The 127,875-nt window shown below is 39.4% G+C and overlaps 1 long non-coding RNA gene across 1 annotated transcript; it reads left to right on the top strand.

Annotated features, from left to right (window-relative positions):
* The first annotated feature begins 52,876 nt into the window (after positions 1-52,876).
* On the top strand, positions 52,877-121,376 carry LOC138895154 (uncharacterized). The gene is made up of 2 exons (XR_011409371.1): positions 52,877-52,994; positions 121,112-121,376. It is a non-coding gene; the product is annotated as an uncharacterized lncRNA (long non-coding RNA).
* The last annotated feature ends 6,499 nt before the right edge of the window (positions 121,377-127,875 follow it).

Consider the following 127,875-nt stretch of genomic DNA (forward strand, 5'->3'; position numbering starts at 1 on the left):
CACCAATCTTCAAGAATCAAGGAAGCTAATCACAAGATCTTCATCTAAGAGGTAAGGTTCCATAGCCTAGTTTTCAATTTCGAGTTTGGGTAAAAGATGATTGATTTGGAGTATGATTCTTGGGTATAAGAGCATTATTTATACATGTATGTACTAATAAGGTTTGTGGGAAGGTTGTTGAGCTCAAATAAGTAAAGATTGGGTTGTGGAGTGAAGAAAATCTTGTAGAAGAACCTTGTAATTAGATTTGCACACCTAGTGTTTGATAAAATACTTAAATGAGTTGAGATCATGAATATCTTCCTAATAATGGTTCAATTTTTGTTATGTCTCAAAATAGATTGGGATTGCTAGAATTTCCAAAACGTTGTAGTAATTTAAGGAAATCTCAAAGCAAGGTATGTTGGCTAAACTTTCTCTCTTAGAATAGATATCCATAATGTTTCTGTAAGATCAAGTATGATTGGCTCAAGATTCCTAACTTCTATATTCCGGGTTATTCCCTATAAACTTGTTTATTCCAAATGAGCCTTATGTCGAAAGATAGATGTTCAAAGTATGGTTTGCATATTAAAATGTTGTGGCTTTGAATCGTGTTTTAGATGAGAACTAGTATACTAATTGTGTGAGAAAATCTCAATATTCTTACGACTCGAAATTGCTCATATGTTTACCTAAAGTCTGGATTGGAAATGTATTATTGTTGATAACCTATAAAGGTGGTTGGAAATGAAATAAGTAAATTGGGATATAAAGTGTGGCCAATGTGGAAGAGCGAAAGTTATACTTGTGGCCAATGGTGCCAATATAATGAAATGATGTAAGAAAGGTTATGAAATGAGCCTCGAATCAAATGTTTTAAAATGACTTCGAAAATAGAATTGCCTAAAAGCTTTCGTACTCAAGTCATGCCATAAGTGGTTGTTTTAACAAATACTATGCTTTGTGAGTATTTCCAATGTGTTTTACGTTCTTACATATTCGTGAGTGCAAATTGTGTATTATCCTTTTTGGGGAAAAGTATTTCAAGAATAAATGGTGTGTTACTTGTTGATGATTTTCACTTGCGCATCAATTGCCAATTATATTACTCCATTTCTCGGAAAGAAATCTTTTGAGCTTAAATTGTTCATTTCTAATGAACATAAAGTTGCGATTTCCGGAATATTATATGTATGTTGATATTTATGATGAGGATACATGAGAGAGAAGAAATAAAAGTGTGGAATATCAAATATGGCCATCGTGCCTTGAATAAAGAATCTTGTGAATGGCCAAAAGAGCAAAGGAAATATTGTCGTTGTGAATGAATAAAAATTCTAGTGGAGATTTATATAATGTGAAAGATTATGAGGTAAATATATTTGCACCTATGTAATTTTTGTGAATTTTTCTCCTTATTTAGGATGAGATTGATGTGATAAAATTATTCCTCTTAATTGAAATTGATATTTTGGTTGATGTCTTCAAATAAGACAGCCTAGCCGATCGGGTTGTGATTGGACTCCGTGCTAAACTTACAGTGGTATTGGTAATGATAGTAATTGTGGTTGATGTCCCCTAATGAGATGGCCTAGCCGGTCGAGTCGTGATCGGACTCCGTACTAAATTTACGGTAGTATTGATATTGACAGTAATTGTGGTTGATTCTCTAATTAGATAGCCTAGTCGATCGGGTCGTGATCGAACTTCGTACTATATTTACGGTGGTATTGATATTGACAATAATTGTGGTTCATTCTCTAATGAGATAGCCTAGCCAATCGGGTCGTGATCGGACTCCGTACTAAATTTACAGTGGTATTGGTATTGATAGTAATTGTGGTTGATTCTCTAATGAGATAGCCTAGCCGATCGGGTCGTGATCGAACTCCATGTTAAAAGTACGGTGGCATTGGTATTGTGAACACTGGTATTATGAACATTGGTATTGTGAACACTGGTATTGTAAACATTAGTATTGTGAACATTGGTATTGTGAACAACGGTATATCGGTGCTAATGATCTCCCAACCAAAAATTGTATATGAAGTTCGTATTTTGAAAATTATTGGTATTGTGAACACTGGTATTGTGAACATTAGTATTGTGAACATTGGTATTGTGAACAATGGTATATCGGTGCTAATGATCTCCCAACTAAAAATTATATATGAAGTTCTTATTTTGAAAATTATTATGTTTTAACCGGACATTTGGATATTGTGGATTTTGACTTGCTGTTTCTATGTGTTGTCTTTTCTTATATGGGCATTCTATTTTGAAAGAGGATTTTTAGCTATACATACTAGTGCTATTCAACAGTACTAACGTCTTTTTTGTCGGGGGCGCTGCATCTTTAATGGATGCAGGTGGTTCTACAGCAGGTGTCATTGACCAGTGATAGCAGTATACTCTTTTCAGCTAATTTGGTGAGCCCCACTTCATTTCGGGATCATGTATTTGTTTCTCATGTACTGTGTTTTGAGGTATAGCCGGGGCGTTGTTGCCGACATTTCCATATTACTCTTCTATTGTACTTAGAGGCTCTGTAGACAGGTTGTGGTTTGTGGTTGATATTGGGAACTGAACTAGATATGTTGGTATTTGGAAATCATGTTTTTCATTAGTTCTATAAACTCGTAATATTTTAAAAATTATGAAGGAAGCTGCTAATGGGAATGAAAAAGGAAGTTGTTAATGAAATCTTTTCAGTGTTTGATTAATGGAGTACATCTCCTATTATTTCATGAATGCGTTTGGGTAGAATGAAATCTAACAGGCTTGCTCAGCCGGGTTTACTCGGTTGAGCACCGGTCGCGCTCCCCGAGTTTGGGACGTGACAAACTTTGTATCAGAGCCTAAGGTTTTAAAGTGTCCTACGATATCTCGGAGCCGTGTCTAGTAGAGTCCTTATTATCGGTGTGTTGTCGACCACATCTATAATGAGGAGGCTACTTGGACATTTAGGAAATTCACACTTCTTTGATACTCCAGATCGTGTGATAGAACTCAAGATAGGAAGCGAGAAGGAAATGAAAGAACCAGTTTCTAGGGAAAATGTCCTTGTTCCTATTAATGTTACCACGCCACTAGATCATGTGGTGAGAGAACGTAAGAAACGAAAGAGGGTTGTTTGTACCAATAAGCCGAAATGTTTGATATGAAATAATAGCCACTCGAGTTTATGTTAGATGATTCTTGAAACATGTTATGGTTGTGTAAAGAGGGGGCACAAGAAGAATAAATTCCCTTAGGTTGGATACACCTATCCAGGCCTTCCCGATATGCGGGCGAAAATATTTTGCGTCATGTTGTGAGTATGCTCAGAAGCGTGTTAGGGGTGGTAGATTTGGGCAATTCCAAAATTCCATACAACGAGTTGTTGCAGAGATTGTTACTCCCGCCATGAAGGCTTGGAGGAAGAATAAGGGGAATGCTTATGATGTATGCAAAAAGGGTAAATATCGGGTAAGTGGGGCGAATCAGTTTAGCGGACCCCATCTTTATTGTGTGAAGTGTATGAGATATCATTCGGGGGTATGTCACTATGGTACTAATGTATGTTTTGGATGTGGAGTTGAGGGGCTTCAATTAAGCTACTGCCCTGTCAATCTAAAGTTATCAAGTAAGTCACTCCTTAGTACATCATTATGAACACCACATTATTTTTCTTGTTGTATATGTACATCCATATTGAAGAGGCCTATATAAATATGGTCTTAATCAAAACGTTGAATCATAAAACATTGCATGTACCTACTCTTTGAAATGAGATGCGTTATTCGTGAATCCACTATATCACAAATTCTCTTATTTACAATCTCTTGTGGAATTGAGCTCTATAATTATGTCTTTAAATTGAGTTATAACTCTAGGATTAATACTTCCCACTTGTTTTCCAAACTTCTCAACAAGGGAATATATCTGATGAATTTCTTACAAAACCTTTTGATTCAAATGGATAACATCTGCTCACTTGTGCTTATGCATGCACAGTCATAAAGTTCACCTATGTGGTATCAAATCCAATGCATAGTGGCCTAGTGTTGAGGTCCTTCTTGAGCCACTCTTTTTCTCACCGGTGTATGCCATCCTATGGTTGGAACATTTGCTTTACTCCTTTATGAATAATATCATGAATCCTTTTCATTGTCAAGTAACACGAGGGCATATCTCAGCACCTATCAATGCCTACTAGGCAACTCTAAGTCTCATTTGTCAAATCAATGATGTTACCACAATGATTAACCATGTCAGCGCCCTATTGGTAGTAACCTTCATGTCTCTGAGGATATAACCTCCTGAAATGCCGTGCTCGGCACATTGATGGATTCTTGAATAATTCCAGCCCAATCTCAAACCTCGTAGTTCCTATTATAGTAAACTAATGGGAGGTTAAAGGTTCAAGAATGTCAAAGAAGAAAAATCATCCCATGATCAAATATATTGGATAGAAAATTTTATGGTCATATTCATGCTAGCACATCTTAGAGTAATTGTTGGGGGTCGCAAAAGTTTTAGTTTGGGTGTTTGGTGTAGAGATTTAGAATTGAAGAAAGTGAACGGGTTATTCTAAAGCTTTTCTCTATGAATATGTTATGTGAATTGCTAATAAAGGTAAATTATGTGTAATCACAATAGGCCTTATGAAATCTTAAAGGAAATAGGCTAAACTATGAGTATGATATTTCCCTATTATTGTTCTCAGTGTACCCGGTGTTTCATGTGTCTATGTCTAAGAAGGTGATGTTAATGGATAATTGGATTATGAGGAGTAATTATTTGCTATCCGTGTTAGATAAGTCCGGAAGTTAAGATTGTCTCCGTCAAGTGCTATGGCTAAGTCTGTGAGTCCAGGAGATCACCTCGTAAGTCTAAAGTGTTAAAGGAAGGAAATATTCTCACTTGTTTGTAGAGCCAAATGGTTGTGGTTCAAAAACGTATCTTCTATGAATTATGGTTTAAATGTGTACATTTCCTGTAAAGATACCACTTTGGTTAATGTAATGCCCTAATGTTGAGATAGGTGTTGTTGATATATACTGTGATGCGTTGTTGAGTAATGGATATATTGTTAGGATTGATTTCAGGGATTCTCTGACTGTTGGATAGGCCCAGTTACAGGGAAAACTCTGTCGAAAGTTTTAAGAATTTGTAAAGATAGCCAAATCTTAAGGTCCATAAGTAAGTTGAAATTTTGGAAAGGATGTATAAGACCGATGTGGTCATAAGTGCTTATGTATAATGGTTGGAGGAAAAATGATGGTAACTATATTCTTAGAAGGGACTTGTAAAACATTCGAGGATGAATGTTCTTAAGTGGGGGAGAATGTAACACCCCGAAAAAATTTCGAAGTACTTAAGCGCTATTAAGAAAGTAGATGTGCGCTAACTATATTATTTTGTATGCAGAAGAGGGACTATTATATGAATGATATCAATTGATCTTGATAATATATGTATGAAGTGCACTAAGAATGGTTTATGGTCTAAGAAGAGCCCCAAGTCTAAGGCAAGTTGAAAATTTCATGATAAAATAAAGTTTCAAGTGAGTTCGCATAAGACCTAATTTCAAACGCGTATACCTCTCTTTATATGAAGATTTATATGGTATATTACGTATCAAATTAAAGCCCCTTGAGTCTAGTTTCCAACATTTCAAACCGTTCATTATTTGGACATTCCTACAAGAAGTTATGACCGAATTACCAAAGGCTGACAGAATGCAATTCTGCGACCATTATGCAATCGCAAAATGGTTATGCGATCGCAAACTGGTCGCATAATGGACCAGAACAGCCCAGTTCTGGGTACCGAATTGTGCGACCCACACACCAATTATGCGGTCCATTGTGCGACCGCATAGCTGAGTTCGGAGGGTTAATTTTCATAACCCGATCCCATTTTGATAAATAAGTTTTGGGGCTTATTTTGGGGTGTTTTTTGAGGGTTTTAGATAGAGGTAAGAGCATTTTAGAGAGATAAGGAGGGAACCAAACATTATAATCATCCAATCTTGCACCAATCTTCAAGAATCAAGGAAGCTAATTACAAGATCTTCATCTAAGAGGTAAGGTGTAACGACCCGACCGGTTGTTTTGAGTATTACAACCCCGCTTCCCCATTTACTTCTCAAATTGTACTTTATAGTTGTTGTGTGAATTGCCGGGGTAATTGGTTTGGGTCCAGTGAGATTTTGGAAGGAATTGGAACACTTAGTTCCAAGGTTCAAAGCTTAAGTTAAAATAGTGACCGGATGCGGACTTATGTGTAAACTACCTCGGATTCGAATTTTGATGATTCCAATAGCTCCGTATGGTGATTTTAGGAGCATGTACGGAAAATTATTTGGAGGTTCGTATTGGAATTTGGCTTGAATTGCTGAAAGTTGAATTTTTAGAAAGTTTGATCGGGGTTGACTTTTTGATATCGGGGGCGAAATCCAATTCTGGAAATTGGAATAGGTCCATAATGTGAAATGTGACTTGTGTGCAAAATTTGAGGTTAATCGGACGTGATTTGATGTGTTTCGGTGCAAGTTATAGAATTTGAAGTTTCAAAGTTCAATGATTTCGAATTGAGATGTAATTCATCATTTCGATGTTGTTAGATGTGATTTGAGGCCTCGAGTAGGTCCGTGTTATGTTATGAGACTTGGTGGTATATTCGAACGGGGTCCCGAGGGGCTCGGGTGAGTTTGGAAAAGTTAACAGATCAAATTTGGACTTAAGGAAATGTTGCCTATTGGTGTGATCGCACCTGCGAAGATTTTGATCGTAGGTGCGAAGCCGCATGTGCGTGAAATAAGCCGCAGAAGCGGCCAAAAGTGGGATTGGGCAGTGCTCGTAGGTGCGAGGAATTTGTCGCATCTACGAGGCCGCAGGTACGAAGGTGTTGGCGCAGATGCGGACTGGGGCTGGCGTGAGGCGACCGCAGGTGCGAAGGGGAATGCGCATCTGCGAGCCCGCAGATGCGAGAAAAGGGCCACAGATGCGAGGTTTTGGAAGGCTGGCTGTTTCCACAAGTGCGCATTTTTGTCCGCAAATGCGGATTCGCAGGTGCGAGGCCAGGCACCGCAAGTGCGGAAATGCCTGGGCAGTGTTAAAAACGAGGGTTCCGAGAATTTTTCTCATTTTTCGGATTTTGGAGCATGGTTTGGGCGATTTTGGAGAGGAAACTTTCCACACAACTTGGGGTAAGTGTTCTTAACTCCCTTGTGATTATATTCCATGAATTTATCTTTATTTTTGGTGTAAGATTATTGAATCTTCAAGAGAAATAGAAGGAAATTTCTATAATGTCACAAAATGAATTTTTCAAGTTCGAATACTGATTTGGAGTCGGATTTGAGTGAAATTAGTATGGTTGAACTTGTAATTGGATGGGTTGTCGTATTTTACGAGTTTCGTCAGATTTCGAGACGTGGGCCCCACTGGTGATTTTTGGGGCGCAATTTCAGATTTTATGGAAAATATTAGCGTTTTAATATGGAATTAATTCTTATAAATTGTGTGGACTGAGTCAAATTATTGTGACTAGATTCTAGCCATTTGGAAGTTGATACGCGCAGAATGGAATTTCTGGAGCATTGCTTAGCTTGCTCGACATTGGATTTGGCTTGTTCGAGGTAAGTAACTCTTCTAATCTTCGAGTTGAGGGTATGAACCCTGAATATATGTATTTCGTGAATTGTTGGGAGGTGACGCACATGCTAGGTGACAGGCGTGTGGGAGTGCACTATAAAAATTGTGACATAATTGTTTCTGTGAAATTTTGTAGTAAATGATCTTGGCATTTTTCATGCGTTTTATGAGTTAGAGAAATTAAGCTGAAAAGCATATTAAAAATCATGATTGAGGCTATGTGCCAGTATTATTGGGACCCACAGAGGTCATATTGCTGTGAATTATTTGTTTTAAATTGAAAATTCATACTCAGTCATATTCATTTCATTACATATCATAACTCAGTTTTATGACTCTATTTTGATGCATATAAATGTTTTGGGCTAAATGCCCTGTTTTACTGAAATGCGGCTTGAGAGGTTTATGACTGAGTGAGGCCGAGGGCCTGATTTGTGATGATATTTATGGGATCGGGCTGCACGCCACAGCATGTTGCATGTTAATGGGATTGGGCTGCACGCTGTAGCATGTTTGATATCGGTCGAGGGCCTGATTGTGAGAATGAGTGGATCGGGGCTGCCCGCCTGCAGCATACTTTATTAGTATAGCACGTGAGTTTTCTGTGCAACACGTGTGTTGTCCGTGCACATTACAGCGCTTGGGCTGAAGGATCCCCTCTGGAGTCTGTACACACCCCCAGTGAGCGCAGGTACCTACTGAGTGCGAGTGCCGAGTGCTGAGTGACTGGGAGGCATGAGTGACTATGAGGTATGCCCGAGTGGCAAGAGTGATTGTGAGGTATGCCCGAGTGGCACGAGTGACTGTGAGGTTTGCCCGAGGGGCTGTATATGAGTGATATTCTGCCCGAGGGACTGTTTATGATTTTATCACTGAATTGCTCATCGCATTGGCATGCACACATGACATACAGGCATAGAGATGTATTTTTCCTCATGTTGTACAACATCACATCACTCATGATTTCTCACACATTTTTGACCGATGGGCATAGTGATGCATTTGTTTTACACGGGTTATCCGGAAGGAAAATAAAATATATTATTTATTATTGAAAAGATTTTTGGAGAAATTTATTGTTTTCAAACTATTCATATTATTGGCAACTTCGGCAAACGATTTGGGTTTTCACTGATGTATTTGAAAGAAAGAACTACTATTTTTGAAATCATTATTTGGCTGAGTATTTTATCCCTGAGTTACTTCTGGTATTATTTGCTTTATGTTGTTATGGATTGTTGTGGACTATGGGTTTTGGACCCAACCTTGGTGGAAGCTCGTCACTACTTTCAACCTACGGCTAGGTTTGTTACTTACTCAGTACATGGGTTCGGTTGTACTGATACTACACTTCTGCACATTGCGTGCAGATGTTGGCTGCTGTCGTTGCTGTGCTCGATGGTTGCGGGATTTGAAGATGTACCTGCGTTCCTGTTGTAGCTGCCTCTTGTTCAGGGTAGCCTTAGATTTATAAAAGCTTTGTTTATGTATTATTCAAACAGACTATGTATTTATTTCATTTCCGCTTTGTATACTCTATTCTTAGAAGCTCATGATTTGTACTACCAGTTCTTGGGGATTTTATAAGATCAGGATCTTTATTCACTTAAATTGCTTTAATAATTATTATTGAAATTGGTTAGTTGGTAATTGGCTTACCTAACGGGTTGGGTTAGATGCCATCACAACTAGTTGGATTTTGGGTCGTGATATAAGGTTCCATACCCTAGTTTCCAATTTCGAATTTGGGTAAAAGATGGTTGATTTGGAGTATGATTCTTTGGTATAAGAGCATTATTTATACATGCTTGTACTAATAAGGTTTGTGGGAAGATTGTTCAGCTCAAATAAGTAAAGATTGGTTGTGGAGTGAAGGAAATCTTGTAGAAGAACCTTGTAGTTAGATTTGCACACCTAGTGTTTGATAAAATGCTCAAATGAGTTGAGATCATGAATATCTTCCTAAGAATGGTTCAATTTTTGTTATGTCTCAAAATAGATTGGGATTGCTAGAATTTCCGGAACGTTGTAGTAATTTAAGGAAAGCTCAAAGCGAGGTATGTTGGCTAAACTTTCTCTCTTAGAATAGATATCCATAATGTTTCCGTAAGATCAAGTATGATTGGCTCAAGATTCCTAACTTCTATATTCCGGATTATTCCCTATAAACTTGTTTTTTCTGAATGAGACTTATGTCGAAAGATAGATGTTCAAAGTATGGGTTGCATATTAAAATGTTATGGCTTTGAGTTGTGTTTTAAATGAGAACTAGTATACCAATTGGGTGAGAAAAACTCGATATGCTTAAGACTCATAATTGTCCATATGTGTACCTAAAGACTTGATGGGAAGTGTCTTATTGTTGATAACCTATAAAGGTGGTTGGAAATGAAATAAGTAAATTGGGATATAAAGTGGGGCCAATGTGCAAGAGTGAAAGTTATACTTGTGGCCAATGGTGCCAATGAAATGAAATGATGTGAGAAAGGTTATGAAATGAGCCTAAAAGCTTTCGTAATCAAGTCATGCCATAAGTGGTTGTTTTAACAAATACTATGCTTTGTGAGTATTTCCAATGTGTTTTGCATTCTTACATATTCGTGAGTGGAAATTGTGTATTATCCTTTTTGGGGAAAAATATTTCAAGAATAAATCGTGTGTTACTTGTTGATGATTTTAACTTGTGCATCAATTGCCAATTATATTACTCCATTTCTCGGAAAGAAATCTATTGAGCTTAAATTGTTCATTTCTAATGAACTTAAAGTTGCGATTTCCGGAATATTATATGTATGTTGATATTTATGATGATGATACATGAGAGAGAAAAAATGAAAGTGTGGAATATCAAATATGGCCATCGTGCCTTGAATAAAGAATCTTGTGAATGGCCAAAAGAGCCAAGGAAATATTGTCGTTGTAAATGACTAAAAATACTAGTGGTGATTTATATAATGTGAAAGATTATTAGGTAAATATATTTGCACCTATGTTATTTTTGTGAATTTTTCTCCTTAATTAGGATGAGATTGATGTGATAAAATTATTCCTCTTAATTGAAATTGAGATTTTGGTTGATGTCTTCAAATAAGACAGCCTAGCCGATCGGGTCGTGATCGGACTCTGTGCTAAACTTACGGTGGTATTGGTAATGATAGTAATTGTGGTTGATGTCTCTAATGAGATGGCCTAGCCGGTCGGGTCGTGATCGGACTCCGTATTAAATTTACGGTGGTATTGATATTGATAGTAATTGTGGTTGATTCTCTAATGAGATAGCCTAGCCGATCGGGTCGTGATCGGACTCCGTACTAAATTTACGGTGGTATTGATATTGACAGTAATTGTGGTAGATTCTCTAATGAGATAGCCTAGCCGATCGGGTCGTGATCGGACTCCGTACTAAATTTACGGTGGTACTGGTATTGATAGTAATTGTGGTTGATTCTCTAATGAGATAGCCTAGCCGATCGGGTCAGGATCGGACTCCGTGCTAAAAGTACGGTGCCATTGGTATTGTGAACACTGGTATTATGAACATTGGTATTGTGAATACTGGTATTGTGTACATTGGTATTGTGAACACTGGTATTGTAAACATTGGTATTGTGAATATTAGTATTGTGGACATTGGTATTGTGAACAATGGTATATCAGTGTTAATGATCTCCCAACCAAAAATTGTATATGAAGTTCGTATTTTGAAAATTATTATATTTTAACTGGGCATTTGGATATTGTGGTATTTGACTTGCTGTTTCTATGTGTTGCCTTTTCTTATATGGGCATTCTATTTTGAAAGAGGATTTTTAGCTATACATACTAGTGCTATTCAACAGTACTAACGTCCCTTTTGCCGGGGGCGCTGTATCTTTAATGGATGCAGGTGGTTCTACAGCAGGTGTCATTGATCAGTGATAGCAGTACACTCTTTTCAGCTGATTTGGTGAGCCCCACTTCATTTCGGGGTCATGTATTTGTTTCTCATGTACTGTGTTTTGAGGTATAGCCGGAGCCTTATTGCCGGCATTTCCATATTACTCTTCTATCGAGGAGAGTAAGAATCATCGATAATGTGAAAAGATGCCTAAGATGAAAAGGTAAAACATCTATACATAGATCATCATAGCTCCAATTCTTAGTACTCCCCTAAAGGGGCGAATATGGAGTGGTGTGACACTAAGTCAGAATTAAGTAGTTTTAGTAACTACGGAATGGTAAAGGGAGAATGCGATAAAAATGAGAAAGGGATGAGATTGCAGTCATTCAAATCCTAGCTATGCAACGATTCCAGAACATTATGCAAGCACGACGTCAAGGAGAGAAAGTAAGGGTTCCTACCCGAGATGTTATTAATAGATAAGGAGCCAGAGCGGGACGTAAGTTAAGACAAAGGAAATAATCCAAGAAAGATTGCGCAAAATATTGAGATGAGAATGGGCCAACGATTAGTTAGTAGTTGATTCAGGAAGAGCCTAGTTATGGATAGAAAAGAGGATGCAGATAAATCAATAGATCGTGTAAGATAAACAGAGTGAACCCCAACATGGGGAATTCAGTCTCGCAGATATGGCATCTTGACCTTGAGAAATATTCAGATAGGAGTTGGGATAGTTAAAGATACCGTATGAGTGTTATGGGAAGACGGTCAAAACTTCAGTTCAGGAGCAACCGTACAAGCACATAAGTGTGGAGGTAAGTAAATAAGGAATTTTATAGGTGAATACGAACATCAAGAATTCCATTGGGCATATGATGTAATAAGCTTGCAGCTTTACTAGGGCCAGAAGGTATCCCTAAGTACTACAACAAAAGATTTGCTAAGAAAATAAGGAAGAAGGCTCTAACCTAAGCTCAGTGACCTAAAGAAGGAATGGTCTTATAACAACAGTCTCACAACGACATTGTATGTACTCCATAAGAAAGTGGCACCTACCGTGGCTAATAAATGGGAAGTAAAATCAGAAGTGATATTCAAGATCATTGAGTGGTATGGAATTCCGGCATGCATGGGAAGTAAGATAAGATAAGTATGTACGTAACAAGGGGGAAGAAAGATCAGGAAAAGTAATAGCTTATATTTAAAGGAAGCTGAGAAGGAACGGAAGGAATCATTCAATCAATGATCTAGAGTTAGTTACGTTATGAACGCAATTAAGGTATCGGAATATTATCCATGCAGTATATGTGTTGACAATCATACAGCCGTAAAAAACTCCGGTATAAGTTAAAAGAAAGAATTGAGCCCGCGGCATAGACAAAGGATTGAATTGTTAGAAGATGGTGTCATGGATATTCCATAGCGCCCATCAAAGGCTAAAGTAATAACTAATACCAGGAGCCGCATATCGAAAGATAGCTTAAGCCTACATGAAGGATGATCAGAAGGAAGAGGAAACTAAAGAGTTATATCAACTAAGTAAATCAGAAGTCTAATTATTGGACCCATAAAATTATAGATCTCGCGATTGAGAACATTACAGGATCACTCTTAAATATCAGAGGTGCAAGAGAGATAGTACAATAGCCATATTCCATAATGGCTCTACGATAAAGCCAGTCATAAGAGTACCAGCCTATAAGAAGTTAGTATGAAGCTCTCACCGGATTGGGTACACACCAAGGGTGCAAGTATTATAATAGATCTTCAAGTTGTGGATGTGAATTATACCTATGTGGAAGGAAGATGAAAGAGATAAAAGATATGATGCAAGATTTTAAGGCAAGTAAGGTAAAGGAAGGTTGTGAATAGTCCATACTTCAGATAGAAGGCTAGAAGCGTTGGGATTTAGTATCCAGCAATGATAGCAGCGTCGTCAGTGGCATACCTTCCAGCCTATGGTTTCTAGGTATCGAGAAGTCTAGTTAAGAGAGTGAAGAAGAGTTAGAGACGATGCTATGTCTTGCTTGATGTTCCAGAATAACGCAAAGAAATTTGTGGTGCAAGCAAGTTGAAGGAAGGTTGCGAGTAGTATAAGCGAATATGTGTAGGTCGCAAGCTACAGTATGGTAAAGCAACAAGGTTTTAGGAAGACAGGAATAAGGATAAGAAAGGGCGAGTGAGAAGGTGACGAGAATGGATAAGTCCTCGGGATTACGCCCATGAAAACAAGAGAGATTATGGTTTCTCTAAGTCATATAAAGCTCAGTATAGCCTGAATGAACTCAAAGGAGTCTAAGACTAGTAGAATTTAGAAGAAATGGAATGCTGCCATGGTAGTACAATGAGGGTGTAATTGTGGTAGATGAAGGATGACATTTAGACCTTCGATTGAGGAAGCATTAAAGGACTTAGATTTATACATATAGGATAAGCAACGAAAGTAACCTGGAGTTCTGTAGTAGACCTCAGTAACGATAAATCAAAGTAAGAGTTATGGTATATTATGACCTACCTAGATGCAGTAAAGTCATATGAATGGATAACTGGGTCTATGAAATAAGATATAGCAATATTCGTAAGTTCAACAAAGTATCGAGCAAAGGATTTCAGTATACCATATAGATGCCCAGAGAGACATCTTATCAAGCTATATATATGTTTACAAAGTGAAGCCTAGATATTGACTAAAAAAACTGGAGGAAAAAGGAGAGAAGAGTTGCATAGGCGCACATACAAGAAAAATGTCGTACAAGCTGCATGACAAAAGTGGTATCAAGAGTTACGAGCTTGGAAGAATTCCGACCACAGACCGTGGTGTGAGAAAGAGGCCTAAAGGGGGGAATGCCCTGGCCTTTGGATTTATTCAAAGAACAGTTGCCTAAATGACAAGAAGAGTATTAAATTATTTGCAAGAGCTATGGGTTACGACAATGATAAGTGCATCAGTCAACATTCGAGGACGAATGTTCCAAAAGGGGGAATGATGTTATACCCCATATTTTCGTACGTGAAAGTACGCTATAAGTAAATTGATTAAAGCTCGGAAATGAGATGTTACATCCCGCATTTTCGTACGTTAAAGTTTCATCGTAAGTTAATCGAAGTAAGTTCGGGAATGGGATTATTTTATGATTATAAGCATTATGCTATTTCAAACAAGTGACGAGTAAATTCGTGAAGGTGAGAGTGTAAGCAAATCGAAGAAAATGAATTTCGTCGAAGTTTGACATTTTGGAACAAAATACGGCCCAGGCTAAAATACCCGGTATTTATGGACTAGTACCATACAAGGTACCACATGACCATGATAGCAAGATGTATAAGGTGTGTTAAAAGTGAGTAGTATTATAAGTAATTTGAGATAATTCTTAACTATGTGGATAATTGAGTAATTATTGATCGGTGGATGATTAACAAGTTAATTAAGAAATTAGTGGTTAATTAAGGGTAATCTTGGATTTGTTAAAGATCCCCCAACGTGGCAGCCCATGAAAGCCAAAGAAATGACTCTTGAATCACATAGCAACATGGCACATTTTGAAGACTAAGTGGCTAAGTCATCAAATTAGTGGGGCCCGCACCCACTAATATAAAATGGCTTCTTTAATACACAAAATAAGAGATGCTTACATTCCATCTCCAAGTAATGAATCCCTTCAGCAAGCAACGTGAATTAAGAGTGATTTGCTTACAAATTTTTATTACAATATTCATTATTCATTAAGAGTGATTTGCTTGAATTAAGAGTGAGATCTTATGTTGCTAAGCTAAAGGATGAAAGCCACAAAGAGAATGATTATGAAATCATATAATTCCTTTCTTGAAATAGTGTTAACGTGATGTCCATGGATGTAGTAGCAACCTAATTTTGAACTATGTAATAGCAACGTGACTTGCAATTCTAAGAGAGTACAGTACAATCTTTCTCAAGAATATTATACGAATTTTCCCTTACTTCGATCTGTCGTTACGTGTTTTTCGCAAAGGACGTGTGTTAGAGGGATTGTCAAGAGAATCGGTTCAGGTATGTTAAGGCTATTCCTTCTTTCTTTTTGGCATAATCGAAACGAGTAAACGCACAATTTTCATAAATGATTCTATTCATAGAATTATTAGGGGTGTTGTCACGCCCCAAAATCAAGGAGCGCGATCGGTGCTCAACCGAGTAAACCCGACCGTGCAAGCCTGTTAGATTTCATTCTACCCAAACTCATTCACGAATAAAGATAATACATATTTTCATTAATTAGACAAAATGGTGTTCACGTCTAAAATACCAATTCATTTCCAATAGCTTCATCATTTTTAAAGTCTCAAATGGACAAGTAATACAACCACAACATAACATATTTTGTCTTCGCCAGCACCAATACACAACCCACACTATGTCTACGGAGCCTCTATAGATAAAGAAGAGTACAATGATAATGCCGGCAACAAGGCTCCGGCTATACCTCAACCATAATACATAAAGAACAAAAGATACATGGCCCCGGAATTAAGTGGGGCTCACCAAGTCAGCTGGGAAGAAGGTGTACTGCTATCACTGATCAATATCTCCTGCTGTGGAACCACCTGCATCCATTTAAAGATGCAGCGCCCCCGGCAAAAGGGACGTTAGTACTGTCGAATAGCACTAGTATGTATAACTAAACATCCTCTCAATAGAATGACAAATAATACAAACAAGATTATTATAATATCAATGAAAGCCTTAATCAACATCAAACCTCTATTTAGGATCAAGACAGTATTCAAATTAATTTTCATATCTCACATTGGGAAATTTTTAGTATCGATATACCATTGTCCACAATACCATTATTCACAATACCATTACCAACGTATTCTCAGTACGGAGTCCGATCACGACCCGATCGGCTAGGCTATCTTATTAGAGACTTCAACCACAATTACTCTCAATATCAATACCACTGTCTTTAACACAGATTCCGATCACGACCTGATCGGCTAGGCTATCCATTAGCGACATCGACCACAATCATAATTTCAGTTATAATTTCCGGCACAATCACCACCATGTGTGCGGCATGGTATCCGATCACGATCCGACCGGCTAGGCTGTCTTATTTGAGACATCAACCCTTTTATATCAATCATCGCATTTCATATTACTTTCACATCTTTTCATTTCATTGGCACTAGTGGCCATAATTATAAGATCATTCTTGGCATGTTGGCTATATTCAGTATTTCATGCTCACCTTAACAATTTCAAATATCATCCTTATCATCAACAACAAATACAATTCAAATCAAGGTGTGTAGTACACATGTGAGCAATTTAGAGTCTAATGCACATAGAGATATTTCACAAAATTTGGCATAATAGCCTTCATTTGAACTTGACTTAAAGTCGAAACATTATTAATGCACAACCCATATTTTAACACATCCTCAATTGGTAACATAACATGAATAGAGCATTTGGGATGCTTGTTGAATATATATCTTTCAACCTAATCTTACTCGGAATAGCCAATTTCATAATGAATCACTCGGGCCTTACATAATTTACATGAATATCGTGGGATTCAATTCTAAAGAGAAGAGTTTAGCCAACGTACCTCACTCGAGCTTCCTTACACTCTAAATGTTCCGAAATTCTTAGCAACTCCAATCTATTGTAGAAATATAACAAATTGAATCAAAATTAGGAAGATGATCATGGTTCTAGCTCATTTGAGCATTTTATCAAACACTTAGTGTGCATTAAGGTTCCAAGGTCCTTTTATGGAGAATTCCATCATCCCACAACCCAATCTTTACCATTTTTAGCTCAACAATCTTCTTACACCCCTTTATAACATATGCATGTAAATAAACAACCCTCCTGCCCAGAAATTATCTTGCTAATTGTCCATTTCTACATAAAATTCAAAAGTGAGGGTTATGGTGTAGAATCTTACCTCTAGGATGGACCTAGTGAATTTCCCTTCTTAATCTTCCAAGACTTGGGCAAGAATTGAAGAACAATTATTGAAGAACAATTATTGAAGAACACATTCTCACTCTAGGGAACTCTCTCTCACTCTAAAATATCAGATTATAGCTCAAAAATGGCCCAAAGAGTATATTTAATGAAATAGGGTCGGGTTTTAAAAACCCAAAAACGGAGCTCCGGAACGGTTCTGCGGTCGCATAAGCGACCGCATAATGGATATGCGGACCGCATATCGGTCGCATAATTTCTGAAAAAATGATCAAAAATCTGTCTGTGTATGTAGCCACTATGCGGTCCGCATAACGGTTATGCGGTAGCATAATGCACTACATAACAGTTATGCGGTCGCATAGCTGCTTCTAGAATGGCCCTCTCCTGCTTACTTCTACGGCCATTATGCGGCCCGCAGAGTTATTATGCGGTCGCATAATGGACCGCATAAATGCGCCTTTCCGCCAAAAATTTTCCTCTACAATCCTCAAACACGTAAGCCTAGTCCGGCACCATGAAATATTATTTTCTTTGCAAAATTTACCGGGCATTACACTTAAGTACTTCAAAATTTTTCGGGGTGTTACATTCTCTCCCGCTTAGGATCATTCATCCTCGAATGAGGGTAAAAATCCGTCATTAGCATCTTATGCAACTTAGTTTGTTTTATACCACAAACTAGCAGCCCCAAATTTGACTAACTCCCTAAATTTCCAAAAATTTTGCCAGATTTTCCTTTGTAATTAGGCATATCCACCTGTTAGAGAGCCCCAGAAATACATCCTAACAACATATACATATTCCAACGACGTAACATAATACAAAACAATACCAACTGTGGCCTCATAAGCAATATATTTCCAGAAAGGAATACCCTTAACGCCAATTGTTCAAATGATACAAAATTCATAAAAAGTAAGTCTTATAATTTTCCTAGATCACAACTTTATAAATACATGGTCATTCAAACAAATAAGGATACTTTTTCTTCATTTCTTCCTCAGCCTCCCAAGTAGCCTCTTCAACCTATTGGTTTCGCCATAGCACTTTTACGGATGCAATTTCTTTATTTCTCAACTTTCGGACTTGCCGATCGATAATAGAAACTAGAATCTCTTCATAAGTCAATTCTTCATTAACCTCAATAGTCTCAACCGGAACAATGACTGTCGGGTCTCCAACGAGATCGAAGTAGGAAAATATTCGTATGATATTCTTGAGAAAAGTTATACCGGGCTCCCTTAGAATTGCAAATAACGTTGCTATTACATTATGTAGTCTCGTATGAATTTTGTTGTAGCTTCATCCGTTACTAGTAGATATAAACATCTCTTTTTAATGAATTAGAAAGGTTCCTTATCATAGTGGTTGTGAGGGCCCCACTTGATAAGGATTACTTTTACCAACATCCCCTAAATGTGCCACCTAGCCACCTAAGCCAAGGAGTTATTGTTTGGTCTTAACGACTAAAGTAATAATTAACCCATTACCAACATAATTAGGTAATATCTTAATTTACTTATAATACTAATCACTTTCAATATACTTTATACACCTTACTATCATAGTCATGTGGTACCTTGTATGGCACTAGTCTATAAATATAGGGTATTATAGCTTGGACTGTATTTTATCCCAAATTGACAAACTTCAACGAATACTCATTCTTTGATTTGTTTACCCTCTAATCTTCACGGCACTCACTTATCACTTGTTACAAATAACATAAAATACTTATAACCTCAAAAATAATCTCATTCCCGAGCTTACGTCGATTAACTTACGGCAAAACTTTAACGTAAGAAATGCGGGATGTAACATCCTTCCCCCTAGAAACATTCGTCCTCGAATGTTTAACTCCTCGGGATCTATATAAATTTTGGTAGAGTCACCTTTGTAGCAGTACTACTACCAACCTTTCCTGTAGCAAACTTCATAATTCAATGCCACATATTGCCACAATCATCAATAACGACAATAGCCTTACACGACCAATGACAATAACTAACACAAGGATCTATACACGTACCTTAAGGCTGTGATGTCTCAATCGGATCCTCCTCTGGAAGAGGAAACAAGTGGGGATACCTAGACTTCATGTCTTCTTCAGCTTCCCAAGTCATTTCTTCCACATTATTGTTTCTCCAAAGTACTTTCACCAAAGCTACGTCTTTAGTCCTCAATCTCCAAACCTGTCTATCTAGTATAGCAATGGGAGCTTCCTCGTATGATAACTGCTCTGTGACCTGAACATCATCAACTGGCACAATTCTAGAAGGATCTCCATACATTTACGGAGCATAGACACATGAAAGATTGGATGTACAGACTCCAAGTCAAAAGGCAAGTCTAACTCATATGCTACCTGGCCTAACTTGCGTATGATCTTATATAGTCCAATGTACCGAGGGCTAAGTTTTCCTTTCTTACCGAACCTCATAACGCCTTTCATCGGTGATACCTTTAGGAATACCCAGTTGTCAACCTGAAACTCCAAGTCTTGTCATCGATTATCCGCATAAGACTTCTGACGGCTTTGAGCTGCTAATAGCCTTTCCTATATAAGCTTAATCTTCTCGATTTCCTGTTATACCAGCTCTGGTCCTACTAACTTAGTTTTCCCAACATTGAACCATCCGATAGGCGACCTACATTTCCGTCCATAAAGAGCTTCGTATGGAGCCATCTGAATGCTGGAATGATAGCTATTATTATATGCGAACTCAATAAGCGGAAGATGATCATCCCAGCTACCCTTTAAGTCTATCACACATGCCCGTAACATATCCTCAAGTGTCTGAATAGTACGCTCAGCCTGTCCGTCTGTTTGGGAATGAAATGTTGTACTAAGACTTACCTGAGTTCCCAATTCTTTTTGGAAGGACCTCCATAAATTGGCTATAAACTGAGCTCTTCTATCCGAGATAATAGAAATAGGGACACCATGAAGTCATACTATCTCCCTAATGTAAAGCCTTGCATAATCCTTTGCGGAATATGTAGTCCTAATGTCACGACCGAAACCGATGGGCCATGACGAGTGCCCGAGTCCTACCTGTTGAACACCCCTAAGCATGCGTCTAAGATATAAACATGAATTAAGGGTAGGTCATGAATAACATCTGTCAATAAACTGCTGAATCATGTGAATAACATACGTGAGGAAAACATGTCCAAAAGACATATATACATATACATGCGGAATACGGTAGGGCGAGCCGACAAGGCTGCTATAGACAACTATATATCCAAAACTAGAAGCCGACAAGGCCACATACTATCCAACTATACATGACTATCTACAGACCTCTAATAGAGTGTACAACTATATAAAGGACGTGACTGGGCTCCGTCGTACCCATATCTACATACAAAAATAGCATACCAAAATCAATAACAGCTCCGGATCAAGTGGAGCACACCAACTCTCACTAATCAAGGATCCTAAGAAGGGGGACCGTCAGCCTATCTACCTGTACCTGCAAGCATGAAACACAGGCCCTAGGAAATAGAAGCGTCAGTATGAATAATGTACCAAGTATGTAAGGCATGAAAATTAGTACCTAGAAGACATAAAAGAAGTATGGAGTAAAGGGATCCACGTGTAATTCTAAATAACTTTGTGAATCCTAAAATATTTATAATGTCATGCATGTGCATATAAATGTCGTATCATGCATATGTATATGCGTACATAACGTCATCAAGCTTCTGAGGGCATCTCATCATATCATCTCGGCCTCAGTGGGCGAAATCATCAATGTATACCAACTGATCAGGTGGTGGTGCGTATATAACGCCGTAACCTTTTTCCATATCCCATATATATATAATATACGCGTATACAACTCCATCTAGTCATGGGTCAATGTACATGTATAAATGAATTAAATGCATGAATAAGTTAATAAGATTTCTCGAAATATCATAAGATCAATATGCCTTTGAGTAAACTTTATCACCCACATATTTTTCTGAGACCCATGAACAAAAGATATAATAGTAAGACACATTGAAATTCAAGAACATAGGCAACCCTAGTGCTTCTATGAAAAGAGATATTTATGAAAGTTGTGTGTTTGCTCATTTCATTTGTAACATATAGATCATGCTAAAAGGAAAAAAGGGATATCCTTAACATACCTGGTCTTAACCCACCGGCTCAAGATCTCAACTCGAATCCGCTTCACGATCTATATGATAACAAGAATAATACTATTATCAACCATATGAACAATTCTCTTAATCGCATAACAGAAGATAACCTATCCTACAACAAAATGGATAGTATTTCCCTTGTTCTTATCATTCCCTCAAGCCTTCCATAGGCAAGGTAATACAACAACACAACTAGCAATTCCTATAACAAGTTTTACAACCCAAACAATGATACAACGAGTAGAAAGATCGGCTACGATTATCAACCACACTTCTCTAATCTTTTCTTTCCTTAAAACACATATCAATGACTACACCAACTGTATACTCAAGTTACTCCAACAATTTCCACCCACAATAAAACTTAGAAAATTACTGAATAGCCAATACAACAACAACATCAAAATACGATCTTTCGCTATTAATTCCATAATTCTCGTCCCACAATTTAGCCATGAACTAGACGAATTTAAATATACCAAGGAGGAAAATTCTTACCTTATTTGCCATGAAATACTCTTATTCCACCTTACTTCACATCGAAGAAAGCCCGGATTAACCAAAAACGGAACAACAAGATCGAGGTGGTGCGCAATACCCGTATATTGTCTTTGAGAAAGATTACACTTTGCTTTCATGAAATTTTGATCTCATGTTGCTGAAAATCATCTTAAATTAACGTTCCTTGCTGCTACACCATGTTGAACCTATCTATTCTTCAATTTCATTCTCAAATCAAGTGAAACAAGAGACATAATTGTAACCTTTTTCTATTTACACATGTCCTCCTTAGCTTCTCTCTTGAGACATTGAGTTTAATAGGGCCACCACCACTTATGGGTGTAAATTAGTTACTAATGTTGCTGCCACCATGTGACATGTGGAATGTTATCCTACTCCAATTATTCAATAATTCAATTTAATTTGTCTTCCACTATAATTTCCCATTTAGCTAATTATACACTTAATTAAATCCTTGATATCAATTCACTTAATACTAATATATTTCATATACCTTACTATAATGGTTATGTGGTATAACACTAGTCCATAAATATGAGGTATTATGGCTTGGACCGTATTTTATCCCAAAATGTCAAACTTCGACCAACCTCATTTTCTTCAACTCGTTTACCCTCTCACCTTCACGACTTTACTTATCACTTGTTACAAATAGCATATTTATAAGCTCAAAAGTAATCTTGTTCTTGAAATTATGTCAATTATCTTACGACAAATCCAACGTACAAAAGTACGGGATGTAACATCTTTCCCCCCCTAGATCGAATGTTGACTGATGTGCTTATCAGTCTTATAACATATAGCTCCTGTGAATACTTTAATATTGTAGCATGCACGACTCTTTCCTTGTATTTGTGCCTATGCTATCTTCTCTCCTTTTATTCCAGCTTTTAGCCAATCGCTAGGCCTCACTTTGTGAACATAGGCAGTATTTATGACAAGTTGTCCCTCTGGGCAACTATAGGCGTACTGAAGTTCTTCGCTCGGTACTTTGTCGAACTTACGACTATTAATATATCTTGTTTCATAGCCTCGATTATCTATACTTATGGCTTTACTACAATTAGGTAGGTCATGTTATACCATAACACTTACTTCAGTTTATTATTATCGAGGTCTGCTACCTAACTCCAGGTTACACTCTCGTGCTGGCTCCTTATGTATCAAGTTTTCATTCCCACTTATTTATCAATATCATTTGGTGCGGAACCCTTACTGCCTCTCCCCGACATCATGCTTGCATAATGTTCTGGAGTCGTATCATTACTGTAGGATCTAAATGAATGCAATCTCATTCCTTTCGCCATTCTACCTGTAACACCCCGGAAAATTTCGAAGTACTAAAGCGCTATTAAGAAAGTCGATGTGCGCTAATTATATTATTTTGTATGTAGACAAAGATTATTATATGAATGATATAAATTGATCAGGATAATATATGTATGAGGTGCATTAGGAATAGTTTATGGTCTAAGAAGCCATGGCTAAGTCCAGTTGAAATATTTATGATGGAACAAATTTTCAAGTGAGTTCGCTCAAGATCTAATTTCAAACGATCATATATCTTTTGAAAAGAAGATTTATATGGCGTGTTACCTATCAAAGTAAAGCCCTTTGAGTCTAGTTTCCAATGCTTTAAACCGTTCATCATTTGGACACTCCTACAAGAAGTTATGATTAAATTACCAAAGACTGCCAGAATATGATTCTGCGACCAATTCTGCGACCATTATGCGATCGCAAAATGGTTATGCGACCGCAAACTGGTCGCAGAATGGACCAGAACAGCCCAGTTCTGGGCACCGAATTGTGCGACCATTGTACGACCCGCACATCAATTGTACGGTCCATTGTGCGACCGCATAGTTGAATTCGGAGGGTTAATTTTCCTCTTTTCATAACCCAACCCAATTTAGATAAATAGGCTTTGGGGGATATTTTGGGGTGTTTTCCTGAGGATTTTAGAGAGAGGTAAGAGCATTTTAGAGAGAGAAGGAGAGAACCTAATATTATAATTATCCAATCTTGCACCAATCTTCAAGAATCAAGGAAGCTAATCACAAGATCTTCATCTAAGAGGTAAGGTTCTATACCCTAGTTTCCAATTTCGAATTTGGGTAAAAGATGGTTGATTTAAAGTATGATTCTTAGATATAAGAGTATTATTTATACATGCTTGTACTAATAAGATTTGTGGGAAAATTGTTGAGCTCAAATAAGTAAAGATTGGATTGTGGAGTGTAGAAAATCTTGTAGAAGAACCTTGTAGTTAAATTTGCACACCTAGTGTTTGATAAAATGCTCAAATGAGCCGAGTCCATGAATATCTTCCTAACTATGGTTCAATTTTGTTATGTCTCAAAATAGATTGGGATTGCTAGAATTTTTAGAACATTGTAGTAATTTAAGGAAAGCTCAAAGCGAGGTATGGTAGCTAAACTTTCTCTCTTAGAATAGATATCCAAAATATTTCCGTAAGATCAAGTATGATTGGCTCAAGATTCCTAACTTCTATTTTCCGAGTTATTCCTTATAAACTTGTTTATTCTGAATGAGCCTTATGTCGAAAGATAGATATTCAAATTATGGGTTGCATATTAAAATGTTGTGGCTTTAAATCGTGTTTTAAATGAGAACTAGTATACCAATTGGGTGAGAAAAACTCGATATGCTTAAGACTCATAATTGTTCATATGTGTACCTAAAGACTTGATGGGAAGTGTCTTATTGTTGATAACCTATAAAGGTGGTTTGAAATGAAATAATTGAATTGGGGATATAGAGTGTGGCCAACGTGCCAAGAATTTAAGTTACGATTGTGGCTAGTAGTGTAAATGATTTGAGAAAATGCGATAAAGAATATAAAATGAGCCTCGACTCTATTGTTTAAAGATTACTTCGAAGATAGAATTGTCTAAAAGCTTTTGTACTCAATTCATGCCCACTAGTGGCTGCTTTAACTAATGCTTTGCTTTATAAATATATCCAGTGTGATTCGAGTTCTATATACTCATGTGTTGAAATTGTACATTGTCATTTCTGGGGAAGAGTATTGCAAGAGTAAATAGTATATTGACTGTTTATGATTTTTCATGTGTGTTTCTATTGTTGGTTGGTATGCCTCGTTCTTTGGGAAGAAACCATTTGTGTTTGAAGTTCCCATTTCAAATGGATTGGAAGTATATGATTTCAGAAATTTTCTATATGTTGATATTTGATGGTGATGGTTGAAATTGAAAGAGGTGAAAGTGTGCAATATAAAATACGGCCATCGTGCCAGGAATATAGAATCTTGTGAATGGCCTAATGAGCCAAGGAAATATTATCGTTGTGAATTACTGGAAATACTAATGAGAAATTTATACAATGTTAAAGATGTTGAGGTGAGTACAATTGTATTTATGATATTTCTATTTGCAAATCAAATCACAAAAAAATATTTTTGGGAGCATCATTAGCAAAACCGAGGAAGGGTGGGTCATAAGGCCCACACCTGAAACTACACGTGCCGATGTAGGGGTGGATTGGGATTATTCTCCTTAATTCGGATGAAACTGGAACCTTTATGGATTGGAAAAGTCAACCCACACGGCATATGTGGGAAGGCAGCCTAGCTGATCGGGTGGAGATCAGACGCCATGTTGCGCACATGGTGGTACTACTCTTGGTAACAACTTTCTTTCGCATCACCTGTCAAACAACATTGTCCATGGGGAGATGGCCTTGCCGATCGGGCATGATCGAACTCCGTGCTAACAAAGATGGTAGTATATCGGTGTTAATGATCTCCCAACCAAAATTATATATGAAGTTCGTATTTTGAAAATTATTATGTTTTAACTGGACATTTGGATATTGTTGATTGTGACTTGCTGTTTCTATGTGTTGCCTTTTCTTATATGGGCATTCTATTTTGAAACAGGATTTTTAGCTATACATACTAGTGCTATTCGACAATACTAACGTCCCTTTTGTCGGGGGGGCTGCATCTTTAATAAATGCAGGTGGTTCTACAGCAGGCGACATTGATCAGTGATAGCAGTACACTCTTTTCAGCTGATGTGGTGAGCCCCACTTCATTTCGGGGTCATATATCTTTTGTTTCTCATGTATTGTGATTTGAGGTATAGCCGGGGCCTTGTCGCCGGCATTTTCATATTACTCTTCTATTGTATTAGAGGCTTCGTAGATAGGTTGTGGGTTGTGGTTAATGTTGGGAACTGAACTAGATATGTTGGTATTTGGAAATCATGTTTTTCATTAATTCTATAAACTCGTAATATTTTGGAAATTATGAAGGAAGCTGCTAATGGGAATGAAAAAGGAAGTTGTTAATGAAATCTTTTCAGTGTTTGATTAATGGAGTACATCTCCTATTATTTCATGAATGAGTTTGGGTAGAATGAAATCTAACAGGCTTGCTCAGCCGGATTTACTCGGTTGAGTGCTGGTCGCGCTCCCCGAGTTTGGGGCGTGACAAACTTGTTATCAGAGCCTAAGGTTTTAAAGTGTCATAGGATGTCTCGGAGCCGTGTCTAGTAGAGTCCTTCTTATGGGTGTGTTGTCGACCACGTCTATAATGTGGAGGCTACTTGGACATTTAGGAATTTCACACTTTTTTGATACTCCATATCGTGCGATAGAACTCAAGATAGGAAGCTAATTTCCTCGTCATGTCTCTTTTGTCATATGAGTAACCTACGAGTTCGAGACAGCAAGAAGGAAATGAAAGAACCAGTTGCTAGGGAAAAATGTCCACGTTCCTGTTAATGTCACCACGCCACTAGATCATGTGGTGAGAGAGCGTAAGAAATGAAAGAGGGTTGTTTGTACCAATAAGCCGGAATGTTTGATTGTTAAGAAACGCCATTTGGGGATGTGTTGAAAGACTCTTGAAATATGTTATGATTGTGGAAAGAGGGGTCACAAGAAGAACAAATGCCCTAGGTTGGGTACACCTAGCTATGTCTGCCCTTTATGCAGGCGGGAACATTTTTTCGTCATGTTGTGAGTATGCTCGGGAGAGTGTTAGGGGTGGTAGGATTGAGGAATTCTAAAGACCCATAGGGAAAACTATTACTGTCACGCCCCAAACTTGGGGAGCGCGACCGACGCTCAACCGAGAGAACCCGGCCGAGCAAGCCTATTAGATTTTCTTCTACCCAAACTCATCCATGAATAAAGAGGAGATATGCTCCATTAATCATTCACTGAAAAGATTTTATTAACAACTTCCTTTACATTCTAATTAGCAGCTTCATTCATAATTTCCAAAATATTACGAGTTTATAGAATTAATGAAAAACATGATTTCCAAATGCCAACATTTCTAGTTCAATTCCCAACTTCTACCACAACCCACAACCTGTCTACGAAGCCTCTAAATACAATAGAAGAGTAATATGGAAATGCCAGTAACAAGGCCCCGGCTATACCTCAAAACATAGTACATGAGAAACAAAAGATACATGACCCCGAAATGAAGTGGGGCTCACCAAATCAGCTGAAAAGAGTGCACTGCTATCACTGATCAATACCGCCTGCTGTTGAACCACCTGCATCCATTAATGATGCAGCGCCCCCGGCAAAAGGGACGTTAGTACTGTCGAATAGCACTAGTATGCATAGCTAAAAGTCCTCTTTCAAAATAGAATGCCCACATAAGAAAAGGCAACACATAGAAACAACAAATCATAATCAACAATATCCAAATGTTGAGTTAAAACATAATAATTTTCAAAATACGAAATTCATATACAATTTTGGTTGGGAGATCATTAGCACCGATATACCACCGTCTTTGTTAGCACGGAGTCCGATCACGCCCGATCGGCTAGGCCATCTCCCCACGAACAATGTGGTTTGACGTGTGATGCGAAAGAAAGTTGTTACCAAGAGTAGTACCACCATATACGCAATATGGCGTCTGATCTCCACCCGATCAGCTAGGCCGCCTTCCCACATATACCGTGCGGGTTGACTTTTCCAATCCACAAAGGTTTCAGTTTCATCCCAATTAAGGGGAATAATATTACAATTTCCCAAAGGTTCCAATTTCATCCCAAATAAGGGGAATAATTACAATCCACCCCTACACCGGCACGTGTAGTTTCAGGTGTGGGCCTTATGACCCACCTTTCCTCGGTTTTGCTAATGATGCTCCCAAAAACATTTATGATTTGATTTGCAAACAGAAATATCATAAATACAATTGTACTCACCTCAACATCTATCACATTGTATAAATTCTCATTAGTATTCCCAGTCATTCACAACGACAATATTTCCTTGGCTCATTAGGCCATTCACAAGATTCATTATTCCTAGCACGATGGCCGTATTTCATATTCCACACTTCCACCTCTTTCAATTTCAAAGATCACTATCAAGTATCAACATATAGGATATTTCAGAAATCATATACTTCAAATTCATTTGAAATGGAAACTTCAAACACAAATGGTTTCTTCCCAAAGAATGAGGCATACCATCCAACAATAGAAACACACATGAAAATCATAAACAATCAATACACCATTTATTCTTACAATGCTCTTCCCTAGCGATGACAATGTACCAGTTCAACACATGAGTATATAGAACTCGAATCACATTAGATATATTTATAAAGCAAAGCATTAGTTAAAGCAACCACTAATGGGCATGAATTGAGTACAAAAGCTTTTAGGTAATTCTATCTTCGAAGTCATTTTTAAACAATTGAGTCGAGGCTCATTTCATATTCTTTATTGCATCTTCTCAAATCATTTGCACTACTAGACATAATCATAACTTAAATTCTTGGCACGTTGGCTACACTCTATATCCCCAATTAACTTATTTCACTCCTAACCATCTTTATAAATTTTCAACAATAAGACATTTCCAAATCAAGACTTTAGGTACACGTATAAGCAATTAAGAGTCTTAAGAATATTGAGATTTTCTCACACAATTTGGCATACTACCTTTCACTGAAACACGACACAAAGCAATAACCTTTTAATACGCAACCCATACTTTAAAGCTTACGGAAACATTATGGAATTCAATTCCAAGAGAGAAAGTTTAGCCAACATACCTCAATTGAGCTTCCTTAACTCTAGAATGATCTGGAATTCTTAGCAATCCAGATCTATTTTAAGACATAACAAAATTGAACCATAATTAAGAAGATATTCATGGTCTCAGCTCATTTGAGCATTTTATCAGACTAGGTGTGCAAATTTAACCACAAGGTTCTTCTACAAGATTTCCTTCACTCCACAACCCAATCCTTACTTATTTCAGCTCAACAATCTTCCCACAATTCTTATTGGTACATGCATGTATAAATAATAATATCATACCCATGAATCATACTCCTAATCAACCATCTTCTACCCAAATTCGAAATTGAAAACTAGGGTATGGAACCTTACCTCTTAGATGAAGAACTTGTGGGTTTTCCTTGTTAATCTTCCAAGATTTGAGCAAGACTTGATGAATAATTAGCCTAGGGTTTCCTCTCTCTCTAAAACACTCTCCCTTCTCTCTAAAACATCAGAATTTTTGCTAAAAAATGACCCTTTGCGTGTATTTAACGAAGTAGGGTGGGGTTGTAAGAACCCAAAAATGGAGGTCCGAAACAGGTTCTGTGGTCGCATATACGACCGCATAATGGATATGCGACCGCATATCGATCGCATAATTACAGACCAAAACGATCAAAATTTTGTCCGTGTATGCGGTCCGCATAACTGTTATGTGATCGGCCCCCAGATTGGCCCTTCTCCTGCTCACTTCTGAAGCCATTATGCGGCCCGCAGAGTGGTTCTGCGGTCGCATAATGGACCGCAGAAATGGATTGTTTCGCCAACAATTTTCCTTTAATTTTCGGTACATTGTTCAACCCAAAAAGTCCGAACCGCGATACCATATTCAAACACGTAAGCCTACTCCGGCACCACGAAACCTTGAATTCACTTGCGAAATTTTTGGGGCTTTATACTGAAATACTTTAAAATTTTCTAGGGTGTTACAATTATAGAGATTGTTACTCCCCCCGTGAATGCCTGGAGGAAAGATAAGAGGGATTCTTATGACTTATGCAAAAAGGGTAAATATTAGTTCGGTGGGGTGAGTCTATTTAACGGGCCTAATCCTCGTTGTGTGAAGTATAGGCGATGTCATTCGGGGGTATGTCACTATGGTACTAATGTATGTTTTGGATGTGGAGTAGAGGGGAATCAATTAAGGTACTGCCCTGTCAATCTAAAGTCATCATGTAAGTCACTCCTTAGTACATCATTATGAACACCGCATTATTTTTCTTGTTGTATATGTACATCCATATTGAAGAGGCCTACATAAATATGGTCTTAACCAAAACGTTGAATCACAAAACATTGCATGTATCTACTCTTTGAACGAAACACATTATTCGTGAAACCACTCTATCACAAATTCTCTTATTTACAATCTCTTTTGGAACTGAGCTCTATAATTATGTCCTTGAATTGAGTTATAACTCTAGGATTAATACTTCCCACTTGCTTCCCTAAATTCTCAACAAGGGACTATATCTGATGAATTTCTTACAGAACCTTTTGAATCGAATGAATAACATCTGCTCACTTGTGCCTATGCACGCACCACCTAATATTTACTATGCGGTATCAAATCTAATGTAAAGCAGCCTAGTGTTGAGATCCTTCTTGAGCCAATATTTTTCTCTCCGGTGTATGTGACTCCTATGGTTGGAACAATCACTTTACTCCTTTATGAATAGTATCATGAATCCTTTTCACTGTCTAGTAACATGAGAGCATGTCTTAGCACCTATCATATGTGTACCTGTCAATTGAAAGGGGTCACTTATCTATATAAAGTTTCTCGGGAATTTGAGGTTTTCGTGAATTCGTATTCAGTTTATCTTGTTCTCCAGCCCATACTGATTTCTATTACTCCGGGGTCTAACTTTTCTTTCTGGTAATCACGTTGGAATCACTAAATTATTTTTTGAAATGAGGATATGACTTGGCCGCCACGGGCACCCGGTGCCTTACTCAACCGAGTACCAACGTAACGTATCTTTCATATCATACTATCATAGGTAAATGAGTCGGAAAGCCTGTCATGAGATAACTAGAATAAAACATGAGGGAATACTCGACATAGGACGACCCAACATGATATAGAAACTTATACATGTGACATACGGGCTTATATGGCCGACATGATCATTTGTAAACTCAAAACATAGGCCGACAAGGCCATACAAGTATTCATATACATGACATATATCTACAAGCCTCTAAGAGTATATAAACGTCATAAAGATCGGGACAGGGCCGATCAATACATGTTAAAATCATACTGACTAAATAGGCAACTCCAGAGCTAGTGGACTGCACCAACACCTTCCGTTGAGCTGATAGTATACTAGGAGGGGGACCGTCAGCCTGTCTACCTATACCTGCGGGCATGAAACGCAGGCCCCAAGAAATAGGAGCGTCAGTACGAATAATGTACCGAGTATGTAAGGCATGAAAATCAGTACCTAGAAGACACAAAATAAGTATGGAGTAAAGGGATCCACCTATAAGTCTAAATAACTTTGTGAATCCTGAAATATTTATAATGTCATGCATGTGCGTATAAATGTTGTATCATGCATAGGTATATGCATACATAATGTCATCACGCCTCTGAGGGCATCTCATCATATTATCTCGGCTTCAGTAGGCGAAATCATTAACGTATACCAACTGATAAGGTGGTGGTGCGTATATAACGTCGTAACCTTTTCCCATATCCCATATACATATAATATACGTGTATATAACGCTATTAGGTCATGAGTCAATGTACATGTATAAATGAATGAAATGCATAAGAAGTAAGTTAATAAGATTTCTCGAAATTTCATAAGATCAATATGCCTTCGGGTAAACTTTATCACCCACATATTTTTCTGAGACCCATGAACAAAAGATATAATAATAAGACACATGGGAATTCAAGAACATATGCACCCCTAGTGCTTCTATGAATAGAGACATTTATGAAAGTTGTGTGTTTGCTCGTTTTGTTTGTATCATATGGATCATGCCAAAAGAAAAGAAGGGATATCCTTAACATACCTGGTCTTAACCCACCGGCTCAAGAGCTCAACTCAAATCTGCTTCACTATCTATATGATAACAAGAATAATACTATTATCAACCATATGGACAATTCTCTTAATCGCATAACGGACGATAACCTATCCTACAACGAAATGGATAGTATTTCCCCTATTCTTATCATTCTCTCAAGCTTTCCATAGGCAAGATAATACAACACAACTAGAAATTCCTATAACAAGTTTTACAACCCAAACAATGATACAACGAGCGGAAAGATCGGCTACGATTATCAACCACACTTCTCTAATCTTTTCTTTCCTTAAAACACATATCAATGACTACACCAACTGTATACTCAAGTTACTCCAAGAATTTCCAGCCACAATAAACTTAGAAAATTACCGAATAGCCAATACAACAACAACGTCAAAATACGATCTTCCGCTATTAATTCCATAATTCTCGTCCCACGATTTAGCCATGACCTAGACGAATTTAAATATACTAAGGAGAGGAAAATCCTTACCTTATTTGCCATGAAATACTCTTATTCCACCTTACTTCACATCGAAGAAAGCCCGGATTAACCAACGCACCAAAATGGAACAACGAGATCGAGGTGGTGCGCAGAACCCATATATTGTCTTTGAGAAAGATTACACTTTACTTTCATGAAATTTTGAGCTCATGTTGCTGAAAATCATCTCAAATTAACGTTCCTTGCTGCTACACCATGTTGAACCTATCTATTCTTCAATTTCATTCTCAAATCAAGTAAAACAAGAGACATAATTGTAACCTTTTTCTATTTACACATGTCCTCCTTAGCTTCTCTCTTGAGACATTGAGTTTAATAGGGCTACCACCACTTATGGGTGTAGATTAGTCACTAATGTTGCTGCCACCATGTGACATGTGGAATGTTATCCACTACACCAATTATTCAATAATTCAATTTAATTTGTCTTCCACTATAATTTTCTATTTAGCCAATTATACACATAATTAATTCCTTTATCTCAATTCACTTAATACTAATATACTTCATATACCTTACTATCATGGTTATGTGGTATAACACTAGTCCATAAATATGAGGTATTATGGCTTGGACCGTATTTTATCCCAAAATATCAAACTTCGACCAACCTCATTTTCTTCAACTCATTTACCCTCTCACCTTCACGGCTTTACTTATCACTTGTTACAAATAGCATATTTATAAGCTCAAAAATAATCTTGTTCTTGAACTTATGTCAATTATCTTACGACAAATCCAACGTACAAAAGTATGGGATGTAACACCTAACATGCAGAAAATGGGATGATTTTGTAAGTCTATCAACAATCACCCATATAGAATCGAACTTGCGCTGGGTATGAGGTAAGCCTATGATGTAATCCATATTAATTACTTCCCATTTCCAAGTTGGAATCTCTATAGCCTGCAATCCACTGGATTTTTGATGCTCAATCTTAACCTGCTGGCAGTTAGGGCACTGAGCAACAAACAATGCTATATCATTCTTCTTTCCGTCCCACCAGTATATTCCCATGATATCATGATACATCTTCGTCGCTCCTGGGTGAATAGAATTACGAGAATAGTGCGCTTCTCCCATAACCAGCTGGCACAACCCTGCCACATTAGGAACACATAATCGACCTCAATATCTGAGGACTCCATCTCCTGTAATCTCAAATGGTGTCTTCTCCTTTTGAGGGGTTGTATCCCTGTAATAAGCTAACACAGGATCCTCGTACAAGCATTCCTTCACTTCAGTTACTAAAGAGGATGTTGCCGTGTCCTGAATAGTAACTCTGGTATCACCTGAGTCCAGTAATCAAACTCCAAGACTAGCTAGCTGATAAATCTCATGGGCTATCCCCCTCTTCTCTGGCTGTAAATATGATAGGCTACCCATAGATATACGACTGAGGGCATCGGCTACTACATTCGCCTTCCCTGGATGGTATAAAATATCAACGTCATAGTCTTTCAGTAGCTCCAACCATCTCCTTTGACGTAAATTTAATTCCTTTTGCTTGAAGATATACTAAAGGCTTTTATGATCCCTATAGATATCAACATGAATGCCATACAAATAGTGCCTCCACATCTTTAATGCATGAATTACAGCGGCTAACTCTAGATCGTGGGTTGGGTAATTCTTCTCGTGCTTTCTTAGTTGTCTAGAAGCATAAGCTACAACCTTACCATGCTGTATCAGTACATAACCCAATCCAACGTCCAAAGCATCACAATAGATAGCATAAGCATCGGTTCCCTCTGGGAGTGTTAGAACCGGTGCTAAAGTTATCCTATCCTTTAATGCCTAGAAACTCCGTTCACAAGCATCGATCCACTGCAACTTAGCTCCCTTCTGAGTCAACTTTGTCAATGGTGCTGAAAGAGAAGAAAATCCCTTTACAAATCTCTTGTAATAACCTGCCAAACCGAGAAAGCTACGAACCTCCGTCGGTGTCGTAGGTCTAGGCCAAGTCTTTACTGCCTCAATATTTTGTGTATCAACCCGGATACCTTCACCTGAAATAAGATGCCCAAGGAAAGCTACAAAATTTAAGCAGAATTCACATTTAGAGAATTTTGCATACAACTTCCCTTTTTGTAGAACTTTGAGCACAATACCAAATGATCTGCATGCTCAATCTCTGAACGAGAATACACCAATATATTATCAATAAATACAATCACAAACAAATCTAGAAAGGGTCTGAACACGCGGTTCATCAAATCCATGAATACTGCTGGGGCATTGGTCAAACCGAATGACATAACACGAAACTCAAAGTGTCCGTATCTGGTCCTAAATGTTGTCTTCGGAATATCCTTCTCCTTAACCCTTACCTGATGGTACCCGGACCTCAAGTCTATCTTCGAGAAACACTTGGCACCTTGCAACTGATCAAATAAATCATCAATCATCGGGGGCGGGTACTTATTCTTGATCGTCACCTTATTCAACTATCTATAATCAATACACATCCACAAGGAACCATCTTTCTTCCTCATAAATAACACAGGTGCTCCCCACGGTGATGTACTAGGTCTGATAAAGCCTTTTTCAAGCAAGTCCCTTAGTTGTTCCTTCAACTCTCTCAGCTCTGCAGGTGCCATTCTATAGGGAGGAATGGATATTGGTTGAGTATCTGGTAATATGTCAATAGAAAACTCAATTTCTCGCTCTGGCGGAAGACCCAAAAACTCATTGAGAAAAACATCGGGAAACTCATTAACCACAAGGATAGATTGAATGGTTGATGACTCTACTTTCACATCTTGTACCCGAACTAAGTGGTAAATATAACCCTTTCTAATCATCTTCCTGCCTTGAGATAGGAAATAAACCTACCTCTCGGCGATGCCGTATTACCTTTCCATTCCAAAATAGGCTCCCCTGGAAACTGGAATCAAACCATCTTTGATCTATAATCAACGTTGGCATAACAAGAAGCCAACCAATCCATACCCAGTATAACATCAAATTCTACCATATCTAACTCAATTAGATCTGCTACAGTAGATTGACTATGAACTACTGTTGTACAATCTCTATATACTCGCCTAGCTATCACTGGATCCCCAACAGGTGTGGACACCTCAAAAGGTTTAACCAACTTAGGTTCTATTCCAAAATTACTAGCAACCAACGGAGTAACATATGATAAGGTGGAACCTAGGTCAATCAATGCATATACATCATATGAGGAGACTGATAATATACATGTAACAACATCAGGTGACGACTGCTGATCATGTCGACCTGCTAATGGATAAATGTGGTTCTAAGGGGGGGCGTACTGATGATGACGAACCAACTACTGATCCCACTGGCTGAACTATGCTTGAACCACCTCTCGTCGGACAATCTCTCATAACGTGGCCTAGATAACCACAAGTATAACAAACACCCAACCCCATACAGCACTGCCCGGCATGCTGCATACCACACTGAGCACATCGTGGCAAGGGCGGCCTCATCTGACTTGACTCACCCCTATACTGAGAACTTGAGGCCCTAGAATTTTGACTAGGCCCTGAATATGTGGAACGATTAAACCTCCTACAGGCAAACTGAGGGGGTACACTAGCCGATGGCTGGGCTGGATACCTCAGGTATTGTTGTCTCTGACCACCTCAAAACTCACCAGAAGGACCCGAAGATCTCTCTTACTCTAGCCCCTATCATGCTCACGATCGCCCCTTTGCTTCTGCTTAAGCTCCTCTACAGCCTGAGCGTATGCCTGAATACGAGAAATATCCATGCCTGGCTGAAGTGAGACCGACATACAGTCGTTAAGCAGGTGCATCTCCAACCCCATCACGAACTGGTGAACCCGATCCTCCATCTTAGCTACAATAGTGGGAGCATTCCTAGCCAAACAATCAAACTAAAGGATGTACTCCCGAACACTCATATTACCCTGCCGAAGGGTCAAGAACCTATCAACTCTAGCCCATCTAAGCTCTGGTGGTAGATAATGACGAAAAAAGCCTTTGTAAACTCATGCCATACCGCTAGAGGGGCATCCTCACCTCTGGACTCGTACCAACTCCCAAGACTCGTACCAATTAACTGCAACATCCTGCAGTCTATAGGAAGCTAGCTCAACTGACTCAGTAGTAGTGGCCTTCATTACCCTCAAAGTCCTCTGCATCCTATCGATAAATACCCGAGGGTCCAAATTAATGAAATCATGAACCCTCGTACTGATAGCCCTATCTGCATGACCAATACCTACTTCCCAACGCCGAGATTGTGCAGCTACTATTCGAGTCAATAGCTGAATATCATCTCTCATCTCCTGCCCCGGTGCATCTAGCTGAGGAGCTGGGTGTACAGGGGCAGGCGTTGGAGCTAGTGCCCCTCGGAGCTCCTCTGGAGAGGGCGGGGTATGTGAAGTCTGAGATGGAATCTCACTATGAAACTCTCCTTGAGCCCTGGTAACTCGTGGCGCTTGACTAGTAGTCTCATCAGCCACAGACTTGCCCTTCTGGGCAACTGTAGCCTTCTTAGGCATCGCTAAAAACATAACATATCATTAGGGAAACGAATCCTTATATCGCACGATCTAAGATAAGAAAGGAGGATCCTATATGTCCTGTAGCCTCCTGTTTATAAATGTGGTGCACAACACACTCATAAACAAGACTCTACTAGACACGGTCTGTAGACAACCCTAGGACAGAACTGCTCTGATACCACTTTTGTCACGACCCAAACCGAACACCCCCAAGCATGCGTCTAAGATATAAACATAAGTTAAGGGTAGGTCATGAATAACGTCTGTCAATAAATTGTTGAATCACATGAATAACATAATTGAGGAAAACATGTCCAAAATACATATATACATATACATGCGAAATACGGTAGGGCGAGCCGACAAGGCTGCTATGGAAAACTATATATTCAAAACTAGAAGTCGACAAGGCCACATACTATCCAACTATACATGACTATCTATAGACCTCTAATAGAGGGTATAACTGTATAAAGGACGGGACTGGGCCCCGTCGTACCCATATCTACATACCAAAAATAGCATATCAAAACTAGAAACAACTCCGGATCAAGTAGAGCACACCAACTCTCGCTGGTCAAGGATCCTAAAAAGGGCGACCGTCAGCCTGTCTACCTACATCTGCGGCGTGAAACGCAGGCCCCGGGAAATAGGAGCATCAGTACGAATAATGTACCGAGTATGTAATGCATGAAAATCAGTACATAAAAGACATAAAAGAAACAGGAATCCGCCTGTAAGTCTAAAAGAATTTGTGAATCCTGAAATATTTATAAAGTCATGCATGTGCATATAAATGTCGTATCATGGGTCTGAGGGCATCTCATTATATCATCTCGGCCTCTGTGGGCGAAATCATCAACGTATACCAACTAATCAGGTGGTGGTGCGTATATAACGCCGTAACCTTTTCCCATATCCCATATACATATAATATACGCATATATAATGCCATCTGGTCATGGGTCAATGTACATGTATAAATGAATGAAATGCATAAGAAGTAAGTTAATAAGATTTCCCGGAATGTCATAAGATCAATATGCCTTCGGATAAACTTTATCAACTGCGTATTTTTCTGAGACCCATGAACAGAAGATATAATAATAAGACACATGAGAATTCAAGAACATAGGCACCCATAGTGCTTCTACGAATAGAGACATATATGAAAGTTGTGCATTTTCTTGTTTCGTTTGTATCATATGGATCATAGTGCTTCTACGAATAGAGACATATATGAAAGTTGTGCATTTTCTCGTTTCGTTTGTATCATATGGATCATGCCAAAAGGAAAGAAGGGATAGCCTTAACATACTTGAGCCGATTCTCTTGACAATCCCTCTAACACACGTCAATCGCGACAAAACACTTAACGGCGAGATCGAAGTAGGGAAACATTCGTATGATATTCTTGAGAAAGGTTATACCGGGGTCCCTTAGAATTGCAAATCATGTTGCTATTACATTATGTAGTCTCGTATGAATTTTGTTGTAGCTTCATCCATTACTAGTAGATATAAACATCTCTCTTTAATGAATTAGAAAGGTTCCTTATCATAGTGGTTGTGAGGGCCCCATTTGATAAGGATTACTTTTAGCAACATCCCCTAAATGTGCCACCTAGCCACCTAAGCCAAGGAGTCATTGTTTGGTCTTATCAACTAAACTCCTTGTTGCCACGTTGGGGGTGATGTTCCCACCAAATAATTATCCATCAATTTCCAATTGATTTGTTAATTTCCCACTCAAAGTAATAATTAACCCATTACCAACATAATTAGGTAATATCTTAATTTACTTAAAATACTAATCACTTTTATCAAACTTTATACACCTTACTATCATGGTCATGTGGTCCCTTGTATGGCACTAGTCCATAAATATCGGGTATTATAGCTTGGACCATATTTTATCCCAAATTGACAAACTTCAACGAATACTCATTCTTTTATTTGTTTATCCTCTAATCTTCATGGCACTCACTTATCACTTGTTACAAATAACATAAATACTTATAACCTCAAAAATAATCTCATTCCCGAGCTTAGGTCGATTAACTTACGGCAAAACTTTAACGTACAAAATGTGGGATGTAACATAGTGTTTCATGTTTCCATGCTCCGGAGGTATTATGGTGATCCGTCTCATGTTTTGGACTTTAGCACGGTGCAGTTAGATGGAGATTTGACTTATGATGTGGAGCCGGTGGTCATTTTGGATCGGCAGGTTCGAAAGTTGAGATCAAATAATATTGCTTCAGTGAAAGTTTAGTGAAGAGGCCAGACAGTCGAGGAGGCTACTTAGGAGACCGAGCGGGAGATGTAGAGCAGCTATCCACACCTATTTAAGACTCCAGATATGATTCTAGACTCATTCGAGTACGAATATTTGTTTAAGAGGGGGAAAATATAACGACCTGGCCATCGCTTTGGGTATCGAAGTCCCATTCCCGCATTTATTGCTTATTATATATTCATTTGTGGTTATGTGACTTGTCGGGGTGGTTGGTTTGGTTCCGGGGATATTTCAGAACGAATTGGGACATTTAGTCCCAAGGTTGGAAGCTAAAGTTAAAGGAGTTGACCGGATATTGACATATCTATAAACGACTCCAGAATGGAGTTTTGATGGTTCTGATAGCTTTGTATGGTGATTTTGTACTTAGGAGTATGTCCGGATATTGATTTGGAGGTCCGTAGGTCGTTTTGGCTTGAATTGGCGAAAGTTGAAAAGTTAAAGGTTCGCAAGGTTGAGAAGTTTGTCCGAGAGTTGACTTTGTTGATATCAGGCTTGGATTTTAGTTTTGGGAGTTGGTGTTGGTCCGTTGTGTCATTTATTACATGTGTGAAAAATTTGAGGTCAATCGGAATTGGTTTGGTATGGTTCGGCATTGGGTTAAGAAATTTGAAATCCATTAGTTTTGTTAGGCTTAAATTTGGGTGCGATTTATGTTTTTGATGTTGTTTGATGTGATTTGAGGCTTCGACTCATGTTTTAGGATGTGTTGGTGTATTTGAAAGGGGTCCCGGGGGCCTCGGGTGTGATTCGGATTGAGGTTGGACTTGGAGAAAATATGTTGGCTTCAAGTCTGGTATAACCACACATGTGAGGTTTTGGCCGCAGGTGCGGAGCCGCAGAAGCGGCCATGGGGTTGGTAGAAGCAGTTTTGGGTTGATCTGGGAAGTTGCGCAGGTGCATGCATCTGGTCGTAGAAGCAAAAATGGGTCAGGTGAGGTCTTAGTCGCAGATGCGGACTGGGAGCCGCATTTGAGGAAGCGCAGGTGCGATGTTTGTCCGCAGATGCAGAGCAGTGTCCACAGGTGCGCGAGGTCGGGGTCCATTGTTGTATCGCAGATGCGGGATTTGGCCACTGCAAATGCAGATAAGTGAGCCGCATGTGCGGATTGTCTGGCAGTGTTATATTTTGAAGGGTTTCAAGTTTTCTCTCATTTTTGGACTTGTGGAGCTCGGCTAGGGGCGATGTTTTAGAGGGGTTTCACTATAATTCAAGAGGTAAGTGGCTTTTGATCACTCTTGTCCATAAATATTGAATGCCCTTTAATTTTTACACCTAGATTATGTGTGTTTGAGGTGAAATTTGGGGGATTTTGGACTAGGTATTGGAGAGTAAGATTTGGAGATTTGTGGGTCGATATGTGGTTAGAATTGGATAATTTTTGTATAGTTGGACTCGTAGTTGAATGGGTGTTGGGATTTTGTGAATTTTGTTGTGTTCCGAGGCCTAGGCCCGGGGTTGACTTTTTGAATTTGGTTAAAGATTTTAACTTTATCGTATGAAATCAATTCCTATTTCCTATATTTATTATATTAAGTTGTTTGTGACAAGATTCGAGTCGTTTAGAGGGCGATTCGCGAGGCAAGGGTTTGTTGGAGCTTTGAGTTGTGCACTTTGAGGTAAGTAACACTTCTAAACTTGGAACTGAGAGTATAAATCCCTGGAAAACGTGTTATATGATTTGTGTTGGGGTGACACACATGCTAAGTGACGTGCGTGTAGGTGTGCACCGTGGTAATCATGATTCGGTTGATTCTTTTGGACTATGTTGTTATCAAGTCCTGTTCTATCCGTGAAATCCTTACTTGTTAGAGTAGTTGAACTGTAATTCATGTTAGAAGAACATATTTAGGCTATGTGCTTACTCTGTTGAGTCTTAGTGAGGTCATTTCTGTTGTTTTGAGTTATCTACTTTAACTGCAATTATGTGCTCAATCATGATCCTCTATTTGCATATCATATCTCAGTCTCTGTTATCATTCACTGTTACACCACATATTGTTATTATTTGGGTTGAGTAGTACTAGGTTGTGAGCCTTGAGACTTGAGAGATTGATGACTGAGTTGGGCCTGAGAGCCGATTTATGAGAGTTATTGTTGATCGGGTTGCACACCGAAGTAGGCCTTATAGGCTTATTTATTATTGTGGATTGGGCTGCACGCCACAGCAGGCCTTATAAGCTTTATATTAGCGCTTGGGCAGGATCTGCCCCTCTGGAGTCTGGCATACCACCAGTGAGCGCAGACATGGTGATATCTACACGTGCTTTGGTTAGAGGCATTGATGTCAGGCACCCGTACAGTGCTGTGTGATCAGTGGGTAATTGAGATAGACAGATTGAGTACTCTGAGAGTGTGAGTACCTAGGAATACCACTGTGATACATTACATTTGACATGTAGGCATAGAGATGTAACATTCTTCATGCTAGATGTACTTGACATATTTTATTAGTGTGGGGCTTTAATTGTTAAACTTGAAAGCATGTCTTAATTTTGCACCCTGAACGGGCTGATTATGGAATTTCACTAAGTTATTTATTGTCATTGTCATTATCTTATATGTGTTGTCGTTATATTGGTTCTGATTGTATCCTTTTGAGTTTGCCACTGATTTCAACCAAAGGTTAGTCCTGTTACTTATTGAGTACCTTTGGGTTGGTTGTACCCATACTACACTCTATACTTCGTGTGCAGATCCAGGTACATCTGGATGCGGAGATTACTAGATCATTGTCAGCACTTGCTTGGAGACCTCAAGGTAGTTGTTATGGCGTCCGCAGACCTTGACTCTCCTTTTTTTTATTTTCTTCAGTGCTGTTCTATTATTCAGACAGTTGTACTAGAGTTTGTTTTATGTTGAGATGTTGTAGTGCTCATGTACTCGATGACACCAATTTTTGGGATGGTTGTAGTAGAGTTTCAGTTACTTTTATCATATATTTACGAGATTTTTCTGCTGTTGAGTTTATTAAAACATGTTCCATTCAATTGTTTAGATGTTATGTGATTGTCGGCTTGCCTAGCAAGTGTGTTAGGTGCCATCATAATAGGTTAGGATTTTGGATCACGACACACCTAGAAACTCCAAGACTTAAAGATATACTAGTTGTTTGCGAATTTCCTGATGTTTTCCCTTAAAATCTTCCTGGGTTGCCCCTGAAAAAGGAAGTTGAATTTCCTATCGAGGTTATTCCTGGAATGTTACATCTCGTGTTTTCGTACGTTAAAGTTTCGTCTTCAGTTAATCGATGTAGACTCGGGGATGAGATTATCTTGAGGTTAACGTATTTATGCTATTTATCACAAGCGATAAGTAAGTGCCATGAAGGGTAAAGGGTACACGAATCAAAGAAAATGAGGTTCGTTGAAGGTTGCCGATTTGGGATAAAATACGGTCCGGGCTATAATACCTGATATTTATGGACTAGTACTATACAAGGTACCATATGACCGTAATAGTATGATGTATAAAGTATATTAAAAATGAGTAGTATTTTAAGTAATTTAAGATAATTTTTAATTATGTAGGTAATTGGTTAATTATCGGGTAACGGGACATTACCTAATTAACTAATAAATTGGATAAAGATTAAAATTCCCCGCCCCCACCCCCACGTGGCAACAAACCACTTCTTAAACAAATGACTCTTAGTCATTTTTTATTAGGTGGCAACCTAATTGATAATTAAAAGACACTTCATTTCTTATATTTTGTATACAAAAGCACTACAATCAGAACGTTAGCAATTCTTACAAGTTTGGTTTCTTCCTAATTCAAATTCAAAACATTTTCAAACCAGACGCTAAAACTCAATCCAACAAAATTTCTTGCGACCAAATCAATTCCAGCGAGAATTATTAGCACCTTAGCAACGCAAAATTTTGCGGTTCTAAAGGAGTACGGTGCAACCTTTTTCAAGAATATCATTCGGATTTTCCCCTACTCCAGGTATGTTAAGGCTATCCCTTCTTTCTTTTTGGCATGATCCAACTTATACAGAAGAAACGGGCAAACGCACAGTTTTTATAAACGACTCTATTCATAGAAATACTAGGGGTCTCTATGTTCTTGATTCCCCATGTGACATATTATTATATCTTCTGTTCATGGGTCTCAGAATGATACGCAGTTGATAAAGTTTATCCGAAAGGAATATTGAGATTATTAACATATTTCCATGCATTCATTCATTTATACTTGTACCTTGACCCATGACTAGATGGCGTTATTGTAACACCCCAGAAAATTTTGAAGTACTTAAGTGCAAAGCCCGGTAAAGTTTGCAAAGGAAATAATGTTTCATGGTGCCGGAATAGGCTTACGTGTTTGAGGATTGTAGAAACGGCTCGGACTTTTTGGGTTGAACAATGCACCGGAAAGTAAAGGAAAATTTTCGGCGGAAAAGTGCATTTCTGCGGTCTATTATGCGACCGCATAACCACTCTGCGGACCGCATAATGGCCACAAAGTGAGGCAGTTGATTGAGTCAGTTGGAAGCAACTATGCGGTCGACTATGCGACCGCATAACTGTTATGCGGTGCATTATGCGATCGCATAACAGTTATGCGGACCGCATAGTGACCGCATACACAGACAGTTCTTTTGGCTATTTTGTAACCAAATATGCGACCGATATGCGGTCCGCATATCGGTTATGCGATCGCATACCTTGTTCTGGAGCTCCATTTTTGGGTTTTTAAAATCCGACTCTATTTCGTTAAATACACTCTTTGGGCCACTTTTGAGACATAATCTGATATTTTAGAGTGAGAGAGAGTGCCCTAGAGTGAGAAGGTGTTCTTCCATAATTTTTCTTCAATTCTTGCTCAAGTCTTGGAAGATTAAGAAGGGAAGCTTACTCTTCATCCTAGAGGTAAGATTCTACATCCTATACCCTAATTTCGAAATTTCTGAAAATGGGTAACTAGCAAGATAAATTTCTGGGCATGAGAGTTGTTTATTTTACATGTATGTGTTATCAAAGGGTTTAGGAAGATTGTTGAGCTAAAATTGAAAAAGATTGGGTTGTGGGATGATGAAGTCCTTCATAAAAAGGACATTGAAACCTTATGCACACCTGGTATATGATAAAATGCTCAAGTGAGCTAAAACCATGATCATCTTCCTAATTTTGATTCAATTTGTTATATTTCTAAAATAGATTGAAGTTGCTAAGAATTCCGGAACATTTTAGAGTGTAAGGAAGTTCAAGTGAGGTATGTTGGCTAAACTCTTCTCTTAGAATTGAATCCCACGATATTCATGTAAATTATGTAAGTCCCGAGTGATTCATTATGAAACTGGCTAATCCGAGTAAGATTGGGTTGAAAGAAATATGTTCAACAAGCATCCCAAATGCTTTATTCATGTTATGTTACTAATTGAGGATGTGTTACAATATGGGTTGTGCATTAATAATGTTTCGACTTTAAGTCAAGTTTAAATAAAGGCTATTATGCCACGTTTTGTGAAATATCTTTATGTGCCTTAGACTCTAAATTGTCACATATGTACTACACACCTTGATTTGAATTGTAATTGTTGTTGGTGATGATAATGATATTTGAGATTGATAAAGTGAGCATGAAATACTGAATATGGCCAACGTGCCAAGAATGATCTTATAATTATGGCCATTAGTGCCAATGAAATGAAAAGATGTGAAAGTAATACGAAATGCGATGATCGATATAAAAAGGTTGATGTCTCAAATAAGACAGCTTAGCCGGTCGGGTCATGATCGGACACCATGCCGTACCCATGGTGGTGATTGTGCTGGAAATTGTAATTGAAATGGTAATTGTGGTTGATGTCACTAATGGATAGCCTAGCCGATCGGGTCGTGATCAAACTCCGTGTTAAAGATGGTGGTATTGATATTGAGAGAAATTGTGGTTGATGTCTCTAATGAGATGGCCTAGCCGATCGGGTCGTGATCGGACTCCGTGCTAAGAGTACGGTGGTACCGGTATGGTGAATAATGGTATTGTGGATAATGGTATATCAATACTAAAAATCTCCCAATGTGAGATATGGAAATTAATTTGAACACTGTCTTGATCCTAAATTGAGGTTTGATGTTAATTAAGGCTTTCATTGATATTATGATAATCTTAATTGTATTATTTTGTCATTCTATTGAGAGGGTGTTTAGTTATACATACTAGTGCTATTCGACAGTACTAACGTCCCTTTTGCCGGGGGCGCTGCATCTTTCAATGGATGCAGGTGGTTCCACAGCAGGAGATATTGGTCAGTGATAGCAGTGCACCTTCTTCCCAGCTGACTGGGTGATCCCCACTTCATTCCGGGGTCATGAATCTTTTGTACTTTGTGTATTCTGTTTGAGGTATAGCCGGGGCCTTGTTGCTGGCATTATCATTGTACTCTTCTTTATCAATAGAGGCTCCGTAGACATAGTGTGGGTTGTGTATTGGTGCTAGAAAAGACAAACTATGTTATGTTGTGGTTGTATTACTTGTCCATTTAAGACTTTAAAAATGGTGAAACTTATGGTAATAAATTGGTAATTGCAGACATGACCACTTTATTGTTTAATTAAAGAAAACATATTTTCTCTTTATTCATGAATGAGTTTGGGTAGAAGGAATCTAACAGGCTTGCTCGGTCGGGTTCACTCGGTTGAGCGCCGGTCGCGCTCCTCGGTTTTGGGGCGTGACAGTTATATACGCGTATTTATATGTATATATATGTATATGGGATATGGGAAAAGGTTACGATGTTATATATGCACCACCACCTGATCAATTGGTATATATTGATGATTTTACCCATAGTGGCCAAGATGATATGATGGGATGCCCTCAGAGGCTTGATGATATTATGTACACCTATACCTATGCATGACACGACATTTATACGCACGTGCATGGCATTATAAATGTTTCAGGATTTACAAAGTGATTTAGACTTACAATCGGAATTCTTTATTCCATGTTTCATCTATGTCTGTTATGTACTTATTTTTATGCCTTACATTCTCAGTACATTATTCGTACGGACGCCCTATTCCCGGGGCCTGCATTTCATGCCTGCAGGTGCAGGTAGGCAAGTCAACGGACCCCTTCTTTGGATCCCCGATTAGCGAGAGTTGATGTGCTCCACTTGATCCGGAGCTGTTTTTTATTTTCGTACGATATGCTTGTATACATATATGGGTATGACGTGGCCCAGTCCTGTCCTTGTACAGTTATATTTCTATTAGAGGTCTGTAGACAGTTATGTATAGTTGGATAGTATGTGGCCTTGTCGGCTTCCAGTTTTGGGTATATATAGTTGTCTATAGCAGCCTTGCCAGCTCGCCCCACTGTATTTCATATGTCTATCTATATATGTCTTTTGGGCAGGTTTCCCTCACATACACTATTCATGTTTATACCTTAGACGTATGCTTAAGGGTGTTTGACAGGTAGGACTCGGGCATCCGCCGTGGCCCATCGGTTTGGGTCGTGACAAAAGTGGTATCAGAGCAGTTCTGTCCTAGGGTTGTCTACAGACCATGTCTAGTAGAGTCTTGTTTATGGGTGTGTTGTGCACCACACTTATAAACATGAGGCTACATGACATATAGGATGTTATCCTCTTTTCTTATCTTAGATCGTGCGATATAAGAATTCATGTTCCTAACGATATGTTATATTTTTAGCAATGCCTCCAAAGACTACAAATGCCCGGAAGGGAAAGTCTGTAGCTGGTGAGATTAATAGTCGAGAGCCACGAGTGACCAGGGCTCGGGGAGAGTCTCATAGTGAGATTCTATCTCAGACTTCACATACCCCACCCTCTCCAGGAGAGCTCCGAGGGGTACCAGCTCCAGCGCCCGCCCCTGTACGTTCAGCCCCTCAGCCGGATGCACCGGGTCAGGACATGAGAGATGCTATTCAGCTATTAACTCGATTAGTAGCCGCACAGGCTCGGCGTTAGGAATTAGGTATTGGTCATGCAGATAGGTCCGTCAGTGCGAGGGTTCGTGGTTTCATTACTTTAGACCCTCCGGTATTCACGGGGGCAGATCCAAATGAGGACCGTCAAGTATTTATTGATAGAATGTAGAGGGCGTTGAGGGTAATGAAGGCCACTGCGACTGAGTCAGTTGAGCTAGCTTCCTATAGACTCCAAGATGTTGCAGTTAATTGGAACAAGTCTTGGGAATTGTCCAGAGGTGAGGATGCCCCTCCAGCAGTATGGCAGGAGTTTACAGAAGCTTTTCTTCGTCATTATCTGCCACCAGAGCTTAGACGGGCCAGAGTTGATAGGTTCTTGACCCTTCGGCAGGGTAACATGAGTGTTCGAGAATACAATCTTTAGTTTGATTCATTGGCTAGGTATGCTCCCACTATTGTATCTAAGATGGAGGATCGGGTTCACTGGTACGTGATGGGATTAAAGACGCCCTTTCTTAACGATTGTATGTCGGTCTCACTTCAGCCAGACATGGATATTTCTCGTATTCAGGTATACGCTCAGGGTGTAGAGGAGCGTGAGCAGAAGTAGAGGGCCGATCGTGAGCATGATAGGGCCCAGAATAAGAGAGCGAGGTCTTCGGGTCCTTCTGGTTAGTTTAGAGGTGGTCAAAGACCATAATACCCGAGGTATCCAGCCCATCCATCTGCTAGCACGCCCCCTCAGTTTGGAGGTAAGAGATTTTATCGTTCCACATATTCAGGGCCTGGTCAGAATTTTAGGGCCTCAGGTTCTCAGTATAGGGGTGAGTCAAGTCAGATGAGGCCGACCTTGCCACGATGTGCTCAGTGTGGTAAGCAGAATGTCGGGCAGTGCCGTATGGGGTTGGGTGTTTGTTATACTTGTGGTTATCCGGGACATGTTATGAAGGATTATCCGACGAGAGGTGATGCAAGCATAGCTCAGCCAGCGGGATCTATAGCTGGTTCGTCATTATCAGTACTCCCCCCGGGCAAGGTTCATAAGCACCAATGAGTCATGGTAGAGGCAGAGGCAGAGCATCTAGCTCGAGCAGTCCTCAGAATCGTATTTATGCATTGGCAGGATGACAGGATCAGGAGTTATGTTGTTACAGGTATATTATCAGTCTTCTCATATCATGTATATGCACTGATTGACCCGGGTTCCACCTTATCATATGTTACTCCATTGGTTGCTAGTAAGTTTGAAATAAAACCTGAATTGGTTAAACCTTTTGAGGTGTCTAAACCCGTTGGGGACTCAGTGGTAGCTAAGCGAGTATATAGGGGTTTTATAATAGTGGTTCATAGTCGATCTACCGTAGCGGACCTAATAGAGTTAGATATGGTAGAATTTAATGGTATAATGGGTATGGATTGGTTGGCTTCTTGTCATGCAAACATTGATTGTAGATCAAAGATAGTCCGATTTTAATTTCCAGGGGAGCCCGTTTTGGAGTGGAAAGGTAATACGGCGTCGGCGAGAGGTAGATTTAATTCCTATCTCAAGGCAAGGAAGATGATCAGAAAGGATTGTATTTATCACTTAGTTCGGGTTCAGGATGTGGTAGTAGAGTCACCAACCATTCAGTCCATCCCTGTGGTTAATGCGTTTCCCGATGTTTTTCCTCATGAGCTTCCGGGTCTTCCGCCAGAGCGAGAAATTGAGTTTGCTATTGACCTACTACCAGATACTCATCCAATATCTATTCCTCCCTATAGAATGGCCGGGCAGAGCTAAAATAGTTAAAGGAACAACTAAAGGACTTGCTTGAAAAAGGCTTTATCAGACCTAGTTCATCACCATGGGGAGCACCTATGTTATTTGTGAGGAAGAAAGATGGTTCCTTACGGATGTGTATTGATTATAGAAAGTTGAATAAGGTGAAAATCAAGAATAAGTACCCGCTCCTGAGGATTGATGATTTATTTGATCAGTTGCAAGGTGCCAAGTATTTTTCAAAGATAGACTTGAGGTCCGGGTACCATCAGGTAAGGGTTAAGGAGGAAAATATTCCGAAGACAGCATTCAGGACCAGATACGGGCACTTTGAGTTTCGTGTTATGTCATTCGGTTTGACCAATGTCCCAGCAGTATTCATGGATTTGATGAACCGTGTGTTCAAGACCTTTTTAGATCTGTTTGTAATTGTATTTATCGACGATATATTGGTGTATTCTCGTTCAGAGTCTGAGCATGCAGATCATTTGCGTACTGTGCTCATAGTTCTACAAAAGGGAAGTTGTATGCAAAATTCTCTAAATATGAATTTTAGTTGAACTCTGTAGCTTTTCTTGGGCATATCATTTCGAGTGAAGGTATCCGGGTTGATAACAAAAGATTGAGGCAGTAAAGAATTGGCCTAGACCCACGACACCGACGGAGGTTCGTAGCTTTCTCGGTTTGGCAGGTTATTACAGGAGATTTGTAGAGGGATTTTCTTCCTTTTCAGCACCTTTGACAAAGTTGACTTAGAAGGGAGCAAAGTTCCAATGGACTGATGATTGCGAAGGGAGTTTCTAGGCATTGAATGACAGATTGACTTCCGCACCGGTTCTAACGCTCCCAGAAGGGACCGATGGTTATGTTATCTATTGTGATGCTTCAGGCATTGGATTGGGTTATGTGCTGATGCAACATGGTAAGGTTGTAGCTTATGTTTCTAGACAACTAAGAAAGCACGAGAAGAATTATCCGACCCACGATTTAGAGTTAGCCGCAGTAATTCATGCACTAAAGATGTGGAGGTACTACTTGTATGGCATTCATGTTGATATCTATACGGATCATAAGAGCCTCGAGTATATCTTCAAGCAAAAGGAATTGAATTTACGTCAAAGTAGATGGTTGGAGCTACTTAAAGATTATGACGTTGATATTTTTTACCATCTGGGGAAGGCTAACATGGTAGCCGACGCCCTCAGCCGTAGATCTATGGGTAGCCTATCATATTTACAGCCAGAGAAGAGGGGAATAGCCCATGAGATTCATCAGCTAGCTAGTCTTGGAGTTCGGTTACTGGACTCAGGTGATATTGGAATTGCTATTCAGGATACGGCAACATCCTCTTTAGTAACTGAAGTAAAGGAACGCCAGTATGAGGAACCTGTGTTAGTTCATTATAGGGATACCACCCCTCAGAAGGAGAAGACACCGTTTGAAATTACAGAAGATGGGGTCCTCAGATATCGAGGACGATTATGTGTCCCTAATGTCGCAGGGCTGCGTCGGCAGGTTATGGGAGAAACTCACTATTCTTGTTATTTTATCCATCCAGGAGCAACAAAGATGTATCGTGATATCAGGAAAGTATATTGGTGGGACGGAATGAAAAAGGATATAGCGGAGTTTGTTGCTCAGTGCCCTAACTGACAGCAGGTCAAGATTGAGCATCAAAACCCGGTGGATTATTGCAGGCTATAGAGATTCCGACTTGGAAGTGGGAAGTAATCAATATGGATTTCATCGTAGGCTTACCTTGTACCCAACGTAAGTTTGATTCTATATGGGTGATTGTCGATAGGCTTACAAAATCAGCCTATTTTCTACTCGTTAGGACTACATATTCCGCAGAGGATTATGCAAGGCTTTATATTAAGAAGATAGTACAACTGCATGGTGTCCCTGTATCTATTATCTCGGATAGAGGAGCTCAATATACAGCTAACTTCTAGAGGTCCTTCCAAAAAGGATTAGGGACTCAAGTAAGTCTTAGCACAACATTTCATCCCCAGACAGACGGCCAGGCTGAGCGTACTATTCAGACACTTGAAGACATGCTACGGGCTTGTGTGATAGACTTCAAGGGTAGCTGGGATGATCATCTGCCACTTATTGAGTTCGCATATAATAATAGCTACCATTCCAGTATTCAGACGGCTCCATACGAAGCTCTTTACGGACGGAAGTGTAGGTCGCCTATAGGGTGGTTCGATATTGGGGAAACTACGTTAGTAGGACCATAATTGGTACAATAGGCAATCGAGAAAATTAAGCTTATACAGGAAAGGCTATTAGCAGCTCAAAGCCATCAGAAGTCTTATACGGATAATCGACGGCGAGACTTGGAATTTCAGATTAATGACTGGGTATTCCTAAAGGTATCACCGATAAAAGGTGTCATGAGGTTCGGTAAGAAAGGAAAACTTAGCCCTCGGTATATTGGACCATATAGGATCATACGCAAGGTAGGCCAAGTAGCATATGAGATAGACTTGCCTTCGAACTTGGAGTCTGTACATCCAGTCTTTCATGTGTCTATGCTCTGTAAATGTATCAGAGATCCTTCCAGAATCGTGTCAGTTGATGACGTTCAGGTCACCGAGCAGCTATCATATGAAGAAACTCCCATTGCTATATTAGACAAACAGGTTCGGAGATTGAGAACTAAAGATGTAGCTTCGGTGAAAGTACTTTGGAGAAACAATAATGTGGAAGAAATGACTTGGGAGGCTGAGGAAGACATGAAGTCTAGATATCCCTACTTATTTCCTCCTCCAGAGAAGGGTCCGACTGAGACATCACGACCTTAAGGTACGTGTATGGATTCTTGTGTTAGTTATTGTCATTGGTCGTGTGAGTCCATTGTCGTTATTGATGATTGTGGTCCTAGGTGGCGTTGCATTATTGAGTTTCTACAGGAAGGGTTGGTAGTAGTATTGTTACCAAGGCGACTCTGCCAAAGTGATATAGATCCCGGGGAGTTAAACATTCAAGGACGAATGTTTCTAAGGGGGAAGGATGTTACATCTCGTGTTTTCGTACGTTAAAGTTTCGTCTTCAGTTAATCGACGTAGACTCGGGGATGAGATTATCTTGAGGTTAACGTATTTATGCTATTTATCCCAAGCGATATCTTGAGGGTACACGAATCAAAGAAAATGAGGTTTTTAAAGGTTGCCGATTTGGGATAAAATACGGTCCGAGCTATAATACCCGAAATTTATGAACTAGTACCATACAAGGTACCATATGACCGTAATAGTATGATGTATAAAGTATATTAAAAATGAGTAGTATTTTAAGTAATTTGAGATAATTTTTAATTATGTGGGTAATTGGTTAATTATCGGGTAACGGGACATTACCTAATTAACTAATAAATTGGATAAAGATTAAAATTCCCCACCCCTAATCCCACGTGGCAGCAAGCCACTTCTTAAACAAATGACTCTTAGCCACTTCTTAAAAGACAGTTCATTTCTTATATTTTGTATACAAAAGCACTACAATCAGAACATTAGCAATTCTTACAAATTTGGTTTCTTCCTAATTCAAATTCACAACATTTTCAAACCAGACACTAAAACTCAATCCAACAAAATTTCTTGCGACCAAATCAATTCTAGCGAGAATTATTAGCACCTTAGCAACGTAAAATTTTGCGGTTCTAAAGGAGTACGGTGCGACCTTTTCCAAGAATATCATACTGATTTTTCCCTACTCCAGGTATGTTAAGGCTATCCCTTCTTTCTTTTTGGCATGATCCAAATTATACAGAAGAAACGAGCAAACACACAGTTTTCATAAACGACTCTATTCATAGAAATATTAGGGGTCTCTATGTTCTTGATTCCCCATGTGACATATTATTATATCTTCTGTTCTTGGGTCTCAAAATGATACGCAGTTGATAAAGTTTATCCGAAAGGAATATTGAGATTATTAACATATTTTCATGCATTCATTCATTTATACATATACCTTGACCCATGACTAGATGGCGTTATATATGCGTATTTATATGTATATATATATATATATGGGATATGGAAAAAGGTTACGATGTTATATACGCACCACCACCTGATTAGTTGGTATATGTTGGTGATTTTGCCCACAGTGGCCGAGATGATATGATGGGATGCCCTCAGAGGCTTGATGATATTATGTACACCTATACCTATGCATGACACGACATTTATACGCATGTGCATGACATTATAAATATTTCAAGATTTACAAAGTGATTTAGACTTACAGTCGGAATTCTTTATTCCATATTTTATCTATGTCTGTTATGTACTGATTTTTATGCCTTACATACTCAATACATTATTCGTACTGACACCCTATTCCCGGGCCCTGCGTTTCATGCCCGCAGGTGCAAGTAGGCAAGTCGACGGTCCCCCTTCTTAGGATCCCCGATCAGTGAGAGTTGACGTGCTCCACTTGATCCGGAGCTGTTTTCTATTTTGGTACGATATGCTTGTAACATATATGGGTATGACATGGCCCAGTCCCGTCCTTGTACAGTTTTATTTTCTATTAGAGGTCTGTAGACAGTTATGTATAGTTGGATAGTATGTGGCATTTTCGACTTCCAATTTTGGGTATATATAGTTGTCTATAGCAGCCTTGCCGGCTCGCCCCACTGTATTTCGTATGTCTATCTATATATGTCTTTTGGGCAGGTTTCCCTCACATACATTATTCATGTTTATACCTTAGACGTATGCTTAAGGGTGTTCCACAGGTACGACTCGGGCATCCGTCGTGGCCCATCGGTTTGGGTCGTGACATGGAACTACTCTTATTTCCATAACGCCTTACCGAACGGCTCCGGCAGAATTGAAAGAGTTGAAAATTCAATTGCAAGAACTTCGTGAGAAGGGTTTTATTCGCCCAAGTGTTTGTCCTTGGGGAGATCTTGTTTTATTTGTGAAAAAGAAAGATAGCACTCTTCGGCTTTGTATTGATTACCAGCAACTGAATAAGGTAACAATTAATAATAGATATATGTTGCCTAGAATCGATGGTTTATTTGATCGGCTAAAGGGTGCTAGGTTGTTCTATAAAATTGACTTGAAGTCTGGGTATTACCAATTACGAGTAAGTGAGCAAGATGTTCCTAAAACTGCCTTTAGGACTCACTATGGTCATTATGAATTTTAGGTGATGCCATTTGGTTGACAAATACTCCTGCAGTGTTCATGGATCTAATGAATCGTGTATTCAAGCCTTATCTTTATCAATTCGTGGTTGTCTTCATAGATGATATTTTAATATATTCCAAATTAGTGAAGATCATGATAAACATCTCCGGATTGTTTTGCAAATTTTGGAGGAGAAAAAGCTTTATGCTAAGCTTTCCAAATGTGAATTCTGGCTTAGTGAAGTGGCTTTTTTGTGACATGTTGTTTCAGCTGAAGAAGTGAAAGTTGATCCTAGTAAGATTCAAGCTATTGTTGTGTCACGACCCAAACCGATGGGCCATGACGAGTGCCCGGGTCCTACCTGTCGAACGCCCCTAAGCATGCATCTAAGATATAAACATGAATTAAGGGTAGGTTATGAATAACATCTGTCAATAAACTGCTGAATCACGTGAATAACGTATGTAAGGAAAACATGTCAAAAAACATATATACATATACATGTGGAATACGGTAGGGCGAGCCGACAAGGCTGCTATAGACAACTATATATCCAAAACTAGAAGCCGACAAGGCCACATACTATCCAATTATACGTGACTATCTACAAACCTCTGATAGAGTGTACAACTATATGAAGGACGGGACTGAGCCCCGTCGTAACCATATCTACATATAAAAATAGCGTACCAAAACTAATAACAACTCCGGATCAAGTGGAACACACCAACTCTCGCTTATCAAGGATCCTAAAAAGGGGGACCGTTAACCTGTCTACCTGCACCTGCGGGCATGAAACGCAGGCCCCAGGAAATAGGAGCGTCAGTACGAATAATGTACCGAGTATGTAAGGCATGAAAATCAGTACATAAAAGACATAAAAAACATGGAGTAAAGGAATCCGCCTGTAAGTCTAAATAACTTTGTGAATCCTGAAATATTTATAAAGTCATGCATATGCGTATAAATGTCATATCATGCGTAGGTATATGTGTGCATAACATCATCAAGCCTCTGAGGGCATCCCATCATATCATCTCGGCCTCTGTGGACGAAATCATCAACGTATACCAACTGATCAGATGGTGGTGCGTATATAACATTGTAACCTTTTCCCATATCCCATATACATATAATATACGCGTATATAACACCATCTGGTCATGGGTCAATGTATATGTACACCTGAATAAAATGCATAAGAAATAAGTTAATAAGATTTCTCGCAATGTCATAAGATCAATATGCTTCCGGATAAATTTTATCAACCACAAAAAAACTTCTGAGACCCATGAACAAAAGATATATGTCACACCCCAAACCTGGGGAGGCGTGGCTGGCACCCGGTGTCGTACTGGCCCGCGCAAAGCATTCTGTAACTCCTTTACTTTCTTTGTAACTATCATGGGCCAACATGGCCAAAACTTGTAATGTATCACTATAAGTGGGCAACACTGTATCACTGAATCATTTTTCTTAAAACATGAATACATACGGGCCGTCAAGGCCTCTGACATACTGTACGAAATGAACCTCTGTCTACAAAGCCTCTAAGATTATTTGACATCAAATGGGACAGGGTACTGGCCTACCCATAAGTCTTTGGCAAAACTCTGACACGATGACTCATAGACTCGGCTGCACTCCGAATGAGGTGGAGTCTTACCGATCCTTTGCTGAATGCCAATCTCATCTACTATGAGGGCTCGTCAAATTGATTATCTACACCTCCAGGCATGAATGCAGCGTCCCCAACAAACGGACGTAAGTACGAATAATGTACTGAGTATGTAAGGCAGAACTGAAACATAACAATAAGTTAACATTAGTTAAGGACATATAAGAATCAACCTGAATCTCTGGAGTGCCACTGTATATGCATAATTATTATACTCATATATATATACACAATGCTTCTCTTTAACACTATTATCCATATTGTATGATGCATGACTGCCCAACTGATCAGTGGTAACTGTCCGACCGGCCGTAGCGCGGTGGTAAATACATGACTGCCTGACCGGCCGTAGCTCAGTGGTAAATAAATATGCATGACTGTCCAACCGGTGGTAAATAATGATACATAACTGCCCAACCGGTGGTAACTGCCCGACAGGCCGTAGCACGGTGGTAAATGAATATGCATGAAGATGCGTGTATCACTATATTATAAATATTAACATCTTTATCGTACGCCTCAATATAGACTTAGCAACATATTTAAACATACTTGAATATAACTTTACAGGAATGAATAACGTACACATCTTTAACTTCTAAGAGTAGAAACACTTATGAAATAGCATTATGTTTACGTATCCTTACTTGGATCGTGCCAAAATAAAAGGAGTGATAACCTTAACATACTTGGACCCCTTAAGCAATTGAGACCTGAGTCGCATGAACTAGTGAGATAGAAGGTAGTGTTGTCGACTAGGGAATTATCAGAAGGTCACGTAACTCATCTTTTGGCAATGAGAAATTGAAAAAAGAAACAATATATCATCATCGAAGAACAAACTGTCTTAAAGGTATGAGAATGGCTCTCGTTCCTGTATTCAAATCTCTCAACACTCAACAATCCCAATAAAACTACAGATCTAACTCAACCTCTACTATCTTTATACTACACTTACCCTTTATTTTGGTCAAATTTATACTTCACATATTAAAGGCAAGAAAAAGAAGTAAATACCCTTAGAAATAAAGAGTAAAGATAAAGTATAAGAGTTTAAATTTTGATATTGCGATTCAAACTAAGAACGACTGAAGAGAGAATCAGCTAATTAGCTCTCTCCATATTTTATTGTTTGGCAAAATTGCTATTCAAACTTGAGAAGATTCAAGATTTCTAATATCTTAGACATCCTTAATGAATTTTTTTTGGGGGGGGGGGGGGGAGTGATTGTATTATAGTTAAGAGATGCCACCTTATCAAAGTGATTCAATAGTCACTTTAATATATCACATATCACTGCCACGTGATGTTCTTACCCCAACCATTTTTGATAATTGCCAATTTACCCGCATAATTAAGAATTATCTCAAATTACTTAAAATACTACCTACTTTTAATACACTTTATGTACCCTACTATCATGGTCATATGGTACCATATAAAATAAATACATACACTATTATTTTATTAAAATATCCGTGTAAAAGTATATATATATATATTTTCTCAACTTCTAATTTTTCTAATCTCATATAAAGAGTACAAATTTTCGTATGCTTAATTCTTAAAATGATTTTAAAAAAAAAAAAAGATAACCTTCATTTCTTGTGAAAAAAAAATAATTTCTATCTTTTATAATAAAGAAAATCTCATAAACTTCCTCATATCATGTGTATAATTTAAAATATATTCGAAAGTAGTAATATTAATAACTATATAAAATTATATTTTTCAAACTTTTTACAAAAATGTACCACTCAATATAAATACCATACCAAAATGTATCTAACGGTATCAAGATTGTTAAACTTACGGGGTCTTATGGTCACAAATCCTCTGTAGAAAAGTACGGGATGTAACATCCTTCCCCCCTTTAGAACATTCGTCCTCGAAAGTTAACTCTTATAGATTTACAAAAATTTTCTCTAGGGTCTCCTCTGTAAACTAAACTAAAACCCAACCTCTATCTGAAGTCTCGACTATTCACAATCTCTTGTACTTGAATATCTCGTATCTTCTTCATATTTACCTTACTTACCTTTCAATCTTACATCGTATCTTCTGTTTCTTTCATAAACTCCCTTCCATATTACGCCTTAAAGCTATACTGTAATACCTACACCTCTGGTGCATACAAAATCTAGGGAAAGCTTCATACTGACTTCTTACGACTCAGCTCTATGGCACGATCTGGAAATAAAAGAAGGGTAACATTTCCTAAATGCCCTATAGCCTCTCAATTATAAATGTGGCGTGCAACACATCCATAAGTGAGACTCTACTAGGTACGACTTTGTAGACTCCCTAGGACACGACCCGCTTTGATATCACTTTGTCACGCCCCAAACCTGGGGAGGCGTGGCTGGCACCCGGTGTCGTACTGGCCCGAGCGAACCATTCTGTAACTCCTTTACTTTCTTTGTAACTATCATGGGCCAACATGGCCACAACCCGTAATGTATCACTATAAGTAGGAAACACTGTATCACTGAATCATTCTTCTTAAAACATGAATACATACGGGCCGTCAAGGCCTCTGACATACTGTACAAAATGAACTTGTCTACAAAGCCTCTAAAATTATTTGACATCAAATGGGACAGGGTACCGGCCTAAGCATAAGTCTTTGGCAAAACTCTGACACGATGACTCATAGACTCGGCTGCACTCCAAATGAGGTGGAGTCTTACCGATCCTTTGATGAATGCGAATCTCGTCTACTATGAGGGCTCTTCAAACTGATTATCTACACATGCAGGCATGAATGCAGCGTCCCCAACAAAAGGACATCAGTACGAATAATGTACTGAATATGTAAGGCAGAACTGAAACATAACAATAGGTCAACATTAATTAAAGACATATAAGAATCAATCTGAATCTCTCGAGTGCCACCGTATATGCATACTTATTATACTCATATATATATATATACAATGCTTCTCTTTAAGACTATTATCCATATCGTATGATGCATGACTGCCCAACTGATCAGTGGTAACTGCCCGACCGGCCGTAGCGCGGCGGTAAATGCATGACTGCCCGACCGACTGTAGCTCGGTGGTAAACAAATATGCATGACTGCCCAACCAGTGATAAATATGATACATAACTGCCCAACCGGTGGTAACTGCCCGACCGGCCGTACCACGGTGGTAAATGAATATGCATGAAGATGCGTGTATCACTATATTATAAACATTAACATCTTTATCATATGCCTCAATATAGACTTAACAACATATTTAAACATACTTGAATATAACTTTACAGGAATGAATAACGTAGACATCCTTAACTGCTAAGAGTAGAAACACTTATGAAATAGCATTACGTTTACGTATCGTTACTTGGATCATGACAAAATAAAAGGAGTGATAACCTTAACATACCTGGACCCCTTAAGCAATTGAGACCTGAGCCGCATGAACTAGTGAGATAGAAGGTAGTGTTGTCGACTAGGGAATTATCAGAAGGTCACGTAACTCATCTTTTGGCAATGAGAAATTGAAAAAAGAAACAACATATCATCATCGAAGAACAAACTGTCTCAAAGGTATGAGAATGGCTCTCGTTCCTGTATTCAAATCTCTCAACACTCAACAATCCCAATAAAACTACAGATCCAACTCAACCTCTACTATCTTTATACTACACTTACCCTTTATTTTGGTCAAATTTATACTTCACATATTAAAGGCAAGAAAAAGAAGTAAATACCCTTAGAAAGAAAGAGTAAAGATAAAGTCTAAGAGTTTAAATTTTGATATTGCGATTCAAACTAAGAACGACTGAAGAGAGGATCAGCTAATTAGCTCTCTCCATATTTCATTGTTTGGCAAAATTGCTAGTCAAACTTGAGAAGGTTCAAGATTTCTAATATCTTAGACATCCTTAATGAATTGGGGGGGGGGGGGGGGTGATTGTATTATAGTTAAGAGATGCCACCTTATCAAAGTGATTCAATAGTCACTTTAATATATCACATATCACTGCCACGTGATGTTCTTATCCCAACCATTTTTGATAATTACCAATTTACCCGCATAATTAAGAATTATCTCAAATTACTTAAAATACTACCCACTTTTAACACACTTTATGTACCCTACTATCATGGTCATATGGTACCTTATAAAATAAATACATACACTATTATTTCATTATAATATCCGTGTAAAAATATATATATATATATATTTTCTTAACTTCTAATTTTTCTAATCTCATATAAAGAGTACAAATTTTCGTATGCTTAATTCTTAAAATGATTAAAAAAAAAAAAAAGATAACCTTCATTTCTTGTGAAAAAAAAATAATTTCTCTCTTTTACAATAAAGAAAATCTCATAAACTTCCTCATATCATGTGTATAATTTAAAATATATTCGAAAGTAGTAATATTAATAACTATATAAAATTATATTTTTCAAACTTTTTACAAAAATGTTCCACTCAATATAAATACCATATCAAAATGTATCTAACGGTATCAAGGTTGTTAAACTTACGGGTTCTTATGGTCACAAATCCTCTGTAGAAAAGTACGAGATGTAACATCCTTCCCCCCTTTAGAACATTCCTCCTCGAAAGTTAACTCTTATAGATTTACAAAAATTTTCTCTAGGGTCTCCTCTGTAAACTAAACTAAAACCCAACCTCTATCTGAAGTCTCGACTATTCACAATCTCTTGTACTTGAATATCTCGTATCTTCTTCATATTTACCTTACTTAACTTTCAATCTTACATCGTATCTTCTGTTTCTTTCATAAACTCCCTTCCATATTACGCCTTAAAGCTATACTGTAATACCTACACCTCTGGTGCATACAAAATCTGGCGAAAGCTTCATACTGACTTCTTACGACTCAGCTCTATGGCACGATCTGGAAATAAAAGAAGGGTAACATTTCCTAAATGCCCTATAGCCTCTCAATTATAAATGTGGCGTGCAACACACCCATAAGTGAGACTCTACTAGGCACGACTTTGTAGACTCCCTAGGACACGACCCGCTTTGATATCACTTTGTCACGCCCCAAACCTGGGGAGGCGTGGCTGGCACCCGGTGTCGTACTGGCCCGAGCGAACCATTCTGTAACTCCTTTACTTTCTTTGTAACTATCATGGGCCAACATGGCCACAACCCGTAATGTATCACTATAAGTAGGAAACACTGTATCAGTGAATCATTCTTCTTAAAACATGAATACATACGGGCCGTCAAGGCCTCTGACATACTGTACAAAATAAACTTGTCTACAAAGCCTCTAAAATTATTTGACATCAAATGGGACAGGGTACCGGCCTACCCATAAGTCTTTGGCAAAACTCTGACACGATGACTCATAGACTCGGCTGCACTCCAAATGAGGTGGAGTCTTACCGATCCTTTGATGAATGCCAATCTCGTCTACTATGAGGGCTCGTCAAACTGATTATCTACACATGCAGGGATGAATGCAGCGTCCCCAACAAAAGGACGTCAGTACGAATAATATACTGAGTATGTAAGGCAGAACTGAAACATAACAATAGGTCAACATTAATTAAAGACATATAAGAATCAATCTGAATCTCTCGAGTGCCACCGTATATGCATACTTATTATACTCATATATATATATATACAATGCTTCTCTTTAAGACTATTATCCATATCGTATGATGCATGACTGCCCAACTGATTAGTGGTAACTGCCCGACCGGCCGTAGCGCGGCGGTAAATGCATGACTACCCGACCGACCGTAGCTTGGTGGTAAACAAATATGCATGACTGCCCAACCAGTGATAAATATGATACATAACTGCCCAACCGGTGGTAACTGCCCGACCGGCCGTACCATGGTGGTAAATGAATATGCATGAAGATGCGTGTATCACTATATTATAAACATTAACATCTTTATCGTATGCCTCAATATAGACTTAACAACATATTTAAACATACTTGAATATAACTTTACAGGAATGAATAACGTAGACATCCTTAACTGCTAAGAGTAGAAACACTTATGAAATAGCATTACGTTTACGTATCGTTACTTGGATCATGACAAAATAAAAGGAGTGATAACCTTAACATACCTGGACCCCTTAAGCAATTGAAACCTGAGCCGCATGAACTAGTGAGATAGAAGGTAGTGTTGTCGACTAGGGAATTATCACAAGGTCACGTAACTCATCTTTTGGCAATGAGAAATTGAAAAAAGAAACAACATATCATCATCGAAGAACAAACTGTCTCAAAGGTATGAGAATGGCTCTCGTTCCTGTATTCAAATCTCTCAACACTCAACAATCCCAATAAAACTACAGATCCAACTCAACCTCTACTATCTTTATACTACACTTACCCTTTATTTTGGTCAAATTTATACTTCACATATTAAAGGCAAGAAAAAGAAGTAAATACCCTTAGAAAGAAAGAGTAAAGATAAAGTCTAAGAGTTTAAATTTTGATATTGCGATTCAAACTAAGAACGACTGAAGAGAGGATCAGCTAATTAGCTCTCTCCATATTTCATTGTTTGGCAAAATTGCTAGTCAAACTTGAGAAGGTTCAAGATTTCTAATATCTTAGACATCCTTAATGAATTGGGGGGGGGGGGTGATTGTATTATAGTTAAGAGATGCCACCTTATCAAAGTGATTCAATAGTCACTTTAATATATCACATATCACTGCCACGTGATGTTCTTATCCCAACCATTTTTGATAATTACCAATTTACCCGCATAATTAAGAATTATCTCAAATTACTTAAAATACTACCCACTTTTAACACACTTTATGTACCCTACTATCATGGTCATATGGTACCTTATAAAATAAATACATACACTATTATTTCATTATAGTATCTTGTGAAAAAAAATAATTTTTATCTTTTACAATAAAGAAAATCTCATAAACTTCCTCATATCATGTGTATAATTTAAAATATATTCGAAAGTAGTAATATTAATAACTATATAAAATCATATTTTTCAAACTTTTTACAAAAATATTCCACTCAACATAAATACCATATCAGAATGTATCTAACGATATCAAGGTTGTTAAACTTATGGGGTCTTATGGTCACAAATTCTCTGTAGAAAAGTATGGGATGTAACAATATAATAACACATGGGAATTCAACAACATAGGCACCCTTAGTGCTTCTATGAATAGAGACATTTATGAAAATTGTGCGTTTGCTCGTTTCATTTGTACCATATGGATCATGCCAAAAGGAAAGAAGGGATATCCTTAACATACCTGAGCCAATTCTCTTAACAATCCCTTTAACCCCTTAATTGCAAGTCACGTTGCTATTACATAATTCATAATTGTGTTGCTGCTATATACATGGAAATACTAATCCAATAGTGGAATTATATGATTTATATGCATTCTTTTTGTGTCTCCTCCTCTATCACCTTTCTAATCTATATCACTCTTAATGAAGTATGGATGTCTCTTTATCATAGTGGGTTGTGGGCCCCACTTTATGTGATTACTTTGCCATCCTGTCCCCTAAATATGCCACCTAGTTACATAACTTATCTAGTCACTATTAGGTTTGATTAATACACCCATTTGATGCCACATGGAGATGGTATCTCCACTAATTTCTTAGGCACAAATTCCTAATTAGTTTGTTAATCTCCCACTAAAACCATTAATTAACCCATTATCACATAATGAAGAATTAGCTCAAATTATTTAAAATACTAATTACTTTTAACACACTTTATATATCTAATTATCATGGTTATGTGGTACCTTGTATGGCACTAGTCCATAAATACAGGGTATTATAGCTTGGACCGTATTTTATCCCAAATTGACAAACTTCAACGAATACTCATTGTTTGATTTGTTTACCTTCTAAACTTCACGGTACTCACTTATCACTTGTTACAAATAACAAAAATACTTATAACCTCAAAAATAATCTCATTCCCGGGATTACGTCGATTAACTTACGGCGAAACTTTAACATACGAAATACGGGATGTAACAACCTCCCCCCTAGAAATATTCGTCCTCAAATATTTAACTCCCCGGGATCTATATAAAGTTTTGGCAGAGTCGCCTTTGTAACAGTACAACTACCAACCCTTCCTGTAGAAAACTCAATAATTCATTGCCACATAGGGCCACAATCATCAATAACAACAATAGCCTCACACGACCAATGACAATAACTAACACAAGAACCCATACACATACCTTAAGGTTGTGATGTCTCAGTCGGACCCTTCTCTGGAAGAGGAAATAAGTGAGAATATCTAGACTTTATGTCTTCTTCGGCCTCCCAAGTCATTTCTTCCACATTATTGTTTCTCCAAAGTACTTTCGACAGGAAGAGTTGGTAGTAGTATTGTTACAAAGGCGACTAGCCAAGATTTATATAGATCCCGGGGAATTAAACATTCGAGGATGAATTTTTCTAAGGGGGGAAGGATGTTATATCCCGCATTTCGTACGTAAAAGTTTTGTCGTAAGTTAATCGACATAGACTGGGGGATGAGATTATCTTGAGGTTATAAGTATTTATGCTATTTATAACAAGCGATAAGTAAATGCCGTAGAGGTTAAAGGGTAAACGAATCAAAGAAAGTGAGTTTAGTCGAAGTTTGTCGATATGGGTTAGAATACGGTCCGAGCTATAATACCTGGTATTTATGGACTAGTGTCATACAAGGTACTACATGACTATCATAGTAATGTGTATAAGGTATGTTAAAAGTGAGTAGTATTTTAAGTACGTTGAGATAATTCTTAATTATGTGGGTAATTGGTTAGTTATTGGGTAATGGGATATTACCTATTTAATTAAAGATTACTGGATAAAGATTAAATCCCCTCAACAAGGGAATTACGTGGCATCCCCCAAACCTAATGACTCCTAAGTCATTATAGAATAGGTGGCAAGATTTAAATCATTATGGATTATGTGGTGGCTGCACATCCATGTATAAAATATATCTCTAACTTAAGAGACATGGATGGATAAGCAACATGAATCATAAACTCATTCTCATAGGAATCTGATAACGATTCAAACGTAAATGTTGTGTGTTACAAACGAAAGTCATATAAGCAACACCCAAGACCTTCAACAATTCAAATTAGCGTGAGATTTTACAATTTTAAGGGAGTACAGTGTAATCTTTCTCAAGAGAATTGATTCAGGTATGTTAAGGCTATCTCTTCTTTCTTTTTGGCATGATCCATACGGTGCAAACAAAACGAACAAATGCACAACTTCCATAAATGACTCTACTCATAAAAATGCTAGAGAAGCTTATGTCCTTGATTCCACATGTATCCTATTATTCTATCATCTGTTCATGGGTCTCAGAAAATACGTAAGTTGATAAAGTTTATTTCATGATATTAATCAGAGGCATAATGGTCTAATGACATTCCGAGAGATTTTATTGACGTATTTCGTATGCATTTCATTCATTTATACATGTACATTAACCCATGACCAGATGGCATTATATACCCGTATATTATATATATATGTGATATGGGAAAAGGTTACGGTGTTATATACGCACCACCACATGATTAGCTGGTACATATGATGATTTTGCCCACAGTGGCCGAGATGATATAATGGGATACCCTCAGAGGCTTGATGATATTGTGTACACCTATACCTATGCATGACACGATATTTATACGCACGTGCATGACATTATAAATGTTTTAGGATTTACAAAGTGATTTAGACTTACAGGCAGAATTCTTTATTCCATGTTTTATCTATGTCGGTTATGTACTTATTTTTATGCCTTACATACTCTGTACATTATTCGTACTGACGCCCTATTTCCCGGGGCCTGCGTTTCATGCCCGCAGGTACAGGTAGATAAGCAGACGGTCCCCCTTCTTAGGATCCTTGATCAGCAAGAGTTGGCATGCTCCATTTGATCTGGAGCTGCTTTTGATTATGGTACGATATGCTTGTATGCATATATGGGTATGACATGGCCCAGTCCCGTCCTTGTACAGTTGTATATTCTATTAGAGGTCTGTAGATAGTTATGAATAGTTGGATAGTATGTGGCCTTGTCGGCTCATCCTACGTATTCTGCACGTATATGTACATATGTCTTTTGGGCAGATTTTCCTCATGTATGATATTCTCGTAATTCAGCAGATGTTATTCATGTTCATATATTAGTCGCATGCTCAGGGGTGTTCGACAGGTAGAACTCGGGCACCCTAGGGTTGTCTGCAGACCGTGTCTAGTAGAGTCTTGTTTATGGGTGTGTTGTGCACCACACTTATAGACAGGAGGCTACAGGCCATATAGGATATTATCCTCTCTTCTTTTCTTATATCGTGCGATATAAGAATTTATGTTCCTAACGATATGTTACATTTTCAGCAATGCCTCCGAAGACTACAGCCACCCAGAAGGAAAAGTCTGTGGCTGGTGAGACTACTAGTCGAGCGCCACGAGTTACCAGGGCTCGGGGAGAGTCTCATAGTGAGATTCCATCTCAGACTTCACATACCCCGCCCTCTCCAGAAGAGCTCCGAGGGGCACCAGCTCCAGCGTCCGCCCCTGTGTGTTCAGCCCCTCAGCCAGATGCACCAGGTCAGGAGATGAGAGATGCTATTCAACTATTAACTCAATTAGTAGCCACACAGGCTCGGCGTCAGGAAGTAGGTATTGGTCATGCAGATAGGTCTGTCAATGTGAGGGTTCGTGATTTCATTAATTTGGACTCTCCGGTATTCACTGGGGCAGATCCAAACGAAGACCCTCAGGTATTTATCGATAGAATGCAGAGGACTTTGAGGGTAATGAAGGCCACTGCAACTGAGTCGGTTGAGCTAGGTTTCTATAGACTTCAGGATATTGTAGTTAATTGGTATGAGTCTTGGGTGTTGTCCAGAGGTGAGGATGCCCCTCCAGCAATATGGCAGGAGTTTACAGAGCCGCACTTGGCTAGGTATGCTCCCACTATTGTATCTAAGATGGAGGATCGGGTTCACCGATTCGTGATGGGGTTAGAGCCGCACTTGCTTAACGATTGTATGTCGGTCTCACTTCAAGTAGACATGGATATTTCTCATATTCAGGCATACGCTTAGGGTGTAGAGGAGCGTAAGCAGAAACAGAGGGACGATCGTGAGCATGATAGGGCCCAGAATAAGAGAGCGAGGTCTTCGGGTCCTTCTGGTGAGTTTCAAGGTGGTCAGAGACCACAATACCCGAGGTATCCAGCCCAACCATCGGCTAGCGCGCCCTCTCAGTTTGGCGGTAAGAGATTTGATCGTTCCACATATTCAGGGATTGGTCAGTGTGGTAAGCAGCATGCCGGGCAGTGCCGTATGGGGTTGGGTGTTTGTTATACTTATGGTTATCCGGGCCACGTTATGAGGGATTGTCCGATGAGAGGTGATGCAAGCATAGCTCAGCCAGCGGGATCTGTAGCTGGTTCGTCATCATCAGTACGTCCCCCTGGGCAAGGTTCACAAGAACCAATGAGTCGTGCTAGAGGCAGAGGTGGAGCATCTAGCTCGAGCGATCCTCAGAACCGCATTTATGCGTTGGCAGGATGACAGGATCAGGAGTCATCGCCTGATGTTGCTATAGGTATATTATCAGTCTTCTCATATGATGTATATGCATTGATTGACCCAGGTTCCAACTTATCATATGCTACTCTATTGGTTGCTAGTAAGTTTGGAATAAAACCTGAATTGGTTAAACCTTTTGAGGTGTCTACACCTGTTGGCGACTCAGTAATAGCTAAGCGAGTATATAGAGGTTGTATAATAGTAGTTCATAGTCGATCTACCGTAGCGGACCTAATCGAGTTAGATATGGTAGAATTTGATATTATAATGGGTATGGATTGGTTGGCTTCTTGTCATGCCAACATTGATTGTAGATCAAAGATGGTCCGATTCCAATTTCCAGGGGAGCCTGTTTTGGAATGGAAAGGTAATACGGCATCGCCCAGAGGTAAATTTATATCCTATCTCAAGGCAAGGAAGATGATCAGAAAGGGTTGTATTTATCACTTAGTTCGGGTACGGGATGTGGAAGTAGAGTCACCAACCATTCAGTCCATCCCTGTGGTTAATGAGTTTCCCGATATTTTTCCCGATGAGCTTCCGGGTCTTCCACCAGAGCGAAAAATTGAGTTTTCTATTGACCTACTACCAGATACTCATCCAATATATATTCCTCCCTATAGAATGGCCCCCGTAGAGCTGAAAGAGTTGAAGGAACAACTAAAGGACTTGCTTGAAAAATGCTTTATCAGACCTAGTACATCACCATGGGGAACACCTGTTATTTGTGAGGATTGATGATTTATTTGATCAGTTGCAAGGTGCCAAGTGTTTCTCAAAGATAGACTAGAGGTTCGGGTACCATCAAGTAAGGATTAAGGAGAAAGATATTCCGAAGACAGCATTCAAGACCAGATACGGGCACTTTGAGTTTCATGTTATGTCGTTCGGTTTGACCAATGCCCCAGCAGTATTCATGGATTTGATGAACCGTGTATTCAGACCCTTTTTAGATCTATTCATAATTGTATTTATTGACAATATATTGGTGTATTCCCGTTCAGAGGCTGAGCATGCATATCATTTGCGTACCGTGCTCAGAGTTCTACAAAAAGGGAAGTTGTATGCAAAATTCTCTAAATTTGAATTCTGGTTGAACTTTGTAGCTTTCCTTGGCATATCATTTCGGGTGAAGGTATCCGGGTTGATACACAAAAGATTGAGGCAGTAAAGACTTGGCCTAGACCCACGACACCGACGGAGGTTCGTAGCTTTCTCGGTTTGGCAGGTTATTACAGGATATTTGTAAATGGATTTTCTTCCCTTTCAGCACCTTTGACAAAGTTGACTCAGAAGGGAGCAAAGTTTCAATGGACTGATGCTTGCGAATGGAGTTTTCAGGCATTGAAGGACAGATTAACTTCAGCACCGGTTCTAACGCTCCCAGAAGGGACCGATGGTTATGTTATCTATTGTGACCGATGGTAAGGTTGTAGCTTATGCTTCTAGACAACTAAGAAAGCATGAGAAGAATTATTCGACCCATGATTTAGTGTTAGTCACAGTGATTCATGCACTAAAGATGTGGAGGCACTACTTGTATGGCATTCATGTTGATATCTATACGGATCATAAGAGCCTCCTGTATATCTTCAAGCAAAAGAAATTGAATTTACGTCAAAGGAGATGGTTCTTCCACATTATTGTTTCTCCAAAGTACTTTCGACAGGAAGAGTTGGTAGTAGTATTGTTACAAAGGCGACTAGCCAAGATTTATATAGATCCCGGAGAATTAAACATTTGAGGATGAAGTTTTCTAAGGGAGGAAGGATGTTATATCCCGCATTTCGTATGTAAACATTTCGTCATAACTTAATCGACATAGACTGGGGGATGAGATTTTCTTGAGGTTATAAGCATTTATGCTATTTATAACAAGCGATAAGTAAGTGCCATGGAGATTAAAGGGTAAACAAATCAAAGAAAGTGAGTTTCATCGAAGTTTGACGATATAGGATAGAATACGGTTCGAGCTACAATACCCGGTATTTATGGACTAGTACCATACAAGGTACTACATGACTGTAATAGTAAGGTGTATAAGGTATGTTAAAAATGAGTAGTATTTTAAGGATGTTGAGATAATTCTTAATTATGTGGGTAATTGGTTAATTATTGGGTAATGAGATATTACCTAATTAATTAAAGATTACTGGATAAAGATTAAATCCCCTCAACAAGGGAATTACGTGGCATCCCCCAAACCTAATGACTCTTATGTCATTGTAGAATAGGTGGCAAGATTTAAATCATTATGGATTATGTGGTGGCTGCACATCCATGTATAAAATATATCTCTAACTTAAGAGACATGGATGGATAAGCAACATGAATCACAAACTCATTCTCATAGGCATCTGATGAGGATTCAAACATAAATGTTGTGTGTTACAAACGAAAGTCATATAAGCAACACCCAAGACCTTCAACAATTCAAATTAACATGAGATTTTGTAATTTTAAGGGAGTACGGTGTAATCTTTCTCAAGAGAATCGACTTAGGTATGTTAAGGCTATCCCTTCTTTCTTTTTGGTATGATCCATACGGTGCAAACAAAACGAGCAAATGCACAACTTCCATAAATGACTGTACTCATAGAAATACTAGAGATGCTTATGTCCTTGATTCCACATGTGTCCTATTATTCTATCATCTGTTCATGGGTCTCAGAAAATACGTAAGTTGATAAAGTTTATTTCATGATATTAATCAGAGGCATAATGGTCCTATGACGTTCCGAGAGATTTTATTGACGTATTTCATATGCATTTCATTCATTTATACATGTACATTGACCCATGACCAGATGGCGTTATATACGCGTATATTATATGTATATGTGATATGGGAAAAGGTTACGGCGTTATATACGCACCACCACCTGATCAGTTGGTACATGTGATGATTTTGCCCATAGTGACCGAGATGATATGATGGGATGCCCTCAGAGGCTTGATGATGTTGTGTACACCTATACCTATGCATGACACGATATTTATACGGACGTGCATGACATTATAAATGTTTCAGGACTTACAAAGTGATTTAGACTTACAGGCGGAATTCTTTATTCCATGTTTCATCTATGTTTGTTATGTACTGATTTTTATGCCTTACATACTCAGTACATTATTCGTACTGATGCCCTATTTCTCGGGGCCTGTGTTTCATGCCCGCAGGTGCAGGTAGACAAGCAGACGGTCCCCCTTCTTAGGATCCTTGATCAGCGAGAGTTGGCATGCTCCATTTGATCCGGAGCTGCTTTTGATTGTGGTACGATATGCTTGTATAGATATATGGGTATGACGTGGCCCAGTCCCGTCCTTGTACAGTTGTATATTCTATTAGAGGTCTGTAGACAGTTATGAATAGTTGGATAGTATGTGGCCTTGTCGGCTCGCCCTATGTATTCTGCATGTATGTACATATGTCTGTTTGGCAGATTTCCCTCATGTATGATATTCTCATAATTCAGCAGATGCTATTCATGTTCATATATTAGTCGCATGCTCAGGGGTGTTCGATAAGTCGAACTCGGGCACCCGTCGCGACCCATCGGTTTGGGTCGTGACAATAACTAACACAAGAATCCTTAAATGAACCTTAAGGTTGTGATGTCTCATTCGGGTCCTCCTCTGGAAGAGGAAACAAGTGAGGATACCTAGGCTTCATGTCTTATTCGGCTTCCCAAGTCATTTTTTCCACATTACTGTTTCTCCAAAGTACTTTCACTGAAGCTACGTCTTTAGTCCTCAATCTTCGAACCTATCTATCTAGTAAAGCAATGGGAGCTTCCTCGTATGATAAATGCTCTGTGACCTGAACATCATCAACTGGCACGATTCTAGAAGGATCTCCGATACATTTACGGAGCATAGTCACATGAAAGACTGGATGTACAGACTCCAAGTCAGAAGGCAAGTCTAACTCATATGCTACCTGGCCTACCTTGCGTATGATCTTATATGGTCCAATGTACCGAGGGCTAAGGTGACGGAGGAGGAGCCACAAAAAGAATGCATATGAATCATATAATTCCACTCTTCAATTAGTACTAACATGATTTCCATGTATATAGCAGCAACACAATTATAAATTATGTAATAGCAACGTGACTTGTAATTCTAAGGGAGCACGGTACAATCTTTCTCAAGAATATCATACGGATTTTCCCTACTTCGATCTGCCATTACGTGTTTTATCGCAAAATACGTGGGTTAAAGGGATTGTTAAGAGAATCGGCTCAGGTATGTTAAGGCTATCCCTTCTTTACTTTTGGCATGATCCATATAATACAAACGAAACGAGCAAACGCACAACTTTCATAAATGCTTCTATTCATAGAAGCACTAGGAGGTGCCTATGTTCTCGATTCCCCATGTGTCTTATTATTATATCTTCTGTTCATGGGTCTCTGAAAATATGTAGTTGATAAAATTTATCCGAAGGCATATTGATTTTATGACATTCCGAGAGATCTTATTGACTTACTTTTCATTCATTCATTTATACATATACATTGACTCATCACCAGATGTGTGTGTGTATATGGGGGATGAGAAAAGGTTACGGTATTATATACGTACCACCACATGATCAGCTGGTATACGTTGATGATTTCACCCACAGAGGCCGAGATGATATGATGGGATGCCCTCAGAGGCTTGATGATGTTATGTACTCATATACCAATGCATGATATGATATTTACACACATATGCATGACATTATACATTTTTCATGATTCACAGAGATATTCAGACTTACATGTTGAGTTCTTTAAACCATGTTTCTTTCAGGCCTTACATACTCGGTACTTTATTTGTACTGACGTCCCTTTTTCCTGGGGATGCTGTGTTTCATGCTCGCAGATCACGATAGACAGGTTGACAGTCCTCCTAGTAGGCTATCAGCTCAGCAGAAGGTGTTGGTGCACTCCACTTGCTCCGGAGTTGCCTATTTGGCCAGTATGATTTGGATATGTATTGATTGGTATAGCGGGGCCCTGTCTCAACCTTTATGACATTTATGTACTCTTAGAGGCTTGTACACAGATGTCATGTATATGGATACTTGTATGGCTTTATTGGCCTATATTTTGAGTGTACAAATGATCATGTCGGTCTTATAGGCCCATATGTCACGTGTATAAGTTTCTATATCATGTTGGGTCGTCCTATGTCTAGTATTCCCTTATGTTTTATTCCAGTTATCTCATAATGGCCGTTCTGGCCCATTTACCTATGATAGTGTGATAAGAAAGATATGTTACATTGGTACTCAGTTGAGTAAGGCACCGGGTGCCCGTCGCGGCCCTCCAATTTGGGTCGTGACAGCTACGAACCTCCGTCGGTGTCGTGGGTCTAGGCCAAATCTTCACTGCCTCAATTTTTTTGGTATCAATCCGGATACCGTCACCTGAAATAATATGTCCAAGGAAAGCTACAGAATTCAACCAGAATTCACATTTAGAGAGTTTTGCGTACAACTTCTCTTTTTGTAGAACTCTGAGCACCGTACGCAAATGATCTGCATGCCCAACCTCTGAACGGGAGTAAACAAATATATCATCAATATATACAATCACGAACATATCTAGAAAGGGTCTGAACACACGGTTCATCAAGTCAATGAATACTGTTGGGGCATTGGTCAAACCAAATAACATAACACGAAACTCAAAGTGCCCGAATCTGGTCCCGAATGCTGTCTTCAGAATATCTTTCTCCTTAACCCTTACCCGATGGTACCCGAACCTCAAGTCTATCTTCGAGAAACACTTGGCACCTTGTAACTGATAAAATAAATCATCAATGCTCGGGAGCGTGTACTTATTCTTGATCGTCACCTTATTCAATTGTCTATAATCAATACACATCCACAAGGAACCATCTTTCTTCCTCACAAATAACACAGGTGCTCCCCACGGTGATGTACTAGGTCTGATAAAGCCTTTTTCAAGCAAGTCCCTTAGTTGTTCCTTCAACTCTCTCAGCTTTGCAGGTGCCATTCTATAGGGAGGAATGGATATTGACTAAGTATCTGGTAATATGTCAATAGAAAACTCAATTTCTCTCTCTGCCGGAAGACTCGGAAGCTCATCGAGAAAAATATCAGAAAACTCATTAACCACATGGATCGACTGAATGGTTGGTGACCCTACTCTCACATCCTGAACCCGAACTAAATGATAAATATAGCCCTTTCTAATCATCTTCCCTGCCTCGAGATAGGAAATAAACCTACCTCTCGGCGATCCCGTGTTACCTTTCCACTCCAAAATAGGCTCCCCTGGAAACTGGAATCGAACCATCTTTGATCTACAATCAACGTTGGCATAATAAGAAGCCAACCAATCCATACCCAGTTTAACATCAAATTTTACCATATCTAACTCAATTAGGTCTGCTATTGTAGATCGACTATGAACTACTACTGCACAATCTCTATATACCCGCCTAGCTATCACTGGATCCCCAACAGGTGTGGACACCTCAAAAGGTTTAACCAACTCATGTTCTATTCCAAACTTACTAGTAACCAACGGAGTAATATATGATAAGGTGGAACCTGGGTCAATCAATGCATATACATCATATGAGGAGAATGATGATATACCTATACTAACATCACATGACGACTCCAGATCTTGTCGACCTGCTAATGCATAAATGCGGTTCTAAGGACCGCTCGAGCAAGATGCTCCACCTCTGCCTCTACCACGACCGATTGATGCTTGTGAACCTTACCTAGGGAGGCGTACTGATGATGACAAACTAGCTATAGATCTCGCTAGCTGAACTATGCTTGTACCACCTTTCGTCGGACAATCTCTCATAACGTGGCCTGGATAACCACAAGTATAACAAACACCCAACCCCATACGGCACTGCCCGACATACTGCTTACCACACATAGCACATTGTGGCAAGGGCAGCCTCATCTGACTTGACTCACCCCTACACTAAGAACTTGAGGCCCTGGAATTCTGACTAGGCCCTGAACATGTGGAATGATCAAATCTCTTACCGGCAAACTGAGGGGGTGTGCTAGCCGATGGCTGGGTTGTACCACGGGTATTGTTGTCTCTGACCACCTCGAAACTCACCAGAAGGACCCGAAGATCTCGCTCTCTTACTCTGTCCCCTATCATGCTCACGATCAGCACTCTGCTTCTGCTTACGCTCCTCTACACCCTAAGTGTATGCCTGAATATGAGAAATATCCATGCCTGGCTGAAGTGAGACCGACATACAGTCGTTAAGCAGGTGCGGCTCCAACCCCATCATGAACCGGTGAACCCGATCCTCCATCTTAGCTACAATAGTGGGTGCATACCTAGCCAAATAATCAAACTGAAGGCTATACTCCCGAACACTTATATTACCCTGTCGAATGGTTAAGAACCTATCAACTCTAGCCCGTCTAAGCTCTGGTGGAAGATCATGACGAAGAAAAGCCTCTGTAAACTCATGCCATACCGCTAGAGGGGCATCCTCATCTCTGGACAACTCCCAAGACTCGTACCAATTAACTGCAACATCCTGAAGTCTATATGAAGCTAACTCAACTGACTCTGTCGCAGTGGGCTTCATTACCCTCAAAGTCCTCTGCATCCTATCGATAAATACCTGAGGGTCCTCGTTTGGATCTAATCCAGTGAATACCGGAGGGTCTAAATTAATGAAATCACGAACCCTCGCACTGATGGCCCTATCTGCATGACCAATACCTACTTCCTCATGCGTAGGTATATGTGTACATAACATCATCAAGCCTCTGAGGGCATCCCATCATATCATATCGGCCTCTGTGGGCGAAATCATCAACGTATACCAACTGATCAAACGGTGGTACGTATATAACGCCGTAACCTTTTTCCATATCCCATATATATATAATATACGTGTATATAACGCCATCTGATCATAGGTCAATGTACATGTTTAAATGAATGAAATGCATAAGAAGTAAGTTAATAAGATTTCTCGCAATGTCATAAGATCAATATGCTTCCGGATAAATTTTATCAACCACATATTTTTCTGAGACCCATGAACAAAATATATAATAATAAGACACATGGGAATTCAAGAACATAGACACCCCTAGTGCTTCTATGAATAAAGACATTTATGAAAGTTGTGCATTTGCTCGTTTCGTTTGTACTATATGGATCATGCCAAAAGGAAAGAAGGGATACCCTTAACATACCTGAGCCGATTCTCTTAACAATCCCTCTATCCCACATCTTTTGTGATAAAACATGTAACGGCGGATCGAAGTAGGAAAAAATCCATATGATATTCTTGAGAAAGATTGTACCGTGCTCCCTTAGAATTGCAAGTCACGTTGCTATTACATAATTCATAATTGTGTTGCTACTATATACATAGAAATCACATTAATACTAATCCAAGAGTGGAATTATATTATTCATATGCATTCTTTTTGTGGCTCCTCCTCCGTCACCATTTTAATCTATATCACTCTTAATGAAGTATGGATGTCTCTTTATCATAGTGGGTTGTGGGCCCTACTTTATGTGATTACTTTGCCAACTAGTCCCCTAAAATTCTAATTAGTTTGTTAATTAGTTTAGGCATAAATTCTAATTAGTTTGTTAATCTCCCACTAAAATACGGTCCAAGCTATAATACCCCGTATTTATGGACTAGTGCCATACAAGGGTACCACATGACCATGATAGTAAGGTGTATAAGGTATGTTAAGGGTTGGTAATATTTTAAGTAATTTGAGATAATTCTTAACTCTGTGGGTAATTGGTTAATTATTGGTTAATAGGAGATTAACAAGTTAATCAAGTGATTAGTGGATAATTAATTCAAATATTTGGATAAGAATTAAATCTCCCAACGTGGCAGCAAGGCCTTGAAGTAATTGTGACTCTTTGGGTCTTGATAGTTAGGTGGCATGTGTAGGCAATTTGGATAAAATAAACCCCAAAAGTGGGCCCCACATCACCAAGGATTAAAAGCTTGTGCTTGGCTTGGTTACACTTATCTTTGCATTAGGATGAAGATGAATCCTTTGGCCTATGGCATCGGGTGGGATGAGGTCAGGGAAGATCTTTCATTAAGCTTAAAGCAAAGAGATTTTATAAGTGATGCCCGTGCTCTTATAAAGCAAAAATGATGAGTTTTGATGAGAAAAGTGGGAACTTTTATTGCACTGAGCTTGGTCGAATTGCAAGCCACTTTTATATCCAGTATACTAGTGTTGAAACTTACAATGAAATGTTGTCACGCCATATGAATGAAAGCGAAGTCTGCCAAGTGACGGATGAAGCTTCAATAAAATTTCACACGAAGTTATACGATGTAATAGCAATGAGATTTGCAATTCTTAGAGAGCATGATACAATCTTTACCAAGAACATCACACAGATTTTTCCCTACTTCGATCTGCCGTTACGTGTTTCGTCGCAAAAGACGTGTGTTAGAGGGATTGTCAAGAGAATCGGCTCAAGTATGTTAAGGCTATCCCTTCTTTCCTTTTTGGCATGATCCATACGATACAAACAAAACGAGCAAATGCACAACTTTCAAAAATAACTCTATTCATAGAAATGCTAGAGATGCTTATGTTTTTGATTCCCCATGTGTCCTATTATTTTATCATAAGTTCATGGGTCTTAGAAAATACGTAAGTTGACAAAGTTTACTTCATGATATTAATCAGAGGCATAATGGTCGTATGACGTTCCGAGAAGTTTTATTGACGTACTTCTCATGCATTGCATTCATTTATGCATGTACATTGACCCATGACCAGATGGCATTATATACGCATATATATGTATATATATGTATATGGGATATGGGAAAAGGTCACGGCGTTATATACGCACCACCACCTGATCAACTGGTATACGTTGACGATTTACCCACAGTGGCCGAGATGATATGATGGGATGCCCTCAGAGGCTTGATATTGTTATGAACACATATACTTAAGCATGGTATGACATTTATATGCATATGCATGACGTTGTAAATACTAATGATTCACAAAGTTATTCTAACTTACATGTCTAGTCTTTTACTCCATGTTTCTCTCATGTCTATTATTTACTGATTTTTATTCCTTACATACTCGGTACATTATTTGTACTGACGTCCCTTTTGCCTAGGGACGCTGCATTTCATGCCCGCAAGTCCCGATAGACAGGTCGAGAGTCCTCCAAGTAGGTGTTAGTGCGCTTCATTTGCTCCGGAGTTGCTTGTTTGGTCAGTATGATTTAGACGTATGTTGTTTGGTATGGCGGGACTCTGTCTCAACCTTTATGACGATTATGTATTTTTAGAGGCTTGTAGACAGATGTCATGTACGTAAAAGATTGTATGGCATTGTCGGCCTATGTTCAGTGTACGAGTGGTTATTTTGGTCTTATAGGCCCTAAGTTTTTATATCAGATTGGGTCGTCTTTTATTGAGTATTCCCTTATGTTTATTCTGGTTAGCCCATGATGGCCTGTTTGGCCCTGTCACGCCCCAAAATCAAGGAGCGCGACCGGCGCTCAACCGTGTGAACCCGGCCGAGCAAGCCTATTAGATTTTCTTCTACCCAAACTCATTCATGAATAGAGAGAATATATATGTTTTTGTTAATCAACAAATAAAGTGATCATGTCTGCAATACCAATTTCTTACCATTAGTTACTTTATTTTAAAGTCTCAATTCCAAACACATTTTTCATAATCTGAAGTGGAAATAGTAATTCAAGCACAACATACGAGTTTGACTTCCCCAGCACCATTATACAACCCACACTATGTCTACAGAGCCTCTATAGATAAAGATGAGTACAATAATAATGCCGGCAACAAGGCCCCGGCTATAGCTCAAACAGAATACACAAAGAACAAAATATACATGACCCCGGGATGAAGTGGGGCTCACCAAGTCAGCTGGGAAGAAGGTGTGTTGCAATCACTGATCAGTATCTCCTGCTGTGGAACCACCTGCATCCATTTAAAAGATGCAGCGCCCCCGGCAAAAGGGACGTTAGTACCGTCGAATAGTACTAGTATGAAAACTAAACGCTAATTTAAGAATTCAGAAATACAAGATGAATATGATGAACCAGTGCAGCAATAGAATAATATAGATAACTGTTTAAATCATAGCAAGCTTATTAAAAGCTATCAATAACATTTATAGGATTTAAGATGAGATCCTCTGTAACCATCTTCACACAAAGCGCCTTCTCATCCGATGTATGCAGGTGGAAGTGTACGTACAGTACCACAACTCTAATCAAGCGGCCATGCCGCCTCACCCCAATGTATGCTGGTGGATGTATAACCACAGTACCAAGAACATACACAAAGAGGCTATGCCGCCTCACCCCAATGTATGCGGGTGGAAATGCATCAACGATACCAATACCAACACAAAGCGACTATGCCGCCTCACCCCAATGTATGCGGGTGGTGGTGCCACAACAATACCAAAACTATACACAAAGCGGTCGTACCGCCACACCCCAATGTAAGCGAGTGGAGGTGCAGTCCCACAATACCATAATCCCTACACAAAGCGGTCATGCCGCCACACCCCAATATATATGCGGGTGGAGGTGTATCACAATCACAATCTCTATACCATAATCCCCACACAAAGCGGTCATGCCGCCTCACCCCAATGTATGCGGGTGGAGGTGTATCACAATCACAATCTCTACACAACTAGGCATAATAACTTTCACATAAATCACGACTAGAAATTATAACATGTGGATACATAATCCATAGTTTGGGACACATCCTCAATTTATAATGCAATATAATAAGAGCATTTGAAACATGAATTGAACATATATCTTCATCACAAAACTTATCGGAATACTCCATTTATAATCAACATCTCGAAACTTACAAGGATATTGGGAATTCCAATTCTTAAAGAACCGTTTAGCCAACATACCTCACTTCAGCTTGCTTACACTCTAAATGTTCCGGAATTCTTAGCAACTTCAATCTATTTTTAGAAATATAACAAATTGAACCAAAATTAGGAAGATGATCATGGTTCTAGCTCATTTGAGCATATTATCAAACACAAGGTATGCATAAGGTTTCCAGGCCCTTTTATGGAGAATTCCATCATCCCACAACCCAATATTTACCATGCCTAGTTCAACAATCTTCCTACACCCCTTGATATCACATGCATGTAAATAAACACCCTCCTGCCCAGAAATTATCTTGCTAATTATCCAATTCTACACAAATTTTGAAAGTGAGGGTTAGGATGTAGAATCTTACCTCTAGGATGAAGATCTAGTGAGTTTCCCTTCTTAATCTTCCAAAACTTAGGCAAGAATTGAAGAATAATTATTGAAGATCACTTTATCACTCTAGGGCACTCTCTCTCACTCGAAAATATCAGATTAACGTTCAAAAATGGCCCAAAGAGTGTATCTAACGAAATAGGGTCGGGTTTTAAAAACTCAAAAATGGAGCTCCGGAACGGTTCTGCGGTCGCATATGCGACCGCATAATGGATATGCGGACCGCATATTGGTCGCATAATTGCTGACAAAAATGATCAAAAATATGTCTGTGTATGCGGTCATTATGCGGTCCGCATAACTGTTATGCGTTCGCATAATGCACTACATAACAGTTATGCGGTCGCATAGTCAACCGCGTAGCTGCTTCCAGAATGGCCCTCTCCTGCTCACTTCTGCGGCCATTATGTGGCCCGCAGAGTGATTATACGGTCGCATAATGGACCGCATAAATGCGCTTTTCCGCCAAAAATTTTCCTTTACTTTCCGGTGCATTGTTCAACCCAAAAAGTCTGAGCACCATGAAACATTATTTTCTTTGAAAATTTTACCGGGCTTTACACTTAAGTACTTCAAAATTTTTCCGGGGTATTACATTCTCCCCGCTTAGGATCATTCGTTCTTGAATGAGGGTAAAAATCTGTCGTTAGCATCTTATGTAACTTAGTTTATTTTATACCACAAACTAGCAACCCCAAATTTGACTAACTCCCTAAATTTCCAAAAATTTCGCTAGAGTTTCCTTTGTAATTAGGCCTATCCACCTGTCAGAGAGCCCCCAGAAACACATCCTAACAACATATACATATTCCAACGACATAACATAATACAAAACAACACCAACTGTGGCCTCATAAGTAATATATTTCCAGAAAGGAACACCCTTAACGCCAATTGTTCAAATGATACAAAATTCATAAAAAGTAAGTCTTATAATTTTTTCCTAGATCACAACTTTATAAATACATGGTCATTCAAACAAATAAGGATTCATTTTTTTCATTTCTTCCTCAACCTCCCAAGTAGCCTCTTCAACCTGTTGGTTTCGCCACAACACTTTCACGAAGGCAATTTCTTTATTTCTCAATTTCCGGACTTGCCGATCAATAATAGAAACCGAAATCTCTTCGTAAGTCAATTTCTCATTTACCTCAATTGTCTCAACTGGAACAATGAGTGTCGGATCTCTAACTACTTTCTTCAACATAGACACATGAAACACCGGGTGTACTAATGACATCTCAGGTGGTAGTTCAAGCTTGTATGCCACCTCACCGATCCTCTGAATGATTTTGTATGGTCCGACCTACCTCGGACTCAATTTTCCTTTCTTACCAAATCGCATTACACCCTTCATGGGGGAAACTTTCAAGAATACCCAATCATCTTCTTGGGACTCCAAATCCCTACGACGAACATCCGAATAGGATTTCTGACAACTCTGAGAAGTCTTCAACCGCTCCTTAATGATTTTAGCTTTTTCCATAGCCTGATGCACAAGGTCTGGCCCTATCTGATAACGACAAGGTCGAGAATCCAAACTAGAGTAAGAATTTGAAAAGTAAATGCGGAAGCGATAACAATAAGGAATTGAGCAACTAGAACTAAATGGCAGAAAATAAAGGATATGGGAAAATTCAAGGAAAGAATTCCAAGAACTTCCAAGAACGCAAGTTCTATAGCCTTGACAAGATCAAAGCAACAACGTCTTGATTTATTGAAGAAATCAAACGCCTTTACTTAAAAGCAAATCAAAACAATAGATTCGGATCTTGACCGCTTTACGAGTAACTTGAGACAACAATTAATAACTAGTATTAATCGCCTTCTAAGAATACCACAAAGGAATCAAAGATATCACAATAGAGAAGTAATCTTACTACCTTGAACTATGAACTAGTAAAGGTTGAAAGATAAATCTCAAAGCACAAGTAACAAAGGTTCAAAAGAACTCTCAAAGTATGATATACTTAATCAATAATGAAGTGTCTCAATGAATGAGAAGAACTCCTTATTTATAGGAGTACTAAGGCATAAAAAGTCATTACAATTAGGTAGGGGGCTGCTAAGGGGTAACAAAGTCATCAAAATTAGGTAGGGTGGTTGCTAAGAAATAAGAAAAGTCACAAAATTAGGTAGGGGCGGCCAAATCCCTTTGGGGCAGATTTGGGCCTTAAAACTACTAGTTTGGGCCATTGGTTTGGACTCCAATTGGGCTCCATTTCAAACACCCCTATTTGGACCTCTTTTAAGCTCATTTTGGGCTCTTCTGGGTGCCCTTTTGCTAGATTTCAAGGGCCGAGTTCGGGACTCAATCTTCCTCCTCTTGGACTTCAATTTGGGCCACCAAATAATTGTAAAACTTGTATAATTTATCTCCTTTGGTCTTGAGCTCGTCCTCCACAATTAAAAGCTTCTTTATTTGCACTTGAAGTCTAATGGCCTTATTTTGCAACTCTTTAGCTTGACATATTGTTAAAGGCCATCTTTGAGATTCCAAAGCTTCATCCTTGTCCTTGAATAGAGTTGAGCTTCCTAGGATGCTATCATTCCCCTCTTCTTGAAGAAAATTCGTCCTCGAATTTCGACCTTGCAAGAAAAAGAAAACACGCCCTTGTAAATGGCATCCACTAATCTGAAAAACTAGTAGGAATAAAATAAGATAGTGACCATGTGTCCATTTAACCCAATTAATCCTAATAGGTGTAAATAAAGCATATGGATATCATCATCCCAACAAAATTTATGCCTACCTAGATCAATACAATAAAAACCTCTCGTAGATGCGCCATGCAATGGAACTTGCAATTCGATCTTGTCGGTAAGGTAGTCCATAGGTATACATGACAAAGAAATTATAAAAGATTGACCACACATCCATTTAATATAAGTATCTCTACCACATGTATCAAAGAAGATACTTTCATGATATAGCCAACTATCTACAATTAAAAATCTCATGGATTCCTCTACATGAAAGAGTATTTGATCACAAGTGTTACAACAATCATGCATATCATCTTTACTAGTAACAAATACTTTTACAAGCTCACATTGAACATGACTTGAAGAATGACTCCCCATCACACAACAAAAATCACATTCTAGCAATTTATCACATGAAAACTCATTAGCCACTTGAATAAGAGAAGAAGAAATATTTAACTCATTCACAAGCCTCTTCTCATAAATTTCATGCCTCTTTCCACCAAGTTGGAATACATAATCATCTATGTCATAAACAATTTCAAAAGGAAGCAAATTACTCTTGCACTTTAACTTAGATCTTACAGTTAATGACTTGATGTGCATCAAAATATCATCATCCACAAAAATTATAAAGTCACCAATATAAGAAATAAGAGTATAATTCATTACCTCCAAAAATATCTTAGGTGTTCTAGAAAGGCCAAGAATGCAAATAAACCAATTATACATACCATACTTGGACTTATTTACCAATGGAACATCATCACCTTGTATTCTTTTATGCAATGGCTCCAACTTAGCAATGCTTTTAGGAAACTCCATGTCATAACACTATAAATAAGAATGAAAATAGTCAAAAGGTTCAATAACAAAGAATTTAACCAAGCTTTTATCTTCCACCATCCAACAAGAATAGATATCGCCAAATTCATGTTGGAATCCAATTGGATCTTTTGCTACCATCTCATGTGCCTCACCACCCCTTTCAAAAGGTATTTCAACACGTGGTTGCACAAAATCACAAGAACTAAAACAAGAAAGAGTTAATGGGTTAGGAAGTAAAGAAACTTTTTTCTTGCTTACACTCTCTTTGGCTTTTATCACAAGACTAACGTTTTCCTCACCCTTAGCCTCTTTTCTCTCACTAAAGAGTTTTTCTTTGCTTTCACTCAATCCCTCTTGCTTTTCTCTCTCTACCTCACAAACTTTGTTCATCTCATTACCTTCTCTCTTTTCTTTTCTTTCAATATCACTCTTTACCTCACTTGACATCCCACTCTTTTCACTCAAGACAACCTCTCCTTTTTCCTCTCTTGGAATGTCAACATGCACTCCCTTACTCCTCTCATTCTTTTCTCTCTCATATTTTTTCATATTCTCTTTTTAACAATCTTTTCATCTTCACAAATTTGTGAGGGAGTCAAAGGCCCAAGAATGAGTTTCTTCCCATTAATCTCAAAAGAGTATCTATTTTTTTCAATACTATATGAAGCACTTCTATAGACATACCATGGCCATCCCAACAAGATATGAAAACTATTCATCGGAATGACATCACACCAAATCACATCCTCATACCTTCCAATAGAGAATGGCAAGAACACTCTTTTATCTACTTTTACCCCTTTCAACATGTAGGGTTCAATATGTTCAACACAAGGCAAGTTCAATTTCCCAACCATATAAGTGCTACTTAAGTTATAGCCAAATGCTTTGTCAATTCTAAGGGCATAAATTGCAGACATCACTTTAGCTCTTGTTTGAAAAATAACTTTACCATTGTCTTCCTTCTATTCGGTATACTGTAAATTCGACTTTTCAAGTTGTTGAGTCATAGCTTTCCTCCTTCCACTGTAACTACCTGTTTGAGATATCTTGACATAGATTAAGGGAAATATGTATCTCTCAAATTTGGCCTTTTTCCCATAATGCTCTCACCTCTCTTGCCTTTTTTTCCTCTCGAAATAACCTTTGAACAAAATACTTTGTAGATTTATGGTTAAACCCAACTCATATAAAAGTTCTTAGTAGTAAAATATAGATTTTTGGGGAACAAATGAAAGAAGAACCAAATCCTAGAACTATTAGGCTCGGTTGAAACAAGACACGAACAAAAAGGAAATGATTATATATTTAGATTAGAAAGAGTAAGAAAAATTAAATTTTTGTCTTATCTTTGAAATCTGGGATCCCCTCTTCTTGTTTCCTTTGATAGTTTTTGGAAACAAATTAGATACAAAAGAAAGTTCCTGGAGAGCAAGCAATTTTTTTTTAAAATTGATTTTCGTTTTTTTTTTTGTTTTTCTTTTTAACTTATTTTTTTTTTTTGGCTCTTAGTATTGAAGAAATCCCCAGAATTATCAAGAACGAAACCTTGATAGAACCGCTCTGATACCACTTGATAACGACAAGGTCGGAAATCCAAACTAGAGTAAGAATTTGAAAAGTAAATGCGGAAGCAATAACAATAAGGAATTGAGCAACTAGAACTAAATGGCAGAAAATAAAGGATATGGGAAAATTAAAGGAAAGAATTCCAAGAACTTCCAAGAACGCAAGTTCTATAGCCTTGACAAGATCAAAGCAACAACGTCTTGATTTATTGAAGAAATCAAACGCCTTTACTTAAAAGCAAATCAAAATAATAGATTCGGATCTTGACCGCTTTACGAGTAACTTGAGACAACAATTAATTACTAGTATTAATCACCTTCTAAGAATACCACAAAGGAATCAAAGATATCACAATATAGAAGTAATCTTACTACCTTGAACTATAAACTAGTAAAGGTTGAAAGATAAATCTCAAAGCACAAGTAACAAAGGTTCAAAAGAACTCTCAAAGTATGATATACTTGATCAATAATGAAGTGTCTCAATGAATGAGAAGAACTCCTTATTTATAGGAGTACTAAGGCATAAAAAGTCATTACAATTAGGTAGGGGGCTGCTAGGGGTAACAAAGTCATCAAAATTAGGTAGGGTGGTTGCTAAGAAATATGAAAAGTCACAAAATTAGGTAGGGGGAGGCCAAATCCCTTTGGGGCATATTTGGGCCTTAAAACTACTAGTTTGGGCCATTGGTTTGGACTCCAATTGGGCTCCATTTCAAACACCCCCATTTGGACCTCTTTTAAGCTCATTTTGGGCTCTTCTGGGTGCCCTTTTGCTAGATTTCAAGGGCCGAGTTCGGGACTCAATCTTCCTCCTCTTGGACTTCAATTTGGGCCACCAAATAATTTTAAAACTTGTATAATTTATCTCCTTTGGTCTTGAGCTCGTCCTCCACAATTAAAAGCTTCTTTATTTGCACTTGAAGTCTAATGGCCTTATTTTACAACTCTTTAGCTTGACATATTTTTAAAGGCCATCTTTGAGATTCCAAAGCTTCATCCTTATCCTTGAATAGAGTTGAGCTTCCTAGGATGCTATCACTATCAAATCTTCTTCCCCAATTTCGAACCACCCAATGGGAGATCTACATCTCCTACCATATAAAGCCTCGAACGGTGCCATTTGAATGCTAGCATGATAGCTATTGTTATATTCAAATTCTATGAGTGATAAATGATCATCCCAGCTAACTTTGAAGTCTATAACACAAGCGTGCAACATATCCTCAAGCGTCTGAATAGTCCGCTCTGCCTGCCCATTAGTCTGCGGGTGAAAGGCTGTACTAAGAATCACCTGAGTACCCAAACCTTGCTGAAATTACTTCTAAAATTTAGCAGTGAATTTTGCTCCCCGATCAAAAATGATGGAAACTGGGGTGCCATGCAACCTGACTATTTCTTTGATATACAACTGAGCATACTACTCCACTGTGTCGGTAGACTTAACCGGCAAAAAGTGTGCTGATTTCGTGAGTCGATCCACAATCACCCAAATTGAGTCAAACTTGTGCGGAGTGCGCGGTAATCCTACCACAAAAATCCATATTAATCATTTCTCACTTCCACATTGGAATTTCTATATTCTGTGCCAACCCATCGGGCCTTTGGTGTTCGGCCTTCACTTGCTGACAATTTGGACATCTTGGCACAAAATTTGCCACATTCCTCTTCATATCATTACACCAATAGACTTCCTTAAGATCATGATACATTTTCTTAGAATCTAGGTGCACGGAATACCTAGAAGTGTGAGCTTCAGTCATAATTCTTTCCCGGAGACCATCCACATTTAGAACACAGAGTAGCCCTTGGTACCTTAGTGTACCATCATCCATGCCAATAGAAAAGGCCATGGTCTTATGTTTATGAATCCCCTCTTTCAACTGCACCAACAATGGATCGTTGTATTGCTTCTCTTTGACTTCCACAACAAGCGATGATTCAGCCCTATTTTGCACAATTACCCCTCCTTCACTAGAGTCCGCAAGACGAACTCCCAAACTAGCCGATCGGTGGAATTCCTTGGTTAATGTCCTCTGATATGCCTCCAAGTGAGCCAAACTACCCATAGATTTCCGGCTAAGAGCATCAGCCACAACATTGGCCTTTCTCGGATGATATAGAATATCAATATCGTAGTCCTTGAGTAACTCAAGCCATCTTCTCTGCCTCAGATTCAATTTCTTCTACTTGAAAATATATTGAAGGCTCTTATGGTTCGTAAATATATTAATATAGACCCCATATAAATAATGATGCCAAATTTTCAATACAAATACCACTGGCGCAAGTTCTAAATCATGTGTTGGATAATTCTTCTCATGATTCTTTAGTTGCCTAGAAGCATAAGCTATCACCTTCCCATGTTACATTAATACACAACCAAGCCCGATTCTTGAAGCATCACAATATATGACAAATCTATCTATACCCTCTAGTAGAGTCAACACCGGCGCCGTAGTCAATCTTGCTTTCAATTCCTGGAAACTCTTTTCACAAGCATCTGACCATTGGAACTTAATTGCCTTCTGTGTCAATTTAGTCAATGGAGAGGCAAGAGTAGAAAACCCCTCCACAAACTTTCTGTAATATCCAGCTAAGCCTAAGAAATTGTGAATCCCTGTTGGAGTTGTAGACCTCGGCCAATTCTTCACAACCGCAATTTTCTGAGGATCAACCTTAATCTACTCACTAGAGACAACATGACCCAAGAATGTGACAGACTTGAGCCAAAATTCACATTTCAAAAATTTTGCATACAACTGGTGTTGATACAGAGTCTGCAACACTGCCCTAAGGTGACCGGCATGGTCCTCTCGATTGCATGAATATACAAGAATATCGTCAATAAACACTATCACAAAAGAATCGAGGAATGGCTTGAAAACGTGATTCATAAGATCCATGAAGGCTGCTGGGGCATTTGTTAGCCCAAAAGACATCACTAGAAATTTAAAATGCCCATACAGGGTTCTAAAAGCTATTTTCGGAATATCCCGCTCCCTGATCTTCAATTGGTGATACCCGGATCTTAAATCAACCTTGGAGAAGTACCTGACACCTTGAAAGTGATCAAACAAATCATCTATCCCTGGCAGTGGGTACTTATTCTTGATTGTGACCTTATTAAGTTGCCGATAGTCAATACACATTCTCAGTGACCCATCTTTATTTCTTACAAAAAGGACCGGTGCGCCCCAAGGCGACACACTTGGCCGGATAAAACCCATTTCTAACAAATCTCTCAATTGTTCCTTTAGCTCCTTCAATTCTATAGGGTGGAATAGATATAGGATGCGTGTCTGGCATCACATCAATCCCAAAATCAATCTACCTATCTGGTGGGATCCCAGGGAGTTCATCCAGAAATACTCCCGGAAATTCATTCACAACAGGCACAGACTCAAGTGTAGGTGCCTCAGCATCGGTGTCCATAACCCGGACCAAATGGTAAATATATCCCTTGTTGATCATCTTTGTGGCCTTAAGGTAGGAAATAAACCTACCCTTTGGCACCACATCATCACCCTTCCACTCAATAACTGGCTTATTTGAAAATTTGAACCTAACAGTTCTGGTTCGGCAATCAAGCTTGGCAAAACATGAATAAAGCCAATCCATCCCCATTATCACATCAAAATCGACCATTCTCAATTCAATAAGATCGGCCACGGTGTCCCGACCACGCAATGTGACAACACAATCCCTATAAACCCGCGCAGCCAAAATAGACTCACCAACCAGAGTAGATACAGAGAACGGCTCATAAAGTTATTCTGGTTCTATCCCAAATTCCATAGCAGCATAAGGTGTGACATATGACAAAGTGGAGCCGGGATCAATAAGAGCATATACATCATGAGATTGGATAGTCAATTTACCTGTGACAACATCTGGAAAAGCCTCTGATTCCCGACATCTTCGCATAGCATAAAATCTGCTGGGTCCTCCCGAATTTTGTGCACCACCCCTTGCTGCACCATGCCCTACGGGTGTTGGGGTGCCTCGAGCTGGAGGTGTTGTGGATGTAGTAGCTGCAGAATTAGCTGGTTATGCCGCACCTCTGCCCATATTTCGGCGGGATGAGCGGCAATCTCTCTGAATGTGAGCCCTCAAACCACACCCAAAGCATACTGGTAGGTTCATGAAACAGGACCCAAAGTGCATCCTCCCACACTTAGGGCATGGAAGCCTCCGCTGCTGAAACCTTCTGTCGGGCCGACCCTGTTGCGGGGTCCCATGTTGCCCTGACTTGGTCCAGATGATTGTGCACCCATTGAAGACTAGGCAAATGATTGGGATGGTCCTAATTATGTTCCCCTAAATGCCAAACTACCACCACTACCACCGGAAGAACCTGTAACACCCCGAAAAATTTTGAAGTACTTAAGCACTATTAAGAAAGTTGATGTGCGCTAATTATATTATATTATGTGTAGACAAGGACTATGATATGAATGATATGAATTTATCATGATAATATATGTATGAGGTGCATTAAGAATGGTTTATGGTCTAAGAAGAACCCCATGGCTAAGTCAAATTGAAATATTTATGATGGAATAAAGTTTCAAGTAAGTTCGCACAAGATCTAATTTCAAACGATCATACCTCTCCTGATTGGAAGAGTTATATAGTTTATTACCTATCAAATTAAATCTCTTTGAGTCTAGTTTCCAATGCTTCAAACCGTTCGTCATTTGGACATTCCTACAAGACGTTATGACCAAATTACCAAAGGCTGCCAGAATGTGATTTTGCGACCAATTCTGCGACCATTATGCAATCGCAAAATGGTTATGCGACCGCAAACTGGTCGCAGAATGGACCAGAATAGCCCAGTTCTGGGCACTGAATTGTGCAACTATTGTGCGACCCACACACCAATTGTGCGGTCCATTGTGCGACCGCATAGTTAAATTCGGAGGGTTAATTCCTCTTTTCATAACCCGACCCCATTTTGATAAATAGGCTTTAGGGCTTATTTTGGGGTGTTTTTCTGAGGGTTTTAGAGAGTGGTAAGAGCATTTTAGAGAGAGAAGGAGGGAACCTAACATTATAATCATCCAATCTTGCACCAATCTTCAAGAATCAGGAAGTTAATCACAAAATCTTCATCTAAGAGGTAAGGTTCCATACCCTAGTTTTCCACTTTCAAATTTGGGTAAAAGATGGTTGATTTGGAGTATGATTCTTGGGTATATGAGTATTATATATACATTCTTGTACTAATAAGGTTTGTGGAAAGATTGTTGAGCTCAAATAAGTAAAGATTGGGTTGTGGAGTGAAGGAAATCTTGTAGAAGAACCTTGTAGTTAGATTTACACACCTAGTGTTTGATAAAATGCTCAAATGAGCTGAGATCATGAATATCTTCCTAATAATGGTTCAATTTTGTTATGTCTCAAAATAGATTGGGATTGCTATAATTTCCGAAACATTGTAGTAATTTAAGGAAAGCTCAAAGCAAGGTATGTTGGCTAAACTTTCTCTCTTAGAATAGATATCCATAATGTTTCCGTAAGATCAAGTATGATTGGCTCAAGATTCCTAACTTCTATATTCCGGGTTATTCCCTATAAACTTATTTATTCCGAATGAGCCTTATGTAGAAAGATAGATGTTCAAAGTATGGTTTGCGTATTAAAATATTGTGGCTTTGAGTTGTGTTTTAAATGCGAACTAGTATACCAATTGGGTGAGAAAAGCTCGATATGCTTAAGACTCATAATTGCTCATATGTGTACCTAAAGACTTGATTGGAAGTGTCTTGTTATTGATAATCTTTAAAGATGCTTGAAAATAAAATAAGCTGATTGAAGAAATAGAATGTGGCCAACATGCCAAGAATTTAAGTTATATTGTGGCTAGTAGTGCATATGATTTTAGAGGATGCGATAAAGAATATGAAATGAGCCTCGACTCTACCGTTTTAAAAGTGATTTGGAAAAATAGAATTTGCCTAAGAGCATTTATACTCAATTCATGCCCATCAGTGGTTGCTTTAACTAATGCTTTGCTTTATAAATATATCCAGTGCGATTCGAGTTCTATATACTCATGTGTTGAAATTGAACGTTGTAATTTCTGGGGGAGAGTATTGTAAGAATAAATGGTGTATTGATTGTTTATGATTTTTCATGTGTAAATATTGTTGGTTGGTATGCATCATTCTTTGGGAAGAAACCATTCGTGTTTGAAGTTATGATTTCTAAAATATTCAATATGTTGATATTTGATGGTGATCTTTGAAATTGAAAGAGGTGAAAGTGTGGAAAATGAAATACGGCCATCGTGCCAGGAATAAAGAATCTTGTGAATGGCCTAATGAGCCAAGGAAATATTGTCGTTGTGAATGACTGGAAATACTAATGAGAATTTATACAATGTGAAAGAAGTTGAGGTGAGTACAATTGTATTTATGATATTTCTATTTGCAAATCAAATAAAAAATATTTTTGGGAGCATCATTAGCAATACCGAGGAAGGGTGGGTCATAAGGCCTACACCTGAAACTACACGTGGCGGTGTAGGGTGGATTGGGATTATTTCCCTTATTTGGGATGAAATTGGAACCTCTGGGAAATTGTGATATTATTCTCCTTAATTGGGATGAAACTGGAACCTTTGTGGATTGGAAAAGTCAACCCGCACGGCATATGTGGGAACGCGGCCTAGCTGATCGGGTGGAGATCAGACGCCATGTTGCGCACATGGTGGTACTACTCTTGGTAACAACTTTCTTTCGCATCACCTATCAAACCACATTGTCCGTGGGGAGATGGCCTAGCCGATCGGGCATGATCGGACTCCGTGCTAACAAATACGGTGGTATATCGGTGCTAATTGTAAGGCCCCATAGAATTTTACAAAAGAAAATAATATTTCGTGGCTCAGACTTTTTGGGTTGAACAATGCACGAGAATGAAAAGGAAAATTTTCAACGGAAAATTGTAATTTTGCGGTCCATTATGCGACCGCAGAATCGCTCTGCGGGCCGCATAATGGCCGCAGAAGTGAGCAGGAGAAGGGCCAGTCTGGGGGCAATTATGCGGTCGACTGTGCGACCGCATAACTGTTATGCGGTGCATTATGCGATCGCATAAAAGTTATGCGGACCGCATAGTGACCGCATACATATGCAGATTCTTTTGGTCATTTGGTCAGTAATTATGCAACCATTTTGCGGTCCGCATATCCGTTATGCGGTCGCATATGCGACCGTAGAACCGTTCCGGAGCTCCATTTCTGAGTTTTTAAAAGCCGACCCTATTTCATTAAATACACTCTTTGGGCCATTTTTGAGCTATAATCTGATATTTTAGAGTGAGAGAGGGTGCCCTATAGTGAGAAGGAGTTCTTCAAAAATTGTTCTTCAATTCTTGCTCATGTTTTGGAAGATTAAGAAGGGAAACTCACTAGGTCTTCATCCTAGAGGTAAGATTCTACACCCTAACCCTCAATTTCGAATTTTGTGTAGAAATGGATAATTAGCAAGATAATTTCTGGGCAGGAGGGTTGTTTATTTTGCATGCATGTGTTATCAAAGGGGGTAGGAAGATTGTTGAGCTAAAAATGGTAAAGATTGGGTTGTGGAATGATGGAATCCTCCATAAAAAGGACCTTGAACCTTAATCCACACTTAGTGTTTGATAAAATGCTCAAATGAGCTAGAACCATGAGCATCTCCCTAATTTTGGTTCAATTTGTTATATTTCTACAATAGATTGAAGTTTCTAAGAATTTCGGAACATTTAGAGTGTAAGGAAGCTCAAGTGAGGTATGTTGGCTAAACTCTTCTTTAAGAATTGGAATTCCCAATATCCTTGTAAGTTCTGAGATGTTGATTATAAATGGAGTGTCCCGATAAGTTTTGTGATGAAGATATATGTTCAATTCGTGTTTCAAATGCTCTTATCACATTGCATTATAAATTGAGGATGTGTCCCAAACTATGGATTATGTATCCATATGTTATAATTTCTAGTCGTGATTTATGTGAAAGTTATTATGCCAAGGTGTGTAGAGATTGTGATTGTGATACACCTCCACCCGCATACATTGGGGTGAGGAGGCATGACCGCTTTGTGTGGGGATTATGGTATAGAGATTGTGATTGTGATACACCTCCACCCGCATATATATTGGGGTGAGGCGGCATGACCGCTTTGTGTAGGGATTATGGTATTGTGGGACTGCACCTCCACCCGATTACATTGGAGTGAGGCGGTACGACCGCTTTGTGTATAGTTTTGGTATTGTTGTGGAACCACCACCCGCATACATTGGGGTGAGGCGGCATAGCCGCTTGTGTTGGTATTGGTATCGTTGATGCATTTCCACCCGCATACATTGGGGTGAGGCGACTTAGCCGCTTTGTGTAGGCACTTGGTACTGTGGTTATATATCCACCCGCATATATTGGGGTGAGGCGGTAGGGCCACTTGATTAGAGTTGTGGTATTGTACGTACACCTTCACCTGCATACATTGGGTGAGGCGGCGGGGCCACTTTGTGTGAAGATGGCTACATAGGATCTCATCTTAAATCCTATAAATGTTATTGATAGCTTTTAATAAGATTGCTATGGTTTAAACGATTATCTATATTATTCTATTGCTGCATTGGTTCATCATATTCATCTTGTATTTCTGAATTCTTAAATTAGTGTTTAGTTTTCATACTAGTACTATTCGACGGTACTAACGTCTCTTTTGCCGGGGGCGCTGCATCTTTAAATGGATGCAGGTGGTTCCACAACAGGAGATATTGATCAGTGATAGCAGCACACCTTCTTCCTTGCTGACTTGGTGAGCCCCACTTCATCCCGGGGTCATGTATCTTTTGTTCTTTGTGTATTTTGTTTGAGGTATAGCCGGGGCCTTGTTGCCGGCATTATCATTGTACTCATCTTTATCTATAGAGGCTTCGTAGACATAGTGTGGGTTGTGTATTGGTGCTGGGGAAGACAAAATATGTTATGTTGTGGTTGTATTACTTGTCCATTGAGACTTTAAAAATGATGAAGCTATTGGAAATGAATTGGTATTGTAGACGTGAACACCATTTTGTCTAATTAATGAAAATATGTATTATCTCCATTTGTGGATGAGTTTGGGTAGAATGAAATCTAACAGGCTTGCTCAGTCGGGTTCACTCGGTTGAGCGCCGGTCGTGCTCCTCGGTTTTGGGGCATGACAAACTTGGTATCAAAGCCAGGTTTTAAAGTATCATAGGATGTCTCGGAGTCGTGTCTAGTAGAGTCCTTATTATTGGTGTGTTGTCAATCACATATATAATTAGGAATCTACATGGGCATTTAGGAATAATACCCTTCCTTCATGTTCTTGATCGTGCGATAAAGCTGGTTGTAAGATTGTTCCTCCTTTAACTCCTGCATTGCTCTAATTTCAGTACATGGCACCTAAGAAGAAGGCAAGAACTGGCCAAAGAGCCAATGTCACCCCAGGAGTGATAGTTGACCCTATAATTGATGATGCAGGTGAGCACCTGAGGAGTGAGAATATACCTCCAGTTACTACACTGCCTGACTCTACTATAACTGATTAGATCGCACCTGTCCCCACACCTACAGAAGGTACAACAGTTCCTCCAATTGATATTCCAGTTCCACCTCTAGCTCCAGCTTCCAATTCTAGTATGTCTCATATTGATATTAGGGGAGCCATAAAAATGTTGACACAGATAGTGGCTTCTCAGGCCCAGAGATCGATTATTGGGCCTACTTCTTCCAATCATCCAGGGGAATCTGCTAGTTCCAGGGTGAACAAGTTTCTTCAGTTAGATCCTATAGTGTTTACGGGTACTGATCCCGAGGAGGACCCCCAGGACTTCATTGATGTGATGCACAAAACTCTCCGGGTTATGCATGCTACAGAGACGGAGGGAGTAGAGTTGGCCTCCTACCGCCTGAAAGGGGTAGCCTATTCTTGGTTTGAGTTATGGGAGGAATCCCGTGAGGAGGGAAGCCCTCCGGCAAGGTGGGGTGAGTTCACAGATGCCTTTATGGATCATTTCATGCCTGTCGAAACTAAGGCAGCTCATGCCGCTGAGTTTGAAAGCCTGAAGCAGGGTAGTATGAATGTGTGGGAGTACCATATGGAGTTTGCGCGCCTGTCCAAGTATGTTATTCACATGTTGCCCACTATGGAGGCTAGAGTACGCCGGTTTGTACAGGGCCTTAGCCCTTTGGTTATCAATGAGGCCTCTACAGCTGCCTTGAATTCCAATATGAACTATGGTAAGATGGTGGAATTTTCTCAAGTCACAGAGACCCGCAAATTGAAGAATAGATTGGAGCGTCAGAGTAGCAGCAAGGCCCAGTCCACGGGCAACTTTGGTGGTTCTTCCGGTGGTAGTGGTGGTAGTGGTGGTAGGTCGGCATTCAGGGGAGCGTCATTAGGACCATACCAATCATTCGCCCAGTCTTCGATGGGTGCACAATCATCTGGACCCAGTCAGGGCAATAGGGGACCCCACCAGTAGGGTCGGCCCGATAGAAGGTTTCAGCAGCGGAGGCTTCCATGCCCTAAGTGTGGGAGAATGCACTTTGGGTCCTGTTTTATGGACCTACCAGTATGCTATGGGTGTGGTTTGAGGGGTCACATTCAGAGAGATTGCCACTCGTCCCGTCAAAATATGGGCAGAGGTGCAGCACAACCAGCTAATTTTGCAGCTACCATATCCACAACACCTCCAGCTCGAGGCACCCCAGCACCTGCAGGGCGTGGTGCAGCTAGGGGTGGTGCATAGAATTCGGGAGGACCCAGCAGATTTTATGCTATGCGGAGACGTCGAGAATCAGAGGCTTCTCCAGATGTTGTCACATGTATATTGACTGTCCAATCTCATAATATGCATGCTCTTATTGATCCCGGTTCCACTTTGTCATATGTCACACCTTATGCTGCTATGGAATTTGGGATAGAACCAGAATAACTTAATGAGCCGTTCTCTATATCTACTCCGGTTGGTGAGTCTATTTTGGCCGCACGGGTTTATAGGGATTGTGTTTTCACATTGCATGGTCGGGACACCGTGGCCGATCTTATTGAATTGAGAATGGTCGATTTTGATGTGATAATGGGGATGGATTGGCTTTATTCATGTTTTGCCAAGCTTGATTGCCGAACCAGAACTGTTAGGTTCGAATTTTCAAATAAGCCAGTTATTGAGTGGAAGGGTGATGATGTGGTGCCAAAGGGTAGGTTTATTTCCTACCTTAAGGCCACAAAGATGATCAACAAGGGATGTATTTACCATTTGGTCCGGGTTACAGACACCGATGCTGAGGCACCTACACTTGAGTCTGTGCCTGTTGTGAATGAATTTCCGGGAGTATTTCCGGATGAACTCCCTGGGATCCCACCAGACAGGGAGATTGATTTTGGGATTGATATGTTGCCAGACACACATCCTATATCTATTCCACCCTATAGAATTGAAGGAGCTAAAGGAAAAATTGAGAAATTCGTTAGAAATGGGTTTTATCCGGCCAAGTGTGTCGCCTTGGGGCACACCGGTCCTTTTTGTAAGAAAGAAAGATGGGTCACTGAGAATGTGTATTGACTATCGGCAACTTAATAAGGTCACAATCAAGAATAAGTACCCACTGCCAAGGATAGATGATTTGTTTGATCAATTGCAAGGTGCCAGGTACTTCTCCAAGGTTGATTTAAGATCCGGGTATCACCAATTGAAGATTAGGGAGCGGGATATTCCGAAAATAACTTTTAGAACCCGGTATGGGCATCTTCAATTTCTGGTGATATCTTTTGGGCTAACAAATGCCCCAGAAGCCTTCATGGATCTTATGAATCGCGTTCTCAAGCCATTCCTTGATTCTTTTGTGATAGTATTTATTGACAATATTCTTGTATATTCATGCAATCGAGAGGACCATGTCGGTCACCTCAGGGCAGTGTTGCAGACTCTGTATCAACACCAGTTGTATGCGAAATTTTTGAAATGCGAATTTTGGCTCGAGTCTGTCGCATTCTTGGGTCATGTTGTCTCTAGTGAGGAGATTAATGTTGATCCTCAGAAAATTGCGGCTGTGAAGAATTGGTCGAGGCCTACAACTCCAACAGAGATTCGCAGTTTCTTAGGCTTAGCTAGATATTACAAAAAGTTTATGGAGGGGTTTTCTACTCTTGCCTCTCCATTGACTAAATTGACGCAGAAGGCAATTAAGTTCCAATGGTCAGATGCTTGTGAAAAGAGTTTCCAAGAATTGAAAGCAAGATTGACTACGGCGCCGGTGTTAACTCTACCAGAGGGTATAGAGGGGTTTGTGGTATATTGTGATGCTTCAAGAATCGGTCTTGGGTGTGAATTAATGCAACATGGGAAGGTGATAGCTTATGCGTCTAGGCAACTAAAGAATCATGAGAAGAACTATCCAACACATGATTTAGAACTTGCGGTAGTGGTATTTGCATTGAAAATTTGGCGTCATTATTTATATGGGGCGCATGTTGATATATTCACGGACCATAAGAGCCTTCAATATATTTTCAAGCAGAAGGAATTGAATCTGAGGCAGAGAAGATGGCTTGAGTTACTCAAGGACTACGACATTGATATTCTATATCATTCGAGAAAGGCCAATGTTGTGGCTGATGCTCTTAGCCGAAAATCTATGGGTAGTTTGGCTCACTTGGAGTCATATCAGAGGCCATTAGCCAAGGAAGTTCACCTATTGGCTAGTTTGGGACTTCGTCTTGCGGACTCTAGTGAAGGAGGGGTAATTGTACAAAATAGGGTTGAATCATCGCTTGTTGTGGAAGTCAAAGAGAAGAAATACAATGATCCATTGTTTATGTAGTTGAAAGAGGGGATTCATAAACATAAGACCATGTCCTTTTCTCTTGGCATGGATGATGGTACACTAAGGTACCAAAGGCGACTCTGTGTTCCAAATGTGGATGGTCTCCGGGAAGGAATTATGACTGAAGCTCACACTTCTAGGTATTCCGTGCACCCAGGTTCTACGAAAATGTATCATGATCTTAAGGAAGTCTATTGGTGGAATGATATGAAGAGGAATGTGGCGCATTTTGTAGCAAGATGTCCAAATTGTCAGCAAGTGAAGGCCGAACACCAAAGGCCCGGTGGGTTGGCACAGAACATAGAAATTCCAATGTGGAAGTGGGAAATGATTAATATGGACTTTGTGGTAGGATTACCGCGCACTCCGTGCAAGTTTGACTCAATTTGGGTGATTGTGGATCAACTCACGAAATCAGCACACTTTTTGCTGATAAAGTCTACCGACACAGCGGAGCAGTATGCTCAATTGTATATCAAAGAAATAGTCAAGTTGCATGGCACCCCAGTTTCCATCATTTCTGATCGGGGAGCACAATTCACTGCTAAATTTTGGAAGAAATTTCAACAAGGTTTGGGTACTCAAGTGAATCTTAGTACAACCTTTCACCCGTAGACTGACAGGCAGGCAGAGCGGACTATTCAGATGTTGAGGATATGTTGCGTGTTGTTCTAGACTTCAAAGGTAGTTGGGATGATCATTTACCACTCATAGAATTTGCATACAACAATAGCTATCGTGCTAGCATTCAAATGGCACCGTTCGAGGCTTTATATGGTAGGAGATGTAGATCTCCCATTGGGTGATTCGAAATTGGGGAAGTAGAGTTTATAGGGCTAGACCTTGTGCATCAGGCTATGGAAAACGTTAAATCATAAAAGAGAGGTTGAAGACCGCTCAGAGTCGTCTGAAATCCTATTCCGATATTCGTCGTAGGGATTTAGAGTTCAAAGAAGATGATTGGGTATTCTTGAAAGTTTCCCCCATGAAGGGTGTAATGCAATTTGGTAAGAAAGGGAAATTGAGTCCGAGGTATGTCGGACCATACAAAATCATTCAGAGGATCGGTGAGGTAGGGTACAAGCTTGAGCTACCACCTGAGATGTCATTAGTACACCCGGTGTTTCTTGTGTCTATGTTAAAGAAAGTAGTTAGAGACCCGACAGTCATTGTTCCGATTGGGACTATTGAGGTTAATGAAGAATTGACTTATGAAGAGATTCCAGTATCTATTATTGATCGGCAAGTCCGAAAATGAGAAATAAAGAAATTACATCCGTAAAAGTGCTATGGCAAAACCAACAGGTTGAAGAGGCTACTTGGGAGGCCAAGGAAGAAATGAAGAAAAATTATCCTTATTTGTTTGAATAGCCATGTATTTATAAAGTTGTGATCTACGAAAAATATTCTAAGAGTTGCTTTCTATGAATTTTGTATCATTTGTACAATTGGCATTAAGGGTGTTCCTTTTTCCAGAAATATATTGCTTGTGAGACCACAGTTGGTGTTATTTTGTATTATGTTACGTCGTTGGATTATGTATATGCTGTTAGGATATGTTTCTGGGGCCCTCTGACAGGTGGATAGGCCTAGTTACAAGGGAAACTCTGGCGAAATGTTTGGAAATTTAGTGAGTTAGTCAAATTTGGGGTTGCTGATATATGGTATGAAAACTGAGTTGCATAAGATGCTAATAACATGTTTTGACCCTCATTCGAGGACGAATGATCCTAAGTGGGGGAGAATGTAAGGCCCCGCAGAATTTTGCAAAAGAAAATGATGTTTCGTGGCTCGAACGTTTTAAGTTGAACAATGCACGGGAATGAAAAGGAAAGTTTTTGGCGGAAAATTGTAATTTGGGGGTCCATTATGCGACCGCAGAATCGCTCTGCGGGCCGCATAATGGCCGCAAAAGTGAGCAGGAGAAGGGCCAGTCTGGGGGCAATTATGCAGTTGATTGTGTGACCGCATAACTGTTATGCGGTGCAGTATGCGATCGCATAACAGTTATGCAGACCGCATAGTGACCGCATACATAGGCAGATTTGTTTTGTCATTTGGTCTGTAATTATGCGACCATTTAGCGGTCCGCATATCCGTTATGCGGTCGCATATGCGAACGCAGAACCGTTTCGGAGCTCCATTTATGGGTTTTTAAAACCCGACTCTATTTCGTTAAATACACTCTTTGGGCTATTTTTGAGCTACAATCTGATATTTTAGAGTGAGAGAGGGTGCCCTAGAGTGAGAAGGAGTTCTTCAAAAATTGTTCTTCAATTCTTGCTCATGTTTTGGAAGATTAAGAAGGGAAACTCACTAGGTCTTCATCCTAGAGGTAAGATTCTACACCCTAACCCTCAATTTCGAATTTTGTGTAGAAATGGATAATTAGCAAGACAATTTCTGGGCAGGAGGGTTGTTTATTTTGCATGCATGTGTTATCAAAGGGGGTAGTAAGACTGTTGAGCTAAAAATGGTAAAGATTGGGTTGTGGGATGATGGAATCCTCCATAAAAAGGGCCTTGAAACCTTATGCACACCTTGTGTTTGATAAAATGCTCAAATGAGCTAGAACCATGATCATCTTCCTAATTTTGGTTCAATTTATTATATTTCTAAAATAGATTGAAGTTGCTAAGAATTCCGGAACATTTAGAGTGTAAGGAAGCTGAAGTGAGGTATGTTGGCTAAACTCTTCTTTAAGAATTGGAATTTCCAATATCCTTGTAAGTTCCGAGATGTTGATTATAAATCGAATATTCCGATAAGTTTTGTGATGAAGATATATGTTCAATTCGTATTTCAAATGCTCTTATCATAATGCATTATTAACTGAGGATGTGTCCCAAACTATGGATTATGTATCCACATGTTATAATTTCTAGTCGTGATTTATGTAAAAGTTATTATGCCAAGTTGTGTAGAGATTGTGATTGTGATACACCTCTACCCACATACATTGGGGTGTGGCGGCACGACCGCTTTGTGTGGGGATTATGGTATAGAGATTGTGATTGTGATACACCTCCACCGGCATATATATTGGGGTGAGGCGGCATGACCGCTTTGTGTAGGGATTATGGTATTGTGGGACTGCACCTCCACCCTCTTACATTGGGGTGAGGCGGTACTGCTGCTTTGTGTATAGTTTTGGTATTGTTGTGGCACCACCATCCACATACATTGGGGTGAGGTGGCATAGCCGCTTGTGTTGGTATTGGTATCGTTGATGCATTTCCACCCGCATACATTGGGGTGAGGCGGCATAGCCGCTTTGTGTAGGTACTTGGTAATGTGGTTATACATCCACCCGCATATATTGGGGTGAGGCGGTAGGGCTGCTTGATTAGAGTTGTGGTATTGTACGTACACCTCCACCTGCATATATTGGGTGAGGCGGAGGGGCCGCTTTGTGTGAAGATGGTTACAGAGGATCTCATCTTAAATCCTATAAATGTTATTGATAGCTTTAAATAAGCTTGCTATGGTTTAAACGATTATCTATATTATTCTATTGCTGCACTGGTTCATCATATTTTTATTGTATTTCTGAATTCTTAAATTAGTGTTTAGTTTTCATACTAGTACTATTCGACGGTACTAACGTCCCTTTTGCCGGGGGTGTTGCATCTTTAAATAGATTCAGGTGGTTCCACAGCAGGAGATATTGATCAGTGATAGCAGCACACCTTCTTCCCAACTGACTTGGTGAGCCCCACTTCATCCCGGGTCATGTATCTTTTGTTCTTTGTGTATTCTGTTTGAGGTATAGCCGGGGCCTTGTTGCCGACATTATCATTATACTCATCTTTATCTATAGAGGATCTGTAGACATAGTGTAGGTTGGGTATTGGTGCTAGGGAAGACAAAATATGTTATGTTGTGGTTGTATTACTTGTCCATTGAGACTTTAAAAATGATGAAGCTATTGGAAATGAATTGGTATTGTAGACGTGAACACCATTTTCTCTAATTAATGAAAATATGTATTATCTCCATTTGTGGATGAGTTTGGGTAGAATGAAATCTAACAGGCTTGCTCAGTCGGGTTCACTCGGTTGAGCACCGGTCGCGCTCCTCGGTTTTGGGGCGTGACACTAATGATCTCCCAACCAAAATTGTATATGAAGTTCGTATTTTTAAAATTATTATGTTTTAACTGAACATTTGAATATTGTTGATTGTGACTTGCTGTTTCTATGTGTTGCCTTTTCTTATATAGGCATTCTATTTTGAAAGAGGACTTTTAGCTATACATACTAGTGTTAGTTGACAGTACTAACATCCCTTTTGCCGGGGGCGCTGCATCTTTAATGGATGCAGGTGGTTCTTCAGCAGGCGACATTGATCAGTTATAGCAGTACACTCTTTTCAGCTGATTTGGTGAGCCCCATTTCATTTCGGGGTCATATATCTTTTGTTTCTCATGTACTGTGTTTTGAGGTATAGCCGGGGCCTTGTTGCCGGCATTTCCATATTACTCTTCTATTGTATTCAGAGGCTCCGTAGACAGGTTGTGGGTTGTGGTTGATGTTGGGGAATTGAACTAGAAATGTTGGTATTTGGAAATCATGGTTTTCATTAATTCTATAAACTCGTAATATTTTGGAAATTATGAATGAAGCTGCTGATGGGAATAAAAAGGAAGTTGTTAATAAAATTTGTTCAGTGTTTGATTAATGGAGTAAATCTTCCCTTTATTCATGGATGAGTTTGGGTAGAAGGAAATCTAACAGGCTTGATCGCCCGAGTTCTCTCGGTTGAGCACCGGTCGCGCTCCCCGAGTTTGGGGCATGACAAACTTGGTATCAGAGCCTATGGTTTTAAAGTGTCTTGGGATGTCTCTGAGCCGTGTCTAGTAGAGTCCTTCTTATCGATGTGTTGTCGACCACATCTATAATGAGGAGGCTACTTGGACATTTAGGAATTTCACACTTCTTTGATACTCCAGTTCGTGCGTTATAGCTCAAGGTAGGAAGCTAAATTCCCCGTCATGTCTTATTTTCCATATGAGTAACCCACGGTTTCGAGGCAGCGAGGAGGTATTGAAAGAACCAGTTGTTAAGGGAAGTGTCCTTGTCCCTATTAATGTTATCGTGCCACCGGATCATGTGGTAAGAGCACCTAAGAAACGAAAGAGGGCTGTTTGTACCAATAAGCCGGAATGTTTGATTTGTAAGAAAAGCCATTTGGGGATGTGTTGAAAGACTCTTGAAATATGTTATGGTTGTGGAAAGAGGGGGCACAAGAAGAACAAATGCCCTAGGTTGGGTACACCTAGCCATGTCTGCCCTATATGCAGGCGAGAACATTTTTTTCATCATGTTGTGAGTATGCTCAGAAGCGTGTTAGGGGTGGTAGGATTGGGGAATTCCAAAGACCCATAGAGCAAACTGTTACAGAGATTGTTACTCCCGCCGTGAATGCTTGGAGGAAAGATAAGAGGGATTCTTATGACTTATGCAAAAAAGGGTAAATATTAGGTCGGTGGGGTGAGTCAGTTTAACGGGCCTAATCCTCGTTGTGTGAAGTGTATGAGATGTCATTTGGGTGTATGTCACTATGGTACTAATGTATATTTTGGATGTGGAGTAGAGGGATATTAATTAAGGTACTGCACTGTCAATCTAAAGTCATCAAGTAAGTCACTCCTTAGTACATTATTATGAACACCTCATTATTTTCCTTGTTGTATATGTACATCCATATTGAAGAGGCCTACATAAATATAATCTTAACCAAAACGTTGAATCACAAAACATTTCATGTATCTACTCTTTGAACGAGACGCATTATTTGTGAATCCACTCTATCACAAATTCTCTTATTTACGACCTCTTATGGAACTGAGCTCTATAATTATGTCCTTGAATTGAGTTATAACTCTAGGATTAATACTTCCCACTTGCTTCCTTAAATTCTCAACAAGGGACTATACCCGATAAATTTCTTACAAAACGTTTTGATTCAAATGGATAACATCTGCTCACTTGTGCTTATGCATGCACAGTCATAAAGTTTACCTATCTGGTATCAAATCCAATGTAAAGCATCCTAATGTTGAGATCTTTCTTGAGCCACTCTTTTTCTCTTCGGTGTATGTGACTCCTATGGTTTGAACAATCACTTTGTTCCTGTGTATATTATCATGAATCCTTTTCACCGTTTAGTAACATGAGAGCATATTGAATTAAAAGACAAATTCGTCCTATCCCTAGTCCTCTCACATAGGATCAACTATTGGCAAAGCTTAAGTTGTGAGAATGATAATAATCTCACAAGTGTTCAACTTTTTTTCATCCTCGTGGGCTTGGGGCATAGATTTCTTGTGCTAGTTAATGTTACGAGCATAATGCAACTTCATGTATTTTGAAACTCATTTCACATTCAGGGTGCTAGAATATTCTCATTCCGAGTTAAATGGATTTTCCTACACTCCAGGAGACGAATGGTGTCACGTACTTAACTATTTCTCTTTGAGGCCTACTATTTCCGAACAAGGCACATATGAAATGAAACAATTATTGTTGTCCTTTTCATGACTCATTTCTTTTAAATCTCAGAATCATGAACATTTTCCCTACATTATCAATGCCTACTAGGCAACTCTATGCCTCATTTGTCGAATCAATGATGTCATCACAATGATTAACCATGTCAGCACTATTGGTAGTAACATTCATATCTCTTAGGGTATAACCTCCTGAGATGCTTTGCTCAGCACATTGATGGAATCTTGAAAACAATTCCAGCCCAATCTCGAACCTTATTGTTCATATTTATAGTAACCTATGGGGGTTGAAGGGTCAAACATGTCAAAGAAGAAGCGTCATCTAGTGAACAAACATATTGGATAGGAAGTTTTATGGTAATATTAAAGCTAGCACATCTTAGAGTAATTGTTGGAGGTCGCCAAAGGTTTAGTTTAGATATTCGGCGTAGTGATTTAGAGTTGAAGAAAGTGAACGGGTTATTCTCAAGATTTTCTCTATGAATATATTGGGTGAATTGTTAAGGAAAGTAAGGTATGTGTAGTCACATTAGGCCTTATGAAATCTTGAAAGGAAATAGGCCAAACTATGAGTATGATGTTTCCCTAATATTGTTCTCCGTGTACCCGGTGTTTCATGTGTCTATGTCTAAGAAGGTGAAGTTAATGGACAATTGGATTATGAGGAGCAACTATTTGCTATCCTTATTAGATAAGTCTGGAAGTTAAGATTGCCTCCGTCAAGTGCTATGGCTAAGTCTGTGAGTCCAGGAGATCACCTCGTAGGCCGAAAATGTTGAGGAAAGAAAATATTCTCACTTGTTTGTAGAGCCAAATGGTTGTGGTTCAAAAACGTACCTTCTATGCATTATGGTTTAAGTGTGTACATTTCATGTAAAGATACCACTTTTGTTAATGTAATGCCCTAATGTTGAGATAGGTGTTGTTGATATATACTGTGATGCATTGTTAAGTAATGGATATATTGTTAGGATTGATTTATGAGATTCTCTGACAGGTGGATAGGCCCAGTTACAGGGGAAACTATGTCGAAATTTTTAAGAATTTGTAAAGATAGCCAAATCTTAAGGTCCATAAGTAAGTTGAAATTTTGGAAAGGATGTATAAGACCGATGTAGTCATAAGTGTCTATATATAATGGTTGGAGGTAAAATGATGGTAAATCTATTCTTAGAAGGGACTTATAAAACATTCGAGGACGAATGTTCTTAAGTGGGGGAGAACGTAACACCCCGGAAAATTTTAAAGTACTTAAGCGCTATTAAGAAAGTCGATGTGCGCTAATTATATTATTTTATATGTAGACAAGGACTATTATATGAATGATATCAATTGATCATGATAATATATGTATGAGGTGCATTAATAATGGTTTATGGTCTAAGAAGATCCCCATGGCTAAGTCAAGTTGAAATATTTATGATGGAATAAAGTTTCAAGTGAGTTCGCACAAGACCTAACTTCAAACGATCATACCTCTCTTGATAGGAAGATTTATATGGTGTATTACCAATAAAATTAAATCTCTTTGAGTCTAGTTTCCAACGCTTCAAATCGTTCGTCATTTGGACATTCCTACAAAAAGTTATGACCAAATTACCAAAGGCTGCCGGAATGCGATTTTGCGACCAATTATGCGACCATTATGCGATCGCAAAATGGTTATGTGACCGCAAACTGGTCGTAGAATGGACCAGAACAGCCCAGTTCTGGGTACCGAATTGTGTGACCCGCACACCAATTATGTTGTCCATTGTGCGACCGCATAGTTGAATTCGGAGGGTTAATTTTCCTCTTTTCATAACTCGACCCCATTTTGATAAATAGGCTTTGGGGCTTATTTTGGGGTATTTTTCTGAGGGTTTTAGAGAGAGGTAAGAGCATTTTAGAGAGAGAATGAGGGAACCTAACATTATAATCATCCAATCTTGCACCAATCTTCAAGAATCAAGGAAGCTAATCACAAGATCTTCATCTAAGAGGTAAGGTTCCATACCCTAGTTTTCCAATTTCAAATTTGGGTAAAAGATGGTTGATTTGGAGTATGATTATTGGGTATATGAGTATTATATATACATTCTTGTACTAATAAGGTTTGTGGGAAGATTGTTGAGCTCAAATAAGTAAAGATTGGATTGTGAAGTGTAACACCCCAGAAAATTTCGAAGTACTTAAGTGGTAAGCCCGGTAAATTTTGCAAAGAAAATAATGTTTCATGGTGTCGGACTAGGCTTACGTGTTTGAGGATTGTAGAAATTCTTTGCGGCGAGCTTGCGCCGTGGCTCGGCTTTTTGGGTTGAACAATGTACCGGAAAGTAAAGAAATATTTTTGGCAGAAAAGTGCATTTCTGCGGTCCATTATGCGACCGCAGAATCACTCTGCGGACCGTATAATGGCCGCAGAGTGAGGAAGTTAATTGGGTCAATTGGAAGCAATTATGCGGTCGGCTATGTGACCGCATAACTGTTATGCGGTGCATTATGCGACCGCATAACGGTTATGCGGACCGCATAGTGACCGCATACACAGACAGTTCTTTTGGCTACTTTGTAACCAACTATGCGACCGATATGCGGTCCGCCTATCGGTTATGCGATCGCATACCTTGTTCCGGAGCTCCATTTTTGGTTTTTTAAAACCCGACCCTATTTCATTAAATACACTCTTTGGGTCATTTTTGACCTATTATCTGACATTTTAAAGTGAGAGAGGGTGCCCTAGAGTGAGAAGTTATTCTCCAATACTTGTTCTACAATTCTTGCCCAAGTTTTGGAAGATTAAGAAGGGAAACTCACTAGGTCTTCATCCTAGAGGTAAGATTCTACACCCTAACCCTCAATTTCGAATTTTGTGTAGAAATGGATAATAAGAAAGATAATTTCTGGGCAAGAGGATTGGTTATCTTACATGCATGTGTTATCAAAGGATGTAGGAAGATTGTTGAGCTATAAATGGTAAAGATGGGGTTGTGGGATGATGGAATCCTCCATAAAAAGGCCTTGAAACCTTAATGCACACCTAGTGTTTGATAAAATGCTCAAATGAGCTAGAACCATAATCATCTTCCTAATTGTGGTCCAATTTGTTATATTTCTAAAATAGATTGAAGTTGCTAAGAATTCCGGAACGATTTAGAGTTTAAGGAAGCTCAATTGAGGTATGTTCGTTAAACTCTTCTTTAAGAATTGGAATTCTCATTATCTTTGTAAGTTCCGAGATGTTGATTATAAATCGAGTATTCTGATAAGTTTTGTGATGAAGATATATGTTCAATTTGTATTTCAAATGCTCTTATCATATTGCATTATTAACTGGGGATGTGTCCCAAACTATGGATTACGTATCCACATGTTATAACTTCTACTCGTGATTTATATGAAAGTTATTATGCCAAGTTGTGTAGAGATTGCGATTGTGATACACCTCCACCCGCATACATTGGGGTGAGGCGGCATGACCTCTTTGTGTGGGGATTATGGTATAGAGATTGTGATAGTGACACACCTCCACCCGCATATATATTGGGGTGAGGTGACATGACCGCTTTGTGTAGGGATTATGATATTGTGGGACTGCACCTCCACCCGCTTACATTGGGGTGAGGCGGTACGACCGCTTTGTGTATGGTTTTGGTATTGTTGTGGCACCACCACCCGTATACATTGGGGTGAGGCGGCATAGTCGTTTTGTGTTGGTATTGGTATCGTTGATGCATTTCCACCTGCATACATTGGGGTGAGGTAGCATAGCCGCTTTGTGTAGGTTCTTGGTATTGTGGTTATACATCCACCCATATACATTGAGGTGAGGCGGCAGGGCCGCTTGATTTGAGTTGTGGTATTGTACGTACACCTCCACCTGCATACATCGGGTGAGGCAGCGGGGCCGCTTTGTGTGAAGATGGTTATAGAGGATCTCATCTTAAATCCTATAAATGTTGTTAATAGCTTTTAATAAGCTTTCTATGGTTGAGACGGTTATCTATATTATTCTATTGCCGCACTGGTTCATCATAATTATCTTGTATTTCTAAATTCTTAAATTGGTGTTTAGTTTTCATACTGGTACTATTTGACGGTACTAACATCTCTTTTGCCGGGGGCGCTGCATCTTTAAATGGATGCAGGTGGTTCCACAGCAGGAGATATTGATCAGTGATAGCAGCACACCTTCTTCTCAGCTGACTTGGTGAGCCCCACTTCATCCCGGGGTCATGTATCTTTTGTTCTTTGTGTATTCTATTTGAGGTATAGCCGAGGCCTTGTTGCCGGCATTATCATTGTACTCTTCTTTATCTATAGAGGCTCCATAGACATAGTGTGGGTTGTGTATTGGTGCTGGGAAAGACAAATTATGCTATGTCGTGGTTGTATTACTTGTCCATTTGAGACTTTAAAAATGGTGAAACTTATGGTAAGAAATTGGTAATTGCAGACATGACCACTTTATTGTTTAATTAAGGAAAACATATATTCTCTTTATTCATGAATGAGTTTGGGTAGAAGGAATCTAATAGGCTTGCTCGGTCGGGTTCACTCGGTTGAGCGCCGGTCGCGCTCCTCGATTTTGGGGCGTGACAAGAGTGAAGGAAATCTTGTAGAAGAACCTTGTAGTTAGATTTACACATCTAGTGTTTGATAAAATGCTCAAATGAGCTGAGATCATGAATATCTTCCTAATAATGGTTCAATTTTGTTATGTCTCAAAATAGATTGGGATTGCTAGAATTTCCGGAACATTGTAGTAATTTAAGGAAAGCTCAAAGCAAGGTATGTTGGCTAAACTTTCTCTCTTAGAATAGATATCCATAATGTTTCCGTAAGATCAAGTATGATTGGCTCAAGATTCCTAACTTCTATATTCCGGGTTATTCCCTATAAACTTGTTTATTTCGAATGAGCCTTATGTCGAAAGATAGATGTTCAAAGTATGGTTTGCGTATTAAAATGTTGTGGCTTTGAGTCGTGTTTTAAATGAGAGCTAGTATACCAATTGGGCGAGAAAAACTCGATATGCTTAAGACTCATAATTGCTCATATGTGTGCCTAAAGACTTGATTGAAAGTGTCTTGTTGTTGATAATCTTTAAAGATGCTTGAAAATAAAATAAGTGGATTGAAGAAATAGAGTGTGGCCAACGTGCCAAGAATTTAAGTTATGTTGTGGCTAGTAGTGCATATGATTTTAGAGGATGCGATAAAGAATATGAAATGAGCCTCGACTCCACCGTTCTAAAAGTGATTTGGAAAAATAGAATTTGCCTAAGAGCTTTTATACTCAATCATGCCCATCAGTGGCTGCTTTAACTAATGCTTTGCTTTGTAAATATATCCAGTGTGATTCGAGTTCTATATACTCATGTGTTGAAATTGTACATTGTAATTTCTAGGGAAGAGTATTGCAATAATAAATGGTATATTGATTGTTTATGATTTTTCATGTGTGTTTATATTGTTGGTTGGTATGCCTCATTCTTTGGGAAGAAACCATTTGTATTTGAAGTTCCCATTTCAAATGGATTTGAAGTATATGATTTCTGAAATATTCTATATGTTGATATTTGATGGTGATCTTTGAAATTGAAAGAGGTAAAAGTGTGGAATATGAAATATGGCAATCGTGCCAGGAATAAAGAATCTTGTGAATGGCCTAATGAGCCAAGGAAATATTGTCGTTGTGAATGACTGAAAATACTAATGAGAATTTATACAATGTGAAAGATTTTGAGGTGAGTACAATTGTATTTATGATATTTCTATCTGCAAATCAAATCAAAAATGTTTTTGGGAGCATCATTAGAAATATCGAGGAAGGGTGGGTCATAAGGCCTACACCTGAAACTACACGTGCAGGTGTAGGGGTGGATTGGGATTATTCCCCTTATTTGGGATGAAATTGGAACCTCTGGGAAATTGTGATATTATTCCCCTTAATTGGGATGAAACTGGAACCTTTGTGGATTGGAAAAGTCAACTCGCATGGCATATGTGGGAAGGCGGCCTAGCTGATCGGGTGGAGATCAGACGCCATGTTGCGTACATGATGGTACTACTCTTGATAACAACTTTCTTTCGTATCACCTGTCAAACCACATTGTCCGTGGGGAGATGGCCTAGCCGATCGGGCATGATCGGACTCCGTGCTAACAAAGGCGGTGGTATATCGGTGCTAATGATCTCCCAACCAAAATTGTATATGAAGTTTGTATTTTGAAAATTATTATATTTTAACTGAACATTTAAATATTGTTGATTGTGACTTGCTGTTTCTATGTGTTGCCTTTTCTTATATGGGCATTCTATTTTGAAAGAGGACTTTTAGCTATACATACTAGTGTTATTCGACAGTACTAACGTCCTTTTTGCCGGGGGCGTTGCATCTTTAATGGATGCAGGTGGTTCTACAGCAGGCGGCATTGATCAGTTATACCAGTATACTCATTTTAGCTGATTTGGTGAGTCCCATTTCATTTCGGGGTCATGTATCTTTTGTTTCTCATGTACTGTGTTTTGAGGTATAGCTGGGGCCTTGTTGCCGGCATTTCCATATTACTTTTCTATTGTATTTAGAGGCTCCGTAGACAGGTTGTGGGTTATGGTTGATATTGAAGAATTGAACTAGAAATGTTGGTATTTGGAAATCATATTTTTCATTAATTCTATAAACTCGTAATATTTTGGAAATTATGAATGAAACTGCTAATGGGAATAAAAAGGAAGTTGTTAATAAAAAATTTTCAGTATTTGATTAATGGAGTACATCTCCTCTTTATTCATGGATGAGTTTGGGTAGAAGGAAATCTAACAGGCTTGCTCGACTGGGTTCTCTCGGGTGAGCGCCGGTCACGCTCCCCGAGTTTGGGGCGTGACAGAACCACCAAAGTTGCCCGCGCACCGGGCCTTGCTGCTACTCTGACGCTCCATTCTATTCTTCAATTTGCGGGTCTCTGTGGCTTGAGAAAATGCCACTATCTTACCATAGTTCATATCAGAATTCAAGGCAGCTGTAGAGGCCTCATTGATAACCAAGGGGCTAAAGCCCTGTACAAACCGGCGTACTCTAGCCTGCATAGTGGGCAACATGTGAATAGCATACTTGGACAGGCGCGCAAACTCCAAATGGTACTCCCACACATTCATACTACCCTGCTTCAAGCTTTCAAACTCAGCGGCACCAGCTGCCTTAGTTTTGGCAGGCAAGAAATGATCCATAAAGGCATCTGTGAACTCATCCCACCTTGCCGGAGGACTTCCCTCCTCACGGGATTCCTCCCACAAATCAAACCAAGAATAGGCCACCCCTTTCAAGCAGTAGGAGGCCAACTCTACTCCCTCAGTCTCTGTAGCATGCATAACCCGGAGAGTTTTGTGCATCTCATCAATGAAGTCCTGGGGGTCCTCCTTGGGATCAGTACCCGTAAACACTGGAGGATCTAACTGAAGAAACTTGTTCACCCTGGAACTAGCAGATTCCCCTAGATGACTGGAAGAAGTAGGCCCAACACTCGATCTCTGGGCCTGAGAAGCCACTATCTGTGTTAACATTTGTATGGCTCCCCTAATATCAATATCAGACACACCATAATCGGAAGCTGGAGCTGGAGGTGGAACTGGAATATCAGTTGGAGGAACCGTTGCACCTTCTGTAGGTATAGGGACAGGTGCGGTCTGATCAGTTGTAGTAGAGTCAGGCAGTGTAGTAACTGGAGGAATATTCTCACTCCTCGGGTGCTCACTCGCATCATCAATTATAGGGTCAACTGTCACTCCTGGGATGACATTGTCTCTTTGGCCAGTTCTTGCCTTCTTCTTAGGTGTCATGTACTGAAAATTAGAGCAACGCAGGAGTTAAAGGAGGAACAATCTTACAACCAGCTTTATCGCACGATCAAGAACATGAAAGAAGGGTATTATTCCTAAATGCCCATGTAGCATCCTAATTATAGATATGGCCGACAACACACCGATAATAAGGACTCTACTAGACACGGCTCAGAGACATCCTAGGATACTTTAAAACCTTAGGCTCTGATACCAAGTTTGTCACGCCCCAAAATCGAGGAGTGCGACCGGCGCTCAACCGTGTGAACCTGGCCGAGCAAGTCTATTAGATTTTCTTCTACCCAAACTCATTCATGAATAGAGAGAATATATATGTTTTCGTTAATCAACAAATAAAGTGATCATGTCTGCAATACCAATTTCTTACCATCAGTTACTTTATTTTAAAGTCTCAATTCCAAACACACTTTTCATAATCTGAAGTGGAAATAGTAATTCAAGCACAACACATGAGTTTGACTTCCCCAACATCATTATACAACCCACAATATGTCTGCGGAGCCTCTATAGATAAAGATGAGTACAATGATAATGTCGGCAACTAGGCCACAACTATACCTCAAACATAATAGACAAAGAACAAAAGATACATGACCCCGGGATGAAGTGGGGCTCACCAAGTCAGCTAGGAAGAAGGTGTGCTGCTATCACTGATCAACATCTCCTGTTGTGGAACAACTTGCATCCATTTAAAAGATGCAGAGCCCCCGGCAAAAGGGACGTTAGTACCGTAGAATAGTACTAGTATGAAAACTAAACACTAATTTAAGAATTCAGAAATACAAGATGAATATGATGAACTAATGCAGCAATAGAATAATATAGATAACTGTTTAAACCATAGCAAGCTTATTAAAAGCTATCAATAACATTTAGAGGATTTAAGATGAGATCCTCTGTAACCATCTTCACACTAAGCGGCCCCGCCTTCTCATCCGATGTATGTAGGTGGAAGTGTACGTACAATACCACAACTCTAATCAAGCGGCCCTGCCGCCTCACCCCAATGTATGCGGGTGGAAATGCTTCAATGAAACCAATACCAACACAAAGCGGCTATGCCGCCTCACCTCAATGTATGCGGGTGGTGGTGCCACAACAATACCAAAACTATTCACAAAGCGGTCGTACCGCCTCATCCCAATGTAAGCGGGTGGAGGTGCAGTCCCACAATACCATAATCCCCACACAAAACGGTCATGCCGCCTCACCCCAATGTATGCGGCTGGAGGTGTATCACAATCACAATCTCTACACAACTTGGCATAATAACTTTCACATAAATCACGACTAGAAATTATAACATATGGATACATAATCCATAGTTTGGGACACATCCTCAATTTATAATGCAATATGATAAGAGCATTTGAAACACGAATTGAACATATATCTTCATCACAAAACTTATCGTAATACTCCATTTATAATCAACATCTCGGAACTTACAAGGATATTGGGAATTCCAATTCTTAAAGAAGAGTTTTGCCAACATACCTCACTTCAGCTTCCTTACACTCTAAATGTTCCGGAATTCTTCGCAACTTCAATCTATTTTAGAAATATAACAAATTGAACCAAAATTAGGAAGATGATCATAGTTCTAGCTCATTTGAGCATTTTATCAAACACAAAGTGTGCATAAGGTTTCAAGGCCCTTTTATGGAGAATTCCATCATCCCACAACCCAATATTTACCATGCCTAGTTCAACAATCTTCCTACACCCCTTGATATCACATGCATGTAAATAAACAACCCTCCTGCCCAGAAATTATCTTGCTAATTATTCAATTCTACACAAAATTTGAAAGTGAGAGTTAGGGTGTAGAATCTTAACTCTAGGATGAAGACCTAGTGAGTTTCCTTTCTTAATCTTCCAAATGTTGGGCAAGAATTGAAGAACAATTATTGAAGAACACTTTCTCACTCTAGGGCACTCTCTCTCACTCTAAAATATCAGATTATAGTTCAAAAATGGCCCAAAGAGTGTATTTAACGAAATAGGGTGGGGTTTTAAAAACCCAAAAATGGAGCTCTGGAACGGTTCTGCGGTCGCATATGCGACCGCATAATGGATATGCGGACCGCATATCGGTCGCATAATTACTTACAAAAATGATCAAAAATTTGTCTATGTGTGCGGTCACTATGCGGTCCGCATAACTGTTATGCGGTCGCATAATGCACCATATAACAGTTATGCGGTCTCATAGTCGACCGCATAGCTGCTTCCAGAATGGCCCTCTCCTGCTCACTTTTGCGGCCATTATGCGGCCCGCAGAGTAATTATGCGGTCGCGTAATGGACCGCATAAACGCGCTTTTCCGCCAAAAATCTTCCTTTACTTTCCAGTTCATTGTTCAACCCATAAATTCCGAGCCGCGGCTCGCAATCTCGCCGCGAAGAATTTCTACAATCCTCAAACACGTAAGCTTAGTCTGGCACCATGAAACATTATTTTCTTTGCAAATTTTATCGGGCTTTAGACTTAAGTACTTCAAAAAATTTTCGGGGCTGTTACAGGCCCATTTGCCAATGACAATATGGTAAGAAGGATATGTAACATTGGTACTCGGTTGAGTAAGGCACCGGGTGCCCGTCGTGGCCCATCGGGTTGGGTCGTGACAAAAGTGATATCAGAGTAGTTCTGTCCTAGGGAGTCTATAAGCCGTGTCTAGTAAAGTCTTGTTTATGGGTGTGTTGTGCACCACACTTATAAGCAGGAGGCTACAGGGCATTTAGGACTGTCACTCTTTCTTCTTACTCTAGATCGTGTGGAAGAGCTCAGTTGTAAGAACTCAATTTTCTAAACTTTTTCTTATTCATAATACCACGATGCCTACATCCAGAAAGACAGTTGGTAATAGATATAGCTGTGGAAGAGTGAGTCAGTGGAACTCGATTTTGCATGATGCTCATGATGAGTAAATGTGAGGTCTTCAGCAGATCATGTGCGTACTAAGATGTGTAAGCTTCTTGATAAGGAGCCTTAAGACGGTATAAAGAAATGAGAGATTCAGAAGATAGATACAAGTTTCAACAAGTAAAAGAAGCAAGATGAAGAAGGGTACGAGACGCCCAGTAACTGAAGATTATCAGTATTTACAATTCAGGCAGAGGATATAAGCCTTTTGAGTTACCTTCAACAATAACAGTGGTATGTATAATTGGCCACACCCATCTCAGTTATACCCTATTGGGGCCTAACAAGTGTAGTTTAAGAAAAGGACGGGATGTCAGGATCCGACTGGGGTTAGAGTAACCCAAAATGGTGAATGGATTGTTTGTGTTAGTTGTTGACATTTCCGAAGGATATTACAAAGGTGCTAATAGATCTCCTTGTGAGACACCCAGATGGTGCACTCTAAAATAGTACAGCTAGATATGAGTACTATAAAGATAGACACTGGAAGCCTGAAAGGGATAAATATTACCTTAGTGTGGCTCCCGTCCCCAGTAGAGAGAGAATGTTAGGCAACCCGAAGAGCTAGTGGATAGATCAAGGGGAGCTAAAAGCAAAAGAATATCTTGCGAAAGTTTTCAGAATACAGTGATAAACAGAAATGTTAGCGGGAAATAAGAAGAGAGTTAATGAAGCATTATGAGTAAGATGTGATACATGAATGACAATGGTAGAGTATATTACAGAATCTATAGTTAAGTAAGGGAAGAGACGTAAGGTGACGGGCCTTAAGACAACAAAGGAGTATAGGCCATAAGTCATATCCCCATTTCGAGAAATAAGTTTGCGACTCTAACACGATTACCAAAAGGAAAAGTTAGACCCCAGAGTAATAGAAATCAATACGGACAGATGAACAAGATAAACTAAACATGAACTAGGGACCGAGTAATAGTCGGCATCATGAATTTCAGAGATTGCATCCCGGCGATAATAGAATGGACGACAGAAGAATACCCTTTAAAGGTCATTCAGGAAGACGCTTCCCTAAAGCAAGCAAGGTGAGCAAATTTAAGCTTAAGGGACTGTATGTGCCAGTTACACTAAGTTTCACCCTCGTGAGTAAGGAATTTTGTTATCCTTGGTTCAGAAGAATTACCGCGAGGCGAGTAAGGATCATCGATAATGTGGAAAGACGCCAAAGATGAAGAGGTAAAAACATCTATACGTAGATCATCGTAGCACTAAATATTAGTACTCCCCTAAAAGGGGGAATATGGAGTGATGTGGCATTAAGTCAGAATTAAGTGGTTCTAGTAACTATGGAATGGTAAAGGAAGAATGTGATAAAAATGAGAAAAGAGATGAGAGTGCACTGATTCAAATCCTACCTATATGCTACGATTCCAGAATATTATGCAAATACGATGTCAAGGAAAGGAAGTAAGGGTTCCTACCCGAGATGTTATTTATAAATAAGGAGCCAGTGCAAGACGTAAGTTAAGACAAAGGGAATGATCCAAGAGGGATTACGCGGAATACAAATATGAGAATGGACCAACGAGCAGTTAGTAGTTGATTCAGGAAGAGTCTGGTTATGGCTAGATAAGAGGTTACAGACAAATCAACAGATTGTGCAAGATAAACATAGTAAACCACAACATGGGAATTCAGTCTTGCAGATACGACATCGTGACCCTTGAGAAATATTCAGATAAGAGTTGGGGTAGTTAAAGGTACTGTATGAATGTTATGGAAATAAAAGATAGTCTCACTGGGAAGATAGTTAAAACTTTAGTTCAGGAGCAATCCTACAAGCACAAGGGCGTGGAAATAAGTAACTACGGATAATTATAGGCGAGGAAGAACATCAAAAATTCCGTCAAATATATGATGTAATAAGCTCGCAGCTTTACAAGAGTCAGAGAATCCTCCCTAAGTACTACAACAAAAGACTAGCTGAGGAAATAAGGAAGAAGGCCTCAACCTAAACATAGTAACTTGAAAAAGAAATGGTCATGTAAAAGCAGTCTCACTATAACATTGTATGCACTCCATAAGAAAGTGGCACCTACCGTGGCTAATGAACGGGAAGTAAAAATCAAAAGTAATATTCGAGATCGTATGAGTTGTACGAAAATTCCGGCATGCGTGAGAACTAAGATAAGCTAAGTATGCACACAACAAGGGGCAGAAAGACCAGGAAAAGTAATTGCCTAAGTTTAAAGAAAGCTGAGAAGGACTGAAAGAAATTATTCGATTAATGATCCAAAGATAATTACGTTATGAACGCCCTCAAGATTTTGGAGTATTATCCATACAGCATATATGTTGACAATCATACAGTCATAGAAGACTCTGGTGTAAGTTAAAAGAAAGAATTGAGTACAGGTCATAGACAAGGTATTGAATTATTAGATGATGGTATCTCGGATATTCCATAGCGGCTATGAAACACTAAAGTAATAACTAATACCAGGAGTCGTAGTTCGGAAGATGGCTTAAGCCTACACAAAGGCTGATCAGAAGGAAGAAGGAACTAAAGAGTTACATCAACGAAGTAAATCGGGAGTCTGATTATTGGACCCAGAAAATTATAGACATCATAATTGAGAACATTGCAGAATCACTCTTAATATCAGAGGCACAAGAGAAATAGTGCAGTAGCCATATTTTATAACGGCTCTACGATAAAGCCAATTAGAAGAGTACCAGTTTTATAAAAAGTCGGTATAAAGCTCTCACTGCTAGAGGTGCAAGTATTATAATAGAGCTTCAAGTTGTGAATATGAATTATACCTATGTGGAAATGAGGTCATGAAAGAGATAGACGATATGATGTCTCGCTTTATGTTCCAGAATAACACAAGGAAATCTATGGTGCAAGCAAGTTGAAGGAAGGTTGCGAGTAGTATAAATGAATATGTGTAAGTCGCAAGCTAAAGTATGGTAGAGCGACAAGGTTTTAGGAAGACAGGAGTAAGGATAAGAAAAGGCGAGTGAGAAGGTGACGAAAATGGATGAGTCCACGGGATTAAGCCCAAGAAAACAAGAAGAGCTGATGGTTTCTTTAAGTAATAGAAAACTCAGTATAGCCGAATAAACTCAAAGGAGTCTAAGACTAGTAGCATTTAGAAGAGATGGAATGCTGCCCTGGTAGTAGAATGAGGGTGTGATTGTGATAGATAAAGGATGGCGTTTGGGCCTTCAATTGAGTAATGACTTGAAGAGGATTTCATGAATTGTATGAGATTAAAATACCCATGTAAGGTGAGTCACATTGGGATGCTATAAAATACGGTTATGGAAGTATGGTATCGCCCCAGGTGGATCAGTCTAATCATTTCAGATGTTCCCCGATGAGACGTGAGCCCTAGCGGCAATGTATGACGTAAGAAGTTTCAAGTCTTCAGTGGTAGAATGTAGATCAATATTGAGGTGAATCAACAATGGATGGATAAAAGTTAAAAAGTATGAGATGAGATTAGGCCATCATTCTTAAGATGGACAGTAATTAAGAAGCATTAAAGGACTTAGATTTAAACATATAGGATAAGCAACGAGAGTAACCTGGAGTTTGGTAGCAAACGACCTCGGTAACGATAAATCGAAGTAAGAGTTATGGTATAGTATGACCTACCTAGATGCAGTAAAGTCATACGGATGGATAAACGGAGCTATGAAATAAGGTATAACAATATTCGTAAGTTCAACAAAATACCGAGCAAAGAACTTCAGTATACCCATAGACGCCCAGAGGGACAGCTTGTCAAACTTGTGTATATGTTTACAAAGTGAGGCCTAGAGATTGGCTAAAAGCTAGAAGAAAAAGGAGAGAAGAGTCGCATAGGCGCACTTACAAATCGTACAGGCTGCATGATAAAAGATAGCAACAGTTACAAGATTGGAATAATTTCGACCACGAGTTGTGGTGTGAGAAAGAGGCCTAAAGGTGGGAATGCCCTGGTATTTTGGATTCATTCACAGAACAGTTGCCTAGATGACAAGAGGAGTACTAAAGTATTCGCAAGAGCTATGGGTTATGATAATGATAAGTGCATCAGTCAACATTCGAGGACGAATGTTCCAATGGGGGGGATGATGTTACACCCCCACGTTTTCGTACGTGAAAGTACGCCATAAATAAATTGATGAAATCTTGGAAATGAGAAGTTACATCCCGCATTTTCGTACGTTAAAGTTTCGTCGTAAGTTAACCGACGTAAATTCGGGAATGAGATTATTTTGAGATTATAGGCATTATGTTATTTCAAACAAGTGATGAGTAAATTTGTGAAGGAGAGGGAGTAAGCAAATCAAAGAAAATGAGTTTCGTCGAAGTTTGGCAATTTGGGATAAAATACGGTCCAAGCTATAATACCCCGTATTTATGGACTAGTGCCATACAAGGTACCACATGACCATTATAGTAAGTTGTATAAGGTATGTTAAAGGTTGGTAGTATTTAATGTATTTTGAGATAATTCTTAACTATGTGGGTAATTGGTTAATGGGAGATTAACGAGTTAATCAAGTGATTAGTGGATAATTAATTAAAATATTTGGATAAGAATTAAATCTCCCAATGTGGCAGCAAGGCCTTGAAGTAATTGTGACTCTTTGGGTCTTGATAGTTAGGTGGCATGTGTAGGCAATTTGGATAAAATAAACCCCAAAAGTGGGGCCCACGTCACCAAGGATTAAAAGCTTGTGCTTGGCTTGATTACACTTATCTTTGCATTAGGATGAAGATGATTCCTTTGGCCTATGGCATCAGATGGGATGAGGTCATGGCAGATCTTTCATTAAGCTTAAAGCAAAGAGATTTTATAAGTGATGCTCGTGCTCTTATAAAGCAAAAATGATGCGTTTTGATGAGAAAAGGGGGAACTTTTATTTCACTAAGCTTGGTCGAATTGCAAGCCACTTTTATATCCAGTATACTAGTGTTGAAACTTACAATGAAATGTTGTCTCGCCATATGAATGAAAGCGAGGTCTGCCAAGTGACGGATGAAGCTTCAATAAAATTTCACACGAAGTTATATAGTGTAATAGCAACGAGATTTGCAATTCTAAGAGAGCACGGTACAATCTTTCTCAAGAACATCATACAGATTTTTCCCTACTTCGATCCGCTGTTATGTGTTTCGTCGCAAAAGACGTGAGTTAGAGGGATTGTCAAGAGAATCGGCTTAGCCATGTTAAGGTTATCCCTTCTTTCCTTTTTGGCATGATTCATACGATTCAAACAAAACGAGCAAATGCACAACTTTCATAAATAACTCTATTCATAGAAATACTACAGATGCTTATGTTATTGATTCCCCATGTGTTCTATTCTTTTATCATATGTTCATGGGTCTCAGAAAATACGTAAGTTGACAAAGTTTACTTCATGATATTAATCAGAGATATAATGGTCTTATGACGTTCCGAGAAGTTTTATTGATGTACTTCTCATGCATTTCATTCATTTATACATGTACATAGACCCATGACCATATGGCGTTATATACGCGTATATATGTATATACATGTATATGGGATATGAGAAAATGTTACGGCGTTATATACGCACCACCACCTGATCAGCTGGTATACGTTGACGATTTACCCACAGTGGCCGAGATGATATGATGGGATGACCTCAGAGGCTTGATGATGTTATGAACGCTTATACCTAAGCATGGTATGACATTTATACACATATGCATGACGTTGTAAATATTAATGATTCACAGAGTTATTCTAACTTACATGTCGAGTCTTTTACTCCATGTTTCTCTCATGTCTATTAATTACTGATTTTTATTCCTTACATACTCGGTACATTATTTGTACTGACGTCCCTTTTGCCTGGGGACACTGCGTTTCATGCCCGCAGGTCCCGATAGACAGGTCGAGAGTCCTCCAAGTAGGCTATCAGCTCGGCAGAAGGTGTTGGTGTGCTCCATTTGCTCCGGAGTTGCTTGTTTTGTTAGTATGATTTAGACGTATGTTGTTTGGTATGGCGGGACTCTATCCTGACCTTTATGATGATTATGTATTCTTAGAGGCTTGTAGACAGATGTCATGTACGTAAAAGATTGTATGGTCTTGTCGGCCTATGTTCAGTGTACGAGTGGTTATTTTGGTCTTATAGGCCCGTATGTCAAATGTATAAGTTTTTATATCAGATTGGGTCGTCTTATATTGAGTATTCTCTTATGTTTATTCTGGTTAAACCATGACGGCCCGTTTGGCCCATTTGCCAATGACAGTACGATAAGAAGGATATGTAACATTAGTACTCGGTTGAGTAAGGTACCGGGTGCCCGTCGTGGCCCATCGGGTTGGGTCCTGTATCGTGACAGGACCGTATTTTATCCCAAATTGACAAACTTTCCGAGCTTACGTCGATTAACTTATGGCGAAACTTTAATGTACGAAATGTGGGATGTAACATGTTGAATGGAAAAAACCTAAATGTCCAACTGAAATAAGAAGTTTCTTGGGCTTAGCGGTATACTATAGAAGGTTTGTCAAAGGCTTCTCCATTATAGCCTCTCCTTTGACTAAACTTTTGAGGAAGGACGCCAAGTTCGTGTAGGATGACAAATCCAAGAGAGCTTTGAAAAGCTCAAATCTTTATTAATTAAAGCACCTATACTTACTCTACCAACTGAAGGGAAAGAGTATGTGATATATACTGATGCTTCTTATCATGGTTTGGGTTGTGTTTTGATGCAAGAAGGGAAAGTGGTTGCTAATGCCTCTCGAAAATTGAAACCATATGAGTAGAATTATCCTACTCACGACCTTGAGCTTGCTGCCATAGTGTTTTCTTTAAAAATTTAGAGACATTACTTGCATGGAAAAAAGTGTAATATATTCATCGATCACAAGAGTTTGAAGTACTTGGGTACACAGAAAGAGTTGAATTTGAGACAGCGTAGATGGCTTAAGCTTATCAAAGATTATGACTGCACAGATGCCTATCATCCAAGTAAAGCCAATGTTGTTGCCGATGCTCTAAGTCGCAAATCCTTTGTGTAAGGCCCCATAAAATTTTGCAAAAGAAAATAATATTTCGTGGTGCCGAATTGGGCTTACGTGTTTGAGGATTGTATAAATTTTTCGCGACGCGCTTGCGAGCCACGGCTCGGACTTTTTGGGTTGAACAATGCACTGAGGGATAAAGGAAAATTTTTGGCAAAAAATGCATTTCTGCCATTATGCGACCGCAGAATAACTCTACGGACCGCATAATGGCCGCAGAGTGAGGCAGGAGAGGGGCAGTTTTGGATGCCATTCTGCGGTCGACTATGCAACTGTAGAACTATTCTGCGGTTCATTATGCGACCGTAGACCTAGGCAGATTTTTTTGCCAGTTTTGGACACCAATTATGCGGCCGATATGCAGTCCGCATATCGATTATGCGATCGCATACCTTGTTCCGGAGCTTCATTTTTGGGTTTTTAAAACCCGACCCTACTTCGTTAAATTCACGCTTTGGGCCATTTTTGAGCTAAAATCTGATGTTTTAGAGAGAAGGGAGAGTGTTTTAGAGAGAGAGGAAACCCTAGGCTAATTATTCATCAAGTCTTGCTCAAATTTTGGAAGATTAAGAAAGGAAACTCACTAGGTCTTCATCCTAGAGGTAAGATTCAACACCCAAACCCTAAGATGTAGAACTATATTATGTTGTGGTTGTATTACTTATTCCATTTGAGACTCTAAAAATGATGAAACTATTGGTAATGAATTGGTATTGTAGACATGAACACCTTTTGTCTAATTATTGAAAATATGTATTTTCTCCATTCATGGATGAGTTTGGGTAGAAGAAAATCTAATAGGCTTGCTCGGCCGGGTCCACTCGGTTGAGCGCCGGTCGCGCTCTACGGTTGTGGGGCATGACAAACTTGGTTTCACAGCCTAAGGTTTTAAAGTGTCCTAGGATGTCTCGGAGCCATGTCTAGTAGAGTCCTTCTTATCGGTGTGTTGTCGACCACATCCATAATTAGGATGCTACTTGGACATTTAGGAATAATACCCTTCTTTCATGTTCTTGATCGTGCGATAAAGCTGGATGTAAGATTGTTCCTCCTTTAACTCGTGCTTTACTTTAACTTTCAGTATATGGCACCTTAGAAGAAGGCAAGAACTAGCCAAAGAGCCAATGCCACCCCAGGAGTGACAATTGATCCTATATTTGATGATACGGGTGAGAACCCAAGGAGTGAGAATATTCATCTGGTTACTACATTGCCTGATTCTATTACAACTGATAAGACCGCACCTGTCCCTACACCTACTGAGGGTGCAACGGTCCCTCCAACTGATATACCAGTTCCACCTCCAGCTCCAGCTTCCAATTCTGGTGTTTCTAATGTTGATCTTAGGGGAGCCATACAAATGTTGGCTCAGATAGTGGCTTCCCAGGCCCAGAGATCAAATGTTACACCCACTTCTTCCAGTCAGCCAGGGGATTCTACTAGTTCCAGGGTGAACAGGTTTCTCTAGTTGGATCCTCCAGTGTTCACGGGTACTAACCTAGAGGAGGACCCCCAGGACTTTATTGATGAGATGCACAACACTCTCCGAGTTATGCGTGCTACTGAGACGGAGACAATAGAATTAGCCTCCTACCGCCTGAAAGAGGTGGCATATTCTTGGTTTGAACTATGGGAGGAGTCCCGTGAAGAAGGCAGCCCTCCGGCGAGGTAGGGTGAGTTTGTCGATGCCTTCATTGATCATTTCTTGCCTACCGAGACTAAGGCAACCCGTGCTGTTGAGTTTGAGAACCCGAGGCAAGGTAGCCTGAGTGTGTGGGATTACCATATAAGATTCGTGTACCTGTCCAAGTATGCTATTTATATGTTGCCTACTATGGAGGCTAGAGTGCGCCGATTTGTACAGGGCCTTAGTCCCTTAGTAATTAATGAGGCCGCTACAGCAGCCTTGAATTCTGATATGAATTATGGAAAACTGGTGGCATTCGCTCAAGCAACAGAGACTCGCAAATGGAGGAACAGAATGGAGCGAGAGGGTACCAATAAGGCCCTGTCTGCGGGCAACTTGGGTAGTTCTTCTGGTGGTGGCAAGTCAATATTTAGGGGAGGTTCGTCAGGGCCATCCCAGTCCTTTGCTCAATCTTCGGCTAGTGCACCGCCATCAGGGCCCAGTCAGCAGCAACAGTGGAGCCGTTTCAGGCCCAATCAGGGCAACAAGGGATCCAATCAACAGGGTCATCATGGTGGTAGATTCCAGCAATAGAGGAGGGCCCCATGACCTAGGTGTGGAAAGATGCACCTAGGAATATGCTACATAGACTTACCCATATGCTACGGATGCGTATTGAGGGGTCACATTCAGAGGGATTGTCGTTCATCCCGCCAGGGTGCGGGCAGGGGCATGGCACAGCCAGTCAGTTCTGCAGCTACTACATCCGCAACACTCTTCCAGCTCGAGGCACTCCAACATACGCAGGGTGTGGTGCAGGGGTGGAGCACAAAGTTCGGGAGGATCCGGCCGTTTTTATGCTATGAGGGGTCTCCAAAATTCAGAGGCCTCTCCAGATGTTGTCACAGGTATATTGACTGTCCAATCTCATGATGTGTATGCTCTTATTGATCCAGGTTCCACTTTGTCATATGTCACACCTTATGTTGCTATGGAATTTGGGATAGAACCGGAATAATTTCATGAGTCGTTCTCTGTATCTACTCCGGTTGGTGAATCTATTTTGGCCGCGCGGGTTTATAGGAATTGTGTTGTCACGTTGCGTGGTCGGGACATCGTGGCCGATCTCATTGAATTAAGAATGGTTGATTTTGATGTGATAATGGGGATGAATTGGCTTTATTCATATTTTGCCAAGCTTGATTGCCGAACCAGAACTGTTAGGTTCGAATTTCCAAATGAGCCAGTTATTGAGTGGAAGGGTGATGATGTAGTGCCGAAGGGTAGGCTTATTTCTTACCTTAAGGCCACGAAAATGATCAACAAGGGGTGTATTTACCATTTGGTCTGGGTTACGGACACCGATGTTGAGGCACCTACACTTAAGTCTGTGCCTGTTGTAAATGAATTTTTGGGAGTCTTTCCGGATGAACTCCCTGGGATCCCACCTGACAGGGAGATTGATTTTAGGATTGATGTGATGCCAGACATACATCCTATATCTATTCCACCATACAGAATGGCACCAGCAGAATTGAAGGAGCTAAAGGAGCAATTGAGAGATTTGTTAGAAAAAGGTTTTATCCGTCCAAGTGTGTCACCTTGGGGCGCACCGGACCTTTTTGTAAGAAAGAAAGATGTGTCACTGGGAATGTGTATTGACTATCGGCAGCTCAACAAGGTCACAATCAAGAATAAGTACCCACTGCCAAGGATAGATGACCTGTTTGACCAATTGCAGGGTTCTAAGTACTTCTCCAAAATTGATTTACGATCCGGGTATAACCAATTGAAGATCAGGGTGCAAGATGTTCCGAAAACAGCTTTTAGAACCCAATATGGGCACTTTGAATTTTTGGTAATGTCTTTTGGGCTAACCAATGCTCCAGCAGCTTTCATGGATCTTATGAACCAGATTTTCAAGCTGTTCCTCGATTCTTTTGTGATAGTGTTTATTGACGATATCCTTGTATATTCACGCAATCGTGAGGACCATGCCGATCATCTCAGGGTTGTTCTACAAACCCTATATCAGCACAAGTTATATGCAAAGTTTTCGAAGTGTGAATTGTGGCTTAAGTCTGTCACATTCTTGGGTCATGTAGTCTCTAGTGAAGGCATTATGGTTGATCCTCAAAAGATTGTAGCTATGAAAAATTGGCCGAGACCTACAACTCCAACAGAGATTCGCAGTTTCTTAGGCTTAGTTGGATATTATAAAAAGTTTGTGGAGGGGTTTTCTACTCTTGCCTCTCCATTGACTAAATTGACGCAGAAGGCGGTTAAGTTCCAATGGTCAGATGCATGTGAAAGGAGTTTCTAGGAATTTAAAGCAAGATTGACTACGGCACCGGTGTTGACCTTACCAGAGGGTGCAGATGGATTTGTGGTATATTGTGATGCTTCAAGAATTGGGCTTGGATGTGTATTAATGCAACATGGCAAGGTTATAGCTTATGCTTCTATGCATCTCAAGAATCATGAAAAGAACTACTCAACACATGACTTAGAACTTGCGGCGGTGGTATTTGCATTGAAGATTTGGCATCATTATTTATATGGGGTCCATGTTGATATATTCACGGACCATAAGAGCCTTCAATATATTTTCAAGCAGAAGGAATTGAATCTGAGGCAGAGAAGATGGCTTGAGTTACTCAAGGACTACGACATTGATATTCTATTTCATCCGGGGAAGGCTAATATTGTGGTAGATGCTCTTAACCAGAAATCTATGGGCAGTTTAGCACACTTGGAGGCATATCAAAGGCCATTGACCAAGGAAGTTCACCGATTTGCTAGCTTGGGAGTTCGTCTTGCGGACTCTAGTGAAGGAGGGGTAATTGTGCAAAATAGGGCTGAATCATCAATTGTTGTGGAAGTCAAAGAGAAACAATACAACGATCCATTGTTGGCACAATTGAAAGAGGGGATTCATAAACATAAGACTATGGCCTTTTCTCTTGGCATGGGTGATGGTACACTAAGGTACGAAGGGCGTCTATGTGTTCCAAATATGGATCGTCTCCGGGAAAGAATCATGACTGAGGCTCACACTTTTAGGTATTCCATGCACCCAGGCTCTACGAAAATATATCATGATCTTAAGGAAGTTTATTGGTGGAATGATATGAAGAGAAATATAGCAGACTTTCTGGCGAGATGTCCAAATTGTCAACAAGTGAAGGCTGAACACCAACGGCCTGGTGGGTTCGCACAGAACATAGAAATTCCAATGTGGAAGTGGGAAATGATTAATATAGACTTTGTGGTAGGATTACCGCGCACGTTTGACTCAATTTGGGTGATTGTGGATCGACTCACGAAATAAGCACACTTTTTGCCGGTCAAGGCTACCGATGCAATGGAACAGTATGCTCGGATGTATGTATATCAAAGAAATAGTCAGGTTGCATGGCACTCCAGTTTCCATCATTTCTGATCATGGAGCATAATTCACCTCTAATTTTAGGAAGAAATTTCAGCAAGGTTTGGGTACTCAGGTGAATCTTAGTACAGCCTTTTACCCGCACACTGACGAGCAGGCACAGCAGACTATTAAGACACTTGAGGATATGTTGCATGCTTGCGTTCTATACTTCAAAGGTAGCTGGGATAATCATTTACCACTCATAGAATTTGCATACAACAATAGCTATCATGCTAGCATTCAGAGGGCACCGTTCGAGGCCTTATATGGCAGGAGATGTAGATCTCTTATTAGGTGGTTCGAAATTGGGAAAGCAGAGTTGATAGGGCCAGACCTCGTACATCAGGCTATGAAAAAGTTTAAAATCATTAAGGAGCGGTTGAAGACTACTCAGATTCATCAGAAGTCCTATTCAGATGTTCGTCATAGAGATTTAGACTTCAAATAAGATGATTGGGTATTCTTGAAGGTTTCCCTCATGAAGGGTGTAATGCGATTTGGTAAGAAAGGGAAATTAAGTCTGAGGTATGTTAGACCGTACAGAATACTGGGG

The sequence above is a fragment of the Nicotiana tomentosiformis genome, chromosome 7 (assembly GCF_000390325.3).
Source record: "Nicotiana tomentosiformis chromosome 7, ASM39032v3, whole genome shotgun sequence".
NCBI classification, from domain to species: Eukaryota; Viridiplantae; Streptophyta; class Magnoliopsida; order Solanales; family Solanaceae; genus Nicotiana; species Nicotiana tomentosiformis.